Source organism: Theropithecus gelada, chromosome 17 (genome assembly GCF_003255815.1).
Source record: "Theropithecus gelada isolate Dixy chromosome 17, Tgel_1.0, whole genome shotgun sequence".
Taxonomy (NCBI): domain Eukaryota; kingdom Metazoa; phylum Chordata; class Mammalia; order Primates; family Cercopithecidae; genus Theropithecus; species Theropithecus gelada.
This window is the reverse complement of record NC_037685.1, coordinates 82,290,977-82,394,406: the sequence shown is the minus strand read 5'-3', so window position 1 is coordinate 82,394,406 and position 103,430 is coordinate 82,290,977. Positions and strand designations below refer to the sequence as shown.

General features: G+C 37.2%; 2 protein-coding genes and 1 long non-coding RNA gene across 7 annotated transcripts; 1 reads left to right on the top strand and 2 right to left on the bottom strand.

Moving 5' to 3' along the window:
* Positions 1–13,554: 13,554 nt before the first annotated feature.
* Positions 13,555–18,064, bottom strand: LOC112610697 (40S ribosomal protein S4, X isoform-like). Its single transcript, XM_025364097.1, has 2 exons — positions 18,057–18,064; positions 13,555–14,349 (listed from the first exon to the last, which is right to left on the bottom strand). Exons 1-2 carry the CDS (start codon positions 18,062–18,064, stop codon positions 13,959–13,961), a joined length of 399 nt encoding a protein of 132 aa, XP_025219882.1. The 3' UTR covers positions 13,555–13,958.
* Positions 18,065–20,547: 2,483 nt separating this feature from the next.
* Positions 20,548–21,910, bottom strand: LOC112610978. The gene is made up of 2 exons (XR_003116517.1): positions 21,838–21,910; positions 20,548–21,278 (listed from the first exon to the last, which is right to left on the bottom strand). It is a non-coding gene; the product is annotated as an uncharacterized LOC112610978 (long non-coding RNA).
* A 10-nt stretch (positions 21,911–21,920) lies between these two features.
* On the top strand, positions 21,921–102,106 carry INTS6 (integrator complex subunit 6). Of its 5 annotated transcripts, XM_025364655.1 has the most exons (17): positions 21,921–22,840; positions 23,204–23,281; positions 24,087–24,236; positions 44,833–44,922; positions 51,835–51,895; positions 53,586–53,808; positions 80,654–80,837; positions 86,525–86,650; positions 88,436–88,590; positions 92,207–92,359; positions 92,487–92,619; positions 93,828–93,922; positions 96,369–96,479; positions 97,800–98,015; positions 100,048–100,174; positions 101,375–101,517; positions 101,738–102,106. In XM_025364655.1, the coding sequence occupies exons 7-17, from the start codon at positions 80,759–80,761 to the stop codon at positions 102,041–102,043; spliced, it is 1,644 nt and encodes a 547-aa protein (XP_025220440.1). In that variant the 5' UTR covers positions 21,921–22,840; positions 23,204–23,281; positions 24,087–24,236; positions 44,833–44,922; positions 51,835–51,895; positions 53,586–53,808; positions 80,654–80,758; the 3' UTR covers positions 102,044–102,106. The 5 variants fall into 5 exon arrangements, with proteins under 5 accessions (XP_025220440.1, XP_025220438.1, XP_025220443.1 ...); XM_025364654.1 differs by lacking the exons at positions 51,835–51,895; positions 53,586–53,808 and having other exon boundaries at positions 22,047–22,261; positions 22,755–22,840; XM_025364653.1 differs by lacking the exons at positions 51,835–51,895; positions 53,586–53,808.
* The last annotated feature ends 1,324 nt before the right edge of the window (positions 102,107–103,430 follow it).

Sequence of the window (103,430 nt, the reverse complement as noted above, 5' to 3'; positions counted from 1 at the left end):
TATGATATTAGCTTGTTATTTTGCTTGCTAGTTGATGCAGTTTCTTCCTAGCATCGATGGACTTTACATTCTGACATGTTTTTGCAATGGCTGGTACCTGTTGTTCCTTTCCATGTTTAGTGCTTCCTTCAGGATCTCTTGTAGGGCAGGCCTGGTGGTGACAAAATCTCTAAGCATTTGCTTGTCTGTAAAGGATTTTATTTCTCCTTCACTTATGAAACTTAGTTTGGCTGGATATGAAATTCTGGGTTGAAAATTCTTTTCTTTAACAATGTTGAATATCAGCCCCCACTCTCTTCTGGCTTGGAGAGTTTCTGCTGAGAAATCTGCTGTTAGTCTAATTGGCTTCCCTTTGTGTGTAACCTGACCTTTCTCTCTGGTTGCCCTTAACATTTTTTCCTTCATTTCAACTTTGGTGAATCTGACAATTATGTGTCTTGGAGTTGCTCTTCTCGAGGAGTATCTTTGTGGCGTTCTCTGTATTTCCTGATTTGGATGTTCTCTGTATTTCCTGAATTTACTAATTTGGGGAAGTTCTCCTGGATGATGACATCCTGTAGAGTGTTTTCCAACTTGGTTCCATTTTCCCCGTCACTTTCAGGCACACCAATCAGACGTAGATTTGGTCTTTTCACATAATCCCATACTTCTTGGAGGCTTTGTTCATTTCTTTTTACTCTTTTTTTCTCCACACTTCTCTTCTTGCTTCATTTCATTCATCTGATCTTCAATCGCTGATACTCTTTCTTCCAGTTTATCGAGTCAGTTATTGAAGCTTGTGCATTTGTCATGTATTTCTTGTGTTATGGTTTTCATCTCTATCAGTTCTTTTAAGGCCTTCTCTGCATTGATTATTCTAGTTATCCATTCATCCATTCTTTTTTCAAGGTTTTTAGTTTCTTTGCACTGGTTACGTAGTTCCTCCTTTAGCTCTGAGAAATTTGATCAACTGAAGCCTTCTTCTCTTAGCTCGTCAAAGTCATTCTCTGTCCAACTTTGTTCCATTGCTGGCGATGAGCTGCATTCCTTTGGAGGGGGAGATGCACTCTGATTGTTTGAATTTCCAGCTTTTCTGCACTCCTTTTTCCCCATCTTTGTGGTTTTATCTGCCTTTGGTCTTTGATGATGGTGATGTACTGATGGGGTTTTGGTGTGGGTGTCCTTTCTGTTTGTTAGTTTTCCTTCTAACAGTCAGGACCCTCAGCTATAGCTCTGTTGGAGTTTGCCTGAGGTCCACTCCAGACCCTGTTTGCCTGGGTATCAGCAGCAGAGGCTGCAGAAGATAGAATATTGCTGAACAGCGAGTGTTGCTGATTTTTGCTCTGGAAGCTTCGTCTCAGGGGTGTACCCCACCGTGTGAGGTGTGAGGTGTCAGTCTGTACCTAGTGGGGGATGTCTCCCAGTTAGGCTACTCAGGGGTCAGGGACCCACTTGAGCAGGCAGTCTGTCCATTCTCAGATCTCAACCTCCGTGCTGAGAGATCCACTGCTCTCTTCAAAGCTGTCAGACAGGGGCATTTACCTCTGCCAAGGTTTCTGCTGCTTTTTGTTTAGCTATGCCCTGTCCCCAGAGGAGGAGTCTACAGAGGCAGGCCGGCCTCCTTGAGCTGCAGTGGGCTCCACCCCAATTCAAGCCTCCCAGCAGCTTTGTTTACCCACTTAAGACTCAGCAATGGCGGGCGCCCCTCCCCCAGCCTTGCTGCCACCTTGCAGTTAGATCTCAGACTGCTGTGCTAGCAATGACGGTGGCTCCGTGGGCGTGGGACCCTCTGGGCCAGGTGTGGGATATAATCTCCTGGTGTGCCGTTTGCTAAGACACTTGGTAAAGCGCAGTATTAGGGTGGGAGTTACCAGATTTTCCAGGTGTTGTGTGTCTCAGTTTCTCTTGGCTAGGAAAAGGGATTCCCTTCCCCCTTGCGCTTCCCAGGTGAGGCGATGCCTCGCCCTACTTCAGCTGTCTTTGGTCAGGCTGCACCAGCTGACCAGCACCGATTGTCCGGCACTCCCCAGTGAGATGAACCTGGTACCTCAGTTGAAAATGCAGAAATCACCTGTCTTCTGTGTCACTTATGCTGGGGGCTGGAGGCTGGAGCTGTTTCTATTTGGCCATCTTGGGTGCACCTGCTTTTTTTTTTTTTTTAAGACAGATTCACTGTGTTGCCCAGGCTGGAGTGCAGTGGCGCAATCTCCACTCACAGCAACCTCCAATTCCCAGGTTTAAAGTGATTCTCCTGCCTCAGCCTCCCGAGTAGCTGGAACTACAGGTGCTCACCACCATTCCTGGCTAATTTTTTGTATTTTTAGTAGAGACGGGGTTTCACTGTGTTAGCCAGGATGGTGTGGATCTCCTGACTTCCTGATCCACCCGCCTCAGCCTCCCAAAGTGCTGGGATTACAGGCGTGAGCCACCATGCCCAGCTAATTTTTTTGTATTTTTAGTAGAGACGGGGTTTCACCATGCTGGCCAGGCTGGTCTTAAATTCGTAACCTCAGGTGATCCACCTGCCTCAGCCTCCCAAAGAGCTAGGATTACAGACATGAGCCACCGCGCCTGGGCTTTTTTAACTTTTTGACTCGCCTGTAATAACACTTAGATTAAATCACATGGCCAGGCTTGGTGTCTCATGCCTGTAATCCCAGCACTTTGGAAGACCGAGGTGGGCAGATCAGGAGGTCAGGAGACCAAGACCATCCTGGCTAAGATGGTACAACCCCGTCTCTACTAGAAATACAAAAATTAGCTGGGGGTGGTGGCTTGCACCTGTAGTCCCAGCTACTCGGGAGGCTGAGGCAGGAGAATAATTTGAACCCGGGAGGCAGAGGTTGCAGTGAGCTAAGATCATGCCACTGCACTCAAGCTTGGTGACAGAGTGAGACTCTGTCTCAAAAAGAAAGAAAAAAAGAAAAAACAAACACACACACACACACACACACACACACACACACAGCTGGATGCAGTGGCTCACACCTGTAATCCCAGCACTTTGGGAAGCTGAGGCAGGCGGATTGCTTGAGTCCAGGAGTTCGAGACCACCCTGGGCAACATGGTGAAACCCTGTCTCTACTAAACATACAAAAAATTAGCTAGGCATGGTGGTGCATGCCTGTAGTCCCAACTACTCGGCAGGCTGAGGTGGAAGAATCACCTGAGCCCAGGAAATTGAGGCTACAGTGAGGTGTGATGGCACCACATCTGCCTGGGCAACCAGAGTGAGATCCTGTCTCAAAACAAAACAAACTCCCCAAAAGAAAAAACAAACACACACACATTGTATCCCTGTACAAAAATATTTCCCTTCTTTATAGCCTTATTCTATATGCTATTTTCTATTTATTTACTTTATAAACTTGTTGCTAAAAACTAAGACACAAACACACACATTAGCCTAGGCCAGCACAAGGTCAAGATCCTGAATGTCATCATCTTCCATCTCCACATGGTGTCCTGCATGGTCTTCAGAGGCAATAACAGGCATGGAGCTGTCGTCTCCCACCATAACAATGCCTTTGGATACCTCCTGCAGGAGCTGCCTGAGGTTATTTTACAGTTAACCCTTTTTTTTATAAATAGAGGAACATATTCTAAAATAATGGTAAAAAGTTTAATATACTAAATATATAAACCAGTAATAGTCATTAATGATCAAGTATTATGTACTGCACATAACTGTATGTACTTTACTTTTATATGACTGGCAGTATAGTAGGTTTGTTTACACCAATTTATCACCACAAACATATGAGTAAGCTGTTGTGCTCTGACATTACAATTGATGTCACTAGGCCTAAGAATTTTTCAGCTCCATTATAATCTTATGGAACAGTTGTACATGTGGTGCATCCATGATGTACAATAAACAAATATTTTCCAACTCATAAAACACAAGTAGAGGAAAAAGTTACTTATATTTTTAAATTTTTGAGACTATAGTGCACATTCATTATCCATTGTCCAAATGATAATCTGGTTAATCATATTAGTTTTAAAAGTTGTAGTACCAGTATTTTAGTGCCAAATGGCAGTTTCATAAAAATTTGTTCTTCTACTAAAAGTTATCTTATTACCACATCGGATTCATTGCATGTATGAAAACACTGCACAATTACTATGAAAGAAATTTGGAAACATTATCACTTATCTTTTCTAACACAATAAGAGCTCCCCATTTTTCAGCATCTACTAGATGACAGGTATAAGCCAGGAACCACACATACATTCTTTCTAATCTTGGCAACAGCCCTGCAGTGACAGAGATCACCAGTCAGTCCCACTCCCACCCAACACCTATCCTCTCCTTCCTTACTAATTCCCTGAGTTTGGTTGGAAGTGGCCATATGTGCAGACAAAAACTACATTTCCCAGCCTCCTGTGCAAATAGAATTGCCCATGTGATATAGTTGGCCAATCAGATCAATAATTGGCCACTTAGACACAGTTCCAGAAAAATCTCTCTTTTTTTTTTTGAGACAAAGTTTTGCTCTTGTTGCCCAGACTAGAGTGCAATGGCCCGGTCTCGGCTCACTGCAACCTCTGTGTCCTGGGTTCAAGTGATTCTCCTGCCTCAGCCTCCCAAGTAGCTGGGATTACAGGCACCCACTGCTACACCCGGCTAATTTTTGTATGTTTAGTAGAGATGAGGTTTTCACCATGTCGGTCAGGCTAGTCTCGAACTCCTGACCTCAGGCAATCCACCCGCCTTGGCCTCCCCAAAGTGCTGGGGTTACAGGCATGAGCCAGAAAATCTCTTTTTTAAGGAAGGCCAGCTCAGCTGGTATGCTTTCTTTTCTCCTTCCTATTACTTCTACCAAACCAAATCTACAATACTTGAGGTGAATTAGGTAATTATGAGTTGACAAGCACATATTGAGAATGACTGAACAAGAAAACAGAAAGCTTAATGTTCCTGATGACATTATGAAGTACACAGTGGACAGATGAGGCCTGGACTGACTACCTCAGACATATGTGATAAAAATAACACTTGTTTTTCAGGTGAACCCTTGTTATTCCCAGATGAATGCAACTCTCAATTGATTCATCTGCAAAGAAAATGTTGACTTTTAAATTAGTGTCTGACAAGAGATAACCCAGCTGGTAGAAAATAGAATAATTTGATACATAGATATCAGAAGAATTAATGATCTGATTTAAAAGTGTTTTGAGATCCTTGGATTTAAAGTGTTATATATCATGGAGAAGACATAATGTTAAGGGCTATATAAACATTTCCCTTAATTTTATTTCAATAATTTTCTACCTTGGGCAAGTTTCTTTAACCGTAGTTCTCAGTTTACTCATTTTTAAAAAATTAGAGACAGATGGGGTCTTGCTATGTTGCCCAGGCTGGAGGGCAGTGGCTATTCACAGGTGCCATCCCACTACTGATCAGCATGGGAATTTTGACCTGCTCCATTTCCAGATTGGACCGTTTCACCCCTCCTTAGGAAACCTGGTGGTTCCCTGTCCCGAGAAGTTACCATATTAATGCCAAACAGTGCAGACACCTGCTTGGCATAGCACACTATAGCCCAGAACTCTTGTGCTCAAACAGTTCTCCTGTCTCAGCCACCTGAGTAGCTGAGACTAAAAGTGCACACCACCCTGCCTGTCCATTTACTCATTTTTAATACTAGAGAAGTGCACTCAATTATTTCTAAGATTCCTTACAGAGAAGACTATTAACATGCTGTACACATTGGCTTATCATGAAAAAACAATGATGATGATAACCTAACCTGCTCCTAAATGCATAATTCCTCATAATCTTGTGAATACAAGTGAGCCACAAATGTTCATGACACAAACTTTAGGATGTAACAATCATATTCTCCCTAAGACTTAGAGGAACAGTTTAAGAAGATATGTAATATTAGATGCAGTATTGAGGATTCACATGAAAGTGCTAAAAGAATGTGGACTTCAGTCTTTATTTTTGCTTTTCTAGATAGATTATGTTTTTATTAAAAGAATGATCAAAAGTACCATACAAAATACAACACAGGATATAGTGAAAGTTCCCTTATCCAACACTGGTATTGTGATTGGTGAAGGGAAAACGTCAATTTAAATAGAGAAATTTAAAAATGATACACATATATCTTTAATTTTAAATTTTAACTTAAACTACAAATGTATTTTATTTGCCAGCAAAATATCTGTAGATTTCTACTCACTTTTTCAAGGCTTTTGCAGTTGTTTTCCTTACACTTAATTGGGCAGTAATTTCTTTAGTGACTGACTTTTGTTTCATATTTCACTGGTTTACATATTTAACTAATTAATTTCAATAACAAGTTTAATTGGTATAAGCAGGTTTGAGAAAAAGGCAACTGACTTCAGTAGCATGAAACTTGTAGTGGAAGCAGAGGTTCACAAATGTATCAGAGGGAATTCTACTAGTTTTGAGCTACAAGCATGTGTTAAAGAACAAGAGCCAGACATGATGATTTGTACCTGTAGTCCAATTACAAGGGACGCTGAGGCAGGAGAATCACTGGACCCCAGGAGTTCGAGGCTGCAGTGAGCTATGATCATGCCATTGCACCCAAGCCTGGGCGACAGAACAAGACCCTATCTCTAAAAAGAAAAAGTAAAAAAGGAACAAGAAGCATCAGTTAATCTGGCAAATTAAGTAGATGTAATGAGAGCTCCTTATGTGCCTATCATCAGTGACAGATATTGCATAATAAGATATTAAGCTATTTTATTCACACTTTTAGAACATGGGTCTTTGGAGATTAGTGAACTGAATATTAAAATGATATTCTCACTAACACCCCCTTTAACCTTCCCATTTTCCTGTGAGCAAATTCCTGCCTTACAAGATACTTTGTTGATGGTCTCCCTGACATTTTCCTTTATGCCTGTATCTCCCTTGAATCCCGGTTCCTATAGTCATCACAGGGTTGGGAGACCTGTCCCTAACCCCCAATTCCCACAGGTGGGCCAACAATAAGTACTGTCATACTTACCCAGCATCTTGCCTCTGAATTCAGATCCAGGTTCTTGTTCCATTTTGCTTTGTGACCTTGGACTATGTTAATTAATATTGCTTAGTTTCCATTTCTTTTTCTGAAAAAGTAGGAACACTTAGCTTACAGGTGTGTTAGATTAAATGACCTTGGGGAAGCTCTAACACAAGTAGACAGTGAAGTGTCTGTTTTCTTTAATGCCATTTCCTTAATATCAGTAATATTTTGCCTTTGCCTACTACTTCCCATCACATTCCTGACACAGCGCTCTGAACCCTCACAGGCATGCTTGTTGAATCTCCTAGAGGTTGACCACCTGCTTGCCAGCGTGACATCTCTGCCCATCAAGAATTCAGATGACTCGCTTGTCCATATTATTCCCATAGCTACCAAAGCAATCTCCCTGAAGAACTTGGCTGGGGTTTTAGTCTCACTGGTTAGTGTGGGCAGCTCTCCACTTCTTACAGCTCCCTCTGCATACATCCTCTCCACCTCTGATTTCCTCTATAATTGTCATTCAACACATATTAAACATTTACTAAATACTGGTTATATTAGGGTTCTCCAGAGAATAAAAAGCAATGAAAGATCTATCGATTGATCTATCTATCTATCTATCTATCTATCTATCTATCTATCTATCTATCTATCTATCTATCTATCTATCTATAAATCATCCATCTGGAGGTTTATTATAAGGAATTGACTCACATGATTATGGAGACTAAATCCCAAGATTTGAAGTTGGAAAACTGGAGACCAGGAGAGTCAGTGGTATAGTTCTAGTCTTCCCCGAAGGCCTGAGAACCAGGAGAGCGGATGGTAAAGTTGCAATCTGAAGGCAAGTGGGCTCAAGGCCTGAGAAGAGCCAGTATTACAGTTTGAGCCTGAAGTCAGAAAAACACCAATGTTCCAGCTCAAAGGCAGTCAGGCAGAAAGAACTCTCTCTTACTTAGCCTTTTTGTTCTATTTAGCCCTCAACTGATTGCATGAGGTCCACCCACATTAGGAATGGCAGTTTGCTTTACTTAGTCTACAGATTCAAATGTTAATCTCATCCAGAAACACCCTCATAGACACACCAAGAATAATGTTTGAGCAAATATCTGGGTATCCTGTGATCCAGTCAAGTCGACACATAAAATTAACCATCACACTGGGAATTGTGCTAGTTACTTTGTTCGTATTCTTGTCATTATTTCTGGTCTCAGAGAAGTCATTGCTCCATCTTTCACATCCTAATGGCCCCACCTATGAAGCTATTCTTGTCATTATTTCTGGTCTCAGAGAAGTCATTGCTCCATCTTTCACATCCTAATGGCCCCACCTATGAAGCTGACCCTGTTCTCTCCTGCTCCAGAGAGCTGCCATACCAATTATACCTTTCTCACAGCCTCAGTTTTTCCTTGCTCTTTTTCTACCTAAAAACATATTCAAGTTTTTCCTTCATATTTTCTTGTGCAAAAAGAGAAGTTATATATTCTCTGACTTCATTCACTAAAACTCCTAGTGATCTAATTTACCTTATTTCTTCTGTATCTATATTCCATTAAAAAGACTTATAAAAGTCAACAATGGCTTTCTCAATCTAACAGTCTTAGTCTTTGCTTCATTTGATGTTTTGGTAATTTTTTTTAAAAAACCTACTTGCTTTTCTAAGAGCAAAAGAGAAATTATTCTTTTCTCTTTGCTTTGACAAGTCAGGTCCCTTGTTCCATACCGTCTTCTCTGCTAATTTTTAAAGTTCCTCTTTCTTGTCCTTTTTCCTTGGGTAAACGTTCCTTATAGTATTTTGAACTCTTTTTTTTGGGGGGGGGCATTTATCAAATTCCACTCCATGTTTTAGTTATTTCAATAGTATAGGCTCAAAAGGGAATCACCTAGACTTTGGCTATCTCTATCAGAAAGATTTTCCTGGTTAAAATGTTGTAACATATACATGCAAGCTTTAAGTGAATGGTTCAGATCTCTAATAATTCTCTATGCAGGCTTATGTAATTTGCAAAGCTATTAAAAAATTCTAGCTGAAACAGTTTCTCTCAAAAACTTTTGTAAACTGTTTTTCCACGGAGAATACTGCATATATAAACTGACTTAACTTTGCAGGTGAACAATCTGGCGATATGTATAAAGAGCTCTAAAAACCCATTAATAAATTCCCATTCTTGACATTCATCCTAAGGAACTAATTGGAGATGCCTTAAGTCATCCCTGACTCCTTTCTCTCAAACCCCACACTAAGCCAATAAAAACCCATTTCTCACCACCTTTACTGTTATCCCCACTGTCCAAAAGCCAACATCATTGCCCACCTGGATTACAGCAATAACCTCCTGACTTTTCCGTTTCTACCCTCTACAGTCTACTCTCACAGAATAGCCAAAATGATCAGATAGCCCTCTGTGCACAACCCTCCAATGCTCTCCTATCTCTGGGCATAGAGGCCAAATTCCACTTAGCATCAGAAGGTCCTCTTGGACTTCTTCACCTCCTACAGCTTTCCTATGAACTCCGCGTCAGCTATTCTGGCCTCCTTGCTGCTGTTCCTTAAATATGCTAGATCCACTCCAAACTCAGGGTCTTTACATGCTTCTCTTTGCCTAGAATGTTTTTCTCCAATATCCACCTGGTTTGCTGCCTCACCACCTTCAGGTATTTGATCAAATGTCATTTTCTCTTTCTTTCCTGACCATCCTATTTAAAACTATAATCCCAAGGTCCCTATATCATCACTTCTTATTCCCCATCCCTGATTTAGTTTTCTCCAGAGTACTCATCACTATTTGATGTAATTTATAGTTTACGTCCTTATTGTCTCTCTTTCCTCCTCCCCATGAGGTCAGGGACTTTGGACTGTTTGTTCACCAATGTATCTCCAACATCCAAAGCAGTAAATAGTGTTCAAAGAATAGTAGTTGAATTATTACAAATATCTATGTATAGAGCTGTCCAATGCAATGTTATTTATAAAACTAAAACATTTAGAAATTAACAAAATGTCTTGTCATAAGAGGAAAATAAATCACAATATATCTATGGGATAAATTATGCACTTATGAAAAGTCATAATTTTACAAATTATTTAATGATATGAAAAATGCTCACCTTATGCTGTGGAAAAAACAGGAAAAAAAGAATATATAATAAAACCCCACTTTTATTTAAAACATAGAGGAGGGAATATATACAAAAATGTTATTAGTGGCTATATCTGGGTAGTGAGATTAGAAGTGATATTTGTTTTTCTCTCTTATATTTGTATTTGCAAATGCTTGACAATAAGTTCTTTTAAATTCAAAAAAGACAGAAAATTGTAAAGCTTTGAGGAAAAAAAATGTTTCCTCATTCATTTTCTTTTTAATCCCCTCTAATCTGAATGAATTTCTCACTCCAGTTAGAGATACAATTTGCACATATCTTTTGGCACTGATCATATTCTGCTAGTGTTTTGTATCTTTATTTCCTCTATTAGGCCATATACTTTCTGAAGGCAAAAACCATGTCTTATTTACAATTTTAGAGCCTATAAAACCTATCTCTACATTCAATAATTAGCTGAAAGAAAATGTTTTAATAGCCAGGAATAATGTATAAATGTGTAGTATTAGTTGCTTAAGGAAGCCATCAAGTTACATAATTTTCCTAAAATGATCTGATGTCCCTCTTGACCATTTGGAAATATTTAAGGTTTAAAGCTATATTATTAATAGAATGATGACTGCAGTATAAGCATTTTTAGGTTTTGGCCCATCTTCCTGTTGCCTTTATTTATATATATTTTATTATCTGTTGATACATTATATTAAAATTTTTGATTCTGTAGTAAATTTGGAAATGGTAGATTTCAGGACACATTATGTTAGTTAGGTTAAGTTATGTTAGTTAAGCTGGCATAACAAATAGACCATGGCACAAATGGATCCAAAACATAATGACTCACATACAACAGAAGTTTATTTCTTGCTTTAAGGGTGGATGTTCCTGGTTGGCTGACAGTTTTTCTCCACATATTTAGGGTCCCAGTGCCTTCTAATTTATGGCTTCCCAGGTTATACAGCATTGTCCACTGTATGCTATTTGTATTTACAAATCTCTGCTTCCAGCATGTTAGGTTGTAAGTGTAGTGAGGGCATAGAATTACCAGACTCAGCAAATAAAAACACAGGAAGCCCAGTCAAATTTGAATTTCAGATTATCAACACATTTGGTATACATTTTAGTATAAGTATATTCCAAATATCACACAGTATGTTTAGTATAAGTATCACATAAACATATTTATACTAAAAAATTATGTGTTTTTATCTGAAATACCAATTCAGTTGAGTCCTGTGTTTTCTCTGGCAACCCTATGAGGGTGGTGATTCCATCTATCTCAGTTACGACTGAATCCCCAGAATCTAAAACAGTACCTGACTACTATAAATAAGATCAAGAAGTATCTCAATAACATTTAATGAATAATTGATTTTCTGTCAATCAGAACCCTTATTAGCAAAGAATACTGATTAATACTAATTAATACTAATACTGCTATTAATAAGGATTTGTATTAAGCATTAGTGAGGGATACATATTAATACTTGTTATTAATAAGAATACTTATTAAGTATCAGCAAAGAATATTTACCAACAGATAATAATTTAATATCAGCATAGCAAACTGCAAATGTTTAACTAAAGTTCATGTCTTAGTCAGTTTAGGCTGCAATTACAAAATACCATAAAACTGGCGGGCACAGTGGCTCACGCCAGTAATCCTAGCACTTTGGGAGGTCGAGGCGGGTGGATCACTTGAGGTCAGGAGTTCGAAATCAGCCTGGCCAACATGGTGAAACCCCGTCTTTACTAAAAATATGAGAAAATTAGCTGGGTGTCATGGCAGGCACCTGTAATTCCAGCTACTTGGGAGGCTGAGGCAAGAGAACTGCTTGAACCTGGGAGGTGGAGGTTGCAGTGAGCCAAGATTGTGCCACTGCACTCTGGCCTGGACGACAGAGCAAGACTCTGCCGAAAACAAAACAAAACAAAACGAACAAACCATAAACCAGATTGTTTATAAAAACAAATTTATCATACTTGTGGAGACTAGGAAGTCCAAGATCAAGGTGCCGGCAGACTTACTGTCTGGTGAGGACCTGGTTTGTAGATGATGCCTTCTTGCTCTGTCCTCACGTGAGGTGAATGAGTTCCCCCAGGCCTCTTTTATAAAGGCACTAATCTCATTCATGAGGTCTCTGCCTAATCACCTCCCAAAAGTCCTGCCTCTTAATATCATCACCTTGGGGGTCAGGATTTGAACATATGAATTTTGATGGGACACAAACATTCAGACTACAGCACTTCAGTAAAATAAATAGATAAAATTGGGTTTTCCTTAGGTATCTGCACAGCTCTGTCCAGTCTCTACTGAAACATCATTGACACCCTCAGTGACACCTTTCCCTGTTCTCCATGTCTTCAACTCCAAACCTCCTCCTTCTGCAGCACTTCATTTCCTTCCCCTGCTTTATTCTTCCTTTTTAACACTTAATGTGAATATACCACATATTATACTTATTTGTCTATCTTTCTCACCAGAATGTAGACTTCATAAGGACAGGCATTATTTCCCGTTTTATTCATTGCTACATTCCCAGCTCCTACACATAGGAGACAGTCAATAAATATTTGTTAAGCAAATGACTGAATAAATACCATTTGTCCTTTAGAAATGAGTTATACATCTTATTAGAATATAGTTATCAGTAGCTTGATGATATTCACCTTACATGACACAAGATGACTTTAATCACACAATATCATGATTCTGCTTGCATCAACTCAGTTCACCAAGTCCTGTCCATTCTATCATCACAATGTCTTTGATAATCCTCTTCTCACCTTCCCTGTTGCCACTTCCTAAGTGCTTTAATGTGTTCTGTGGATTAATGCAGAAATTGTCAACTGGGCGCAGGGGCTCATGGCTGTAATCCCAGCACTTTGAGAGGCTGAGGGTGGGTCTCTTGAGTCAAGGAGTTTGAGACCAGCCTGGGCAACATGGCAAAACCCTGGCTCTACTAAAAACACAAAAATTAGCTGAGTGTGGTGGTGCATGCCTGTAATCCCAGCTACTTGGAAGGCTGAGGCACGAGAATTGCTTGAACCTGAGAGACGGAGGTTGTAGTGAGCAGAGATTGTGCCACTGCACTCCAGGCTAGGCTAGAGTGAGATTCCACCTAAAAAAAAAAAAAAAAAAAAAAAAAAAAAAAAAAAAAAAAAAAAAAAAGAAATTGTCTAACTAGTCTCCTTACCCATTGTCTTCTCATTCTAATCCATTCTCCAAATCACTACTGAATTTATCTTTCTAAAATAAGAATCTGATTATTGGGTGTGTTTTGCATTGCTATAAAAGAATACCCAAGGCTGGGTAATTTATAAAGAAAAAAGGTTTACACCGGGCACTGTGGCTCACGCCTATAATCCCAGCACTTTGGGAGGCTGAGGTAGGCAGATCACCAGAGGTCAGGAGTTCGAGACCAGCCCGGCCAACATAGTGAAACCCCATCTCTACTAAAAATACAAAATTAGCTGGGCGTGGTGGCAGATGCCCATAATCTCAGCTACCTGGGAGGCTGAGGCAGGAGAATCACTTGAACCTGGGAGGCAGAGGTTGCAATGAGCCAAGATAGTGCCATTGCACTTCAGCCTGGGCGACAGAGCAAGACTCTAAATCAAAAAAAAAAAAGAAAAGAGGTTTATTTGGTGCAGGCTGTACAAGATGCATGCATGGCATGAGCCTCTGATTTTTTTTTTCTTTTCTATTAATCATGCCACATTTTTAATTACGTACAAAGATCTAACATGTCACCCTGGGACCAATTCACCCACTGCTCTGTTTGGCAGTCTTTTGTCTCTCTCTTCAGCAATGGTGAGGCGGATACCCTTTCCTCAGGGAAGAGAAATCCATAGTTTGGCACCCTTGCCAATAACAAAAATCTTGGAAAGTCAAGTGGTAAAGCTGTTGCCATTGGTATCTTTCATGTGAACCATGTCAAAAGATCCAGGGTGCCTCTCTCTGTTGGTGATCACACTAATTCTTCCCAGGTTAGCATCGCCAGTCACCATACACAGGTGACCAGTGTCAAATTTGATGAAATCAGTAATCTTGCCAGTCTCCAAATCAATCTGAATGGTATCATTCACCTTGATGAGAGGATCAGGGTGGCGGATGGTGTGACCATCATGAGTCACCAGATGAGGGATTCCTTTTGTGCCCACAAAGATTTTTCTCACTTTGCACAACTTGTACTTGGCCTCCTCAGGTGTAACATGATGTACAGCAAAGCGACTCTTGGTGTCATAGATCAGACGGAAATCCTCTTCTGTCTTGTCAATGCTAACGACGTCCGTGAATCCAGCAGGGTAGGTTATATCAGTTCAGACCTTGCCTTCAATTTTAATAAACCGCTGCATGCAAATTTTACTTCATCTCCTGTCAGGGCATACTTAAGTATGTTCCTTAGGAAAATGATGAGGGGGAGACACTCTCTCAACTTGTGGGGACCGGTGGATGGACAAGGAACAAACATACTGGTCAATTTATCCAGCATCCAATGCTTTGGAGTTGCTACCCGCTTCAGATGCTTCTTGGGACCACAAGCCACGGCTGCGTTAGGCAAGGAAAGAGTGAGCCGCTGCTTTTGGAAGCTTCCAATGATGATGGAAAGGGAAGGAGAGTGGTGTGTCACATGACGAGAGAGGAAGCAAGAGGGAAATGGGAGAAAAGTCCCAGGCTCTTTTTAACAACCAGATCTTGCAGAAACAAAGAGTGAGAATTCACTCAATCCTCAGACAATAGCACCGAGCCACTCATGAGGGACTTGTCCCCATGATCCAATCACCTCCACCAGACCCCACCATCAATACTGGGGATCAGATTTCACATGAGATTTGATATAGCCAAATTATATCATCAGGGTCACTCCCTGATCCCAAAACTTTTATCACCCCAATAATAAGATTCAAAATTTCTTAGCTGAGCACATGAAACCCTTCTTGACATGGCCCAGCATCCAGTCCTACCACTCTCCCACACATGTAGTTGAAGCTCTAAACTGCCCCTTCTTACCCACTCATGCATCCTCATGACTTGACTGCTCAAATATCACTTCCTTTGTGAGAGTTAGGTGCTCTATCCTCAGTGCTCACAGAGCTCTTTGTACATTCTCCTAATAACACATATTTTAATAGCTGCCAGCAATAAATGATATTTTGCCAAATCTAAGATGTACATTTCTTTCCAATATTTCTAAAATTGGAATGGCATCTTACAATCATGGCATCTTACAATGTTGTCACCAGAAGGCAGTTGTGATGTAGTTGTCTTAGCCTGAACATGTGCAAACTTCCTGGTTATTCCTGGTGGCATGACTAGACAACTGCAAACCCCTGAGATTTCAGTCAACTAATCATTTAAAAAAGGATTTAGCCGGGCGCGGTGGCTCACGCCTGTAATTCCAGCACTTTGGGAGACCAAGGAGAGCGGATCACGAGGTCAAGAGATCGAGACCATCCTAGCGAACACAGTGAAACCCCATCTCTACTAAAAATACAAAAAAAATTAGCCGGGCGTGGTGGCGGGCGCCTGTAGTCCCAGCTACTCTGGAGGCTGGGGCAGGAGAATGGCAAGAACCGGGGGGCGGAGCTTGCAGTGAGTGGAGATCGCGCCCCTGCACTCCAGCCTGGGCGACGGAGTGAGACTCCGTCTCAAAAAAAAAAAAAAAAAAAAAAGAGAGAGAAAGGATTTAAATCCTGGTTGTGATCTGAAAACCCTGGTTGTGATCTGAAAACCCTTCATTGATACCTTTGAGTTGGAATAAGAAAGCACCAGCATTAAAACTCCAACAGTTTGCAACAAAAACTGTTGGACCCCAACAGTTTGCAAAAAAAACCCAAAGATAATAGTGGAATATTATTTTTAAAAATGTTGCATCACTAATGCTCTTAGCAGAATTCAATACAATGTGGAAAAATTCTATGTGATAAAAAACCATTGTGTCATAGTTTAAGTAGCAGCATTTCCCTCTGGCCCCCTCCATCGTCCAAAAATAATGGTGTTTGTTACAACTCATGATCTTAAAATTGATAAAATATGGTATGTTACCTCGAACTGTCAAACGAACCTTATAAGTCATCTTATTTTATGCCTGGGGTCTGCTGACATAATATTGTATTCTCATTCTGTTTATCTGTCTTGTCTTTCCACTAGATTATAAATTCTCTGAGGACCTACCACTGTGGCTGTCACATATTAGGTGTGGAATTAATACTGGTTGAAAGAATGACTGCAATGTTTATGTTCTTCTGCTGTTCCACTTTGATTCTAATTGTCAATCTGGATATATCCATTTTCAGGGCTGATCTTGAATTGTCTGAGACTTCAACTATTACTGTAAAACACCACTCATTGGAAAGATCTAATTTCTTCTTAATAGTCATCTCTACTAGCATTTTCTTTCGACGGCTGATATAACATTAGTATGACCAAAATTAAATTTTCTTAGATATGTATTAACTGATTACATTGGCTGGATAGTTTCACATCTAATTTTTTATGCTTAAAACTTTTATATGTTATTTGATGTTCTCAACCTCTCCATATCATTGACTAATGTGATCTCAAAGAGAGTAGTATAGCAGAACACTGAGGAAATGGTAAGACAGCCAAAAGAAACTCTGTTAGGTTACATATGAGGAACACTAAGTTCATCTGATTATTCTGCTCAAATGGCACATCTGGATACCATAAACCAAGTCATTGGCACATAATTATTTTTAAACTGTGTTACCCTGCTTAATTGGTTTAAAATAATTTAAAAGGGCTCTGGTTGGCTCTAACAAATGAATCTAATTCATCAGTTTTAATTCTGTTAGAATAGCTTCGTTTCAACAATTTAGGTTATTTAAGCCAGGGTCACCATTCTTTCAAAGGTTTTCATATAATTTATTTTTCCCTTTTAAATTGAAGCAAGAGCATTAAGAAAACATTCCTTTAAAAACAGCAGCAAAGAGGAAGTTTTCTCCAATACACCTATTCTGACCATTGCCCTCTCAGAAAAATCTTTCCTAATTCTTTAGACTGCAACATTACAAGGCGTAGCACAGACTACTCTAACTAGTTTTCTCTCTACCACTGCAAGAGCTCATTGTTTCTTCAGGTGAGTCTGGTGAAATACTTGTCTTGCATTTGGAGGCCATATTTTAGAAAAATAAGGCTGAATATAATCAGCATCTTTCTAGAATCACAGATAGAAGTTGACTGAAGAAGAGATTCATGTTTTTCATCTTTTGCTCACTCCAGGACCTCAGCTCACTGAGGGAAGAGTGGGAATCTCCAGCAGTACTTGGTTTTTTCTTTTTCACCAAACATAGTTGAATTCATAAATATGCATATGATACAATTCCATTGTTAAATATATTGGTGATCACCCAGGGTATTTTTTTTTTCCCTCTACTGTGCAGATTTATTTTAGGAATTCTATTTAAAAGTGCAGTTAACTCTAAGGTTTTGTGAATTTTTAAAGTTATTTACTGAGTACTACTAGATGCCAGATACATACATTATTCTTATACATTAAGCATGTGGTTCCTAATCAGAATTATGTATAAGATTCACCTGAAGAACTTTAAAGAAAAAAAAAAAGAAATGACCAAAGCCTATCTCAAATCTACTGAATTCCTTTCCTCTGGGGATGGGCACTTGGTACATTATTTTTTTAAGCCTTATGGGTGATGCTGATGTGCATTTCTTGGCTAATAACCACTGCTTTAAGCCACCATACACCAACAGCTAAACAGTCAACCAGAGTCACTAATAATAAACTTGGCTTATTTCACAACTTTGTCTAGGGACGGCTTGTCAATGCTTCCTGGTTTTTGACTGCTGCCTAGGTATGGCCTCATTTTTTCCCTATTCTGCCTCAGCGCCTCACCTTCCACTACGTCTGGACTTCTGAACTGGACATGTAATCTTTGATCTCAGAAGTCATCATCATAAGCATAGGTTCTGGTTGTGGCTGGCTCACTGAACTTGGCTTTCCTTACCTTTGCATCTAACCCTATCTCTACTACATACTTTCACTTATGACCCTAGTATGAAAACCTGCTAACACCATCGAGTCAGGGAAGAAAGAGCCATGATGGTGATGATGGCAGTGGCCCGTCTGAAGTGGCTGCTGCCCTGACGCTGGCTACAATCCAGGAGGCATGGCTAGGGCCGTGGTGCTCCATGGAGCCAGCAAGAGCTGGGAACAGGCAGAAGCCCTGTCCCCTTCCAAGTTGGAAGAGTGGGAGTCCTGCCCTCCTGGGTGCAGCTGTAGCCACCCAGTCATGGCAGTGGATCCATTCATCTCCGCACTCTCAGGGACCAGGAAGCTCCCTGCTCCCGCCAGCTTGGAAGTGCCTGCTCCCACTGCCTGGCCTCTCCCTGTTCCCAGTACCCACTCTGATTTCAGAGCAAAGTTGTGACCGAGCCTGGCTGCTGTCGCGACCTGTCCAGGTGTGTACGTGCTTGGGGCAGCATTGACACGCAAGCCCCCTGCTGCCTCGGTCCCCTCTGGACTTTGGGCACTGATGAGCACAGGAGGGAGGCAGGCCGAGGGGGGAATAAGGGCAGCTCAGTGCAGGCCTGTAGGTACCACTCAGCATGAACAACCTGGGCGCCATGGGCACCGTGGATGGCAGGTTAACGGCAGCAGGAGCCAAACAGGCTCCTGGGCGGAAAGGGGCAGATCCCCAGTAAGGCCAGGGGCCAGGTTGCCAGTTTCATGCAAAGCAGTGAGAACTTACGGTGCTTTCTCCATGGTTACCCATGGACCAATCAGCACACACTTCTTCCTCTCAGAAGCCCATAAAAACCCTGGACTGAGCTAGACTTGGACAGACAATGGGATGACCTGCTTGCAGACAGGAGCTACCCACTGTGGGTTTCCTCTCTGTGGAGAGCTGAGCAGATGGCAGGACGACCTGCCTGCTGAGAGGAACTACCCACTGTGGGTCTCCTCTCTGCTGAGAGCTGGACACTTACTGGGATGACCTGCCTGCAGAAGGAAGCTACCCATTACCCTCAGGTCTCCTCTGAGCTGTTCTGCTGCTCAACAAAGCACCTCTTTGCCTTGCTCACCCTCCACTTGTCCGCATACCTCATTCTTCCTGGATGTGGGACAAGAACTCGGGACCTGCGAAATGGCATGGCTGAAAGAGGTGTAACACAAACAGGGCTGAAATATGCCCCTTGCTTGCCATGTTGCGGGCAACATAAGAAGGAGAGAAAAGAGAGGACGGAAGAGAGGAGAGAAGAGCTGTGGTCCTTGGGGGAGCCCAGACCTAGGAGCTCCCTGTGACACCCTCTTTGGGGTTCTGCGGCTCCTGGCATCTCCAAGCTTCCAGGTGCCACTGCATTCCCTGGCGCCAGCTGTGGAAGCTGCTTGCAGTATACCTGGTCCAGCCACAACGTTGCAGGGAGCCAGCCCCTGGAGCTGCCTGCCCTGCTGCAGCTGGCATGCCTAGCTGTGCGCAGTGGCTGGACCCCGTGCTTGCTTGCTTGCTCACACACCCCTCTCTGCTTCGCACCTGGCTTGCACTTGGCAGGTGTGGGATCCAGGCCCGGAGTATGAGCAGAGTGCAGCCTGCTGGGCCTGGGGGCAGAATGAGCCCAGCAGGCCCGACCAAAACTCGGGCAAAGGTGACATTTTTCCAGCTGGAAAAGTGACACTCCAAGGATCCTGTGACAATGACTCCACTGAAAAATGATTTCGAATAACTGTAATAATAGGTAAGGTAATTGTGGATGCATGTTAATCTTCAGTAGTCTAGTTTGATTCCTTTCAAACATTGCTTTGTACTTAGCAACCCAACTGAAAAATAAATCTCCAATTCATAAGAAAAAAAACTTCCTGAGATTGGAATAAAGGCCCTCTACTGTCTAGTTCTCACCTGTGTTTCTAGATCTTGTACTATTCTACATGTACGTGATGCTCCAACCTAGCTGTAACTTCACTGTTCCTCAGGAAGCCCTCGGTAATGCTGTCCTAACTTCCTTTCTTCACATTTTCAATGTCGAGAAGATCTTTTCACTAGCAGCTTCCCCTTCCTTTACCCGTATCCAAATCCTACCAGTCCTTTAAGACAGTGTTTCTTAAACCTGAATAATGTACAGACTCCTAAAATAAATTCTTATGATCCTGGAGAATGTTTTCAGTAGGCTGGGGACCACAGACCAGTTTGAAAAGCACAAATATAAAGAACTAAAGACCAATTGTATAAAATTATACAAACGATCACGTTGAAAGAAAAATTTTATCTTTATAATTGGTAAAATAACTTGTATTTTGCCATAGAACTCTGATTCTTATCTTCAGATCTATGATGTTTAAGAAACACTACTTTAAGGCAAAGCGGAAACATACCGACCTTGGAAAATGTTCCTGCATCACCCCAAGTTAATACATTTTTATTTTTTCTGATTTGGTGTCTAACAACTTTCTGCGTTGGAGTAGCCAGTAATATCTAGTATTTTCCTAGAAAACACAAGCTCTTTGAATACAGGGACCACATTTTATTTATTTTTTATATACACCACACCTAATACACAGTACGTCCTCAGGAAGTATTGGCTGTAAAACCTATATCCCATGCTCTTATTTTGTAGTCCAAATCTCTTTAAAATATCACACTTCTTCTATTGTCCATACTCTTATAGAAGAGTATATTACTCAAATAGCTCTGCTATAAATTAACAGTAAGTTTCAGAAGTTATCTTAAAGTTAAAACTCCAAGTCACAAAACTCAGATTTTAAAAAAGTGCCACAAAGTGTCTCTTCTGTGTCAATGTTAATAGAACCCTTTCTTTAAACGATCAGTAGACAAACTAAGAATTTCCGGATAAAGAACAAACTCTGGAAAAACAGGGCTAGTGGGAGAGGCCCTATAAATACCTACCTAGTCTTACAAGTGCTGTCTCTAACTCAGCTTGTATTTAAGGCAGTTTCTTCAGTTTTTCAACTAATGTGTTTGAGAAAACTGTTTTCCTCGGACATGCAGGCGTGGACTCCTTACTTCAGGTAAGGTGACAGCAGCTTGACAGAGAATGCCTTCCCTCCCACGGCATTTGGGACGAGACTGAAGGAAAGACACAGGCGGGGTTACAGGAAACCCATGCTCTGCGCCATCTGGACAAGCTGAAGTCAGTTTTTCCGCTTTCACACGAGGTAATGGATTATGATGGGCTCAGGTCCCCTTTAGCTCTGAAACACGTATTCTATGGCTCTAGGTAAACACAGCATGAGACAGGTATTTCTCTGGTAGGATCAGTTGTATTTCCCAGAGAATAAAACCGGCAACAAACCATTTATCGATATGTGAATCGTCCCCTAGGCCCTATTTGGGACTGGATAAAGAAAAAGAAGGTTTGCTTCCTTTTTGGCGGGTCCTCCAACGACAGTTCATGGCCCGCTGCGCGTCCAACTTCCACCTCTCGTCGCTCCCCGGAGGACGAGCGAGGCTCTGGGCGAGGACAGCCCCTCAACCGCACTCCCCAGAGGCAGCGCTGTGACTCGCGGAGGAGATTAGTCCCCGGTCATAAACAACCTCTCACTTCCCCTCCCCCGCGCCCGCCCGCGCCGGGGCGGCCCTACGAGGCCCAGGAACCTCCTCCAGCGCCCGCGAGGCCCCGAGTCCTCCTCGGAAGGGCGGCTGCGGACCTGTCCTCTTCTCCTAACCAGGTGTTTGTCCACTTTACTCAGCCCTTCTTACTCGTCCACAATACAGCCACCTCAGAGGGGGCGCTGACGCCAGCCCCTTTTTTCCTTCTCTCGACCCCAATCACCTCCAACAGCCAAAGAGAGGCCGGCGGCCCTGACGCGCAGGCTCACCGCCGCGGCCGGCGCGCGCGCGGACGCGTCCCCCGCCCCCACCTCGCGGATCTTCCGCGGTTCGGCCCCGCCCCTTCCCGAAGCCCGCCTCCGGGTCGGCCCGCCCGCCCGCTCGCGCGCACCCGACGCCCCGCCTCCGCGCGTGCTCAATAACTGTCCCCGGAGCCGGCCTGCAAGCTTCCCCCGCCCCTGAGCTGTTTAAATATGCTAATGAGAGGGCAGGGACTAGCCAATAGAACGGCGAGGCGATGTATCACGTGGCTCGGGGACGTGTCAGGGGCGGAGCCTCCGCAGCCCCTGCCCGAGTTAAAACCGGAGTGTGAGAGAGAAAAGCGCTTCAGTAGCGAGAGGGGCTGAGAAAGTGGTGACACTGCCGGGGTGCGGAGGGAGTCCCTGAAACTTCTCCCAACAGCCCCAGGGCCAATCTCCCCTCAGCCCACTCCCCTCTTCGCCAGCTCCCAGGTCCCCACTCCCTGTACTGGGGGTGGGGTGGGGAGCCAGGCCCGTCTCCCGCTGGGACACACACAGGGGCCGGGAGCGGGGACGGGACCCCCGAGGCGGGGGGGACGGACCGACAGACAGACGGCTGGGCGCCCGCCCCAGCGGGCAGGCAGGCAGGAGGAGGCGGAGGCGGGGGTACGACGGGGAGGACTGGGTCTGGGGAGTTTCCTCTCAACTATCGGGGGAGAAACTCCCCGCAGCCGGAGGAAAGACCCAGACGGTGTTTTCCTCCCGGGGGCCGCGCACCCCCGCCCCGCGTAGCGGCGGTCGCCGCCACCGGCGCCTCCACCTCTACCATCTCCTCTTTCTCCACCACCTCGGGCCCCGGTGTCCCCGGCCAGCACTATGCCCATCTTACTGTTCCTGATAGACACGTCTGCCTCTATGAACCAGCGCAGCCATCTGGGCACCACCTACCTGGACACGGCCAAAGGCGCGGTAGAGACCTTCATGAAGGTACCGACTGACCGAGTCCGGGCGGCGACCCCGGCCCGGCGGCCCGCGGGCGGCAGGGTGGGGGAGGGCGGCCAGGGCGGGGGTGTCGGGGACCTGACTGCGGGAGCTGCCGGGCTCGGGGACCCCCTCCCCCACCGCGCGGGCGGGCGGGCGGGCGCTGCGAGCCGGGCTCGGCCGAGGCCCGGGTTCCGGCCCCGGGCGGTGTGTGGGGAGCGATCTGTGTGTTGGGGGCGGCGTGGAGGGGTGGCCGCTGCGTGTGCGGTACTGTGGGGGCGGCGGGGCCGCTGGGCGCCCCTTCTCCGCCTCGTAACCTCGCCTCTGTGCTTCCCTCTCGCCCGCCCTGTTCCTCTTCCCGTCCCGCAGCTCCGTGCCCGGGACCCTGCCAGCAGAGGAGACAGGTATATGCTGGTCACTTTCGAAGAGCCGCCCTATGCTATCAAGGTAACAGCCCTCGCCCTCCCCCTTTCCTCTCTTCCCTTCCCTGTTCCTTCCTCGCTCGCCCTCCCCGCCCCCCCATTCACCCTTCATTATGCTCCCCTCCCCCACCCGCTGCGCTCCCAGCCGCTGAGGTCTCTTCCCTGCGGGCTCCCACCCCCTCCCCCGCTCGGCAGCGTCCTAGCGCGGCGCGGAGTCGCGGGGCCACCGCCGTCCCCTCCCGGCCCGGCCCGGCCCGGCGGCTGCGGCGGCAGCGGCGGCGCTGCGATCAACATGGCCGACATTTCCCCTCCGCGGCGTGAGCGGCAGCAATGAACTGTGGGGGATATTTATTCAAGTTAGCCGGAGTGACAGCCGGGCCCGGCCGCGCACAGCCCCGGTTTGCATTAAAGGGGAATCGGCCCGGCCGGCACGGGAGCCAAATACGGGGCTGCCAGGATTGGTCTTGTCAGATTCGTCCTAAGAGGGCCGGTGGGACAGCTGCAGGTTAACTTCCTAAGTCTGGCTCCCGTCTGCTTCCACTAGTACGTTCACATACCCACATTTTGGGTATTAGATTAGATAGTAAATTTGTCAGTGAAGTTATAAAGTATTAAGGTTGTTAACTACCAAAACCTAGAGAGGAAGCAGGTTTATTCCTGGGCCACCTTTGGAGGAGAGTTTCCTCAGCAGTGGTACAGTATTAACACGTTAACCAAGCCAAACCAACCAAAAGTGAAGCTGCTACTTGGTGACTGTCAGATTATAACGGCTGTGTGTACATGGCTTTAAAAAATGAAAAAAAAAAAAAATCTTACATTTTTCTTTTCAGGCTGGATGGAAAGAAAACCATGCAACGTTTATGAATGAACTGAAAAACCTTCAGGCTGAAGGACTTACGACTCTTGGCCAATCCCTAAGGACAGCTTTTGATTTATTAAATTTAAATAGATTAGTAACTGGCATAGACAACTATGGGCAGGTAGGTTGAATAATAAGGTGGCAAAATAGTTGATTTTTCATTTTGTGGAAAAACAGTCCAATCCAAAAACTACATAACGTGAAATGCACGTATAAAACATTCCAGATTAAAATAGAATATGCACATTGTTCAAAGGCAAAACTCCTACTATATATATTTTACATCCCTCATTTTTTCCCCTTTTAAAATACATTTGTATTCAGGATTAGAATCTGAATCTTTTGCTAAAAATTTGACATACATTGATTTTAATCCCTTGAAAGTTCACTAAAGACCTAAAAGGGAAAGCGTCCTATCTCACCACACTCAAGTTGTGTGTGCAACTATTGTAGTGACTTACAGACACTAGTTAGTGGTCTTCATTTCTATATTAGTAAAGATGTTAGAGGAAATTAATCTCTTTGTTGCATCAGGGTTTAATGTGATCATGCTGTATAACTATTCTGAAAGGTAAGAAGATTTTCACTGGAATACAGTCACTGGCTGAGAACATTAAGTTTTCTCCTTTTGAAGCATACACAGTTAACTATTGCAGGAAGAATTCTGAATTAAATTTCAGGCCTAGAGTTTTAATTTTACTCCAAACCCTTTGCAAAAAAGACTGCTGGAAAATATGAAAGAACCCTCCGTTTCTTAACCCCCACAGGTCCTTTTATTTCACTTACTTTCATCTATTTGAGGGTGAGAGGAGCTTTAAATCAACAACAATTCACTAAGGAATAATGCAAGGTGGTCTATTGTAACATTTTATGATATCTTTGCCCTGGAAATAAGAGATACTGAACAACATATAATGTTACATGTAACAAAGGAATATTATTTCCAAGGAGCTCAATTCTTACGTTGTAGTGAAAAGCACTATTCCTGTAATTATATATTGGATATATGTTGTGTTCTTTTCCCAAGTCCCACAGTCCCTAGTTTTGTGAGTTTCATACATTTCAGGGAAATTCTTTCTGTGACTACAACGTTTATTTGCTTCCTATTGAAGGAAATGAACTTGTTTCTGTTTTAGGAAATTTTAAGCTCCTTAGGGATAACTTCAGTGCTTAAGTATCTTTGGAAATAGCTGAATTTAGTCCTAGAACATTTAAAGTATACATTGAAATTCAGAGTGAGCTTACCAAATTGAACTTCCATCGTTTAATTAGGTAAATATGTACTTTCTTACTACATTAATACTTTTATGTTTTTTCCATCTCTGCTGCTTTTATTTTTGCAACTTTTAGTAATTTAGGTATATTTGCAGTGAACTTTTTGGTTTGTTTCTGTAAAATAGTAGTAGATTTCTTTCTCTTTTATATTTCTTTGTGATATGTAGCGCAACACAGTCTTATTGCTTAAAGTTTTCATCCTTACCTCTTTGAGTTCAAAGAGATATTTAAAACTTGCCATTATTTGGTTACCTTGATTTGGTTGTCATGTTGTTAGTGTTATGGCAGAACTATTAGTTTCCTCTTTTTCTGCATCACATTTCATAAGTGGTCAAGGCATTTGGACACATTCACCTCCTACTACCTAGCACAAATACTTCTTAGATTGCTTCCTTCGAAAAACTGCTTGTCATGGAGAGGCTGAGGACATTCGTAATTTAAACCTGTATTTTCCTTTTCCCAGTTGATGTCTGCCCCCAGAGAACACTTTAGTTCTTGTCTGTAAGGCTTATAAAAACTTTGAGGGAAAGGTGGTCCTGTGCTGTTACCACTTTGACCAAGAGAAAAACCTGGAGATTGGGATGTTTTTGCATGTTAGGATTTATTCAACAACAGGGAGAGTTGATGCTTCTCACTTATTTTGATGAATCAGCAAAGATTGCAAGGCATAATATTATTGCTTATGTCTTGAATTGGCACATTAAAAATGACACTAGCCTTAAAATAAGCCACTGTTTTCAAATGAAAATGATAATTTGAGTAAAGAGTATTTAATTGGAAGAAAACGTTCTTCCAGAAGATTTTTTTCATCATAAAACTTATCTGATTTAAACATTTCACGTTTTCTGTTCACAAAAAGGATAAATGATTAGGAATTTTGGATGTCTCAAATATTTAATACTAAATATTGTTCATGTGTTTTCTTCTTTGTAAAAGTACTTTGTATCTGCCTGTTTTCTGTGGAATACTTTTATTTTGTAACTTCAATGTTTTTACATAAGTATTTCCCCTTTCCTGCTCTATACTAGGATCTGTGGCGTTCACAGTACTACTTGTATGTAATGTTAGTAGTTGAAGGAAATGAGAAAAGATTAGGTGGAAGATAGAACATATATATTTTATAGAATATCTAAAAACTTTAATGTTCTGAGTTACTTTCTTAAATGTCTATGGGTTAATATATATATGTTTGTATATTTATATAGATATCCACCATTCTGCCACATATATACACATATATGATTTTTCATAACTAATTACAAGACTATTAAACCTATATTGCATTTGTTAACTTAGTTAACATACCTACAGATAAAACATCTTTGAATTATTAGCTAGGATGCTGTCAGAATTTGCAGGGCATTAGTAAGGTTAAAGTAGCTGAGAAAAAAGAATGGTTCTTAGTGAATGTTTTCCTCAAGCACTTTGGATATCCTACTAAAAAATTGCATGCCTATAGATGTTCTTATAAATATTTAATTTTGATAATCAGTACCATTTACTGATATTTCTACAGTAATGGAACAATGTGTAGCCTTTAGTCAATCTTTTCTTTTATAGCAGTACTTTATTAAATTGCGTATAATTGCAGATAAATTTGATACATAATTTTTTCACATTGTTCAACAGAGTTTCAAATAACGCTGATCCTTTGAGAGCTGCTGAAAGTCTGAACCAGCCTTAATATCTGAAATTAGGAAATGTATAAAATGTGAGAGATCTGATTAAAGTTTTATACGTAGATGAGTTAATTTTCATATTGTTACAGGTCATCCTGTTTTCCATCAATATATATATGTATATTTTTTGAGACAGAGTTTCTCTCTTGTTGCCGAGAATGGAGTACAATGGCGTGATCTCGGCTCACCGCAGCCTCCTCCTCCCGGGTTCAAGCCATTCTCGTGCTTCACCCTCCTTGAGCAGCTGAGATTACAGGCTTGAGCCACCATGTCTGGTTAATTTTGAATTTTTAGTGGAGACTGGGTTTCTGGTCAGGCTGGTCTTGAACTCCTGAACTCAGGTGATCTGCCTGCCTTGGCCTCCCAGAGTGCTAGGATTACAGGCGTGAGCCACAGTGCGCAGTCCAGTATTTTCAACATTGTCTTTTTTTCAGTAAATTAGGTTAGTTAAGATTAGCCAATAAATCTTACTCTGGCCTGCAAGTCCATTTTTGTTACTGACCTGACTCCACACCCCCGCTACCTGAAGTATACTAGTACTAATTAAATTGTTCCAGGAGTTAGAATGGCACCTTTCCTACTCTATGCCCTTGGTGAAGACAATCCTTGACAGATATCTTAAAAGGAGATAAAATATGTGCTTAATTTTTTCAGGAGTTTCTGTGGTGAATGTTTACCTCATTGAAAAATGGTGACTTTCAGACAATGTCAAATTTAATGATTCTCGGGGAAAAGAATTTTAAAGAATTTTATTTTTGAGCATAAAGGTCTACTTCGTAAACTTAGGAGATAATACAGTTATAGTTCTAATACTACTTTTTTTTCTTTACCTAAATAGTACCCATTTAATAGATGGTGTGAAATACAGGCTTTGAAGGCTGGCAGGTGAAGTAGTGAGAACTCCATTTCCATTTAGGTGTTTGGTTTCTCTTAGATTATCAACAAATATATGAATAAGAGTTTGATATTTATTAAGCTATAGACATCTTTTCAAATGAAAGTCAGTTAATTACTATACCTGAAATACTGCTGTGTTGAATATAAACTGGAAACACAATGATGAATGGTATTTTGTAAATTTTTAAATTCCTTTAATTAAAATTTTTTTTTAAAATTGTGGTAAGAAACACCTGACAAAATTTACCATCTTAACCATTTTTAAGTGTGGAGTTCAGTAGTGTTAAGTATATTCATATTGCTGTGCAACCAATATCCAGAACTTTTTTATCTTGCAAAATTGAAACTCTGTGTCGAGTAACTCCCAGTCCCTGGAAACCTCTATTCTAATTTCTGTTTTTATGAATTTGTCTACTCTGGATATCACAGTTAAGTGAAATCATACAGTATTTGCCTTTTAGACAGGCTCATTTCACTTATCATAATGTTCTCAACATTCATTTATGTTTTAGCATGTCAGGATTTTCATCCTTTTTAAGGCTGAATAATACTCTATTGTACGTACCACGTTTTGCTTGTCCACATATCCCTTGATAGTCACTTGGGTTGCTTCCACTTCTTGGCTGTTGTGAATAATACTGCAATGAACATGTGTGTGTAAATAACTTTTTTGAGATCCTGCTTCTAGTTCTTTTGGATATATACCCTGAAATGAAATTACTGGATCATATTGTAATTCTATTTTAAATTTTTTGAGGAAGGACCATACCGTTTTTTATAGCAGTTGTACCATTTTACATTCCTACCAACAGTGCACAAGGGTTACACTTTCTATATATCTTCACTAACACAATTTTCTATTTTTCTTTGACATTAGCCATCTTAATGGGTGTGAGGTTGTATCTCACTGTGGTTTTTATTTACATTTCCCTAATTATTTATGTTAAGCATCAACATACGCTTGTTGGCCATTTGTACACCGTCTTTGAAGACAAGTCCTTTGCCCATTTTAAAATTGTTTTTTGTTGTTGAGTTTTAGGATTTCTTTATATTTTCTGGATATTAATCCCGTATCAGATATATGATTTGCAAATATTTTCTCCCATTATGTAGTTTGCTTTTTCACTCTGTTGTTTCTTCAATACACAAAGTTTTTAATTTTTATATGGTCCAATTTATGTATTTTTACTTTTATTGCCTGTACCTTTGGTGTCTTCCACAAAATCATTGCTAAATCCAATGTCACTGAAGCTTTTCTCCTGTGTTTTAAGAATTTTATAGCTTTAGATCTTCTGTTTAGGTATTTAATCTATTTTGAATTAATTTTTGTATATGGTATAAGGTAAGGGTCCAACTTCATTCTTTTGCATGTAGATATCCGGTCCCCTCCACCATATGTTGAAGAGGCTGCCCTTTCCCCGTTGAATGGTCTCTGCAAATCCCTGAACTTTTGAACCTGAATAATTACTGTTGGTGGAGAGGGCACTCTCCTGTCAAACTTGCTTAAATGTTTTTTCCCCATCTTTATTGTGTAAAAGAAGAGCAATGGCTGGAAATGTGAAAATTGGAATCCCAATCTTGGCCTTGCCATTGAATTATTATGTAACATTGAGCATTCACGTTACTATTCTGAGCCTCTGCTGCTTCTTATTCCAAGTTGGCAATAATGAAGCCATTGTACCTTTAATATAGAATTGATGAGAGATTTAAATGGGATGATATATTTAAAATGTACTTTAAAAATTAGGATGTGCTCACTAGACAAAAGCATCCTTTTCCCCCAAAAGATTAGTATATTTACCTCATTTTCTTTTTTTTCAGCTTTAAATTTGAAATTAAAATTATAAAAATCTTTAAAGCTGATTATTACTTGCTTTAAAAATCTGTTAGTATCATGAAGTGTATATTTTGACTTGAGCTTTGTATTATATCCCAGAAAAGCAGCTGTGAAAGAAAAGTAATATAACTTGGCCAAAGTTGTCTCAGTGGCATTTAATAAGCATAGGATGGTGTTTTTAAAGAAGTGTTAAATGAAAACAATTTAAATGATTTAGCAGATAAGTCAGAAAGTTATTCTTTTGCAAGAATACTTATGTGAAAAAAGCACATGCTTTAGGATTCTTTCAAATAGGGAGCTCCCCCTAGTGCGTTTTAGATGAGATTTACACAAGTTTGATTTGCAGGGAACCTTTTAGGAGCACATCTGTTGGGTAAATCAAGGGATGTTTTAATAAGATTTAACTGAGCTCAAAGTAGTACAAAATGAATATGATTTATTTCCTATAGAGTATTAATTTAATGGTGCTATAATTTAAATGGAAAGGAATATCCCCAAACCCAGATTTTATTTTCTTTCAAAATATTTGCTACAATATTTCTTCAGAATTTTATACTCTAAATCTGTTTTGTAAAAGAAAAAAATTCTCCAGTCATGAACAAAAAAAAAAAAAAAAAAGGAAAAGAAAAATGAACTATCCTAAGGACGTTACTGCCACCTTTTTTTTTTTAGGTGGCGTTTCACTCTTGTTGCCCAGGCTGGACTGCAATGGCGTAATCTTGGCTCGCTGCAACCTCTGCCTCCCAGGTTCAAGCAATTCTCCTGCGTCAACCTCATGAGTAGCTGGGATCACAGGCTCCCACCACCACCCCCAGCTAATTTTTATGTATTTTTAGCAGAGACGGGGTTTCGCCATGTTGGCCAAGCTGGTCTCAAACTCCTGACCTCAGGTGATCCGCCCACCTCGGCTTCCCAAAGGGCTGGGATTTACAGGCATGAGCCAGTGCGCCCGGCCATTATTGCATTCTTAATTAGAAATTGTTTGAAACAAATCTTAAATGCAAAAGTCAAAAATAGGCTGGGTGCCATGGTTCACGCCTGTAATCCCAGCACTTTGGGAGGCTAAGGCAGATGGATCACTTGAGGTCAGGAGTTTGAGACCAGCCTAGACAATGTGGTGAAACCCTGTCTCTACTGGGGAAAAAAAAAAATATTAGCTGGGTGTGGTGGCATGTGCTCGTAGTCCTAGCTACTCAGGACTTTCCCAGTTGGAGAATCACTTGAACCCCGGAGGTGGAGATTGCAGTGAGCTGAGATGGTGTCACTGCACTCCAGCTTGGGCAATAGGCTGTCTCAAAACAAAAAAACAAACAAAAAACCAAATAATAGATTCTACTTCTCCTTTAAAGAGCGTTTTACTTTCTTTAGATATAGGAGAATGTCGATAATTATGTATTAAATTATATACAGCTGGAAATTAAAAGATCAGGAACAAATCTAATATTTGACAGAATTGAACTTATGTATTTTGAATTAAGATCATTTGTGGTCAAAATTAGTTAAAAGGATTATTTAGTCTTGTTTAGTCATGTTCATGTCAAATTTCTCCAAAGAGATTATATAATATTTTATAATTTGAAATGTTTCTCAAATATATAAATGTTTCTCAAATATTTGATTTTTGGCTATGATAACCTTGACTCAGATTTATACTCTACAATTAGTCTTGGTGGACTTTTCTTGTTTTTTGGGGCTTTTTAATTTAAAAAATTCTTAGATACAAAGTCCCTCTCTGTTACCTAGGCTGGTCTTGAACTCCTGGGCTTAAGCAGTCTTCCCACCATAGCCTTTGGAGGAGCTGGGACTGCAGGCTCTTGCCATTGTACTCAGCTTAAAAAAGTAATTCCCTCATATAAACTTTATATTTGTTTAGTCTTACTATTAGTCTATAAAAGTTTGCCATGGTTGCCAGACTTTAAACAAAATACTAATTTTTAAAATAATTTTGTTTTGGTTTGTATTTTCTGATCTTTCTCTAACATTTTTACTGAGATGTAATTTAAATACACAAATCTGAAGTGTGAAGCTTAGTGAATTTTAAAATATACACTCTTAAAAAAATTGAACATTTGCATCTACTGACAAGTTTTAATTACTGTCAGTAGTTTTATTATGATTATTTTCATAGGGCTTTACAATGGAAATTATTTTAGAAGTTTACTCAATTTTTCTCATTTTGTTGGTAAAGAAAAGGCCTAGAAAGGTTAAGAGGCTTAATTTCTACACATTTATGAAATATTTTAAAAAATTATAATTGGTGATAGAACAGTTATGCAGATTTTATTAAGGATTTGTATATTATCTAATAACATTTTATTTAAATGTATAACCAGTGGATCTGATTTGCTTTCTTCAGTTTTGTCTATAGTTCTATAATGCAGTATGATTTCTTTCAGTTCTTGTTTGAAAGTTACACTTCTCATTTTGTCTCTGTTACATTTAGTCTTTCTTGTAACATTCTATCTAAATACTATTTGTTACAAAATTAACTTTAGTTGGATTCCTTCCTCCCTTTGTTTGGCAGAAAGTAAATGAATTTAGGGCAGCCGTCCCCAGCCTTTTTGGCACCAGGCTGGTTTTGTGAAAGACAGTTTTTCGATGGATTGGTAGAGGTGGTTGGGATGGTTTCAGATGAAACTTTTCCACCTCAGGTCATCAGGCATTAGAGTCTCATAGGAGCGCATAACCTAGACCTCTTGCATGCACAGTTCACAGTAGGGTTTGTGCTTCTATAAGAATCTAATGCTGCTGCTGATCTAACAGGAGGCGGAGCCCAAACGGTAATGCTCACTTGCCCACTGCTCACCTGCTGTGCTGCCCATTCCTAATAGGGTCCGGGGGTTGGGGACCCCGATATAGGGAATAAACTAGGGAAGACTTCTTAGTGGCATCTGAAGAATAAAAGTTTACTGAGAACCCAGAACCATTTGCAGGTTAGGAGACAATGCAGAGTGAAGATCATGATCAATGGCCAGATGCGGTGGCTCATGCCTAGTAATCCCAGCACTTTGGGAGGTTGAGGCAGGTGGATCACCTGAGGTCAGATGTTTGAGACCAGCCTGGCCAACGTGGTAAAACACTGTCTCTACTAAAAATACAAAAATTAGCCAGGCATGGTGGCGGGTGCCTGTAATCCCAGCTACAGGCACCCTCAGGAAGCTGAGGCAGGAGAATCGCTTGAACCCAGGAGGCGAAGGTTGCAGTGAGCTGAGATTGTAACCATTGCACTCCAGCCTGGGCAACAAGAACGAAACTCCATCTCAAAAAAAAAAAAAAAAAAAAAATTCCTGGTCAGAAACATAGGAGGGGCTGTCCCTGTGGCTCACACCTGTAATCTCAGCACTTTGGGAGGTTGAAGAGGGAGGATCACTAGAGGCCAGGAGTTCAAGTCCAGCCCATCTCTACCCAAAACACAAAAATTAGCCAGGCATGGTGGTGCATTCCTGCAATCCCAGCTACTCAGGTGGCTGAGGCAGGAGAGTCGCTTGAACCTAGGAGGTGGAGGTTGCTGTGAGCCAAGATTGTGCCACTGCACTCCAGCCTGGGTGACAGAGTGGGACTCTGTCTCAAAAATAATAAAAACAAAAAAAGTGGGGGGAGACCTGGGGACGTAAGGGATAGTTGACAGGATTTTATACTGTAATTAAGGCCTAGATTCTAATAATATACATATGTATTTAATGGCACTTTTTGATTTTGTGCTTCTTAGTTTAAGTTTCTGATGTGTAGCTAGTTAATATAGGGCTATTAACCTTGTTCATCAGTCGATTTTTCCAATGTAGTATGCCAACTAGTATTAGGGTTACATTTATAACTTTTTGCCTGGAGAGTTTTTTAATGAATTAACTACCATATTTTCATTTAACTTTAGGTAGTTTTGAAAATTTCTAAGCATTATGTCTTAAGATTCAGAAAAATAAGACCAGATCCACTTACGAATTTCCATTCCATTCGTGACCTGACAAGTCATATAACCTTTCAGCCTCACTTTCCCCTCTAGACAAATAGAATGAAAAGACCTATCTTGCGGAATCGTGATAAAGATTAAGGGATGTACAACATAATTTATTATTGTAATACAACCTATTAATCATTTTTATGAATTTTCTCTTATTTGAATTTTAAAAATTAAAATTATGGGGTACTAGAGGTTTTTTTAATGTAGCTTTTTTCAGAACAAGGAGCATGGTGATATGGAAAGAACTGCTGTATTAGAACAGACTGTGCCTCGTTCTGTCACTCACTAGCTTGTATTGTATTGAAAAGTCCCTTAACCTCTCTGAGCATCAAGTTTCTCATCCATAGAATTGTGATTATACCAACCCTTAAATTTTGTGAGGATTCGAAGTAATATTTGTTAATCATCTCGCAAAAGTGCCTGCGAGGCACATGGTAGGAGCTCATTTATGATGATGACCATCATCTCCAATACTATGGTAAACACTTAACAGGATAAAAGCTTTTTAGTCTGAAACTTTTGACAAAAACAGAATTAAGGTTGTTCCATAACCCATCATATAGTCATGTATCGCTTAACAATGGAGATATGTTCTGAGAACTGCACCATTAGGCAGATCTGTTGTGGGAACATCATAGAGTATACCTACAGAAACCTAGATGGGATAGACGACTATATACCTAGGCTATATGGTGTATGACCCATTGCTCCTAGGCTCTACATCTACCCGTATAGCATGTAACTGTACTGATTGCTGTAGGCAGTTTTTAACGCTTGCAAGCATTCATGTCTCTGAACAGATACAAACATTGACAAATACAGTAGAAATATGGTATGAAAGATTAAAAAATGGTATACCTGGATAGGGCACTTACCATGAACGTAGCTTGCACACTGGCAGTTGCTCTGGGTGGGTGAGTGAGTTCGTGGTGAATGAAGTGAAGGCCTGGAACAGTACACTGCTGTAGACTTACTGTACACTTAGGCTACACTAAATTTATTAAGGAAAATTTTCTCTCTGCAATAATAAATTAACCTTAGCTTACTGTAACTTTATAAACTTAAAGTTTTAAAACTTTTTAACCTTTTTTAGTAAGAGTTAAGATACAAACACAGCTGTAAAAAATATATCCTTCTTCTGTGTTTTTCTATTTTTTAAATTTTTGTTTTTAAAAAAAAAAAACAACTTTTTTTTAAAAGTTTTTTTTTGAGACAGAGTCTCGCTCTGTCACCCAGGCTGCAGGGCAGTGGCGCAATCTCTGCTCACTGCAAGCTCCGCCTCCTGGGTTCACGCCATTCTCCCGCCTCAGCCTCCTAAGTAGCTGGGACTACAGGCGCCTGCCACCACACCCGGCTAGTTTTGGTTTTTTTTTTTTTTTTGTATTTTTAGCAGAGACGGGTTTCACCATGTTAGCCAGGATGGCCTTGATCTCCTGACCTCGTGATCCGCCTGCCTCGGCCTCCCAAAGTGCTAGGATTACAGACGTGAGCCACCGCGCCCGACCTTTGTTAAAAACTAAGACTCACTCATTATCCTAGGCTCACACAGGGTCAGGATCATTAAGATGTCAGGAAGTGATAGGAATTTTTCAGCTGTGTTATAATCCTACAGGACCACTGTCATGCATGTGGTGGTCTGTCCTTGACCAAAATGTTATGTGGTGTGTTACTGTACATCCATCATGAGAAGACTTAAGTAGCTATCCAGTTTTTCTAGCTAAAGTAATTTTCAGAGCAAGAAAGGTTTTAAACTTCTTTAAGAAAATTTAGAGTTTATTTCTAGGACTTTGTATATTTTAGAATTCACACTGGTGATGGTTGGGATGGGGGTGTAGGGGAGGTGCTTTTCTCCAGAAGAAATGTCAAGTGTAAAATGTATAATTCATTTTATTTGTTGTGTAGATTTATGTAGGAAAAGACATAATAGGATAGGCCTAGGAAGGATTTTTTTGTATGAAGATTTTTTTTAAAGGGCATATATGATTGGAAATATGATTATTGGTATATGGAGAGAGATAATTGTACATGAAAAGTACTATAACTTAAAAAATCTCACAGTTAAGAGGATTAGTTGTAACCAACAAATTTATGTCAGTCTAGTGATTAGTCCTATCAAAAATTATTCGAGCCTTTACATACCTGTTTTTATTGCCTGTTTTATCTGTGACATTTTGACATCTTCTTTCTATTAGTTTTGCCCAAATGAGGTGTGGGACTCAGTGAAGGTCCTTGGAAGGATTATATTTTCTATAAAGCTTTATTATGGACATGAAAACAGTTCTGAATATGTGAGAAAAAGTAATTGTAGTACTATTAGGTGATGCAATTTGTAGCTAGGAAATGACAGGATTGATGCTGGTGTGTTAGAGTAAAACTTTGTCTTAAAGTGAGTGAACCTTGTTACATACTAGGAAACAACAACAGTCTTACGGTTATTCTGGGGTTTCAACACTGGAAACATCTAATATTAGAATTATTCTGAAATAATTGAAAACAATCTCTTTTAAATAAGGAATTGAAGATAGTTGAATATGTAGTGTGAAAGGTTAGGCTGCAAATGATGGTGATGTTGCAAGATAATGACAAGGGTACATTACTTTTGGATTATCAGGAATTAGCAAAATGATGTCTTGGTGTCCTCTGGTAATTTCTGAGTTGTGAACTATCTTGCTCATTTACATACTTTGGCAGATAATGAAATAATGAATGTAAAATTTTGAATTCTGTGCAATCACATTTCTTAAACCAATAAGTTAGAAAGGAAAACCAAGAGATTGCATCCACAAAATCAGGCCTAAATAGGTAGTAGAAAGAATAGAAGGTCTTTATTCTAAATTTTATTGTTAATTCAGAATGGGTAGTATCTAATCACAAATGAGATTATAGTGAATAGAAATCTTAATGTAACAAATGATTATCTTGCCATGTTCTTAAAGTTTCCATTTTAATGAGCTATAGTAACATTCTAAAACATGTAGCAATCTGTGCAGTCATCCATATGTGACATCTGCTGCTTCATGCAGTGCATTTCTAAGGTAAAACTATTGGTGGATTTGTATGTATAGTTAGGAAGGCTTATAAAACATTTTTTTAAATGATAAGCACAAGTATTATGTAGTACGATTTTTTTGTTTCCTGAAAATGTTATCTGCTTTGAAAATTTTAAATCTACAAACACATGGGAAGGTGTTTAGCACAAGCATCAATACATGTTTCAGTCAGAATCTAGCAAGAATGGATTCTTAAAAACTTTTACTCACGTACATATACTTGTGTAATGGATTTAGAGAAATTTGTTTCCTCCTAAAAAATCTTAGCGAAGTTGGGTTAGTACCATTTCTTTCCTTGAAAACAAAAAATCCACGTTTTTTACAAACCAGGGCCCCTTAAAACTAATTTCACATTATGTCTTTTTTTTGTTATTATTATTTTTGAGACACAGTCTTGCTCTATCGCCCAGGCTAGAGTGCAGTGGCATGATCTTGGCTCACTGTAATCTCTGCCTTTCAGGTTCAAACAATTATTGTGCCTCAGCCTTCCCAGTAGCTGGGATTACAGGCAAGTGCTACCACACCTGACTAATTTTTGTGTTTTTAGTAGAGACAAGGTTTCACCATGTTGGCCAGGCTGGTCTGGAACTCCTGACCTCAATTGATCCTCCTGCCTCAGCCTCCCAGAGTTTTCGATTACAGGTGTGAACCATCACACCTGGCCTCATCTTATGCCTTACCGATTATTTTCAGATTGGCCTTCAGCCATAGCATATGGGAAACAATATACTGTCAGAGTTTTCCAAGTGCTTATCATGAATTTTTTTTCTTTTTAAAATTTAATGCTTTATTGCTAACTTTTCTGATCTGAAACACTTATTAGGCAGTTCTTCATTTTCAGTTGTAGTCTTTTAAGGTATCTATGTAGAAGGCTGTCATAGAATGCCATCTTCTTTTGTAGGACAGTTGTGTGTGGAAATTGATTTTTTATTTTTTTTTTGAGACCATATTTGTAGTGTGATGTTTAGAAGGAAGTAACCGGAATGGTTTTCATCTGCTTCTTTGCCCTACATTCAGGGTCTGCTTGTGATAGTGTTTAAAATTGAATTCAGTGCTGAGTTCAAGATGGGATTTAACCAGACTTTTACAAAGGTGGTATCTGTAGATTTTGTGGCAGTCAGCAACCCAAGGAGGTGATTAATCATGAGAGACTGGACAGATTTCTTTTAGGTCAAATAAAATGTTACCATTATTGCTGTATAACTCCATTCACCTATCTTTTGAAAATATGTTTACATCTTGGCTTTTACGTATACTTTTTTTTTTAAAAAAAGCATATTTCTAACATGTTTTTTATTACATGCTTCACTAGAACAAAATTTTCCCAAGTTATTATTATCCAGTTCATCCTGAAATCTTGGCCTCAATTAGTCCTCCCACCTCGGCCTCCCAAAGTGCTAGGATTACAGGTGTGAGCCACTGTGCCTGGCCCCAGTTCATGTAATGTATGTGTTAGATTCTTATAATATTACTATTTATTAAGTAAAGTTATATTTCTGATAGCTTAATTACTCCTTATATGCCAGCGTAAACACTATTTGCCTGGCACTACTTTTTAGGTATTCCCCAGACCAGTTTATTAATTTTATTCAAACTTTAGATTCCAGTTCAAGTATAAAACTCAAATTCTGCCAAATTATTAATATTTCAGATATAGTGAGTTTATGTTACTGTCTTTTGCAGTTATACTTAGTCCTATCAATTATTGAATTTCCCTAATGTTAATTTTTTTTTTTACAAAGTCAAACTTTAGTAATTCTGCAGTTCTTATGGTGACTTATGATTTCTTACATTGTTACTCTTCAGTCTATTATTAAATCAAATTCCAGGATGGAGTTCCTTAGTCATTACATTAAAACAAATGTATGGAATTCCCCCCTACTTTTGTTCAAGTAGTAGTATTCCATCTGTTTTTAATGCTGTTGTATTTTTAACATAAGGAATTATGTGGTTGAATAAAGGAATTGTATTGGAACACACTCGTGTAACGGAGTTACTTGAAACTAAAAATATATTTCTTATATTGTGGAATTCTAACATGTTTTGCTGTAACTGTAGACCTTAATGTATTCTGTTACCAGATTTTCATATACTAGCAGGTTTTATTTTAGAATACTAAACACTTTAATTTTGAAGAGTATTTGTTTTGAACGTATAATAAATGCACATGGTTAAAAAAAGTTGAAGTATTATAAAAAGTCACACAGTTGTTTACTTCTTTTCTATGGAGGCAATCATTGCTAACCAGTTTCTAATGTATCCTTCAGAGATCTTTTTTATGTAGTCAAAGGTATTATTTTACAAGCGTTAATGTCTTAAGATGAATATTTTAGAGTTTGACATCAAAAGACTCATTTATACTACACTACTTGAGATTTTAACAATAAAAGTAATAATCTTACTGAAATCTAAAACAAACATAAAATTTATAATTCTGGCCTTGGAATATTGATTTAAATGTAAGCTCGTCAGGCCTTTATTGACTTAAGTAATTCTATTTTGTTTGTAGTACGTTATTACCCAGTTAGTGTGTTTATCGCCATAATTTAATGAACCTCTTCCACCTTTAAAAAAATTAACAGTATTAATGACAATGAATTATTGACTTGACAAACATGATTAGCACATCAGAAGATTTTATGACCTGTTTAAGGGTATGGTAACATTCCTATGCCGCTCCTCCACTACATTTTTCAGTTTCTTAGGTAAGTGAAAATAATTCTTTTCTTGAGATCAGGTTAGTTTATATTTGGAGGAAATTACCTTTTTTTAATATTTTCAAATTTTTTTTTCCAAAATAATTTGTAACATTTCAAAAGCATTTTCTTTCAAAAATAACATAGGTTCTAATAGATAATATCTGTTTATATTAATTATATTCTTTAAATTTTCTTATTGAGATTTTTATGCTTTAACTGAGTAATTTAACACCATGGTAATTGGTTGTTGAGGGAACTGTAATAGGAAATTTTAAGTGAAGTAAAAGGTTTTGCTTTATATTATCCTGTGGCAGAACTCTTACTTGAGTTTTTTGACCAAAATTAAAATGAAAAATTTTTAATGACAGAAAGATTGACTCCCATTAGTAAGTAGCTCTAGAGCTAGAACATTATATTTTGCATTGTATTTTCTAGTGATATGTTTGGATTTCTTTATGACAGGAACCACTGCTCTGAGAGTAAAACATGTGAATTTATTCTGCTAATAGCAAAAGTAAACTTTTAGTCCCTCTACTGGCTGTCTTTGTTGTAGCAGAGCTTAGTTTTTTTTTGTTTTTTTTTGTTTTTTTTTTTTAATATATCTTATTGTAATTATGATAAAAGCTATGTATAACTTTATGGCCAAGGTGAATATTGACATAAATTCTAAAGGATTGTCTCCCAGCTGAGTGACTTTATAAACATACTTAGGAATAACAATGTAAAATAATTGCTCATAAATATAAGGATTTGGGAATTATTAAATTGCATAGGCTTGACACCAGATAGTGAATAACATTATATTGCAGTAATTAAGTTGTAACTCTCTTTTAGACTTTGGAGGTATTAAAACTTTATTTTTTTTAAAACATGACAAAAATCTTACAGTACTGGCAGACAACTAAAACTGTTTTTTAATTTGCTGGGTAAACAATGTTGACAGAAAAAGATGGCATTATGCAGCAAGGAACAGTGTAAAATAGTATATAAGGAAACTTTCTTGGAGCTACATGTTCACTTTCTGCTAGTGATTTAGAGATTCATGCTTAAATAAATTTGTTAATGTCAAACGTTTATATAATAGAGATGGGGATACATTTTTCCTGAAGAAATAATAAAACCTTATGTGTATAAATTACATTCATTTAATCATTATTCTAATTTTTATAGTAACTGATTATTGCTTTTCTTAGTGTGATTCTTGACTAAGCTCTTTAATCTTAGAGAGGAAAGAATCTTGGGCTTGGCAGGGGATAGTTGGTACAGTGAGGATGATTGTATTTTTCTTTTTTCTTTTCTATGTTTGATCTTTATCTGACTTTTCCAAAATTTAAAGTCACTACAGAACTTATTATTTTATCTTGTGTTTGTGTGTATACTCTCTGAAAGTTGAAATTATATCGTTTTTAAAAGTAAACATTGTTATATATAGTGTTTTGTTTCAGTGTGTTTGTGTTGGGGGGGATACATTGATTTTATACATAAAGAAATTGATGGCTAAGTAATTACAGAATCACAGGAATCTACCAAGTAAAGGAATAATCTTACTATAGTTATTTTTATTGCAGAAAGAATATATTAAAAACAAAACAATCTGATTGTAACACCATTCCTTGTTGGGTAAATATGGCACAATCCAGGTTGGTATGGAATTATGTCCAAGAGAATTTAGCAGCTGCCAGTAGGACCTCCAGATGGTGCAGAAAGACCATGTGGATTTTAGAATTAGAACATCTTAATAAGGTTCTGGCTTTGCCACTTACCATCTAGGCCACCTTGAGTTATATCATTTAATCTCCCTGAATATTTTACCTCACTAAGGTTTTTTAGGGTCAAATGAGATAAGTGCTTTATTGTTATTATTAAGACAATATAATAACAGTAATGTTACTGTTACTATGGTAATTTCAGTCCCGTTTAAGGGTAGCCTCTGGAGAGTTATTTTGTGTAAGACTAGTCAAGTTTCAACTAAAAGCTTTGTTTTGTTGTCTAAGAAAAAATAACTTCGGTTTTAGTGTTTGAATTTAGCTTAATTAAATTTAATAACAGACTTTCTGTCAAGTTTTAATATATTTTAACTTGATTTTGTAGATATTATGGGGCTTTAAAAAGTACTACCTTTTGGGTAGATGTCGTCATTTATATGAGTCTGCTACGTGGTAGATTATTTTTCTTTAATTAGAAGTATGACTAATTCTCTGTGCTTATACAGGAATAAAAGTGAATGGGTGTCAGACTTTTGGTCAGAAAGTCTGATTTTTTTTTTTTGAGACAGAGTCTCACTCTGTCGCCCAGGCAGGAGTGCGGTGGCATGATCTTGACTCACTGCAACCTCTGCCTCCTGGGTTCAAGGGATTCTCCTGCTTTGGCCTCCTGAGTAGCTGGGCGCTACAGGCATGTGCCACCACACCTGGCTAATTTTTGTATTTTTTGACGGAGACGAGGTTTCGTGGTGTTGCCCAGGCTGGTCTTGCCGTCCTGACGTCAAGTGATCCGTGTGCTTTGGCCTCCCAGAGTGCTGGGATTACAGGCAGGAGCCACTGCGTTTTATGTTTTTGTTTTTGTTTTATGTTAAAATGTAGAAGTGATAATAGAAGACCCTACTACAAGTATTGGATCCATGCTGTGGTGGCTTTTAGAGCTTTGCTGATTTGTTTTTGAAAGGCACCAAGTCAACAGAAGTAGTTTAGCTTAAGGGTGGAAGCAAGATAAAATAGTTTGGAAGCTATTAGGACCTCTTGGTTTTTTTATCTCCCGTAGGCAATTTTTGAGCTAAAATACTACTGGTAGAGACAAAGAGAGAGATTTATTGTCATATGTACATATGTTTATTATGTATGAGAGTAGAGATTATGTATCATACAGTTAATACATACAATACCTGATATATAGTAACCACTCAATAAATCTTTGAATGGCCAGTGTGAATGAGTAGATAGTGGATGACTGAAAGACACAAGAGGGAGATAGTGCTCCTTTTTATACCCTAGTAGCCCAGCAAATTCATGAGTTGTTATGCATTGAGTTTGGGGAGTACATATTTATATTGAGGTAAAGGTAACATACATTTTTTGAATCTTGTTGAAGTTTGAGTAATTGTAAATGGTTCTGTGAACCCAGGCCGATTTGTATTAAGCTATAATCAGTGAGTCAGTGAATAAGTTGAAGTGTTTTGTGCCCAGTGCCTGCTTAGTGGTGTGGAAAGAAATACGACATACTCTTTGCCTTCAGCGTATTCAAACACATGAAAAAATAACAAACAATACAAGATGGTGTATTTTTTTTTTAATTGTAAAAAACAACAAAATTTACTGTCTTAACCATTTTTAAGTGTATAGTTCTGCAGTGTTAGGTATATTCACATTGTGTAAGATGGTGTGTATTTAAATTCATATTTAAATTAAAAATTATTCAAAAAGGTGAGAGGATGTTGTAGGGAAGTGGTATTCAAACTGTGCTCCATGAAACCACTCAAATCTAACTTTATTTATAGAAACATTTTCTTTACCTTCTTATTTATTTAATTTAAAGTGTGAAAACTACCGCTATTAGAATATGGAGAGGGAAAGGTGATTACTAAAGGCCAGAGTAATCAGTGAAGGCTTTGTGGAAAATACGAAGATTTTAACTGGGCCTTAGGGAATGAGTATGAGTTGGGTAGCTTTGAGGAGGGAAGAGGAAAAACATTCTACTTTAGGGATAAACAATTAAAGCTAAGAGTTGGGAATGATCATTGCCTAAGAAGACATATTATTAGAATTTATTATATATTTTGGGGGTGAATGGTATGAGAGACAATATAATATAATAATTCCCCAAAATGAGTTCTATTTAACATGAATATTACAGAGAAGGAGGGATAAATTAATTCATGTTTTCTCCCTGCAAGACTCCTGTGACGTTTTAATGCTGCTATGCATTTAGAATCTTCTAGAGATTATATCTAACATATTTTAAGTTTATTTAACCAAAGGAATCTTTCTCCCCCTGGAACCATTTTTTTCTTGGGTACCAGTTAGAAAAGTGCATGTGTCACTTACAAGTTGAATGGTTTGATCAAGACGATCTATTACATCTCCCCCACTCCCACTTTAGGATGATTAGGTTATAATCATATAATTAACTGAATTCTCTCGACAAATGTTATGTATATATTATAATAGGAATTGAGAGTTAGAAAGGTTATAGGACCATAGAATATTATATGCTTATAACTGTTCTACATTTTTGTTGTTCTAAGTATGGTCTGTGGCTAGCTGCCAGTCTTGTTAGAAATGAAGAATCTTAGTCTTCATCCCAGATATAATCAGAAACTGCATTTTGTTTTTAAGATCTCCAGGTGACTCATATGCACATTAAAAAATCGTCATACACAGTTCTACATTTAATCCAAGAAAGCTTCATTCAATTCTTGGTACTGTTAGTGGCAGAGAATTTGATACCTTTGATTTCAAATGCAAGGTTTACCCTCTTGAAATTTATATCCTTTGGTCTTAGTTCTGTCAGTCCCTCAATTGGGAGCTATTTGTGTGTAAAAGGCAAGCTTATGTTTGTCTTAGTCCCTTACCAGATATGTCACCTAGAACTGATCATTGTGCTAGTAGAGTGGGTTGGCCAGAGATTTGAATGGAAGCTATTGAAGTTATCTCACCTTCTGTGTAGAGCATTTGAGAGCCCGTGCTACTCTGTTCCATTGCTTTTGCTACCACTATTTTTATACTTTTCTCTCCAAGCATTTTCTTTAGGTAACCATTTTTAATTTTAACTTTTCATCTTGTACTGTTAAACTTTTGCCGAGGTTAGAGTAGCCCTACTATTTCCATAGAACTCTTAAAATCTTTCAAACCATTTACCTAGTTATTTGCTTAGACATTTTGATTATATGCATACCTTATGGTAATATTCACCTACTGTCTTGCCTTCCTTTTTAAGAAAGTTTCTCAGGAAATGTTCTTTTTTTATTTAATTTATAACATCTACAAAAATCAAATTATTAGAATTGAACTACTGGGATCCCTTTTAACAAATTAAATACTCTTAGTTACATAAATATACTCCCTCTAAAAATGAAAGCAATACACAAATTTATAAAGAAGTGAAAAATCCATCTTTTTCTTTACCTAATCCCTCTTTCTCAGGGTTAATCACTGTTTAGTTTATGTGTCCTTCTATATCTTTTCTTAAAACGTACAAACAGGTATATACCACATGTAAAATGAAACTAGAAAGGGAGATCGTATATATGCTGTTCTGAGAATTGACTTTTTACTTTTTAAGCCAAAGTCTAAACCTTTATATGATCAATGTGTTTTTTGACTTTAGGGAAGAAACCCTTTTTTCTTGGAGCCAGCAATAATTATCACAATTACTGATGGAAGCAAGTTGACTACCACCAGTGGAGTCCAGGATGAGGTAAGTTGTGCTTATGTTACATGGATTATGCAAATGCAGTTGAACAATCCTTTATTTGTGTAGGATATTGAACACCTTTAATAGGTTCTCTTGTTGATTATTTGATGCAGTTTAGAGTCATCTGTCTCCTATGGCCCATCTTTGTTTGTAGCAGTGTTCCTATTTTCTTGAATAAGAATCTCTTCTATGACAAATGTTTGAGCATTACCCACACCCCGTTTGCATGTGTATTTATGAGTTATGTGAGGGTGACAGTGTCAGTCTGTATCATAAATAGTAAAATGAATTCCTTTGTTTTTTCAGATTTAAAAAAAGGGAAACAGCATTCTAATAATTTCTCCCTATATTTCAGTGGATTGTCGTTGGCAGTCCAATGACTGTGGAAACTCCTTGGCTAGAGTATAGCAAAGCCGAGAAGAGGTGTTAAGACTAGGAAAAGTAAGGTTTTTGGACATTTGTTTTTTCTCTAAGTCAAATGTATTATTTAAAAAAAAATTTTTTTTTTGAGACAGAGTCTCACTGTGTTGCCCCGGCTAGAGTACAGTGGCACGATCTCGGCTCACTGCAGCCTCCACTTCCCGGGTTCAAGCGATTCTTGTGCCTCAGCCTCCCGAGTAACTGGGATTACAGGCATGAGCCACCATGTCCGGCTAATTTTTGTATTTTTAGTAGAGATGGGGTCTTGCCATGTTGGCCTGGTTGGTCTCGAACTCCTGACCTCAGGATCCACCCGTGTCGACCTCTCAAAGTGTTGGGATTACAGGCATGAGCCACTGCACCCAGCTGTATAAAAAATTTATAGCTAACCTTACCTATTCTGCACCAACGTTCGTTATGCAGAGTTGTGTGTGGTGTGGTATAATGAATATAATAGATTTTTTTAATTTTAAGGTGTTTTTACTATAGTATTTGAACTGCTCTTTAACATGGGCTGATAAAGAAAGGTGATTGTTTCGATGGCACTTTATGGTTTGCATGTGCTGTAGTATCTTAATTCCCATGATATTTTTAAGGGTTTAATTAAGCAGGAAAACTATACATTTTAAGTTCAGTAGCTTTTAGAATTATTTTATTTGTGTGACATTGTGGAATATAAATTGGACATGGAGTCAGGGCATGTGGGTCCTAGTCTTTGTTTAACTACTTTCTAGCAGTAAACTTTGTACCAGTGACCTAACTTCCTAATCTCTATCCTTCTCCATGAAATAAAGAGAATAACATTTGCCTTACTTCCTAGGGTTATGGGTTATTTGAAGTCTGAAATAATGTATATGAAAGTACTTAGTAGGCTGTAAAGAAAAGTACATAGTATTGTTCTTTCATGAGCCATTGGAACCACTAAAGAAACATATTTCTCTGCTCTTATTTGGGGGAAAAGAGCTAAAATTGTTTTATTTGAACAGTTGATATTAAAGTTAATTTAGGATGTAATTCATGGAGATAGAGCTGAAATATTTAGGTACATTATAATCCATGATTAAATAATTTATAGTCTATATATAATTAGTGGCCTTGGAATGCTCTATAGCTGAACTTGATGGGCTTTTGGGATTTCTTAGATTAGTTGACATGTACAGCTAATTATGGTCCTGCTACTTTCAGAAACAGGTAGACGTGGATTATATAAAAAGCAAGCAATAAAAATGTAAAAATGTCATTTTAGCTGGGCGTGGTGTCTCACGCCTCTAATCCCAGCACTTTGGGAGGCTAAGGCGGGCAGACCATGAGGTCAGGAGTTTGAGTCCAGCCTGACCAACATGGTGAAACCCGTCTCTACCAAAAATACAAAAAAATTAGCTGGGTATGGTGGCGCGCGCTTGTAATCCCGTCTACTCAGCAGGCTAAGGCAGGAGAATCACTTGAACCTGGGAGGCGCAGGTTGCAGTGAACTGAGATTGTGCCACTGCACTCCAGCCTGGGCAACAGAGTGAGACTCCGTCTCAAAAAAAAAAAAGAAAGTCATTTTAAATTTGAAGCTCTTAAATTAATTTTTCTTCTTAATAGGACCCATAATAGTTAACCGTTTCATTCAACTTTACATATTAATAAATTAGAAGTCTTTTGAATGTTTGTTTTATCCTTAATGATTTTGGTTGAGAAGTCATTTCTGTTTTCTGTTGTAAAATATTCTTATGTGTGAGGTGATCAATTTGAGGTACTGTCTACTGCCTTTGTAGAAATGCCCTTTAGGGGGCATGTATTTTGTTTCCATATGTTTGGATCTGTTTTGTTTGTAAAATTTGTTTTGTGGGGACCTCTTCTAGCTTAAAAATATCTGGAAATATACATGTGTATTGGAATTGCTCACCTTTCTTCCTATGTCTTCCTTGGGAAGGATTTTGAAAAAATAGGGCAATGTGTTTATAATAACCTGAAACTACCTTGCTAGTAAGGTTAGAAAGATTTTCCTGTGGGCAGAGATCATACTTTTTAGTTCTCTTTTATCTTTTACAATTCTAGCATAGTACCGACAACAGAGCCTATATTTTTAAAAAGTATTGATTATAAACATTGGTGTATCGAATCTGGTAGTCATCAAGTTCCAAACTGATTACCATTGCAACTTATTATCTGAGGTGGAAGGTGCATTTGTTTTAAAGCAAAAGTAAATTATTTTGAAGTTGGAAGGAACATAGGCCATTGAGGTTAGGAATGTCTTTGATCCCCTGCACGTTTTCTTAATGTACCAACAAGACTCTCTTGTTGGAGCAAAGAGAAAGTTATCCTAGATTAATTTTTGCTAAATGTTGTGAGATATTGTGAAATAGTGTAGCCTAAATAATTATGTGATTTGTTTTAAGGAGCTTTTCAATTCATAGAAAAGCATAAAGATGCTTTTTGTATTGTTCTTGTGTGTGTGTATTGTGCATGTGCATGAATACTAGATGTGATCTGTATTCTGGTTCCTACTAGGGAATAACAATTTTGCCTTTATATCTCTGTCTTTTCACATCTCTCAACCTTTGCCTCTGGCAGAACTTGATTCTTTTTTAGATTTATTCAGTGTGTGAATGTGTCATTAATTTCCACATTAGAGATGTGTGTACTTAATTCTTGGTTGGCTTGTGGCTGCTGTTAGTATGACCTATTACTTGTTATCGAGTTGTATATTCCACCTGTATGATATCCTTTGCTTAAGAGTTATGTCATCCAACATTGTATATTATATCTGTTCTGTTGGTGCTGTTTGTCAGGAGTAAATGTTCTTGCTGCTTTAAAATCATCCTTATGTCATCTGAGGAAATATAGAACTCATTTAGTCTTATATTTTACAAATGAGGAAATTGAGATCCAGGGAGTCAGAGTGATTTGCTTAGGTTATAACATTTGTTACTGCCAAAATCTAGACTAGAATTTATCAATTCCAAAGACATTCCAGCACCTCCAGACCAGTGCTTTCTTCCTGATATGGCTACTGCCTTTTTGCTTGATTCTAATTTTGTGTGTTCTTAAAATTTACCTTCTATTTACCTGATTTTTTTATTTGTCTACTTCAGTTTTCTATATAAGTGTCTTTTTGGTATTCTGTTCTTATTCAGTGTTCCATGAAAAACTATTATGACCAGAGCATTTCTAGGCAATGAGGATAACAAAGATAAACAGGACGTATCTGGTTCTTAATATTTAAGTTCACAGTATTATGGGGGAAATCACCTATTAAATGGTTTTATGAATGATAAAATAGGGATACATACTAAGTGCATGGGAGTACTAAAGCAGGGGAAGGGTTAATATTACCTTTAGTGTGTCAAATCTTGTATAATGTGAATTTTTATAGTATAATTTCATTTTTGAATGACTGAATTCAAGGATCTTACAAATGATTTGGCATAGGGTGTGGCTTCTACCTTATATCTGTGAATTTTAGGAAGAAGCTCAGTGTAAAGTTGTTTTGAGCCTAGAAAATAGTTTTTTGTAACTGTAGGAAAAATGTGGTGCCTTGTTGTCTCTTGACCTGGCTAAGTATATATAGGCCCAAATGAACCAATTTCTTACACCTTGTTTGTCAGAAAAATGTAGGAATACTGTTCTCTGGGACAGCTCGTCACTTAGCAATGTGTTATGAATTAGGAAAGAAAAGTAATAGCTATATTATGAATGAAAATCTTGAGCTATATATGATCATTTTACATTAATTTATGATTTTAGTTATATCCTTGGGCCTCATTTAATCAAAGTCCAAGCCATTGTCTGAGGTGTCATGAATGTGTTTCTAGTGTAGTATTTTTGGATAACTGTCTAGGATTTTTGATGATTGCTTGGATTGAATTTTATGTGTATATATTTGGCCTTTCTTTTAATGCAACTATTTGATAAAACTGGTTGTTTGCAGCATTTTCACTTATGAGGAGTGTGTTAGATAGGACTTTGAATTCTGAAACATGAGAAAACTATATTACTTATTTCCTTAGTAGTTACCTTTGATGTTGATAAACATACCTGTGTCCAGATACTCAGTAGTGTTTGTCATGTTATATAACTGATATATATATATATCAGATGTTTTGGTAGAATCAACAAATTATAATTAGAGTTATTGAAAAGGATTTTCTTCTGATATCTGCAGATAATCCTCTCTAGTACTGCTTTGCAATGGAAAACTATTCTGTACTATGATTCCAGGAACACATGGCTAACGAATATTGCTCAATAAAGGAGCCCAGAAGAAATCCTGCCAGTACTTTCTTAGCGATGAATGACATTCCAGGATAGTGTAGCAGTTATTTTTCTCTTCCTTGAAAGTGCTAATAGTAGTATTGTCTTTCAAATATTGAGATTTCTATATGCTGATGAGTTCTTCTACATCTCGTTACCAACGTTATGATTGCTGTGGAGGCTAACATTGAGAGAAGATATTTGCAGCCAAAGTAATCTGTTGGGAAGAGTTTTACTTTCTTATTAGCTGTCCCTGCTTTTTTAAGCCTAACTAGGACAACTACTTTTACAACTTCATGGGATAGATATTCAGAAGGGCATGTCTTCATAAAGAGAATGAGTAGTCTCAGCTGTGTATTCAAATGGCTGTAGATTGGGGTCTTCTGTTCCAACTTGTCGGTTCTCAAAAATTGATTCAAAAGTCCACCATTCTTTGACATACGAATCATTCTAGGCAGTGTAAATGGGTTTTTATTCACTAAAATCACTAAAAATATGTGCCAAAGGGTATCAAAACTCTGATTTCATTGCATAAAGACTTTTAAACATATATTTAAAATAGTTGGTTTTCCCAAGACACTTAGAATTTTGGAGAACTTTCTCTTTTTTAAAAAGATCTGTAAGGAATTTTGAGGGATGCCATAGTGATGTGATAGAAAATATCAAACATTTTATCTGTGTTTACGTGTGTTGAAATTTTCATGTTTATCCTGTAGTAGCCTCTTCAAGGTGATATTACTAGGGACTCAGTAACAATCTGAAGATTAGCTCTAGTCTTACTGATTTGGGATTCAGATGTTCTAAATATATGCATAACACTACTGTATATGTTAGTCTCTGTCAATTCATCTTTCTAAAAACATTTAATAAGAATATGTTGAATGTAGATTATTTGTATTTCTTTTTCTACTCATATTTTTGGCCCTGTTCTCTCAACCCCTGGATTTATTACTGCTGGTATGTTATAGGAATATATACATCTGCAATTATTAGTAGTTTAAAAATATGTAATTATAATAATGCATAAAGAAGTTGATGAAATATTTCAATTTAATATTATAGTAAATTTTCAGCAATTTACATTTGCAGTACTCTTATTGATATGCTTTTCTTCAAGATTGTGTAGTAAGAAAGACTCTTTGAGTACTTCTAGACAAACACAACAATGGAGAAATTTAAAAGAAATGATGGTTGATCATTCTAACAAAGCTGTATGGCTACAGTAACTAATCTGCTTTCTAGAATTCCTTGTTAAGATACATCAAAATAGTTTTTATTCAGAGGGTGAAGCAATTTCACCCTGTGTTTATTAGCCTGTCAAAACCAGTAAGCAATAAGAGATTCTACATATGTAAGGAAAATTTTATTTAGAGATGTTTCTATTATCCAATTCTAGCTCTTATATATATAAAGTACTGTGGTATTTAGAACAGTAGTTTTGAAATGGCTGCATCAAAATCACCTGTTGTGCCTTATAAAATACACATGCCTTTGTTCTTATTCTGGAAATTTTGTTTCAGTTGATCTGGGTAAGGACCTGGGAATCTGTATTTTCAGAGTAGCCCATGTGATTCTGATGTACAGTCAAATTTAGAAACTATAGTTTTAGAACACAATCTAACCACAATTTTTTTAAGCTACACAAAGCATGTGAAAATGAACAACTTTTAACAAAAAAGGTTAGAAAGTTAGAAATGTTTTTGACTTAGAAGGCCATCAAAATATTTTTTTAGGATAAAAATAATTATTGACCTTTAGAATTGTTAAATTTGGGAATGGGTTTCCAAGGGATTGGAACTGGCCTTCTGTGAATATTTTTAATAGGATAATTTCTAATTTGCTTGGTATTTTAGAATAGGTTATTGAATAGCCCCCAAAAATTAACTTGCTGACTGCAGTCAATCTGCAGTTACTGCTTAAACAGTGTGCTGTATTGAGGACTCTCCTTAGACCCCATATATGAGGAGAGAGGTCCATGTAATTAGCATTACACACACACACCCACATCCACACCCACATACCCTACCTTACCAGATGAGAGCAGTTTATACAGAATTGTTGATACTTACACTTAATTTTCTAGACGGTTGCTGCAAAAATACCTTTCCAGAATGAATTCTTTAGATGTTGAATTGTGAAAGTATATTTTAAATTCATTCAGCAACGGTTTTCCTTGTGATACATAGTAACTTTGGCTGTGTATAAGAATAGTGGCAGCTCCATACATTTATATTTAGTTCTATATTTATGTTCTAGGTACTGGGGACACACAGATGGAATTAAGCAAGGCTAGAAAACGTATTATCTTTGAAGACAGGCAAGTAAATAAACATTTGTAAATACATTAAGATAAATCTCATGGCAGAAATAAACAGAAGGTTCTGAGACAGCATAAAGAAAGGAGTAAAGTGTTGAGGGAAGAGTAAGGAATTGAGCCATGACATTTCAGGAAGTGGAAACAGTATGCAAAAGCATGAAGACTTGAAAACAGTGTATCAGGAGATTATAAATTGTGCGCCTGGAGTATGGAAAGTATAGGTAGGAAGAGTAGAAGCTTGAAATGTAGGTAGAGAGCAGATAATAGCACCCTAAGGAAACAGGACTTCATTCTGTTAGCATTTGCAGGGAAGGTATTGAAGATTTTAAACAGGTGAGTCACATGATCAGATTTGCATTTTAGTAAGGTTACTGTGCCAGCAAGGTGAAAGATGGACTGGAGGGTGGTAAGATGGGAAGAGTTAGCAAACTACATGTAACAACCTAGAAGATAATGGGGAATGCCAAAACTTAGCTAGTGCTGGACAGGAAGGCAGAATTCTGAGAGATTGGGTAGGTAAGCTAGGCAGGTTTTCAAAGATAATTTGTAAGATAGGAGAAAAAAGGCAAAGTATTTGACAGGAGTCCTGAACCCTAGGGCCCATGCTTGGTCTGAAGAGAGTTTTGTGGATTCCCTGACATCCTATCTACACATTGTCCATCTGTGTGCATGAACATTTTTCTGGGTAAAGAGATCCATACCTTTAATCATATTCTCAAATAAGTAAAAATATACTGGTCTAGTATTATTTTCCACTTTCCGACTTGGGCATCTATGTGGATATTTGGTAGTGTTAACTAAGATGTGGGTGATAAAAAATAAAAGAAAAAGGAAGGTAAAGTAATTGACAGACAAAGTATCATTACCTTTTGGGTAAGGATGTTTTAAGGGAGTTATAATCTAACATTTAAAACAATTGCGTCAAAGATTTTTTTCTTGCCTTTTAACATTATGTTTTAGGAAAATATTTTGTATTTAAAAATTGAAATGAGCAGATTCTGATAGTTAAATTTTTTTTTACTTTGAAGCAGATTTAAATAAGCCTTAAATCAGCTTTTAAAGTTTGTTTGAAATTTAAGGACATATGATATGAACATTTAAAATTGTTATTTCAAGCAAACATTGAAAATTCTACAGAGTGCTAGTTTAAGAGCAGTGTGTGTATGTGCGTTTTACTCTGTGTACTAATGTCAAGTAAGTTAGAGGACACTAGCCTAATTTTTTATTTAATAGATTGGCAGTTTTCTGTTAAACTTAGCCTGTTTGGGTGTTTCATGCTTCTCCACGTTAGATTTCAATTTTGAGAGAATGAAAATGTTGAGTATGTGGTCTTCTGATGTTGCACTGTCCTGTAAATAACCCTTAGGCTGCTAGTCATTTATAAATACCTTGATTATACTTATTTAGCTGTATTTCCATAGTGATTTTATTTAACTTCCACTTTCACTTGTTCTTTTCAGATGTAATACCATAGATATCAAATTTTAGACTTTTATATTAGGAATAACCTTAGTGTAGTTACTACAAAGACATTGAAACTATGGGCTTTACATCAAGGCAAGGCTGCATTTTGTTCTAGACAAGGCTATTTTGGTATATTTTTCCCCACGCTCTGTCTTTTCAGATTGAATTACTGATTTTTCCCCCTTTGTTTTGTTTGTTGTGGTTTTGATGTTTTTTTTCCTTTCAGCTAAAGGAGCAGCCCAGTGGTTTTCAAGAAGTGCCAAAGTGCACTGACTGTCTCATGATGACTGGTGCCTCAGGGAGGGTCATGATTCCTGGATACAGGATCGACCTGATCCTGGATGTCACTTCAAGCAGTCAGATCGTGGGGAAAAGCCTTGTCTAATGGCTAGCCTTCCTCAAAAGTCTGATGCTAGTCATCTCGGAAGGCCTCAGAAAAAGCCTTAAAGGTGAGCAGAGTAGAGTGTAGTTCTCTCTGGGGGCTATGACTATTTGTTGGAGATTCTGATTCAACATAGAATGACAACCCTAACCTGATAAATCCAGGTTCAATTGGTAATTTAACTTTGAGCTTATAAATTGGTTGATGATTATCCGATCCCAACTTTTGAGTTAGTAGAACCACCTTGCTAAGCTTAAGATCTATAAGTGAGGGACTTGGTATTTCCTGGGGCTCTTCACAGCTTTAGGTTAGTATCTTGTCTTAGACAGAAATAGCATTGCTATTATAGCTAAGGAACACTTTGGTTACAAAATTGCACATGGTTGTTAAGTATGGATAGTTTTTTTTTTCTTTTTTAATTTAGCTAGCAAGGTATTCTCTTGATTTGTATATTTATTAGATACCAATTATTTATCAGGCAGTTATTTATCAGGGTTTGGAAGGATAAGTTTGCATTTGCTTTGTCTGTTATAATAAACTTTTCTAAAAAACATAGCTACCTTTGAACCAAGTTTGGATTTATGTAGCTCATATTTTATTGCATTCTGTTGAAGAATATTAGTACTACCTGCATCATTTCAATGACATTTTTAGCACCAGAAAAAGATTCTCCAGAGATGTTTTGAGTATTTTGGAAAAAGTTTAATTCTAGGCCTCTTTCTCTGTGATTTGAAGCACTTACAGAACTCAGTTATTCGTGTAATAACATTGATTGCTAATAACCTTGATTACTAAATTTAAATGCTAAAGCTTGTCCTAAGACTTAACTTTTTTTTTTAATTGAACCACCTATATTAGTAAAAAAAAAAAAAAAATACGTTGGGTATGTACCATTCCCATTGTATGCATATTTTTAAGTTTAGAAATTATATATGTGACTACTGTATTAATATTATTACATTAAAAACATATATAAACATAGAACTTTAAAAAGATGAGATGAAAAAATTTATACAAAGGAAATTCTGATCTTTGCTTCTTGTATAACATGGATCATGATTTATACTAGGGGTCAGCAAACATTTTCTTTGAAGGGCCAGATAGTGAACATTTTAGGTTTTTCAGCCTATATGGTGTCTGTTGGAACTACTCCGCTGTTGGAGGACAAAAGCAGCCATAGACAGTATGTTAAATGAATGAGTGTGGCCATGTTCAATAAAATTTTATTTACAAAAATTAGGCTCTGGGCTGGATTTGGTTGGTGGGCTATAGTTTGCTGATCGCTGGTGTATATCCTGTTTTGTAGACTACTGCTCTAGACCTTGGAGTTGTATTATACTGCTTTTGTTAGATCCTTTTCACATTAGTTTTAGAGAGTGGACTTTATCTATAGAATTGCTTTTTCCTTTATGAAGTGGGTGGAACACCACTAGTAGTCAGAGTGTATTCAGTTAAAGTGAACAGATGCTTATTGAACAGTAGTGAAGTTCAGACACAGGGTTAGATGCTGGCTTATGAGTTTGATATGAGATATACAGTTATGGCATAGTGTAAGATACAAAATTATTAAAGCACAAGCTGATAAGATGGTACAGTTGAGAAAGTGAGGCTGGAGTTGGCTCTAGGAAATGTCTTGAGTTGGATTTTGAAAGGTTAATTCAAGTTTGTGAAGTAGATGGATGCAAAGACATAAAGGTCACTGAAGAGAGTTTGGGAGAACTATATGTGCCTCAGTATTGATAGCTGGCGAAGTGTTCAAGAGAAACAGCAGCAGGAAATGAGACTGGATAGATTGGCGTGGCCCATCCCGTATTCTCTGCCGAGGAGCTTGAACTTTGCCTTATAGATGGATGGGAACCATTGAAGATATTTTAGTAGAGGAGAAAGTTATTAGATCTGCATTTTAGAAAGATAGTGGCAGTAGCGTGGACTGTACAAAGCGCAGGGTTTTTTTTGGCACCTCATCTGTTTTCACTTCCTCATAAAAGAGGACATGATTGTAGGTTGAACTATACCAGACATAAAATTAAGAAACAAAGGAATGAACTGGTGACATGCTACAACATGGATGAACCTCAAAAACATTATCCTAGATGCAAAGGACCTCATATAGCATTATTCCATTTATATGGAATGTCCGTAAAGTCGATGAGTGCTTGCCTGGACATGTTTGGGAGACTGACTACAGATGGGCACAGGGATCTTTTTAAGATGTTGGAAATGTTCTGAAATGGCATGATGGTGATGGTTGTACACTGTAAATTTACTAAAAATCATTGAACATATAAAATGGATGAATTTTATGGTAGGTAATCATGCCTCAATAAAGTTGTTAAAAAATTAGAAGGACTTTGCCTTTGCAATTTGTTGGGGTAAAACTTTATTGAAGAAAGTATTTCCATATTGCAGGTTGTCAAGTGATTGCTTTTTCCTCTGAACAAATACTGACCGTAAACTACTAGAAGCTAAAACAAAGTTTTGATTTTTTAATCAAAAATTCCTTTTGGATGTACATTGGACATTCCTAAGGATACACGTTTTAACTGTAGAGTGTAACAATAGGAACTAACAATAAATAATCAGGTTGGTATTACGTTTTATGGAATTCACTTTGACTTTAGTAATTGTTTTTGAGACAGGATCCTGCTTTGTTGCGTAGAATTTCTTAATTTTCCTTTCCTTAATAAATACGATATGAGGAGAACCTTCTTCATTGCTTATATTGGATAATAGTATTAAAGTTAGAAATAGCCTATGGGAAATTTACTTGATTATTTTCTTCAAGGAAATATGCTAAAGAAAATGCTGATATAGGATGCTTTTAAATTTGTAAATTGTTTCCTCATAATCTTAGCAGTTATAGGAAATGAATAAAAAGAATAAAAAACAATTGGAAAATGGTTAATTTCATTCAATAAATATGTATTTAGGGCCTACCATGTGCCTAGGCACTGTTCTTAGAAACAGATTGTGAAGGACTCTTACTATATTACTTTCTTTTATTCCTGGCTACCAAAATAATGTATGAGGTTGAGCTTAATCATTTAAAAAAATGTGTAAACTTAAATATTTAACTTTTATTGTTTACAAGGTAATTTCAGATCTCCTGTAATTCTCAATTCTGTGACCGTGAGGAAAATGTCTTAGTAAGGCTAATTTCTACCTAAGAAGCAGAGCTAGGACTTGACTGTTTTATGTTTTTGGGTCCATTGCTCTTCACACTCTAGTGCGGGATCAAAAGAAAAAAAAAGCAACAGTATTGTGCTGCATAAGAACAGTCATATAGGCCAGTGAGATAGAATTGAGAGTCTAGCAGTAAAACCCATGCATTTATAGTCAGTCAAATTTTGGCAAGAGTTAAGAGTTTAATGAGAAAATAATAATTTTCTGGCCAGGCGCAGTAGCTCACGTCTGTAATCCTAGACTTTGGGAAGCCGAGGCAGGTGGATTGCCTGAGCTCAGGAGTTCGAGACCAGCCTGGCCAACCTGGTGAAACCCCATCTCTACTAAGAAATACAAAAAATTAGCCAGGTGTGGTGGCATGCGCTTGTAATCCCAGCTACTTGGGAGGCTGAGACAGGAGAATCGCTTGAACCCGGGAGGTTGCAGTAAGCCAAGATCACACCATTGCACTCCAGCCTGGGTGATAGAGCGAGACTCCATCTCAAAAAAAAAAAGGAATAATTTTCTTAGCAAATGGTTTTGAGCCAACTGAATATGCATGCACATGCAAGAGAAGGAAACTTAACCTCTACCTTATATACAAAAATTAGATCAAAATGGGTCAAAGACCCAAATATAAGAGCTAAAACTTAGAAGAAAACATAGGCTTAATTTTCCTGACCTAGGATTAGGCAAGTTTTAGACATGACATCAGAAGCACAAAGAACAACTAGACAAATTAGACTTCAGAATTTAAAACTTTTGTTTCAAAGGATACTATCAAGAAAGTGAAAAGATAGTGACAGAATGAGAGAAAATATTTGCAGATCATTTATCTGTGAAGGGCATGATATCCAGGATATATAAAGAACTATAACAACATAAAAATAAAAAGACAACCTAATTTAAAAATGGTCAAAGGATTTGATTAGACATTTCTCCAGAGAAGATATACAAATGGCCAGTAAGTACATGAAAAGATGCTCACCATTATTAGTCATGAGGGAAATGCATAATGAGATAGCAGTTTACACCTACTATAATGACATATAATAAAAAAGATGGAGAGTAACAAATGTTGGTGAGAACGTAGAGAAACTGTAACCCTTATACTTTGCTAGTGAGGATGTAAAATGATGCAGCTGCTTTGGGAAATAGTTTGGTGGTTCTTCAAAAAGTTAAACGTAGAGTTACCTTGTGGTAACTCCACTAATTCTATTCTGGGGTATATACCTAAAGAAATGAAAACATGTCTACACAAAAACCTGTAAGTGAACATCGTATTAATGTCATTCATAATAGTCAAAAGGTGGAAACAACCCAAATATCTATTACCTGATGAACGGATAAACAAAATATGATGATATATCCATACAATGGAATATTATTCAGCCTTAAAAAGGAATAAAATTATCTCACATAGTGCAACATGGATGAACCTTGAAAACATGCTAAGTGAAAGCCAGACACAAAAGGCTACTTACTTACTGCAAGTTTCCATTTATATGAAGTATCTAGAATAGGCAAATTCATAGAAACAGAAATAAGTGGTTGCCAGAGGCTTGGGGTAAGGGTAGGATGCTAATGTATATAGAAGGGTTTCCTTTTCAGGTGATCAAAATGTTCTGAAAGTAGACAGTGGTGGTGATTGTACAACTCTGACTTCCTGGTTCAGCCACTCTAAATAAATGAAAAACGTGGAAGCACTTGTATCTTTACTCTCATACACTCACACTGTTTTCCTCTCTGGTGCCTATCTTCTTTATTTCCTTTTGCAACAAATTTAGAGATCATTTCTGTTATCTCCTTGACTTCCCTACCTCCTTTTAAATCTATTACAGTCTGACTTTTGATTCTACCTTTGTTAATAAGATCATTAATAATGTCCTTATCTTCCAAATCCAAGTTTGCTTTTTAGGTTTTCTTTCATGATGTTTTGCCAACACTATTGAACACTCTTTTTAAAGCTTCTCTTCTGTGTTTACACTTTCCTGGCTCTGCTTTGGCTTTTTATTTTGTTTTACTTTCCATCCTTGACCTTAGTGTATTTGCCTATCCCTAAGTGTTACTGGTTTAGTCTTAGATTTTCTTACATATTTACTGACATACTCTTGGACAATTTCATTCCCGTGGCTTTGTCCATGTTCATCTGCATAGAAGTGTGTACATTTGGTCCAAAAGTCTTGGTGACTCAACTTACTCTCAAATAGTTTGTCAAATATTAATAATTATATATTACTGTACTACTCCATTTTCATGCTGCTGGTAAAGACATACCCAAGACTGGGCAATTAATGAAAGCAGTTTAATGGATTTAAAGTTCTACATGGCCAGGAGGGCCTCACAATCCTGGTGGAAGGCAAAGAGGAGCAAGTCATGTCTTACGTGGGTGGCAGCAGGCAAAGTGAGAGAGCTTGTGCAGGGAAACTCCTGTTTTTAAAACCATCAGATCTTGTGAGACTTATTCCCTATCACGAGAACAGCATGGCAGAGACCTGCCCCCATGATACAATTACCTTCCATGGGGTTTCTCCCACAAAATGTGGGAATTGTGGGAGTTCCAATTCAAGATGAGATTTGGGTAGGGACACAGCCAAACCATATCAATCACCATTATTATTGTTGTTATATAAAAGAGAAAGAAAGAAATGTGACAAAATGTAAACTGTCTATGAATCTAGATGAATGGGACCCTGGAGCTCATAGTACAATCACTGCAACTTTTCTGTGAGATTGACATTTTTCAAATAGAGAGATTTTTAGAGAATTTTTTTTTTTTTTTTTTTTTTTTTTTTGAGACGAAGTCTCGCTCTGTCACCCAGGCTGGAGTGCAGTGGTCGGATCTCGGCTCACTGCAAGCTCCCAGGTTTACGCCATTCTCCTGCCTCAGCCTCCCGAGTAGCTGGGACTACAGGTGCCTGCCACCACGCCTGGCTAGTTTTTTTTTTTGTATGTTTTAGTAGAGACGGGGTTTCACCATGTTAGCCAGTATGGTCTCGATCTCCTGACCTTGTGATCCGCCCGTCTCGGCCTCCCAAAGTGCTGGGATTACAGGCTTGAGCCACCACACCCGGCCTAGAGAATTTTTTTTAAGTGAACAGAGTTCTGTGCCATTTAGTACATCCTTTCCTTTAAAAAAAAAAAAAAAAAAAAGTCATACTTGTCAGGGTATTAAGCTGCTATAACAGAATGCAGTGGTTCTTTAATTGTGAGTTTCTTATATATTCTAGGATAGGCAGATCTGTTTTGTATACCTTTTTTCCACTGCATCATTTCAGTTTGGATATTCTTGACTTCTGAATTGTTCTTGGAAATAATTAGAAAAAACTAGGGATTGGGATTGTTGGAGGGTGAAACCATAGGGAGAGAAAGGAAGTGGAGGAATTCAGTCTTGCATCTTAGAACTACGTGTGTGTGCGTGTGTGTGTGTGTGTATGCGTGTGTATATATATATGGAAGAACTACATACATATATATATGGAAGGAAGAAACAGAAATGAATCTATAAAGGCGTGAGAGTACTTACGTATTTTCTTGTTATTATCTGTGATGTTATGAATAGGACCTGTGGCTGTATTATATTTGAGAAATAGGATTCAAGAAATACCCACTAAGTTTCACCAAAAATGTTAAAATTACCAAAAATGTTAAAATTTTGTTTGCTTTAAAAAAAAGCTTTTATTAAGCTTCTTTTCCATCTACATTATCCAAGCAAATCTGAATAATTGGGACTAGAGTTGGACTAGATGTTGGAGGGACCAACTTTCTATTTATTAAAACACGGGAAGATTTAGCATTAGTTTGGTTAGAATGAGCGCTTTCCTACCCTTAACACACATACAATGCCTCTTTGAGTGCATATTTTCTGCAACAAAGAAAAACAAATTGACAAACATCTAGTTGAGCCTTCAAGGATTCTGAAAAGCTTCTGGCAAGGTATATTTTTTAGGATATTGGTTCAGCTTCTCTATTTGGGACAAAAATAGCTGGTTTAAAAATACAGAAGGCTTTTCCTTGCACATCAAAGATAGAACTGGTTAGTAGTCAGGGAGGTGGAGTGGTTTTGCTCCAAGCTATTGTCTAGGGTTCCAGGTTTCTTCTACTTTGTTGCTCTATCTTTGCTTTTATGGTTGATGCTGGTTTCACAGCACATCATACAACTGGATTTCAGCCTGTGGGAAGGAGTAAAGAGTGTAGAAGGCACACAACTTCCTAATATAAGCATGACCTAAAACATAAATGACAATTGCGATGAGAGTCCATCAACTAGAATTTGGCCACACTTAGCTGTAAGGCAGAGTGGAAACTAATCCCTGCTTGGGTGACTGTGAGTCCAGTTAAAATCTGGGGGGTTAAATTAGTAGAAGGAAGAAGGAGAGACTAGATGTGGAGGGGCAGTTATCAGAAATTACAGGGGTGGTAAAGAAAGTAAGCTTGAAAGCTTCTTTGCTTTCAAGTGTAACTGCTTGTTCTAAGCTTATCTTGTACATTTTTGCTTCAGACCTGAAATCAGGTCAGATTCCATGTATTAGGACATGGTATATGGAGACCATAGCATGGGTTTTAGAAAAGGGTGCATTGCCATTGAGTTAATCATCATTTTCAGGCTTTTTCGGTACAGAGCTAGGAAATATGTTTTTCTGAAAGAGAAAATAGGTTAGGTCATGAATCCATACTACTATTTGCATTTCACTTTTAAGGTAGGTACTTAAAATGTTTTTCTGTCATAAAGAAACACATAAGAATGTGTTTCTGTCATAAAGACCAAAGTTTGATTCCTGGTTCTGCAACTTATTAGAGGTATCATTTTTTTTGCTCATTTTGAATTGCAGTTTTCTCATCTTTACAATGGGGATAATAACTACATCTCGTGGTTGTCATATGATTAAATGAGACAAGTGCTCAGAAATTTTTACTGATTTTATTATTCTCTATCACAATACAAAAAGGAGAGACTCCTAATTCTTCTTACAGGGGTTAGAGAAGACAGAGACACTTGTGTCATCAGGGAAGATTGTTTTAAATGGGCTGTGGAGGTTTAGTGAAAAGAAATATCCAGGTAAGGGACCCAGTGGAGGCTGTGATCTGCGTTTGTCAAGGCTGGTGCATAGGATTCTATTTTGACCCTTTTAAAAAAACAATCTTTTTTCTGATAGTATTTATCATAGTGTGTTAATGAACTAGTAGTTTGTGTGCTTATTTGCTTACTGTCTGGCTGCCTTTATGCCCCACAATGACAAGGAAGGACTATCCTTTCTTTTTGATTACCATTATACCTCCAGTGCCTGCCACATAAAAGTCATACAGTTGATGTTCAGACCCTGAGTAAAATTTTGAAGCATTTATAAATATCACAAAAATTTGCATTTGATTATATACATAAATAATTCTGCATTTATTTCATTGTTACCTACTGAGGGTTTCCTACTAGTTGATCTAGTTTCTTCCAAGTCAATAACTTTAATTACTCTGGAGAAGTTTGCACGCTTAATAGCATTAGTTCTTTATCAATTTCTATTGAAAGAGTAAACGAATGAATTTGCTGGTGTTCCAGTCTGTTTGGATCAGGTTCTCAGCCACAATGTGGATATACTGGTATGTTATGAAATGTGTGCCAAGTAATTTATTGTTAACAAGAGTTTAAAATACTTCAGGTATCCCTTATAATGAAACCACTTTGGTGTTTCCCTTTTGTTATGTTGCCTTAAGAGGGAGAGAGCTGCACATACAGATTATTCTCCCAAGAATTACCTGTAGTACTCCCATGGGAGAGAGAGAGAGCTCACCTGTGCGCTTGTGAGCCTCAGCACCTGTGCGCATGCATCTTTTGTGTCCGCGTGGAAAGATTCAGAATGAGAATTCTCACCTGGATCTTTAGGGAAGTATTCTGAGAAAGGGGTCAACATGGTACAGTATAAGACACTAGATCCTAAGTCAAGTGGCATTTGCATTCTAGAGCCTTTTCTTGTTTGGCTACGAAATACATGACACTCAAATTTTGCATATACTTATTTTTGTTGTTGTTATTGTGTCCTTTGTTGAGGTATAATTTATATCTAACAAAACATAGCAATTTCAAGTGTAAAACTTCATGAATTCTGACAAATGTAAGTCATGTATTTAATACTACAATAATAATATAAAATACATGTTACTCCAAAGAAATTTTCTCACGCCCCTTTGTAGTTCCTGTCAGCCTTGACAACTGACCCGCTTTCTGTCACTATAGTTTTATCTTCTCTAGAATTTGGAATTATACAGTGGACACAATTATGCACTGTAAAAGACTATACACTGTATAATATGTGGCTGGCTTCTTTCACTTAGCGTAATGCTCTTGAGATTCGTTCTTGTTGCATATGTCAGTAGATTGTTTCTTTTTATTGCTGAGCCATATTCCATTGTATGGCTATGCAACAGTTTGCTTATCCATTCACCAGAGGGAACATTTGGGTTTTTTGGCCATTATGAATAAGCTACTGTGAACATTGGTATACAAGTCTTTTTATAGACCTGTGTTTTATTTCTCTTGAGTGTATACCTACGAGCATAATTGGTGGGTCATATGATAAGTGTATATTTAGCTTTATAAGAAACTGCAAATTGTTTACCAAAGTGTGTGTACTATTTTGTGTTCCCACCAGGAATGTATGAGAGTCCTAGTTACTCTACATCTTTCCGACACTTGAGTTTTTTCAGTTTTTAAAGTTTTATTATCTCTTTTTGGTTTTAGTTTGCATTTCCCAAGTGACTAAATATATTGAAAATCTTTTTATGTGTTTCTTTTCTTCTCTCTTTTTTTTTTTTTTTTTTTCCTGAGACGGAGTATCACTCTGCCACCCAGGCTGGAGTGCAATGGCGTAATCTCAGCTCACTGCAACCTCTGCCTCCCAGGTTCAAGTGATTCTCCTGTCTCAGCCTCCCTAGTAGCTGGGGTTACAGGTGCCCACCACCATGCCCAGCTAATTTGTGTATTTTTAGTAGAGACAGGTTTCACCAGGTTGGCCAGGCTGGTCTCAAACTCCTGACCTCAGGTGATCCACCCTCCTCAGTCTCTCAAAGTGCTGGGATTACAGGCGTGAGCCACTGCACCTGGCCCATGTGCTTGCTTATTTATTTATTTATGAGACAAAGTCTGACTCTGTCACCCAGGCTGGAGTGCAGTAGCGCGATCTCGGCTCACTACAACCTCCACTTCCCAGGTTTAAGTGATTCTTGTGCCTCAGCCTCCCAAGTAGCTAGGATTACAGGCGCCTGCCACCACACCCCTCTAATTTTTGTATTTTTAATAGAGACAGGGTTTCACCATGTTGGCCAGGCTGGTCTCAAACTCCTGACCTCAGGTGATCCACCCACCTCGGCCTCCCAAAGTGCTGGGATTACAGGTGTGAGTCACGGTGCCCAGCCCCATGTGCTTATTTTCTATCTGTATCTCTTTGGTGAAGTGAGCATCCTGACCTCTTCGCTGTTTTTTATTGGGTAGTCTGTCTTCTTGTTACTGAGTTACAAGAATTTTTTACATATTCTGGATAGGATACAAGTTCTTTAATTAGATATATGGTTTTCAAATATTTTTTCCCAGTCTCTAGCTGCCTTTTTATATTTTAGAGTGTCTTTTGAAGAGTAAAGCTTTAAATTTATTTTTTCCTTTTAGTTTGTGTTTTCTGTGTCTTTATTTAAGAAATCTTTTCCTAGTCTGAGATACTAAGGATTTTCTCCTGTATTTTCTCCAAGGAGTTTTATAGTTTGTGCCCTTACTTTGAGGGTAATAGTTCATTTAGAATTTCGGTGTATGATGGGAGGAAAGTGTTGAGGTTTATTTTTGACATATGGATAATTAATTGTATCAGCATTTTTATTGGAGAGATTATCCTTTCCTCATTGCTGAAGCATCTTTGTTGAGTCAATTAGCCATATTTTTGTGTGGCTGTTTCTGGACTTGCTATTCTGTTTTGTTGATACCTGTGTCTTTGGCAATACAACATGGTCTCAACTACTGTGGTTTTATAACGAGTCTTGAAATCATTTAGTTAAGTCTCCAACTTTGTTGTTATCCAAATTGCCTTGTTTGTTCTAGGTCCTTTGAGTTTACATGTAAATTTAGAATCAGGCTTATTAGTTTTTATAAGAAAGCCTACTGCAATTTTGATTAGAATTACATTGTGAATCTATAAATCAGTTTGAGGGAAAATTGATACTTTTTACCTTATTGGCTATTCTGATCCATGAGCATGGCATGTTTTTCAGATTTAAGTGTTTGATTTTCTCAGCAATATTTGTAGTTTTCAGATGGGAGTTTATACATATGTTAGGTATTTTATATATTTTGATGTTATTATTATTATTATTATTTGAGACAAAGTCTCACTCTGTTGCCCAAGCTGGAGTGCAGTGGCGCGATCTCGGCTCACTGCAGACTCTGCCTCCCGGGTTCACGCCATTCTCCTGCCTCAGCCTCCCGAGTAGCTGGGACTACAGGCGCCCGCCCCCACGCCTGGCTAATTTTTTTTGTATTTTTAGTAGAGACAGGGTTTCACCATGTTAGCCAGGATGGTCTCGATCAACTGACCTTGTGATCCGCCCGCCTTGGCCTCCCAAAGTGCTAAGATTACAGGCATGAGCCCCCGTGCCTGGCCTATTTTGATGTTATTATTAATTGGTCTTTTTACTTTCAACTTCTGATTATTTGTTGTTAGTACATAAACAGTTGATTTTTTTGCATCTTTACCTGGTATCCTGTGACCTTTCTAAATTTTCTTGTTATCTAGTAGCTTTTCTAGATTCCTTGAAGCTTTTTACATACAAAATCATCTTGACTGAATATAGACAGTTACACTTCTTTCTTTCCAAATCTGTCTGCCTCTTATTTCTTTTTCTTGCTTAAATTAAGTACTGGTGGAAGTAGTGAGAATGGACATTGTTGTCTTGTTCTTGAAATCCAGAAGCTTAACATTAATTTGTTAACATTAACATTTAATTTTAAGGAACACTAATTGTTCCTTAAAATTAAAATAAAATACTACCTATGATGAATTAGCATTGTAACAAATACAATACCAATAATAAATTACCTAACCTATATCAGACAGCACAAATAAAGGCAGTTGACTTTGCCAAATTTCTGAGAAAAGAGATAAAGCTATCAAAGCTATGAGATGGTATTATAACTGTTTCACTGACTGTGAAAAACTGTTACTGAGGAATCAAATATCTCTCCAAAACCAACATTTAAAAGATAAGTGTTATATTGGCTGATAGTTTGTAATTGAAATAAGAATATAAAGTATTCTAATAGAAAGTGCAAATGAAATACTCAGAGTCTTTAGTATACCTTGATAATAATAATAATGATAATTATCATAAATATTTATCATAAATAAAAATACTATTATTATTATTATTTGAGACGGATTCTCGCTCTGTCACCCAGGCTGAAGGGCAGTGGTATGATCTTGACTCACTACAACCTCCACCTCCTGGTGTCAAGCCTCCGCCTCCCGAGTAGCTGGGACTACAGGCATGTGCCACCATGCCTGGCTAATTTTTGTATTTTTAGTAGAGACAGGTTTTCACCATGTTGGCCAGGCTGGTCTTGAACTCCAGACCTCAAGCTATCTGCCCAACTTGGCCTCCCAAAGTGCTGTGATTATAGGCGTGAGCCACTGTGCCTGGTTGAAATTATACTTTTCAAACTAAAGGTGCTAAAAAGGTCAAGATCATTAAGCACACATTATAAAATATGACCCTGACGCTCTGCTTAACTTCTAAGGGCCAAAAGGAATTTAATTAGTAGACTCAGTCTGGGGAAGGCTTAGACTCGAAACTCTATGATACTCAAATGCTATGAAGCTATGATATGGAAGAAGAAAGGGATATGCCACTGCCTAGATCATTTTATGCTATTGTTGGAAAAAATTTTTATGCACATTTAATGTTAAATTTGGGGAAGCAAAGAAATATATTAAATTGATGATACACCTTAGAATTTAAGTTACAGGTTATAGGTTTGTTGGAGGATTAAATAAGATGATTAAAGCAAGGTAACTCACTGAAACTTTGTCACATTATAAGCATTCAGTAAATGATGAATTATCAATCTTTTAACTTGTGTGATTATGGGCAATATTTGGTGTGGTCAAGAGGTCTTTAAGTTTTTTTCTGTCTCCCTACTTCTTTGAGTTATCAAGAAAGAGATTATTTTTTAATGCAACCTAGTTTCATAAATGGGGACATATATAACATATTACAGAAAGTTTCTGTTGATCTTTTTGTGCTTGAGGCATTAAGTGCTCTCAGTTACCTGGAAAAATAATGGCTCTGAAATGATTCAAAGCTTTTCCTTTATAATTTTTAAGATTCCTTGCCAATGTGCTTTAAATGAACCTTCTGACTTACTAATAAAACTCAGTGACTGGGCACAGTGGCTCTTGCCTGTAATCCCAGCACTTTGGGACACCAAGGAGGGTGGATCACCTGAGGTCAGGAGTTTAAGACCAGCCTGGCCAACATAGTGAAACCCTGTCTCTACTTACAATACAAAAAGTTAGCTGGGCCTGGTGGCAGGTGCCTGTAATCCCAGCTACTTGGGAGGCTGAGGCAGGAGAATCACTTGAACCCAGGAGGCAGAGGTTGCAGTGAGCCAAGATCGCACCACTGCACTCCAGCCTGGGCAACAAGAGCGAAACTCCATCTCAACAAAACCCCACCTCAATGGTTTATTCTAGTCTAAATGTTTTATGGTAGATTCGGAATAATCTGGGCTATTATTTAACAATTATCTATAGTTATACTTTAGCATTGATAATGTTATTGTACTTTCTTTTTTTCTTTTGAGACCGAGTCTCACTCTGTTGCCCAGGCTGGAGTGCAGTGGCACGATCTCGGCTCACTGCAACCTCTGCCTCCCGTGTTCAAGTGATTCTCCAGCGTCAGCCTCCCGAGTAGCTGGGATTACAGGCATGTGCCACCATGCCTGGCTAATTTTTATATTTTTAGTACAGACGAGGTTTTGCTATGTTGGTCAGACTGGTCTCAAACCCTGGCCTCAATTCCCAAAGTGCTGGGATTTAGGCATGAACCACTGTGCCTGGCCATACCGTACAGAAACTCTCTTATGGTGTATGTGTGTATCTATTTGGAACTTAGTTTTGTAGTCTTTTTTTAAAATCATACTTTATTATAGTACGTTGTTATTTTGAACATGTTAATACTATAATAGTTGAGGTAGACAGAACATTGGGACATACCATATTCTGTATTTTTTCCTCTGTATTTGTCTTTGGTATCAGTCCCTGGATTTTTGCTTTTATGAGTCTGTTTCTTTCATTCCTATTATTTTTGTTATCAATCATCCTAGTGCTTTTTAAAATTATTGCATTAGCTTTCTAGCTTGTCTTGGCTGCTTTCAGTCTGTCCTGCATGTTGCAAAATTATTTTAAAGCATACCACTTGAGTGTATTACTCTACTGTTCAAAATGTTGCATTGCCTTCCGTTGTCCACTAGGTTGCTCATTGCCCTTCACAACTTAGCCAGTCACATTATTTATTCATCCATCCGTTTATTCATTCAGCCATATTTATCAGCTTCTTCTATGAACCAGACAGGATGCTAGGTTCTGAGGATAAAATGGTGAGCAAAAACAAAAAGGAGCCCTGCCCCATGGGTCTGGAGAAGGCAAACATTAATCAAAATACCACATAGATGAAAGTAAACTTTCAGTCATCATACATTCTACAAGAGGGAGGAATATGTGCTATGAGAGCTTATAATGAATTAGATATGGTCAAGGAGGTCATTGGAGGGCCAAGATCTGAAGAGAGTAGGATTTGTTACTCAAAAAATAGAAAAGAGGATTATACCAGACAGAGGGAATAGCATGTCCAAACGCTTTTTTTTTTTTTTTGTGAAGGGAGTATATTTTGAGAATGAAAAACTGAAAGAAGGCTAATGTGGCTTAGACACAGGGGTGTCCAATCTTTTGGCTTCCCTGGGGCACTTTGGAAGGAAGAACAATTGTCTTGGGCCACACATAAAATACACTAACGCTAATAATAGCTGATGAGTTAAACACACACACACACACACACACACACACACACACAATCTCATAATGTTTTAAGAAAGTTTACAAATTTGTATTGGGCCGCTTTCAAAGGCGTCCTGGGCTACATGCAGCCTGTGGACCACGGGTTGGACATGCTTGGCTTAGAGCATAAAAGAAGAGGGATCGTAGTACAAGATGGAAAAGAAGGTTGGACTTGACCGTACAAGGGGCTTCCAGGCCATGCTGAGGAATATTATTAATATAAAAGCAATAAGAAGCCATTCAAGGGTTTTATTTAGAAATAGGGGTGGAGGAGAGGGAGATAAAAGTGGTTGTTGGAGCATTGTTGTTTAGTCTTGACAATAGCTTGGTCAAGGAGGTTGGTGATGGTAGAAGAGTTTCAGTTTCAAGAGATATTTAGGAGGTTAAATCAGTAAAACCTGCTGACATATAATACAGTTGGAGATGTAAGAAACAGGGAGGAGATGGCGTCCTGCAAAACTGGATAAATAATGATGCCATTTTACTGAGTTAGGGAATATTGGAAGAGGACTATTTTGGGTAGAGGAAAATCTTAAGTTCAGTTTTGAACATGTTTAGTTTGACACACCCTTTGAGCCATTCGGGAGGGTGTGTCACTAGGCAGAATATTTGGTGCTGAAAAGAGAGAGAGAGGCTCAACATACAAGTTATTACTCTTATTATTTGATTATTGATAGAAATTGAAGCTGACAGTAGTAGGGTTGACGGTTGAGACTATACATTGGGCAAGACCTAAGACTGATTCTTGAGGATTTGCAGCACTTACTAGTTAGGTATTGGAGGTTGTGTCTAGGTTAGGGGTGAGGATGGAAGGGAGGAGCAGCCAGAGGAGAGAAGGAAAACCATGAAAATATTTCAGCATGAAAGCCAAAGGAAGATTCCTTTCAAAAGGCTGGGAAGTAGTTTTGAATGCTGCTTGGAAGCCAGATTTGAAAATGTCCAAGAGATTTAATGACTCAAGGAGAGATCTGCTGCTGTGTAACAAACCATCCCAAAACTCAGTGACTTAAAACAACAGTTTATTATTTCTTAAGAATTTGTTAGTTGGTTACATAAGCCCCAGGCTTATCCAGTACTGGAACATACAAGATGGTCTTAATTATATGTCTGGGGCTTTGGTACTGCCTGTTTTCTGGGGGACTTTGCTTCTCATCCGTGTGGCTTCTGTCTCCATCATTTAGTAGCATAATTCAAGCCTTTAAGCATGGTAGCCAGCTTCTATGGAAGTGGAAATAAAGCTGCTAGGCCTAGTAAGACTTAGACTCTGAATACCTTTGAGTACTTGAGAGTACTATGCCATCTACCAGAGTAACCAAGCCAAAACAAAACAAAACCCATTGATAAGTCTAGTGTGAGAGTTGTTTGTGAAAAAAAAAATTAACAGTAGGGAAATCCAGTAATTGATAGGCTAAGTATAACTCCAAAAGACGGATACATTGAGTGAGAGGACTGGGGATTGAAGAAAATTTCCTAATTATTCCTCTGCATTTTCTTTAAGTTTGACCTCACCTGGGCTACTAATTTCCTGAACACTTCCTCTTTCTTTCCTCATGTACTCCTTCTCCCTGGATGTTATTTCTCTATCTCTCTATATTAAAATCCAACCTGTCCTTAGAGGATTAAAGTCTTTCTTAAAAATCTTTCTCTCCTCCTTTGCACTTTATTCTCCGCCAGTTCTGAAGTTTAATTTAGTTTTCAACCCAATATTTATTATTATTATTTCATGTCTCCTGTGTGTTTGATCATGATCTTCACTCTTCATTGCTCCCTAACTTGCATGAAGTTCTCAGTAAACTTATTATTCTTCACACTTGCTCAGGTGCTACTTCCTCTGAGAAGTCTTCCCTGGTTTATCCCCTAATCATTTATTGTTTTGTACTTTATGCATATTTTTATTGTTGTATATCATAACACATACTTGTTTACTTACATGTCTTGAAAGTAGAAAATTACAATGTCTAATGTGTTGCCTTTCATTAAATAACTCCTGAGTTATAGCTTGATTTCTGATCCCCATTCTTACTTTTTTTTAAAAGGCCCCACATGTTAACAATAAAATATATGTATTTATGATGACCTAATTATTTCTTTGATACTGTGCTGAGTTCATTGGTACTAGGTCACTGCAGTAAACGATAAAGAAAAGTTATGATTTGGTATATGAAGTAAAAAACGAGAAATATTATATGGTCAAGTTTTTTATATCTCTTAATAAAGCAAGAATGAATATATGAGGTTATGTTTTCAGTGGAAGTATGTACATATGTAAATTCTCAGTATGCATCTTATATATTGAGCTGGATGGAGTGTTTGTTATGGTGCGAGCTTATGGAATATGTTTTTCCACCCCTTGCTCAAGGTGTCAGGTAGGCTTTGCAGCTCATGTGTTTGTATGCTCTATGTATGGGCACATACAAAGGCCATAGAGATGAACTGGTTACAGACACAGGGAAAGAATAAGACTTCCAGCTCTTGGAGATAAGACAGGTTCTGTGACTCAGGACTTACATTAGCATGGAAGCTTGGTATCTATGTGTGTATGTGTATGTGTGTTGGGGTAGAGGGAGCACAGGGTTTTTTTGTTTTTGTTTTTTTGGTTTTTTGTTTAGTTTTTGCTTGTTTGTTTTGAGATGGAGTCTCCCTATGTCACTCAGGCAGGAGTGCAGTGGTGCTGTCATGACTCACTGCAACCTCAACCTCCTGGGCTCAAGCTATCCTCCTGCTGCAGCCTCCCAAGTAGCTGGGACTACAGGTGTGCATCACCACACCTGGGTTGTCCATGTGTGTATGTGCATGTGTGTGTATTTGTAGAGATAGGGTCTCACTATGTTGCCCAGGCTAGTCTTGAACTCCTGGCCTCATGCAGTCCTCCACGCCTCAGCCTCCCAAAGTGCTAGGATGACAGGTGTGAACCACCATATTTGGCCAGGAGCACAATTTTTTTTTTTTTTTTTTTTTGAGACGGAGTCTCGCTTTGTCGCCCAGGCTGGAGTGCAGTGGCGCGATCTCGGCTCACTGCAAGCTCCGCCTCCCGGGTTCACGCCATTCTCCTGCCTCAGCCTCCTGAGTGGCTGGGACTACAGGCGCCCGCCACCGCGCCCGGCTAATTTTTTGTATTTTTAGTAGAGATGGGGTTTCACCGTGGTCTCGATCTCCTGACCTTGTGATCCGCCCGCCTCGGCCTCCCAAAGTCCTGGGATTACAGGCGTGAGCCACCGCGCCCGGCCCAGCAGCACAATTTTTATTGGCAGGACACTGAGAGGTGCTTGTGATCTGATTATAACTCCAGCTTTGCATCTCTTTTACTATGACTGTGTGAGTGGAACCTCATTTATTATTTCATATGACAAATGCTATGGGGGAAACAAAAGTATCAGATCCTTCTTTCCCTTTTCCAAACTGGTGGGATAGGCTGCGAAGTAAATAGGTCATTAAAACTTAAGTTGGAAGCATGATTATGAGAGTACATATCATTTGAATTACTTTGGTAATAGAACCAGTTGGCAGAACTTCCAAGTTCAAGAAAGGGGAAATCTTTTTCTTTCCTTTTTTCTTTTTGAGATGGAGTCTCATTCTGTCCTTCAGGCTGGAGTGCAGTGGTACGATCTGGGCTCACTGCAACCTCCACCTCCCGGGTTCAAGCGATTCTCCTGCCTCAGCCTCCCGAGTAGCTGGGTCTACAGGCACGTGCCACCACGCCTGGATAATTTTTTGTATTTTTAGTAGAAATGGAGTTTCACCGTGTTAGCCAGGATGGTCTTGATCTGCTGATCTCGTCATCCGTGACCTTGGGCTCCCAAAGTGCTGGGATTACTGGTGTATCCCAGCTAAGGGGAAATCTTGTGTTGGTACAGATTAGTCCTGACTCATGGTGGGCTCAGGTTTGATCCTTATCCAGCCAGGTAGGTTGTATGCTAGGAGACATCTGTTTAGATTACTGAATTGAAGATGTTTTAAAAATAAACTTCTTTTATCTTTTTTTTACTGTTTGTTGGTTTCTATTTTTTACATTCTACAGTTTAAAAAATAAGTAATAATGTATGAGAATTTTGGTTATCTGAGGTTTTATAATAGCTTTTCTTACAGTGAGCTAGCTAAAATGTAATCTCAAATCTTGTTTATTGGGCATAATTTATCTACATTAAGTCCTGAAATCGTGCTATGTTTATGGTCAGTGCTCCATGAATAACTAAATAATTAAAATTTAAGTTGCGCTTTAGTCTAATTTTAGCAAAGTCACAAATAATTAGAGTCTGTACCATAATCAAATATAAAACAATCAAAAAGGAAATTGCACTTTTGTAAGTACATAAAATTTGAGCATACCTGGTGATAACTGTCACGTGCCTAATCTGCCATTTGTTTTTCAGACCAATGGAGAAGTAGGTTTTATTCCTTTTCTTTTGGTAAGAAGTTGAGGAAGGACTCAAAGGTGAAGGGGCAGTAAGGCTCTGCAAGGGAAACTAGGAAAAATAGGACAGTCTTCCCAAATTTAAATTGAAGTTGCATTTCCTTTTCTGTTGGCTACCAAGATGTTGACATAAGATATTTGAGTTGGCAATATTACTAAAATTAATCATTTAAAATAACAATATGGAAAACCTCACTTGTATTCAAGCAAAAAATAAACTGAATATAAACAATAATTTTCTCTGCTTATTAGTCCATTAGACTGAAACTTTGCCCAGTATAATTTTATAAGATTCTAATAAAGGCTCACAATATCATGGTTATGGGAAAATTACTATATTATTGAATCACACATGGTTTATTCAGTTCTTAAAATTGCAGTTCTTCCTCCCTAGATGTTCTAGAGTTGATGATATAGCATGGGTTACTTGAGTGTGTTCTCCAAACAGATGTCTCCTAACAATCTTATATTACAGTTCATCTCTGAAAAGGGGATAATAATAGTATCTACCCCATTTGCTTGTTGTAAATATTGTATGTAAAGCTCATGGCATGGTGCTTGGCACATAATAAGTGTTCAGAATATGCTAGCTATTGTTTATTGTTATTGCCTGTGTTTTAAGAAATGGAAGGGAAACGCAAGAGGGAGAAAAATACATTGCCACTCCTTTGTAATCAAGAGTAACTAGGGAAAAAGCATAGGGCTATGCATTATAAAAATAACCTACAGTGTTTATAAGATGTATTAATTAGGGACTTAAAAATCACTAGATTGATATAGAAATTAATTTAAATTTTTTTTCTAAAAGTAGTTATTTTTATAATTAAGATTTTCTTTTTTCATTGAATATAATTAGTTTTTTTATATTAATAATTCAACATTTGATTTTTTTAAAATGCAGATTGTATTTCCACTCCTGGTTAGGCAATATAATAACAGTGTTTAAGAGCACAGTGTTTAAGAGCCAGACTTACCTGGGTTTGAATTGTCTCCTCACCACTTACGGTGTACCTTCTGACAAGTCCTGAAAGCTCTCTGTTTGTCGTTTGTAAATGAGGATTATAATAGTGCCTATCTCGTATGTTTGTTTTGTGGGTTAAATGGGTTAATATATAAAAAGGGTTTAGAATAACTTGTGGCATCTAATAGTAAACACTATAAAAGTATTATTGTTATTAATAGCTAGGTTTTTTAAAGCATCATTAGTTCAGACACTTCCATTTGAATACTCATACTAGAGTTTCTTGGGATTAAGTCTCAGAAAACAGCTCTTATGAAACTCTTAATCCCATTCAGTGTTCAGAAATAAAAATCCTATTAAATATCTTGTTAGCTAGTACTGTGATTCTCAGTTTTCTTCTTTCTGTGTGTTGGCTTATCTTTAAATACAGCTCTGAAACAGATTCCTTCAGGAACATGATCCTTCTGTTTAGAACTCTTAAAGTACTGGGTGTATTTTATTATTTATCTTTAAATCCTCAGAGCCTAAACATGCCTGATATTTGGTAGGTACATAAAAAGTGATGAGTGAATGCATGTATAGTTTTCAGGAAGTAGTCTACCTTCTTGCAATGTATTTTAATGGCTGATCAAGAATAACTCTTTGTTAGGGATCCTTACAAATGTCTGAGCTTTGGAGTTAGTAATTACTGTATTTAATCTTTCTCTTGTTGGGTTGAGGCATATAGTAAGTTTTCTTGTCTTTGGATTTGTATAAAATAATGACATTATTGTAAAAGAGGTATAGATAACTACTACTGACTTTTGACAATTATCTTCATATTAATATGTTTCAGTACTTTGGATAAGAATAAGGAATATAAAAGTTTCTGCCATATTTGGCTTATTCTTTTTTGTTTTGGATTTTTAAAAATTTAATAAATGAAACAGAACATTGCAGATTGATAGTGTGTAGTCTCCTTTGTTCCCCTACTCAGTGTCACTTTCCTCCCTCTTTCCCTTCCCGTAATCAACAATTGCAAATTTGATTTATAGTCATTTAGTCCACGTTTTCTTATTTTTACTACACATATGTAAGACTATTCTAAACATTACTTTTAACAATGTGTAGAGATGCTATTCTGTGCACCATTTTGCACTTTTTTTCCTTCCATGTAATACTGTTTTTGACACAGAAATAACTACCACGTGTACGGTCACCTGATACAAGAAAGAGGTAACATTCTTGTGCAGCATAGAAGGGATGGCCTATATCAATTGGATATCCATTTGGGGAAAAAATGTGTCTTTGCCCCTATTTTGGACCATACTGCAAACTCAATTTCAGATGTATTTCAGGTTTGATTTTAAGTGGGAAAATAATAAGCTTTTAGAAGAAAACATGGGAGAGCGTCTTCATTATCTATGAGGAGACAAAAGCACTAACTGTGAAAGGAAAAAATAAGATAAATTCCATTTATCAAAAGATACCACTAAAATAATGGAGGAGGTAACAGAATAGAAGATATTTGCAATACTGTAATGTATCCAATAAAGCAGCGGTCCCCAATCTTTTTGGCACCAGGGACTGGTTTCCTGGAAGACAGTTCTTCCATGGACACAGGTAGGTATGGTTTTGGAATGAAACTGTTCCACCTCAGATTATCAGGCTTTAGATTCTCATATAAGGAGCGCACAACCTAGATTCCTTGCATGTGCAGTTCACAATAGGGTTCATGCTCCTATGAGAATCTAATGCCACTGCTGATCTGACAGGAGGTGGAGCTCAGGCGGTAATGCTTGCTTGCCCACTGCTCACCTCCTGCTGTGCGGCCCCATTCCTAACAGGCCACAGACTTGGGGATCCCTGCAATAAAAGATATCTGGAATAGATTAACAATCCTCCAAATCAATAAGAGAAAGCTATACAACCCAATTAAAAATAATAAGCAGAAGACTTTAATAGTCACTTCACAAAAGAGCACGTTGGAATAACCAATAAGCATATGAAAAGGTATTCCACTTCCATAAACATCAGGAAAATTAAAACCCCACTACACACACACACACACACACACACACACACACACCCCAAAATGGCTAACATGGAAAAGACAGCTAAAACTAAGTGTTGATGAAGGAGACACAGAGCAACTGGTTCTGTCATACATTGCTAGTAGGAGTATAAATTGGTATAACCACTTTGGAAAACTGGCAGTATTTGATGAAAGTAAACATATTCATATCCAGCAATTCCACAACTAGGTATATACTCAACAGAAATGCATACATATATTTTCCAGAAAGACATGTACTGTAATTTCATAGTTATACTATTCATAATATACCCAAACAATTCAAAAGGATAGTTATGGAGTTTGAGACCAGCCTGGTGAGATCCCTTCTCTACAAAATATTAAAAAGTGAGCTTAGTGTGGTGGCACGTGCTGTAGTCCTACCTACTTGGGAGGCTGAGGCAGGAAGAGTCTAGGAGTTTGAGGGTGCTGTGAACTATGACCATGTGACTGCATTCCAGCCTGGGTGATAGAACAAGAACTTGTCTCTGAAAAATAAAAATAAATAAATTATGGCACACAGATAAACAATTTGGCAATAGGAATGAATGATCTACTATTCTGTGTAGCAGTATAGGTGATTCTTACCTTTACAATGATGAAAGAAGCCATAAACCAAAGAGACAATACTCCATTTTTATAAAGTTCATAATCAGGCAAAACAACTCAGTTGGAGAGAAGCATAAGTTAGTAAAGTTACCTTTCTTGATACAAATTTTAGTTACACAAAGGCATTCAACTTGTGAAAATTTGTTAAGCTGTGCTTTCTGGATATATGTTCTTATATGTATGTATGCTATATTACCCAAAAAACATTGTTTTGAGATCTATCCATGTTGGATGTTAGGAGTTCTAGTGTATTCATTTCACTTGTGTGTGAACAGACTGCAGCTTATTTATTGATTCCCTTATTGGATTTCTAAATTATTTCTAGTTTTCCTCTGTTTCAAATAATGCTGTAGTCAATTGCTTTTTTTTTTTTTTTAAACATCTTATACAAATATATGAGAGTTCTTCTAGGAGGTGGCATTGTTGGGTTTTAGGGTATGCTTATGTTTAGCTTTATCAGATACTATCAAATTGTTCTCCAAACAGTAATATAATTATAGGGTCACTAGAAGTGTTGGAGAGTTCCTGTTGTTGTATATTCTTGTCATCACTTGGTATTGTCAAACTTAAAAAATTTTTTGCTAATCTTATTGGGTGTGAAATGGTATCTCATCAATATTTTAATTCGTGTTATCTGTTAACTAGTGTATTTGATCATCTTTCTACATGTTTATAGGTCATATGGATTTCTTTTTAGGTATCCTTATCTATTGCCCATTTTTTGCTTTTGGGAATTGTCTATTTTTATTGCATATTTTTCTAGGGACTAACTATATTTTTCTTCATTTATGTACAATTTTCCTTGATCCTCAAAGTCCATATATTCAGGAAGACCTCCCCACCCCCTTTGATTTTTAAGACATTACTGGAATTTCACCTGTAAACTTTAAACCTGGAGTAAGTCAATCCTCCTGAGATTTTTCCTTCAGATTTTAATCTTTTTCCTATTTCTGTTTGCCTGCCATTACTCTTTATTCTATTTAATTCATTTAAACTACAGTGGATTTTCCCCCTTTTTTCTTTTTGAGAGGTTGGTGGTGATTTGGGGAGGGAGAAATGAGAAGCAATAGAAAAATAAAAATTTGCCTAAAGTTTATAAAATTGATACAGCTATGTATAAAATGCTTAGAATATGCTTGTGATGCTTGCTGGGTTTTTTTAAATATATTTGAAATTCAGTCTAGATTCAGCATTGTACAGCCAAAGGCAATTTATTTCATTTTATATTGTCTGTGTTGCAAATGCTCATCATTACATGTTTAGTTTGTGTGTGTGTGTCTGTGTGTGTGTGTGGTCCACGCAGTGCCTGTTTTCCCCCAGATTCTCAAGACAGTTCCATGTATCCATTACTCTGCAAAGCAACTGCATTAACAGTTGAAACTTCACGTAGTACCACTGGTGCTTTGACATTTCTGTGATATTAGAGAGAAAATGACCAAGCACTTGGTAGCTGTGTTTCCCAAATACTTTAAAGGTGGTTGGTTGGTCTGGGGTAATAGGAGATGATGTAAATAGTGCTTGCTTATTTGTCTTCTGTCAGGATGTGGTAATAGCAGTAAGGGCCTGGAGTTCCTGAGCTGTTTACAACTGTCACAGAGCCTGTGAGGCTAGGAAACCTTCGAGAATATCCTGGCCCAGATTTCTTCAGCATTCCTTCTCTGTTGCTTCTGCCTTCTGCCTTACGTGCCAGAGAAAGAGCTCATGACTTCTGTCCAGAGTCACAAAATCTTGGCTGATCTTGATGGAGTCTTGCAGCATATTCTCATGGCATGAATCTTTTGAAGAGAGGTGCCAGTATAACATAGCTTCACTAGGAAAACTCTTCCTAGAATAGAATTGGATTTCTTTTTTTAATGGTTTGATGTAAGTCAATGAAGAAACTTGAGTCTATTTTAGTGTAGAATGACTTCAGCCCCCATCAAGTTTGGAAGTCTTCTCTATGTGAGATTTAGAAAGGCTGTACACAATACAATTAGGTCTTGCTTGTGAAGAAATTAGTATAAAAAATGACAATTTAGAAGTGATCATTTTAAAGCATGTTCTGTATGAAAATATACTCCAGTATTTGTAGAAAAAAGCCCTAAACTGAGTCTTGACTTTATTTTTAAAAAATCTGTAAGTGGTAAGGATTTTTGTTTTCCTAAGCACCATATACTTAAGTACCATTATCACACTTAAAAGATTATTAGCAATTCCAGTAATGTAATTTTGAAATTTCCTGATTGTCTCAAAAATCTTTGCTTTTGTCTCTTTTATAACAGTTTTAACTCCTCGGATTCCCTTCCCTTGCTTTTTTATGCCACTGATTTATTGGAGAAACCAGGTCATTTGTCCTGTATAATGTTCCACACTCTGGATTTGACTGATTGCTCCCTTGTGCTGGTGTTTAACTTGATCCTATATCCCCACTATTCCCTGCAAACTGGTAGAACTGAAGGCTTGATTCAATTCAGGTTGAATCTTTTCTTTCTTCCTCTTTTTGAGTAAGAATCCTTTATAGTTGATGTTGTGGTATTGCAATCATGTCATGAGAAACATAGTGTCTGGTCATCCTCATTGAGTGATACTGAGATGAATATGTGGATTCTGTTTGTACACTGTTACTCTGTTGGTATAGAAGGGCCCATTATAGTCATTTAAAACTTTGTAAGATGCTTAAGAATCTCAGAAAAGATTCTAACTTAGCCAGGTCTAAGGGAAGAAACATCTATTATTAATAAAACATGCAACACATACAAAACCTCCCAAACCTCTCTACATTTACTCAGATATGGTAAGAATCACTACATTTAAAACGTAATTAGAGTGACAAAATTTACTCTTCTACAAATGCTTTAAGATTGTTTATCTTGTATAAAATGAAGCATATTTAAAAATGTTAAGAGCTGTGAAGATGTTTCAGATTGCTGTGGTGTAATAAAAAAGTACTAACTCTGGACACAGCCCAAATCATGTTTTTGAGGTATATATATTTTTTTACATTTAGAAAATAATAAGACTGGACACAGTGGCTCACGCCTGTAATCCCAGTACTTTGAGAGGCCGAGGTGTGGGTCACCTGAGATCAGGAGTTTGAGACCAGCCTGGCCAACATGGCAAAACCCTGTCTCTACTAAAAATACAAAAACTAGCTGGGCGAGGTGGTGCGTACCTGTAATCCCAGCTACTCGGGAGGCTGAGGCAGGAGAATCGCTTGAACCCAGGAGGCAGAGGTTGCAGTGAGCCAAGATCGTGCCTCTGCACTCCAGCCTGGGAAATAGAGTGAGACTCCACCTAATAAAAAAAAGAAAGAAAGAAAAAAAAAAAAAAAGAAAAGAATAATAACATATCTATCACAGGGTTGTTTTAATGAATAATTGAAATGATTTATTTGGAAGCAATTCAGCACCCAGTAATTAACTGAGTCTAAATCTGAAATTCATTCCAACAATACAGATATTTTTCAGTCTATAGAAAATTGACAGTATCATGTGCTGTTTTAGCTATGTCTGAATAAGCTTTTATATTTGAGCTTGTTTTTCAAGTGATAGGAGAGTTGATGGAGTTTTAACATAAGTGTAGTTAAAGTAGGCTTTTTGAAAAAATAGCCTGTGGAATTCTTATTACTGTTTTTTTCCCCCCTACTTTCAGCTTCATTTACCTCTTAATTCTCCTTTGCCTGGAAGTGAATTGACCAAGGAACCTTTTCGTTGGGATCAGAGACTCTTTGCATTAGTGCTGCGGTTGCCTGGCACCATGTCAGTAGAATCAGAACAGTTGACAGGTGTGCCTTTAGATGACTCTGCAATCACACCAATGTGTGAAGTGACAGGTGGTAAGTTTTTTTGCTGGCAGTAATTCGGTAACTTAAAGCAGATTTTATCTGAATGTTTTAAAAGTGTGCAAAAACAAACATCCATGTTTGTTTTTATTTAACAAGTTAATATTAGGAATTAATAGGCATATATGGTTTTAACAGTACATTTATTGATAATGGTCTATGATCTTCATTTTAATAGAATGTGGTTACTATTGGATATGACAAGGAATGGTAATATTTTTTCTACTTGTATAGAAAATGCTAGTATTTGAAGTTGTTAAAGTAATTTTCTTATCTAGAAAGATTGCCAATGATTTAGAAGTACCATAGCATTATTTTTTGCAAAAAATGTTTTGAGAATCGTCTCTATATTTGATGGGATATGCTTGGTTAAGTGCAATTTTTCCCAGAGGCAAAGAGATCGATAGATTAAAGGAAACAGATAGTGAGGTCTTATCCAGCTTCTGTTTCACTTATACATCAGATTAGATAGGTACTATGCTAAATGAACAGCAAGGGAAATTGTGAAATACATATGTAATCAGCTCAGAACTCATTTAATGTAGAATTAGCTAACAGGTGGATTAATTTCATATAGGTATGTATTGCGTGCCTACTGTGTACCAAGTATTGTTCCATGCTTTTGGCTTTCAGTAGTCAGTAAGTCAGACATGGCATTTTTGCTTTCATGGAGCATTTCAGTTCTCACCTAAAAATTTTATTAAAGTAATTTTAATATCAAATTCTGTATTTGATATTAAAACGTGCAAGTCTAGCATTCCACTGTTTTACTTACGATTAGGGCCTGTGACATAGTCTGCAGACACAGTTGGTGCTCTAATGAGATTCATCATAGCCAGCTACATAAGAGAAAATATAAGTTCTAATTAATATTTTAGGTGCATTTTTTCTAAGATTCTATGGGTTTTGGAAATCTGCAAAATTCACAGACAAAAAGGGATTAACCTTACACAGGTGTGTGAAATAGATAAGTTAGAAAACTGTTATTCATGTCATTAAATGCTTTCATTTTATAGAAATGCTTTTTGTGAACTTTTGTAATGCCTTCACAATTTAATTAACAAAGGGCAAAAAAGGCATATATGTAATTTTTTTAAAGGGACAACCTGTCATCTAAATTTGAAAATTAACTAACAGTTCTCTTTACATAGATAATATTTTTCGGTGACAGTTGTATTTTTTTCTGTGGCAGGGTGCACATTTATATTCATGAAATTTCAGTTTCCAGCTTTGAACTGGCACCCTTGTTAAAAATTCTGATTAAAAAAAAATTTTTTTTTTTTTAACTGGGGATTTTACTTAACAGATTCTGAAAGGCTTGGAGGCCATAACATTCTCACATTGGAAATTCCTTACTGTGAATTACTTAATTTGAACTTAGAATTACGATGAACTTTTGGGACTTAAATATACTATAACTTTGTCACTAGGATCAGGAATATTCACAGTGTGAAGTGAAGTGAGTGGTATAATCAAAGAGTCTGAAAAGAACCATGAGATATCATGTAGCAGTTATATCCTTGCCTTTAGGCAGTAATATATTAAAGCTACTTTGCTTATTCTTTCAAAGGAACATCTCTAGAGGAGAAGTTCCAAAGTCATCCTTGGTGATACCTTTCAATGATGCAGAAATCTTAGACAAGAAATTAGGAAGTCTTCTCTAAATATACATTCTAAATCCTTCCTAATGTGATAGTTTATTTGCCCCTTTTCATGCTCTTACTAGCAATAAGGTAAGCCGCTCAAATGTCACTCACCTTTTCATATCTCTGAATAATGTGTTTTCTTTCTTTTTTAAAGGATGTTCACTAAAGAAAGTTTTACCAGAAAAGTAGAAAGAACAAAAAAGATAATACCCACTGGTATTGCACTATCCAAATATGTAATCACTGCTAACAATTCCTGTGCATTTTTAAAACTTGAGGTTGGCTGGGCGCGGTGGCTCACGCCTGTAACCCCAACACTTTGGGAGGCCAAGGCAGGCGGATTACCTGAGGTCAGGAGTTTGAGACCAGCCTGGCCAACATGGTGAAACCCCATCTCTAATAAAATACAAAAATTAGCTGGGCATGGTGGCGCATGCCTGTAATCCCAGCTTTTTGGGCGGCTGAGGCAGGAGAATTGCTTGAGCCCGGGAGGTGGAAGTTGCAGTGAGTCGAGATCGTACCACTGCGCTCCAGCCTGGCTGATAGAGCCAGACTCTGTCTCAAAAAAAAAAAAATTTTTTTTTAAGTAGTTGTTCATGTGTGTATTTGTGTACATTTATTTTTCCCATTATAGAGTAATTCATGTTCACTAAGGAAATATTGGAAAAAATTCACCTGTATTGCCAAAATAATAATATATTTCTTTCTATGTATTTTTTTAATTACATAATTATAGTCATTGTAAGCATTTTTATTTTGATACCAGGTAAAGGTAACTCTATACCAAATAACTGTTACTAGGTGTTCGGAGTACAGCAGGAACAATAGAAAGCTTACATCTTTGTACTGAGTGACAGATAATAATCATGTAAAATAAATAAATGATATTTTGTACTAGTACTACCTACTAGTATTGTAGTACATAGTAGGGTGCTACCTACTTTGAAGACAAAACAGAGTAAGGGAATAGAGTCTAACTTGAGGCAGAGAAGGAATATTCTAAGTTTTCTTCTGAGGAGGTAACATTTGAGCAGAGACCTGAATAATGGAGTTAATTACACATATATCTAGGCGAGGGAAATGGCAAGGAAAGGGACATGCTCTCTGTATATTTGGAAGTGACAGGAAGGCTGGCATGGCTGGAGCTTACATAGGGAGGAATAGAATAGTAGCTAGGTTTAGAGAGGTAGGCAGGGGCCAAATATTGAATGGCTCTTTAGGCTACAATAAATGTTTTTTTTATTTTCCAAGTATGATGGGAAGCCTTTTGAAGGCTTTTTATAGGCGGTGACATCTGATTTCTATTTCTGAAATATCACTTCACCTGTTAGATGAGAATATAGAGTGGCAAGAATGAAAGCAGGAAGACTAGTAGTAGTACTTTGTTCTAGCTTTGGAGGTGGTGAGAGGTGGCTTAACGTAAAAGAGAACCAAAGATGAGGACAATAAGGGAAGAAGCAATCAAGGATGGTTCCCAGATGATTCAGTTGTTCTGAACCACTAGAGATGGATGGCTGTGCCAAGGACTGAGATGGTACACTAGGGAGAAGCAGGTTTGGGGGAGGTGCAAGGACGATAATAAATTTTTAAATGTGTAATAGACATGTTGTTGAATATATCAAGAATTTTTAAAGTATTTTATAAAAATTATTTATAGATATTTCTAGATTAAATACATTTAACTTTCTTAGCCTCTGTAAGGACTATTGACCAACTTAGAAATATTCATTTGCTTCTTCTCTATTTGACAAAGATGCTAATACCACCTTTAGACTCACTATATTTAGTTTGGCTTTTTTGTGGACTCCACATAACCCAAAGTGAGACAGCTTCTTGACTTGAAGGTGTATGCTAATATAACTTTTTTCACAAATACAAGTAGTGATCCTAGAAACTTTATGCATTAGCGCAAAGTGTTGTATATTCCAAAGAGTAAGTTTTGACATAGACAATAAGTTCGCTTGAGGAACGTTACGTAGGATATAGGCTCACTTTGTAAAGAAAGCAAAATTTGCTATTTCTCTTTAACTTTTAAGATAATTGATTTTAATTTGCCAAATGACTCATTTTATTCTTTTTCTCCAATTTTTGTAAAATGTACTGATTAGTAATTTTATTTCATGTTAAGAGTGATTTGCTTATGTTTTCTTAATAATTGATGACACAACTTAGGAGAGCAGAGATAATTGTCATAGTTTATATACTTTTGCTTTTTAATGACATCTTAGGAATATGCTTAAATTTCATGAAATAAGATACTCAGCTTTTATGTAAACTTCTAATATTTTGCATGTAAAGATGGTTAACCTTTTTATGGATTGCTTTTTGTATATACTTAAATTGACTTAGAAAAAAGATTTAAATTTACCAATTCTTTCAGATAAGTATGACTTCATATAAATGCTCTATTTTAAGTATGATTTCAAATTAACAGAGGATTTCCAAGGGACAAAGGATATCCAGAATAGTTTCTGATACCCTGTAAGGATTTGAATTGTAGCTGTATCACTATGCTAACTTGGAAAAGTTAGTTAACCTCTCTGTGCTTTAGTTTTCTCATTTGTAAAATGGGGAAAATAACCCATACAATTATTGCTAGGATTAAAGAAATTAATATCATAAAATGATTGGAACAGTGCCAGGCACATAGATACTCAGTAATTGGTAGATATTTGTTAAGGTTACAATCATCATTATTTTATACAGTTGTTATATGATACTTATTTTTTCTAAGTAAAGCTGACTTTGAGGATTTGAATCACCATTGTCTATAATGTTCTCTTTTCTGAGTAGCCTTTAACAAATCACCTTAAATATAAGTTGATATGAGTAATTTGATGTGTCAAATGTAATGATGTAGCTTGTGTTCTGAAATAATTGGTTGAATGTGCAAAAGAGTAGGGCTTCATATTGAGCTTATTACAAATAATACTGCAAAATATTTGGCCAAAGATTGAGTTTTAGCTGTCAAGGTTTTTAGGTTTTTAGTGTTGGTCTGAATCAGAACTGTATAATAGAAATCTGATTCAAGTTTCATATGTAATTAAAAATTTCATAGTAGCCACTTTAAAAATTAAAAATAGATGAAATTAATTGTAATAATATATTTTACTTAAATCAATATATCCATAATATTACTTCAGTATGAGATTGATATTTTAAAATTACTGAGATTTTTTTTTTATACTAAGTCAACAAAATCAGGTGTATATTTTACACTTACTATACATTTCAATTCAGACTAGCTATATTTCAGGTTCTCAATAGCTACATGTGTCTAGTATATAAAGTATTGTATAGCTAAGGTCTAGATATTTTTGTTGAAAATTCCTCTTTAAAAAATCTTTTCACTCGTATCTTTTAAAAAAATCACTAGTATTTAATGCTTCTGAACCAAAAGTAGTATAGGTTAAAATGTGCAAAAAGGGAATTCACGTAAGATAGGTAATTCCCAAGTATGTAAGCTAAGTGAAATTCAGAAAAGCACACGCTACCATCTGTATATTAAAACACAAATATTTAAAATACTTAAAAACTGCCAATGAACTAGTTAAGTAGTTATTACATATCTACTATGTGCACAGTAAATCTTAGTGATAATACTTTTGTTAAGCAGGAATAAGATTTTGGGGAGACAGTTACTAGATGTGTGTGTGTATATGTGTTAAAAATAAATTATATTGCATAACAATTGGAGATAGTGTGTTTTTTGTATATGTTTTTAAAAACATAAAATATGTGACTTGTTTTCATTGTGTGTTGTTCAGACCAAGAATTCTATGTTCCAAATACCTGTAATTAGAAGAAAATACATACTCTCACAAAATGGGATTGTTGGTTGGTTGGAAATAAGGATTTTTTGTGCACTTTCATAAGATAATGAAATTAGTCAACTTCTACCATTGAACTTTTGTTAATTAGTACTGTCAGAAACCTCACAGTTGTTTTTTTCTTGCTAAAGATAGGAATTCTTGCAACTAACTAGTTTACTATATTCTTCTTCTTCTTTTTTTTTTTTTTTCTTTTAAATCTCAGGCCGTTCGTATTCTGTGTGTTCTCCAAGAATGCTTAATCAGTGTCTGGAGTCCTTGGTGCAGAAAGTACAAAGTGGGGTGGTAATAAACTTTGAAAAAGCAGGACCAGATCCTTCCCCTGTAGAAGGTATTATTGCACTTTTGTTTTAGACATTCAAAACTTGCTTTATTGTTTATTCAACTAGAACTGAAAACTTACTGTGATTTGGCCTTAAGATTGGCAAGACCAAATTATTAAGACAGGCTGTTGGTAAAGAGGGAAGATTAAATAGGAAAGTCAAGGTAAACTAATGGTGGTCTAGTAGCATCACCTTTTTGTATTAATGATTGTTTATTGCCTGACATTTTGATGAGTCAAAAGCCTTTTAAAGTATTTATAGATAAGCAAATGTATAATTTCTTTGTAGTATTGTACAATTGCCTGTCAACATATATATGCTTCTCCTATGCTGTTTAATTCCCAAAGTGTTCAATCCTAGATGTTTAACTCCTTAGCTACTTTTGGACCAAGGATCAAACTGATTGAAACTAAATGGTGTATGTGGGTCAAAAATGAGGAACCAGGCTTTGTTAAGCTTGATTCTTCTAACTCTAGCTGAGTCCCACATGGCTTTTTCCTAGCTTCTGTATCATGAACTATTTCCAATAGCCAGTGGATATAAGGAGTTATAGTACAACCAATGGATGGTTTATAGCTGAGACCCTCTGCATTGTATGTTACCTATTTCAAGATTTAGAGAGTCATGGCTGGGCGTGGTGGCTCACACCTCTAATCCCAGCACTTTGGGAGGCCGAGGCGGGTGGATCACCTGAGGTTTGGAGTTTGAGACCAGCCTGACCAACATGGAGACACCCCGTGTCTACTAAAAATACAAAATTAGCCAGGTGAGGCGTGGTGGCGCATGCCTGTAATCCCAGCTATTTGGGAGGCTGAGGCAGGAGAATTGCTTGAACTCGGGAGGCGGAGGCCGGGAGGCTGAGGTTGCGGTGAGCGAAGATGGCGCCATTGCACTCCAGCCTGGGCAATAAGAGCGAAACTCTATCTCAAAACACACACGCACACGCGCGCGCACACACACACACACACACAAAGATTTAGAGAGTCATTTAATGATAATTGGCAGAGGTGGTCCACTAAAGTAGGTACCTGGGAAAAGAGAAAGATCATAGAGATGAATGAAAGAATGGGGGCACTGAGAGAGTACTGTAGGGAAGGAATGGGTGATAACAATAAGTTGTGTCATGTCTTCTTTAGCAAAACCAGACTTAAAAAAAAATTAATTGAATTGTTACAATGTATTTATTTTTAAATTATTTTAATGCTTTGTTTAGAGTTTGGTACTAGTAAATGTTCACTAAATTGTTGAAGATAGTTGGTGTTTTGCTGAAGTTATTTTAGATTAAAGGTAGGTGCTTTGGTCTAGATTTGCTTATTAAGTTTTTTTTAGGCTTCAGTTAAAATGATTTCTAAAAAATAGTCAATTTGCAATACTTATTTATTCTAGTATTTATTGTGCGCCTGGCACTGTTTTTGACATTTGGGATATGATGATAAAGGTGGCAAATTGGGTGCTTGCTCTTATCATCTGATGAAGAAAACATGTCATTCATCAAACAGATATTCACTGTAAAGCATGTTTTATGTGTTCCAGTTGGGAAAGCAAAGGATGCTGCGGACCTCCTTTGAACTGGCGAACTCATAGTTGGAATTTGTACTTATTGTCTAATGAATTACAATCTAGTCTAAATATTAAGCAGACATAGTGTTCTGCCATTTAAGAAAAATAGGAAAACCTAGAAAAGAACAAATATTAGGAATTTTTTATTAAGTAATAATGGATATAATTTAACTTTTTATGCTTATCCCCCACTTATGATACATGCTTTCTTTGTCTTAATTTCTTTGCTATAGATGGGCAGCCAGATATATCAAGGCCTTTTGGATCTCAGCCTTGGCATAGCTGTCACAAACTCATATATGTCAGACCAAATCCTAAAACTGGGGTTCCTATAGGTCATTGGCCTGTTCCAGAGTCTTTTTGGCCAGATCAAAATTCGCCAACACTAGTAAGTACCAGAGAGACTGTAACTATGTAACAGTAACCATTCAGCTGCCTTTCCTATTAGTTTTAAATTCTGTTGTGAAAGCTGTGATTAATTTATGGGGATTAGACAGATATTCAAAGTGCTATGATACCCTGTTACTTGCTTTAGTGTGCTGTATTGTTTATTATGAAGTAATAGAAAAAAGAAAGGCATCTCCTTCCTTTAGAATCTAATACTATGCTCACGTTTTTTATTCTTGGCTTCTGGGTACAAAATTTCCTCTTTGAGCTCTAAATGAGGATTTGTCTCTGGGACACAATTTAGGATTTAAATGAAAGTTTAGAAAATAATTTTAATAGTTTGCCTGCAATTTTTTAGGACTTAGTCTTAAATTCATATTGATGTGTATGGTTTTAGTTATATACAGTGTTGCAGATTGGAGGTTTAAGCTAGAACAGATTTTCTGATTTTGTTTACCTGAATTATTTTTAGGAACAATGAAGTTTGCTCAGTGATCATGGTGAATTATCAGTATTCATTATATAATTCTTAAAATAACAGGGTACATTTATACAGATTAATATCCATTTAGTTGTGTTAGTGTACTCTTTTCTTTCCATATTTTTTTTTCCAAGTATCTGAGGGCATTAAGGGATATTTTATGGGAGAGCATGGCAGTGGTTCTCCTTGATTTTACCCTTAGAAAATAAGAATTGTATTTCAGAGATCATTAAGCAGTCTTTAGTAATGTTTCATACAACAAAACCTTTTTGAAACCTTTTGTACTTCAAACCTGTATCAGCTCTTCAGGATAATTTTTATTTTGAATTTATAAAGTGATATTTCCTTTATTCATTAGGGATTTAATAAAGTAGTGCATGAAGTTAAGGTTTTCTAAATTTCATTGAAGTATCTTCTTCATACCTTCTCTTTTTTCTGATAGAACCATCATAGTTTTTTAGTCTGGCTTTATGGAGAAACTTTCAATTTCTTTGGTCATTTTACTTTCTCTTCTGGAGGTCTTTCAACTCTTACAGAACAGATACCTTATTTGTATGAAATACTGTCATGTTGGTTATTTATTCTATTGTATTTATTTAACACGTACAGGAGAACATACAGTACCTGAGTCGTAATGGAAAGAAATCCAAAACCAGTATCACAACCCTTATCTATTAATGCTGCTCTAGCAGTCTATCACAAATTCTTACAAGCCATAGAGGGTGGGTAGGACTTCAATTGGAGAAGGAAGTAGTATGAGAAAAAAATATGGAAGTGAAAAAGAACAAGGTATGTTTAGAGGAGTAACAAGTAGCTGAGTATGGGTGGATCATAACATGTATATAGGACATTGAGAGTACTATTAAACTAACCAAATTTTTTATGACTTTAAATGCAGGGTTAAGGAATATTAGCTTTTTAACAGTGGAATTCAAAGAACAGTTGAAGATGTTTTTAACAGACATCTTTAGAAAAATTGATTTGGTAGTGGTTATATGCAGAAAAATTAGAAGGGGGAGATGAGCTGAAATGCAGGTAGGTTACCTAGAGGGCTATTGATATGGTTCATGTAAGAGATTTTAAGTGGTTGAATTATGATGATGGAAGACAGAATAATAAATAATATTGGAAAGAACTGGCAAACTTTAGTAACTGAAGGATATTAGGGGAAGTGAAATTTTTATAAATTGTAATATTGAAGAAATATTGCTAGTGAAGTTAAGTGTAATTTACAAGATGTGAATTTGAATCACAGCACTACTAGTTACTAACTAGTGCCTTTGGTTATCTTTTGTAAGCTTCAATTTCCCATCTGTTAAGTGGCTTATAGCTCCATCTTATTGGGTTGTTTTGGGGATTAAACAAAATCATATATGCAAAATTTTCTTTGCCAAGTTCTAGAGGATCTTTCCCTCCACTTTCCATCTTGGATCTCAGTACTTTTATTCACAGAATAAGTGTGTTTCGTGGACTGATTGAATAAACTGTGTATCAGGTGCATGCTAGGCACAGGAGCACAAGATGAGTAAAACATAGTGCTTCCCCTCTTGAACATTACGCGTCTATGGGCAGGTCAGACATGTACACATCATAGAATACAGTGTGCCAACTGTCATAGAGGGGTGGGGCAGAGCCAGAGGAGGTGGGCCTGACAGCCTGGTGTGTTTTTGGAGTACAGAGTGGGAAGGGGTATGAGGGGAAAAGTCTTTTAGAGGTTGTTACATGCCAACTCATTCTTCTAAACTTTGTTTGCAATACACAAGGGAGAAAATAAGTACTTGGCATGGCAGAAGCATGGAGTCTGTATGGCGTGGTGTGGGAAGGCAGGGACCAGATCATTGAAGATCTTTGTATGTGATATTGAGAGTCTAGACACTATTTTTAGGTGTTTGGCTGTTACTTTTACTGAATAATTTTAGATAGGGAAGTTATATGATCCTATTTATATGTCACTGCCATAGGATTGATCAGAGGGGGGCTGATTAGAGACTAAACAAAGCAAAAGGCAGTTGTACTAGTCTAATCTGAGAAATGATGAAGGCCCAAATTAAAGTGGTAAGAAATAGAAGATACATTTCTCGAGAGATGAGAGTTTAGTATTAACAGAAGGCAGCAACTAGGACTAACTACCTACCATGTTTATGTGTTCTGGTAAGTGCCTTAGAATTTGTGTTATCGGTTTATCCAGGTCTTTGTGACAGTTAAATATGGAGGATGATGGGAAGATATCAAGAATAATGACTAGGTTTTTAGAACAGGTTTTGTAGCTTGGGGGAGAAATAACAAATTGTACATATTGTGTCTGAGGGACCTGTGGAAGATTCAGGTTATGTCCAGTAGGTAGATACAGCAGAGAAATGAGAGCCATCTGACCCCAACACAGTAGATTTGTGAACCACCAGGGTATAAGCAGTAACTGAGCCAGTAGCTATGAAATTTGAAATTACTTCCTCATAGCTCATTTTGTTCACAAAATCTCACAATTGGTGAGATTTTTAGAAAGAGGACTATTAAGAGGTAGATGGGAGGTAACGTGTCTTTTTTAAAAAAGTATTTCTTTTTTATACCTCTAGAACAGGGTGTATATCCTATAGAGTTTACCAAAATAATTGCTGGAATAGGGAAGGAAGCATTAGAAGTTCTATTTATGGTTGTTTTTCTCCTATTTTAATACCATTTTGGCATATATTTTGTTATGCACATCTACATTTATAATTTATATAATTAGAAATATATAATGTATATTCAAAAACCGATCAATATCTATGATTACGTTGGAAGTCACTACTCTCTATAAGTAAATTGCTACAAATGAAGACTTGTGACAGTTTCCATATACATTTCTCATTTTTTGGATGTAAAAATTAATGAATACTCAATTACTAAATTTTGCATAAGACCTAAAACTATTTTCATTTCTACAGATTTTCAAGTGTTTGTCTTTTTCTTTTGAATATTAGCAATAACTTTAGCATTACATTTTCAAGTGTTTTCTTTCAGCTTAATGTTGCTTTTAACAGTAAATCAAACTCTTATTAGCAAGATGGAGGAACTGAGTAAATTTTGATAATGAGGGATACTTAGTTTTGTTTCTGGAATTTCATGTAAATAGTAATTACAAGACTTTCCCCTTTAGCCACCTCGTACATCTCATCCTGTAGTGAAGTTTTCCTGTACAGACTGTGAACCAATGGTTATTGATAAACTTCCTTTTGACAAATATGAGTTGGAACCTTCACCACTGACTCAATTTATCCTGGAAAGGAAATCTCCTCAAACTTGTTGGCAGGTGAGCTGAACAACTTACAGTGACCCCAAAATTTAAATGAGGTGTTTCTTAAAAAGCTGAATTGAATTAGTAGTTTATATAACATTCTTTAAAGGTTATTAAAGTTTTAATTGCTCCTTTCTAACAGGTGTACGTGAGCAATAGTGCAAAATATAGTGAACTTGGTCATCCTTTTGGTTACTTGAAAGCCAGTACAGCACTGAACTGTGTCAACTTATTTGTGATGCCTTACAATTATCCAGTCCTTCTTCCCCTCTTAGGTAAGTCATTCTTGTCACATTCTCCTTGGCTTAGCATGTAAAGGTTCTCCTAAAGAGCATTTCCTTATAGATTTTCTTGTCTTTTGGAAATCAATGAAAATATTTCGAATATTCTAAAATATTGAACATCTTGAAGAAAAGATAACAACCTGTTTGTGTTTATAGTAAATTAAAAGATGATACTGTAACACTTTTTAGTCTGCAATTTAATGAAGGTTTTTTTTTTTGTTTTTTTTTTTTTAGCTTTTTGGGGATAGAGTCTTGCTCTGTCGCCCAGGCTGGAGTGCAGTGGCGTATTCTTGGCTCGCTGCAACCTCCGTCTCCCAGGTTCAAGCGATTCTCCTGCCTCTGCCTCTCTCCCAAGTAGCTGGGACTATAGGCATATACCACCATGCCCAGCTAAGTTTTTTATTTTTAGTAGAGGCAGGGTTTCACCATGTTGACCAGGCTGGTCTTGAACTCCTGACCTCAGGTGATCTGCCCGCCTTGGCCTCCCAAAGTTCTGGGATTACAGGCATGGGCCACTGTGCCCGGCCAAAGGTATTACATTTTAAATTTTTTAATTAAATATTCTAACTTTTCTGCAAGTTAGATTTCTAACAGAATTGGTAATGTAGGCTTTCCGTTTGAAATGAGACATTTTGTAGAAGCATAGTATAGTTAACAAGATCTGAGTGCATTTTCTAAGATTTTATCTATACTTTAATTTTCATTTGGCAAATATTTTTTAAATAAAGGAGTTTGTTCCAAAATAATATGATAAAAGCCTAAAGTTAGTTTCTAGGTACCATCTAGCTATCATTTTTGAGAAGTGCTGTTGGAGAAAACTTACGCTCCATGAAATCACTTTAAATTTAAAAGTTATAGTCAAAATATTAGTAGATATATTTTATAGAAAACATTATGCATGCTTTGTTTCTGTCTTCAAATCTGCTTTGTGTCTAGGTCTAGGGAGAGCATAGATTTTCCTTGTATATTTTCTGTTTCTAACTTAATTCCTACATGTACTTTTAGACCATAATTGGCATCTTTTCATTTTATAGAAAATGACAAAACCATAAATCTTACTGCCTTTCATGTTAAAAAAAAGTCTGATGTTACTCTCTCAAAAATAACAAGGCAGACTTTAAAAAGGAAGCGTCTTTGACTTGACTTCTATGTGTGAAAATAATGAGTAGTGATAGTTTGTTCACATTATACATTTCTAGATGACTTGTTTAAAGTGCATAAAGCAAAACCAACATTGAAGTGGAGACAGTCATTTGAAAGTTATTTGAAGACAATGCCTCCCTACTATCTCGGGGTAAGAATATTATTTAAAAGAACTTGTTGGCCGGGCGCAGTGGCTCACGCCTATAATCCCAGCACTTTGGGAGGCCGAGGCGGGCGGATCTTGAGGTCAGGAGATCAAGACCAGCCTGGCTGACATGGTGAAACCCGTCTCTACTAAAAATACAAAAATTAGCTGGGCGTGGTGGCGGGCGCCTGTAATCCCAGCTACTCGGGAGGCTGAGGCAGGAGAATCGCTCAAAACCGGAAGGCAGAGGTTGCAATGAGCCAAGATTGTGCCACTGCACTCCAGCGTGGGCAACAAGAGCGAAACTCCATCTCCAAAAAAAAAAAAAAAAGAAGAACTTGTTAATTATATTATGCTTATGGTTTATTGTGGGTATTGTAAACTTTTATTTATTGCTTTTGTAGATTAAATGACATGAAAATTGAGTATACAAATGACCACTATAGATGTAAAGGTAAAGAGAGGTTTCAGTGATTTGCAGAGTAGTGATGATGATCATGATCACGAGAACATTTATGTACTGCTTACTCAGGCCAGGTACTGTCCTAAGCAACATCAGTAATTTATACAGTTACCCTATGAGGTAGAAATGATTATTGGTTCTGTTACACAGATGAGGAAACTAAAGCATTAAAAATTAAATAATTTGCACAAGGCTACATAGCTAACATGTGAGGGGATGAGGGGCCTGAAATTCAGTCTGGCTTAGATTTAGGCTTTTAACCTCGAGTGTTGTACTACCTTTTTAAATTATAGTTTTATGATTATAGTTGTCTCTCAGTATCTGTGAAGGATTGGCTCCAGGATCACCTATGGACACCAAAAGTCACAGATGCTCAAGTCCGTCATATAAAATGGTGTAGTATTTGCATATAACCTACACACATTCTTTTGTATACTTTAAACCATTTCTAGGTTACTTAATATGTATGTACTTATTATACTATATTGATTAAGGAATAATGTCAAGGAAAAAAGAGTCTGTATATGTTCAGTACAGATGCAACGTTCCATTTTTTTTTTTTCCTAACGTTTTCAGTCTGTGGTTGGTTGAATTCACAGAATACGGAATCCACAGATATGTAGGGCCTACTATATTTCTTTTTAAGGGTACACAATAGTTTTTGTTGTATTATTTCCCAAATCTCTAGAAACACCTTGTAAGGTGGATAAGTGTATATTCTCTTAGGACCATATGCTTTAGAGGAGTTCATTACTTCAAAACTAGTGTATCATAGTAGGTAAAACCAATAACATGCATTTTATTAAATACATGATTTAGTTTGTGAAAGGTAACCTTTTAACAAAAGTACTTAAAAATCACTTATGTATTACTTCTGTTTTTGATGCAGGAATATTATAGCATTTGGCTATAAATAATCTTTCTAAATCATCCCTAATATAATTAGGAGATTAATTTCTTGAGCTTTGAAAATCATGACATTTTATAGTTCTAAGAGATAAGTTGTATTGAATGTGTCTAGCACACAGTGCCTGGCAAGTAGAAGGGCAAAAAAGAACAAACACTTTGAATAGGAACTGTTACATATGTTGACTCATTTATGTTTCGTAGCAACCCTGAGGATTTAGCCATGCCAGATAGGTGTTAAATATCAGGGCTGGGATTTGATTTCAGTTTGACACCAGTGCTTATACACTCTAATGTGTCAATGGTTATCATCCTTTTTCTGGCTCTATCCCATTCACATATGCTAGACACTCTTGGTAGTGATATTTTTTGTCATACAAAGTAGTTCTCAGTCTCTCCTTACAGTTGAAAGGTAACTTTCAGTTACCACATCCATAATAAATATTAGATTGTTTTTTCCTCCTGCTTATGTTTCCTTCAGAGCTTGTTTTTTTCAGCTCAGCATATTATAATAATAGTAATGATTAATATTTTGTACCCAATGGTTTTATAAAATGCTTTATGTGTATTAACTCATTTAATCCCATGACAACCCTGTAAGGGGTAGGTATTGTTATTATCCTCATTTTACAAATGAGAAACTAAGCCACAGAGAGCTTATTTATAATCTGATCTAGAATCATGTAACTAGTGAGTGGTTGAGCAGCTAATTACTCAAAGTGGAAATCTTGCATTTTCCTTGAGTGTTTTTCACTTACTACCCAGAGCTACCTCTATAATGTGTCTTCTGTCCATTTCTTCCAGTATCTCCTAGTATCTCCCATTGGTACCAAGGAAGTCCAGTATTTTATCCTTCTTGTCTTGGGGAGTTGTTATGGCCTCTAAATCCTTTTTAACTACTTCAGATGGCCTTTCATCCCACTGACAAACATTTTACTGAAACATAAATGTGATTGTGTTACTTCCTTATTGAGGAGAAGAAGGGGAAATAATTTTTTGGAGAAAATTTTAAGACAGACTATACATGGAACCATAAGTTTTTAATAAGCTTAATATTGAATGATGTTTTCTTTTTTCCTATAGCCCTTGAAGAAAGCTGTTAGGATGATGGGAGCACCTAACCTAATAGCAGACAGTATGGAATATGGACTTAGTTACAGTGTCATTTCATACCTCAAAAAACTGAGTCAACAGGTAATATCAAGAAATAGAGTGAGCCGTTAAGTATTTTGAATGGTTTGGGCTAAGATAGTTAAACAGGTTAAAGCTGGTTCTTGATGGTTCTAATGGAATTCCATTATATTAATATATTACATTTTAGAGCCATATATTACATAATTCTGTCTCACGCCCATGGTGTGCTATGGTTTGAAATGTTAATTTGAAAATTGTATAATAGGCTGGGCACGGTGACTCGCGCCTGTAATCCCAGCACTTTGGGAGGCCAGGGCAGGCGGATCATGAGGTCAGGAGATCGAGACCATCCTGGCTAACACGGTGAAACCTCCATCTCTACTAAAAATCCAAAAAATTAGCCGGACGTGGTGACGGGTGCCTGTAGTCCCAGCTACTCAGGAGGCTGAGGCAGGAGAATGGCGTGAACCCAGGAGGTGGAGCTTGCAGTGAGCCAAGATTGTGCCACTGCACTCCAGCCTGGGCGACAGAGCAAGACTCTATCTCAAAAAAAAAAAAAAAGAAAAAAGAAAATTGTATATAATAATTCCTAATTTAAGAAAATGGCTTCGTGAGTGTGGTCCTAGACTTCCTATATGTGAACATTATTTATCTTTTGAGAAATTTAGATTAGAAAGTCATTTTTCCTTAAAAAAGAAAAAATAAAAACTTCTTTATGTTTTGAAACCTGCAGATTTTTCTTTCAGAATGGGAGTTTCTTTGAAATGTTTGTAGAAAACACTGAAGTTTGTCATTCTGGCCAAAAATCACATTAATAAATACTATAGTAGTCAAGCAGTATATAGTTTAACTGACTGAAATTGTTAATGTCCTATGAAATACTTTATTTTTCCAGTACTTCTGACTCACTACCTTAACTACAAATCAAAAAGCAGTTTGGGAGGAGTCAAAACATTGCTTCTTGCTTTCCAGGGAAGAACTGCATAATTATTTGCCATATTGATGTGCTAATAAAAATGTCTTATGTAACGATGATTTTTAAAAAATAATTTTCTATCACTCCTGAATTGGAAATACACATTTCATTTAGTGTGCATTTACATTTCATGGTTTAAGTATAATGGGTATTAATAAATAAAATAATAAGTTGAAAGTGTGTTTGTCCTGTTCCAAAAGTTTAGAGTTGTAATGATTTAAAATCATAAGACGTTGTTGTTTACTATGTTTAATTTACCCAATACTTGACATAAACTATGCTACTTGAGTTTTTAACTTCTTATATACTTAAAAAATATATATTTAATTTATAGAAGATCATAACCATTAGTATCTGATTTATTAATGTAGATTTTATCAAGATAATTCTTATTTTTACTTTAGGCCAAAATAGAATCTGATCGAGTCATTGGATCTGTAGGCAAAAAAGTAGTACAGGAAACTGGAATAAAAGTCCGGAGCCGATCACATGGTTTATCAATGGCGTATAGGAAAGATTTTCAACAACTCCTCCAGGGAATTTCAGAGGATGTCCCTCACAGACTGCTAGACCTTAATATGAAGGAATACACTGGATTCCAAGTTGCTTTGCTGAATAAGGTAATAATCATATGAATTTAGTACTACTGTAGTTCTGTTCTGTTCTGTTACTGGATAAATCACATTTTCTGCTAATTCTGACATTCATTTTATCCATACTTTAAAGAGTACTTCTGTACCCTTGCAGAATAATGATCATTATACTGTCACTGCTAGAATTAAAACAGTGTACATGGTGTGTGAATGAATGGATAGATTGATGAAGAGTAAACTAACTTGTTTATTTTATAGATGAGAAAACAGAGGTTTAGAAATTGCTTTAAGTTGCAATAGTGGATGGTAGAATTCACTATAGTTTTGTACTTAAACTGATGACCCTATTAGGCCCACAGCATGGTCCAAAAATGCTTTGTGAGTACTCATGGTTACAGATATCTTTATCCCAGCAGCCTTTTTGTAGAAATGGGCAAGCTGATTCTAAAATTTATATGGAAATGTAAAGGTCCTAGAATAGCTAAAACAATTTTAGAAGAATAAAGTTGGAAGACTTATATCATCTGATTTTAAAACTTACTGTAAAACTTACTACAGTGATCCATGCAGTGTGGTGCTATCATAAGGATAAACATAGAGATTAGTGGAACAGAATTGAGTCTAGATGTAGGCCCTCACACACACAGTAAATTCTTAACAAAGATAGAAAAATAAGTTAGTGGATAAGAAGACAGTCTTTTAAACAAATGGAACGATTGGATATCCATATGCAAAATAATGAATTTGACCATTACCTCATATTATTTGAAGTGGTCATGGTCTTAAATGTAAGAACTAAAACTATAAACTTATAGAAGAAAACATAGGAAAAAATCTTCATGATGTTGACTTAGCAAAGATTTCTAAAAGCACATACCAAAAATGTTGATAAATTGAATTTCATTAAAATAAAAAAACTTTGCTCTTTAAAAGAAACATGAAAAATGAAGTGGCAAGCTACAGCTTGGGAGAAAAGCACATATCAAATGAAGGACTTGTATCAAAATATATAAAGAACCCATAACTCAAAAAGACAAACATGGGCAAAATACTTGAACAGACATTTCACCAAAGAAAATAAGCAAATACAAATAAGAACTCAGCCTTATCAGCCATTAGGGAAATGCAAATTAAAACCAAAACGAGATACTACTTCATAACTGCTAGAATGACAGATTTAAAAGACAAAAAATACAGGTATTGATGAGAATGTGGAGCAACCCTCCTAACATTACTGATACAAAATAGTTGGTATTTTCCTAAGAAGGTAAACATAAATTTGCTGTACAATCAGTCATCTACTTGTAGGCTTAGTATGCCAATTCATAGCAGCATTTTTCATAATAACCAAAAACTTGAAACAGTCCAAGTGCCTATCAACTGGTGAATAGATAAAGAAGATGTAGTGTGTCCATATAATAGACTACTTGGAATAAAAAGGAACAAACTACTGATACACGAATAATGTCAATGAATCTCAAAAACATCACGCTAATTGAAAGAAGCCAAGTAAAAAAGATTGGACACTGCAAAATTCCATTTATAAAATGGAGCATAGAAAGAAAGCAAATCATGTGGTTGCCTGGGGACAGGAATAGTGATTGACTGCAAGTGGGTACAAGGAGCTTTTGGGGATGGTAGAAATGGATTATGATGTTGGTTTCACAACTATGAATTTGCTAATACACATCAAACTATATACTTAAAATAGGTGATTTTATGGTACATAAATCACACATTAAAGCTGTTTTCTAAAAAAACTTCGGTTTTTAAAATTTGGAAATTGGTTTTTACTTAAATGAGTTTACTTCTTTTATCCAGAATATATAATAAAATCTTTAGAGTTAGATGGTGAATTGAGATTGTTTGGTTGATCTCACTACCAAATATTCATCTTTTGGCCCTGAACCAGTACATTAAGATTATATGTCTTTATTTTATTTTTTTAAGCTAACTAGTTTATATATCTTATTTCCAAACCTATGCTGCAGGTTAGAGATTTTAGTCTCTTTTAATTCTATGTTTGACAATAAATTTGTCCTTGAATGTTGTTTAATAGGATTTGAAGCCACAGACATTTAGAAATGCTTATGACATACCAAGACGAAATCTTTTGGATCACTTAACAAGAATGAGATCTAATCTTTTGAAGAGCACTCGCAGATTTCTTAAAGGACAGGATGAAGGTTAGATCATAGTTTAATACTGGTATTTTTAATGTTTTTTTTCTTTATAGTCTGAAAAAGCATAGCATGGTGATGTAAATTTCAAAGAATTATTATAGTAGTATAATAAGGTAGGAAGAAATGAAGTAAAAGGTGAATCATCCCTGACTCTCTACCTTTCTTCCTACCATCACTGTTGCCCCAAATTCTCTTCCCTAGAGGTAACAACCTTTCTTAACAGTTTAGTTTCCTTTTATAGCTTTTCTCATGCATTCATGCGTGCATGCACACACACATGCGCGCACCAGTTGTCAAACTCTATACTTAAAATAAGTGATTTTTCTTATCTCAGTCATTTTCTTGAGATATACCAGTATCTGATGGTTTAACTCCGGATGGCCAGTTTCATGACATGTTCTGATAATTCCTTCACCTTTATCCATGGCACCTACTATAAATCAAGTCAGATGAGACTTTAAACCTTTGCCACCTCTGATTTAAGCGTTCTAACAATAATTTTATATAAAAAGGGTTAGCTATGTGGCTTCTCTTTTCCATACTGTACTTCCGTTTTCTACAAATTCTACTATAATTAAATTCTGCTTATTTGGAATAGCGTAGAAGAGAAGAGATACACCTTTCACGGTAAGATCACACATACTTTTTTTTTTTTTTTTGAGTCAGAGCCTTGCTCTGTCGCCCAGGCTGGAGTGCAGTGGTGTGATCTCGGCTCACTGCAACCTCCGCCTCCTGGGTGGGTTCAAGCGATTCTCCTCCTTAGCCTCCCTAATAACTGCGATTACAGGCACGTGCCACCATGCCCTGCTAATTTTTGTATTTTTAGTAGAGATGGGGTTTTGCCATGTTGGCCAGGCTGGTCTCAAACTCCTGACCTCAAGTGATCCGCCTGCCTCAGCCTCCCGAAGTGCTTGGATTACAGGCATGAGCCACTGCGCCCGGCCACACATACTTTCTGTGTACTGAAATTAATGGCAATTTTTGTTTTGTTTAGATGATGAAATCAGTGTTTTAAATTTTATTTTAAAATATTTTGTCACAGTGGTTATAATTGCACCAAACGAATTTAGAATATGTTGGTAAAGAAGACTGTCTAGAATAACACTAGGTAGCATTCATATATAAGGAAACATTATTTGAGAACTAATTGGAGTATAGTCTTAGTGAGGTTAACTTTTGTTGCTGTTGTGTTCTTTTTGAAAGATCAAGTGCACAGTGTTCCTATAGCACAAATGGGGAACTACCAGGAATACCTCAAGCAAGTCCCTTCTCCACTAAGAGAACTTGATCCTGATCAGCCGCGAAGGTTGCATACATTTGGCAACCCCTTTAAGCTGGATAAGAAGGTAATTTTGAAATGTTCTGTTATGTAATTTGTTTGTGGTAGGCATTGTCAGTTTTATAGTTCTTAATTTAACTAAAGTAAGCTGAAGCTATTTTCCTGGTAGAGTATCTAATAAATGTCAACATAATTAGAATATAGTTACTTTCATTGGAATTGACACTGGTTGTGCCATTTAAACATTGTTTGTAAATTCAAGAAAATTGTATTCTTTTTTGCTAAAGGGTATGATGATAGATGAAGCAGATGAATTTGTGGCTGGACCTCAAAATAAACATAAACGACCTGGAGAACCAAATATGCAAGGGATCCCTAAAAGACGTCGGTGTATGTCTCCACTACTAAGAGGCAGACAGCAGAATCCTGTTGTAAACAATCATATCGGGGGAAAAGGACCACCTGCACCTACAACTCAAGCACAGCCAGATCTTATTAAACCTCTTCCTCTTCATAAAAGTAAGAATTGTTTTTTTCTTAAACATTATTTGCTGCCTTTTGGTTCCTTTTCAAGGAAGAGATTTTTGTTATAGATTATAGAAGGAAATTGATTAGTAGTACAATGAGTGAATGAATGTGTAGAGAAGATATTTGTTTAAATGAGCATATGATTTTTGTATGTCTTAATGAACATTTGAACATTTCTTATATTTATGATGCTTTATTAGCTATAATGTTCTAACATATCATTTGCAAATCTTTCAAAATAATACTTTTGAAAGGAGCATTATCACTATCCACAGAAAGATGGTTTTCAATTTCAGTTGAAGTCAACTAATTATTAAATATGTATGCTGTTTTGGATAATGCTGTGCTTTGAGGTATACCACTGAAGATAGGAGTGATCTCTGCCCTCATTTATAATCAGCAAGGAAGATCAGTCATTGAACAGATACTAGAAGTATGTTGAATATTACAGAAAAGATGTCAAGTATATTGTGGAAGCATTTGGCAAGAGGATTTAAGTCAATGAAGTCAAGGCACTTTACTGAGGAAGTTAATGCTGAAGCCAAAAGCTGTGCATTTGCTTATACTAGAGCAATAGTATGTGCAGTGGCATAAAGAGAAAGGCATTAAGGGAATTTAAAGAATTCCAGTATAGCAAGGGTGTTAGGCATGAGGTAAGGTGAGAACTGAAAGACAGAAGCCAGATGATGGAAGGCCTTGGAAGCTGTTTTCAACTTTATTCTAAAGGACAGTGAGAATCCACTGAAAGGTTTTAAAATGAAGGTGACCTAATCTGATTAGCATTTTATGAAGACCAGGTTGACTGTAATGTGTGTGGAATATTATCAGAGAGGAGCAAGAATGAATGTAGGGAAACCCTAATGAATTAATGGACTTATCACTTATAGATAGTGGTCATACTTACAGCATATTAACTGAAGAGAAACAAAATATTTTATGACTGCTGATGGAGGTATCCAATACTGCCTTTGAAGTTGTCTTACCAAAAAAACCCCAAAAACCAAAGTTGAACATCAATGTAATCAAACCAATTTATAGGAAATACAGGGGGCAGAGAAACATGTGGGATACAATTAGTAAAATCCAGATTGTAGAAAACTCTGTAGGACAAAGAATCTGTTGGTTTTTTCCCAGAAAAATACATAGTAAAAGAGGTACAGCAGGATTTTACAGATGCAAATGTAGTTTAAGAGATACATAAGCCAGTTGCAATGTATAGGCCTTAACTGTACTCAGAATCAAACAAAATCAAACTTTTCCACAAACAGAAAACATGTTGGAGAGTATGGACACAGACTGTATATTTGATGTTGTTAAATAATTGTGCATGCACAGAAATCAGTTAGGAAACCTGGGGAACAGATGCTGGTGACCTGACAGAGGGGTTTGAAGAAGAATATGTATTTGAGAAATACTTGGACACACCACTAAAGGATTTGGTTACTGGTTGGA

Bases quoted from the DNA above. Each gene is read 5' to 3' on its own strand.
- INTS6 (XM_025364653.1), top strand. From the start codon at position 22,730: ATGCCCATCTTACTGTTCCTGATAGACACGTCTGCCTCTATGAACCAG. The intron at 24,237-44,832 runs GTAGGTTGAATA...TTTTGACTTTAG, and splicing joins GCATAGACAACTATGGGCAG to GGAAGAAACCCTTTTTTCTT. The intron at 100,175-101,374 runs GTTAGATCATAG...TCTTTTTGAAAG, and splicing joins TCTTAAAGGACAGGATGAAG to ATCAAGTGCACAGTGTTCCT.